Genomic DNA, 142,939 nt, shown 5'->3' on the forward strand with positions numbered 1-142,939 from the left:
GTGCTGCAAAACAAAGTCATGGACATTGGATATTGTTGTGCGCGAATCCACGACACCATCGGAGTTGTTGAACGCATGAGACAGGACTTTAATGCACTGTATGAGCGATTTGAGCAGAAATGCAGCACACTTGGCCTAAACTACAGCAGAAGAAATCAGTCAGTCAGAGATGAGAGAAAACAAATGTTCTACAAGATTATGGACAACATCAGTGTTCAAATGAAAGCTAGGTTTGATCATTTTGGTGAGCGAGCTTTCCTCAGTTTGGTCGACTGTACAAAATTTAATGAGATGTCACAACATTTTGATGACACCAAGTTTTTTGACTTTGTCAGACTAAAGGCTGATCTCATTGGACTGTACAGCTCACAAATGGTGAGGGATGAATGCAAATCTCCTGGACAGCTTCTCAGCTTTTTGGAATCATCTGCTACAGACTGTTGTAGCTGGTACAGTGAGCACCAGTTGGAGTAACTTTGTCGCCTCAGGAACAGAGTCTGCGGAAAGGTCGTTCTCTGCGTTGAAAAGACTGAAAACATACAGTCAGAATAGGACCAATTCAGGACGACTTTCATCCCTGGCGATCATCTCCATTGAGGTGGAGAGACTTTTAAAACTAAAGGAAAATAAGGAGGACTTTTACAACCAAGTAACGGAGGTTTTTGTGGCCAAGGACAGGCGCATGGACTTCATCTACAAATAAAGGTAAGACACAAACAGTCTAATCTCTTTTGTTATCAGATTGCATTGAAAACTAAGAAAAATAGAATATTTAACCCTGGAGAGCCCACAGGGTCAAAATCTATTGTGTTTATATATTTGTAAATCTGACACTAAAGGAGTCAGTGCCTCACCAACCATGAACCTCACCGCACGACACTGAAATAAAACATTCAAATCAAGTGAAAATACCAGCATTGTTGATCATTTCAGGTCCGTATACATTTTGTTTATTTTTTTTAACCTTAATGTATCCAGGCAGAACATATTCTCATTTGCCATGACAGCCCATCAGTTACATTGTGACACAACACATTAAATGCCATATAGGACATGGCGAAGAAAAGATTTTAAACGGGCTAAAAACAGGTGCAGCAATCATCTACAGGACAAGGGTTAAAGTTAAGGCCCGGGGGCCAGATTTGGCCCGCCACATCATTTTATGTGGCCCACAAAAGCAAATCAAACATCTCAGCTTCCATGATATAGTCTCTTATTTATTTGATATGATAATTTTAAGAGAATATTGTCAGCATTTTCTTCTTACCACACCCCTCATGACATAAAACCGTCAATAATAATGGTTTAACTATTGTTTAAATTTCTATGGTTTCAGTCATTACGGCCCTCCAAGGGAAACGGTACCAAGAATGTGGCCCACGAGAAAAATGAGTTTGACACCCCTGACCTGCAGTACTCTCCACTAACTTTTTAAATGAATGAGGTGAGTGTCATTATTTGTTGCAGAGTGTTCCAGTCGTTTGGAGCAGAATGGCGAAAAGATGGTCAATCTCGTGATGAGAAAATGAAGCTTCAAGATGCTTCATGAGCGAGTTGTATTTTTTTGGACTCCTCTAGATGGCACTCTGTTCAACATAGGACTGGAAAGCACACTGACTTGCCATTTCTGAAACCCCTTTCTGTAAGCTAACAGTGAGGACTCAAAAAATACAGCAAGTGTTTCATGAAGCATCTTGAAGCTTCATTTTCCCCATCACTAGGTAAATCATAAGTAGTGTGGGTTTGGGGTACAGGGAGTTGAATCAAACTGCTGTATAGAGCAAAAATATATTGGGATCTTGCCGAAGGGTGTTTCATAGATACACAGACAATTTCACTTGTCTATGTTTGAGTAAAAAGAGGGCCCAAAAACAGGGATTACGCTCCGTCTTGATGAGTGTTCAGGGGAGCATTGGTGACAAAGTAGATGGCAGCGTGGTATACGGTGCCAGCCTTCCGATAACAACTTTTTGAAGTCAACCAATGAGTACAATTATTTGTGTTGAGTCACTGTGTAAATCAGTTCAGCCATACCTTTGGACTTATTGTTGCACCATCAACATCAGTTTTGAGGTTGAATTGGTCATCCATTTCCAAGGCCCCCTGGGAGTAAGACTTCATAATCCTTTCATAGCCTAAAAGAAAAGACGTCATCAGGCGCCGACAGGTATGGCAGCCTCGGTCACACGCTCCCTAGTATTATCCCCGTTTTTGTCATTTTCGTTTGTTTTTGGCGACCCAGAGCGGCTTACTTACACGAGGGAAAAGTTGCTGCGCATTGGGGAGTCTACGCTCGGTCTTTTTTCACCAGCACACAAAAATCCACAAGGTTTTTCGGAGCTAATCGCGAGCGGAGCGGCTGCGCTGTACGGAGCATGGAAACGCCGCCGGAGGAGGGGGAAGCGAGCCAGCGTGCTCGTCAAGCTCCGGCAGCGCGGATTTCGAACCCCGCTCCCATCGATCCATCTTGCTAATCTACGATCTCTGCCAAACAAGATGGATGAACTTCTTCTCCTCACAAAGACCAACAAAACCGTTGCACGTTCTGCTGCACTCTGCTTCACTGAAACCTGGCTCAGTGACCGCCACCCGGATTCCGCGCTACATCTACCCGGCTTCCGCCTTCTCCGAGCCGACCGCGACACGGAGCTATCAGGGAAATCGAAAGGTGGTGGGATTTGCTTCTATATCAACAAAGAATGGTGCACTGATGTCACGAAGCTCGACGCACACTGCAGCCCGGACCTGGAGTCGCTGTCTTTAAACTGCAAGCCATTCTACTCGCCACGTGAGTTCACCTCCTTTTTACTAGTCGGTGTTTACATTGCGCCACAAGCTAACGCTAACACGGCGATACAAACGCTAGCCGAACAAGTAAACAAACTCGAACTAAAATACCCAGAGTCACCCCTGATCATTTTGGGCGATTTTAATAGAGCACATCTTAACTGTGAACATCCCAGATATAAGCAGCACATCGACTGTTTCACCAGAGAAGGCAACATTCTAGACCACTGCTATACAACAATCAAAAATGCATACCGATCGGTCGCCCGTGCAGCATTGGGTCTTTCTGACCACAATTTAATCCACTTAATACCTACATACAGACAGAAACTCAAATGTGTTAAACCGGTTGTTAAGACTGTGAAAAAAATGGACAGATGAAGCAAAGCTAGCTCTACAAGAATGCTTAGACTGCACTGATTGGGGCGTCTTTGAAACTTCAACGGGCACACTGGATGAATACACAGACACTGTAACATCATACATCAGTTTCTGTGAGGACATGTGTGTACCAACGAAGTCCTTCCGCTCCTTCAACAATAACCAGCCATGGTTTACTCCCAAACTCAGGAAAGAGAAAGAGGCCGCATTTAGAAGTGGAGATCGGGCACTGTACAAACATGCCCGAAACCAATTGAAAAGGAAATTAACATCGCAAAGAGAAGCTATGCAGAGAGGCTGAAAAAACAATTCTCTGCTAACGACTCTGCATCTGTATGGAATGGCCTGAAAGCAATCACTAACTATAGAATGTCATCCCCCCAAACAGTGAACAATAAGGGTCTTGCTAATGAACTAAACATGTTTTTCTGCCGATTTGAAAAGGACACCCCCATTTCCCACACACACCCTCCTCTACCAGAAACCACTCTACCTACCAACCCCCCACCCTCTTTTTCTCCACTACAGATCCACGAACAGGACGTGAGACGCCTCTTCAAGCAGCAAAAGATCAAGAAAGCTCCGGGGCCCGACAAAGTGTCCCCCCCTCCTGCCGGAAGTCTGCGCTGACCAGCTAGCTCCGGTCTTCACACAAATGTAAATTTCCCCAGTGTGGGACGAATAAAGGATATGTTATCTTATCTTAAATCTTCAACAGATCCTTGGAGCTGTGTGAGGGCCCATCCTGCTTCAAACAGTCTACCATCATCCCAGTTCCCAAGAAATCGGCAACATCGGAACTGAACGACTATAGGCCTGTCGCCCTGACGTCTGTGGTCATGAAGTCCTTTGAACGCCTTGTGCTGAACCACCTAAAGAACGTCACTGGACCCCTGCTGGACCCTCTCCAGTTTGCCTACCGGGCAAACAGGTCTGTGGAAGACGCAGTCAACATAGGTCTGCACTACATCCTCAAGCACCTCGACAGCACAGGGACCTACGCAAGGATTCTGTTTGTGGATTTCAGCTCTGCGTTCAACACCATCATCCCGGAACTCCTCACCCCCAAACTACTCCACCTCGGTGTGTCCCCTACGATCTGCCAGTGGATCCTCAGCTTCCTGATGGGACGGACACAACAGGTGAGACTGGGAGAAACAACATCATCAATACGCACCACCAGCACTGGAGCCCCACAGGGATGTGTCCTCTCGCCACTGCTCTTCTCTCTCTACACAAACGATTGCACCTCAACAGATCCAGCTGTCAAAATCATAAAGTTCGCAGACGACACCACGGTCATCGGTCTCATCAAAGACGGCGACGAGTCTGCGTACCGCCAACAAGTGGAGCAGCTGGAGCTCTGGTGCAGCCGACAGAACCTCGGGCTGAACACGCTCAAGACTGTAGAGATGATCGTGGACTTCAGGAAACATTCTTCTCCACAGTTGCCCCTCACACTATCCAACTGCCCTGTGTCAACCGTCGAGACCTTCAAGTTCCTGGGAATCACAGTCTCCCAGGACATGAAGTGGGAAGTCAACACCATCTCCATCCTGAAAAGGGCCCGGCAGCGGATGTACTTCCTGAGGCTGCTGAGGAAGCATGGCCTGCCACAGGAGGTGCTACGACAGGATTGATTCGATGACTGCCGTGTAGAACTGTGTTCTTCCATCACGGTTTGGTTTGGGGCCGCCACAAAAAAGGACAAAATCCAACTTCAACGGACAGTTAGGATGGCAGAAAAAATCGTTGGCACCGCCCTACCCACTCTTGAGGACTTGCACACTGCAAGAATCAAGACAAGGGCACGGAAAATCCTCCTGGATCCCCCGCACCCTGCCCACCAGCTTTTTCAGCCACTCCCCTCAGGCAGAAGCTACAGATCCATGCGCACCAAATCCAGTAGACACTTAAACAGCTTCTTCCCTCTAGCCATTAACTCCTTAAACAGTCACTGACGTAGTCACTCTTCTTGCACCACAAAATGGTACTACAAAACTACTGGTTACTCTAAAATGGTTCAATGATTTTGTTGTTTACGATGATACTAGTGCAGCGTGTTACACCGGAGACAAATTCCTTGTGTGTTCTACATACTTGGCCAATAAAGATGATTCTGATTCTGATTCTGAAGTTGTCTTTTGTAGTTCCTGCGATGGAGAAACGCACTCCAGTCACAAAATCAGCTCTTCAGCAACAAAAGTTAAATTAAATAATCTGGTCTGCAATGATCACACTTGTGCCATGAAAACAGATAATTACTGCTTCAAGAGCAGGGTCGCTCGGAATCAGATAAACATGCAGCGTCAGAAATGCTTTCTTGGTCTTGTAGATTAACACTTTGCACTTCAGAGACACGAGAAAGCCGGCCCATCGCTTGATCCGGATGAGCACTCCTCTTGCAGAGAAATCGGTGTGTGGTAGCTTGACATGGGATGGCATGACCTCGGACACCTTTTCCACACTAATTCCATCATTATCTGAATGCCAAACTGCAAACTTCTCGGAAATTTCTCTTGTGCAGCTGCTGATCCTGCAAATGCACCATTGTTAATTTGCACACGACCAGACGAAGTCTTTTCACTGCAGTCATCCTCACTTACCCGTGCAGATCCAGTGTGGCAGATAGACCTGATCAAACTGCCCATCAGTCACTGTGATGTCCAATAAGGGTCCTGCAGCCATGTACTGGTGGGACTCCATTGTGTTCTTGTGCTGCCACCATTTGCCAAGCGGTACTTAAAGCTCAGAGGTGAATCCTTACAAGTCCAGCGCAGACCTGAGACACTGCACTCATATTTACCTGGCACAGAGAGGAAACTGTTGGGACACCAGATTATTACGGTTGATGAAAATGAACAAAATAGTTCAAACTAAAATTGGTGGGGGGGGATCACGCAAAGGACTGAAAATTATAATAATCCTGGTGGGACAAAAAGAAAAACAAATGATGACACCGACATCTAGAATGATGCTGAATGTTGCCACTGAATAAAATGGAGAGCACTGACCACCCCACCAAATTCGCGAAAGCGCAATATTAATAGAGATATTAATAGAGACGTATTGTATTGCAGAAATACACCTTACCTCTCTGAGCTCATCCGGCCCGACACACCTGCCCGGCGCCTCAGGTCTGAGGACCAGACTTTGTTAGAAGTACCAAGAAATAAACTGAGGCTCAGAGGGGATCGAGCCTTTTCTGTTCCTGGTCCCTCTCTCTGGAATGACCTCCCACTGAACATTCGGCAAGCCTCCTCGGTGCCCATCTTCAAAGCCCTCCTCAAAACTCACTTGTATTCTTTGGCATTCGACTCAGCATGACTTAGATTTGTTCTTGGTTTTACTGTTTGGTGCTTTCTACCGTCTTTATTACCGATTTGTCTTACTGTTTATTGTGCATGTTAAATTGCTCCATGTACAGCACTTTGTATGCAGCGATAGCTATTTGAAAGTGCTCTATAAGTACTGTTGACTTGACTTGACTTGATAAATGAAAACATTCCCAGAGCTACAGTTAAAAAAATATCCTTTACATCCCATCCGATGATTTGGTGACTGACATACAGAATGAATTAATTCTGTTGAAATAATGGGCGCAACATCATGAATTATATTTGTTTCCCTCAGAGCGTAGTGAGAGTCTTGAAAATGTGCTTGACCTGTACCAGGTCACCCCATCATCACAGCTCACTTCCAGCTCAAGTTTAGTCCATTCGTCTTCGGCAACTGTTGCAATTTTAGTGAACCACTTCTCCTGGTTAAAGGCACAAAACATGCAATGAAAAGTTACATGGTATTTAGAGCAGGCCTCCATTTTCATAGAATTTTATAGAATCAAAGTGTTATTTCATTGTTTATTCTGGGATCACATCAAGAATCCAAATACAGGAATACAATCAACAATTTGTCGAAGATGTACTTACTGTGACCATTTCAAAGTTGTCCTTCATCCATGGTTGCTCAGTTTGCCTGAAAGTGGTCCGAGGGGGGGAAAAAAACTTGCTTCATATGGTCTGTGTATTTAAAAGGTTTGTTCATTTGCGTCTGGTGTCTGCCTGTGTAAATTGTTTTAAATCTTCACTGCCTATGCCAGTGTTTCTCAAATAGCGAGGCGCCATCAGGGGGGGCGCGTTTGACCTGGGGAAACATGCTTTTTAAATTTTTTTTACTGTCCTAAAATAACTTGCAGTTGCACCTCCACTACATTAGTGGGCAGTGGCGCTCTCATTGGCAGAGTTTGCGCAGGGAGCATTCTCAGTGAGGAAATATGACGAGGCGTATGTAGAGCTTGGCTTTAGTGATGGGAATTCCGGCTGCTTTTAGAGAGCCGGCTCTTTCAGCCAAATGGCTCCTCAGTTTTTTTTTTTGTTGCTTAAATAAATTTAATACCAAAAATAACGTAATATTATGTGTAAAATGAAGTACTAATGCAAAAAATAAATATTTGATATAATGTCTATTATTTATATGGCTTTATTTATATTCTTCTGAACATACTCAACATGGAGTGCTACAAAAATAAAACCAAAGTACAAAGACCCATCTCAAAACAAGGTCGTCAAAAAGTTCCAATCTCTGAATGTGTATATTTATAAGCATTTAACTATTTACAGTAAAACAACATAAGTAAGCTTTGAATACCACACAACAAATTATAAATTAAAATTTGTATAACATAAAGGAAAAAAGCAGCATCCAGGTAAAGGTTTTAGCTTGTCTTTAGCGAAGATTGGCATGAAGAAAAACCGAGTGCCTCAGCTTTGAGGGGTTGATCCTGTTTCTCCTATGTGTTAATATTTGCCGTGTTTTGGAGAAGATTCTCTCTGAGGGGACAGATGTTGCGACAACACACAGCCAACACAAAATGGATGAAAATCCCTTGCAATCATTTTACCCAGTTCCTCATCAATTGTGTTCTCTTTTGATGGTTTTATAGCTTTTTGCATAAAGTGGCTCATAGAGCTCTGGGTTGTACATCTAGGCAGTTGTCACATTGCAGCAGCAGCAACAGCTGCATACACACTAGCACCGTCATTAATAGCTGGTTCCCTCGCTTGTCTTTTCTCTTCAGATTGTACTGATGACTTTTCTGATGTGCCTGTGCAGGTTATTTGTGGAGCCTGATCTATGGGATATTTTAACCTTGCACAGTCTACACGCTGCCTTTGAACTATTAATTAAATTGAAATGAGTCCGTGTGTGTGTGTGTGTGTGTGTGTGTGTGTGTGTGTGTGTGTGTGTGTGTGTGTGTGTGTGTGTGTGTGCGTGTGCGCGTGTGCGTGTGTGTGTGTGTAACCCTCCCTTCCGGCTCCCAATGAGGAGCCGGCTCTCATCGTTTACTTCAAAGAGCCGGCTCGTTCGCGAACGACACATCACTACTTGGCTTCAATGTGCCTGCGGTGGCAGACGAGGGAAGATCGATGTGCTTACTTTGTCTAAAAATTTTGGTTGCGGACAGCATGAAGAAAAATAAATTATCAGCGTGATTGGGGTACAATGTCTTGAAGTGACGCCTTAATCTGCTTGAGGTTTTATTTCACCGAAAACGTGCCGAATATTGCCAACAATAATGATGGTCTGTGACTGCTACTGCAGTAAACTGAAATAATGGTCCCGGCTACACATTGGCAGGAGCCGAGAGTTGCTGTGTCGGACACAGTGTGTCCTGCTTCAAACCTCGCTTCGAAAAGCTGTGCATTGCAAAACGTGCTCATTGTAGCCATTAATCCAGACACCATCTTTGATTTTTTTTTAAAAAGCACAAATTCTTTTATATATTTGTGTTTTGCTGGTTAAAGTTTTTTCTTAATATTATGCTCCTGAGATCATGTTGGTGATTGCTTTGAATGCATTATTAGTTATTGAGTTTATGTGACGAGGGTCACAGCTATGATGGTCTCGAACTCCACGTCGCTGCCGCCTCAAGAATACCAGACACTAGGATGTAGTGATGTGTCGTTCGCGAACGAGCCGGCTCCCAGAGCTGGCTCTTTGAAGTGAACGATGGGAGCCGGCTCCTCATTGGGAGCCGGTTGGGGAGGGTTACACACACACACACACACACACGTACAGACGTACAAACACACGCACACGCACACACACGCACACACACATGCACACGCGCGCGCTGCAGTTTAGAGAAGGGGGAGGGGTTAGAGAAGAGACACAGCAGTACACTGAGCAGCACGCGAACAAGACAGACGAGGAGACGAGAGAGATAGTTAGTGAAAAAAAACAACACGGTGGAAAGTGGAAAGGTGAAAAAATGATTAGGAAACGCAGTGAAATATGGACTCAGTTCAATTTAATTGATAGTTCAAAGGCAGCGTGTAGACTGTTCAAGGTTAAAATATAACATAGATCAGGCTCCACAAATAACCTGCACAGGCACATCAGAAATGTCCACCCATCAGTACAATTTGAAGAGAAAAGACAAGCAACGGAACCAGCTATTAATGAAGGTGCTAGTATGTCTGCAACTGTTGCTGCTACTGCAATGTCACAACTGCCTCGATGTACAACCCAGAGCTCTATGAGCCACTTTATGCAAAAAGCTATAAAACCAGCAAAACAGAACACAATTGATGAGAAACTAGGTAAAATGATTGCAAGGGATTTTCATCCATTTTGTGTTGGCTGTGTGTTGTCACAACATCTGTCCCCTCAGAATCTTCTCCAAAACAGGGCAACTTTTGTCCAAAATGCCACAACCAAAGATTCGAGTCCCTCTTCCTTGGTATGGGCTTAACATTCAATGTTTACACGCTCGTAGTCCGCATCATAAAAACATTTGCGACTGTATGTCACGTGTCGTGTGTGGATAAATATTTCGTTAAATGTCGGTCAAAATAATGCGGCTGCTTTTGTTGTCACTTTAAATGTATTTGCAATGACGTCGCTAACAGCGGCATCTGCCGCCAATGTTAAGGACCATCCACAAACGGATGGCATGCATATATCAATGCAGAGATGAGGAATTCTTTCAATCTAACTGCTGTCGGAGCTGGAAGCTCGAAGATGGCCGTCGCATGATGGCCATCTCCCATTACGGAGACACTTTTTGAAATTATTGTCACACATATGACCTCTTATATAAACTGTGAGAGTATCTGTCAAGAAACATTTCAGTGACATGCTCACAAAAATCGATGAAAAAGAAAAAAAACACGAAGTTGCCAGGACATCATTTGAAAATTTTCATGTAAGATGTATGAAGCAATTTAAATCTCAAGCTGTTGATCTAATATTGTTTCGTGAAGTACACGCAGATTTTGTGGAATATTATCAAATTACTTCATGTATAGAAGATAGAGCCCATACCACCCACCTGTATTCCCTATAGATTGCACTTTATCAGGCCTGCGCCATTTTGTATCGGTGTCCAGAGAAAATGTGGTGCACTCAAAACCCGACACAGTGCACTTGGAAATGTGGTGAGCAACAACGTTCAGTCAACAGGTTAACATAAGCCACATTGCGTTGCGAGCAGGAAAACAAATTAATCTGAGGTTTTAATGTGCCTCAATAGGCCACTGCAGAAGTGCGGGATGGTAGAGTGAGTGAGGTTAGGGGATAAAGGTTAGCCACATTCTTTACAGGCAAACAACAGATCTGAAACAGACAACCTGTATACACGTTTGCGCTATACGGTGTTTGAATCATCAAGGTAGTAGGACACATTTGGCCCGTGGAAAATGGGTGGATTCAAACAAAGTGCGCAATGAAATGCGAAACTGCATTTGTGTGTTGATCATATCGAGATGTAAATACCTGGACAAAAACAGAAAAAATGGGCTCTTCCTATATTCACCTTTATATCTCGTCAAACCCAATTTTTTTTTGTTCCATAGCAAGAAGAATTCACATACCAAAAGCCTTTCACTGGTTTAAAAACTTACATTTTCCTTAATACTGTGTCAAATGCTGGTGGCTCCCGTTCCTCAAGGATGCTGTAGAAGATCCGTTTTTGTTCCACAGATTTCAGATGATCAATGAGTTTTGACATCTTCTCCTGAGGGCTGTGGATAGCTTTGATCTCATCGCTTACAGCAACTCCCCTTGTATTGAGATCCTTTATTAGAATGTCAACATCTCTCACCAGGTCAACCAGCATGCCTTTGTATTGCTTAACAAGGCAGTGCCCTGTGGAAAGGAGGGGAATAGGTAGACACATCCCAGTTTGTTATGAATATTGTGCTCAAAGTAAGAGCAGTAGTAGGTAGGATTGGCTTGATTCCCTTTGACCTGTTCTAGTTTTACTGTGATATGTGAGAACTCGTAACTTTTATACTGTACTGTGATTTTTGCGACAGGATTCCTTTTGCACTCCGCTGTGACCTCCTGGATGAGTTGTCATTACATTCTTGCAGAAATCTTAGTTGGGTTACCACTCGGCTTGTGATTTTTCCCAATTTTGTCCATTTGTTGATATGGGCTCAACGTGGCTCGGCTGAGTCCCAAACCTTGGAAATTGCCTTGGAACCTTTTCCAAACTGACAGATTTTAGTCCCTTTCTCGATCGTTCTTGATTTTCTTGAGAATATGGCATTGTACCGTTTGTTTCTTTTTGAGACATCGTAGCCTATTTCTCTCTATCTGACTCTAACAGTTTACTTTCTTGATTCAACAGATAATCACATCACCGTTTATAATAAACATGTCACGCATAAAAAGGACAGACGTTGCAGTGATAAAAAGAGATGTGCACGTCTGGGGGATTAAAAAAAAGGCAAACAATGGTTACAAAACGCTGGCGAAGGGAACCTACCACTCACCGAAGAGTCGAGGCTCGATCAGACTCAGGCAATGCAGCATCTTGCTTGCTTGCTTCTGAACCTTTCAGGAGGACGACATGATTCAAATGGAACACCATAATTCCGATGTCAACGTTGGAAGAGATGATCATACTCTTTTCCCCGGAACTCAAGACATGATCCACTTCAAGACTGTTCGTCAGCCGAAACAAAACACTCTGTGACATCAAGTCAGACCTCAACGCCGGAAGCTCTTCAAGTGTTCTAAGTTTTAGTCGCTCTTGAGGCAGCAACTGTCCATGGGTACAGGCAGCTGAAAACAATACAAACAGAAACAGTCAGATGTGTCAGACAAGGAGAACATACGCTCATTCCCTAGTGCTCATTAAAGGACCTCTGTCATTTATTGTTGGTTCTGGTTAGACTAGGAGTTATTCTGATTGCCTGAATAGAAGTAGCAACAGAAGTAGTAGCAGTAGAAATATTTACAGTGGTGAAAACAACTGTAATTATTTCCCAATGACCAAAAACCAAAACAGACGACAAAAAAAAAAGACTTACGGACTTTAAAAAAAGCGGGCTCTCTTTGCTTTAGGAAAAACAACATCTTCCGGCTTGCTTCTGGACCTTTGTCGAGGAGCAGATCAATCAGAGAGTCTGCTTCTTTTCTCAATCGAGAGATGGCAAACAGAATCTTTCGACGTTCAGTGCCACTCAAGACGTCAGCCTTTGAAAGCTCCAACCAAAGTTCATATAAAAGTGAAAATGACACCTGTTTTACAAAATCAGGCCTCAACTGCTGAAACTCTTTTTGTACGGAGTCATCTGGATAACAATTCATCCAGAGAAAATCAGGTCAGGTGTCTTAGACAGGGGAGAACATACGGTCATTCCAAAGTGCTCATTATTTAAAATATAAACACTGTCACGGTTCTGTTTTTGGTTCTCTTCAGTAGGTGGCGTCAGAGGGCTTCTCCTCCAGCACCACGGCTGTTCGTCGTCGTGTCACCGTTACCCATCTGATTAAAAGGACTGCCAAGCCGTCACTCGCTGTCGAATCGTTGTATTACTGTCATGCTGTTTTGTTGCTTGCGGTGATGTGTTTTATTTCCTGGTGTCTTCGTGTTACTTTGAATTTTGATCTTTTCGGGACTTGGTTCATGCTTTCCAATTGGTTTTTGAATACATTTTGTTCTGTACGCCCTGCTTCTCCTGCCTCCCCGCTTCTAGGTCCTCTACCCTTGTGCGACCATGACAAGCACGTCACATTATTGGAATTCATTTGTGACCATTTCAGAGAAGAAAATGTTGGAAAGTTTCCAACGGTGTATAGAGCAACATGACAAGTGGCCACCATGATCTTGATACTGTATGTTGTAACATGGAATGTGTACCTGAAAGGCTAACAAATAAATTCAAGAAAAATGACTGACAGATTACAAAAGTACATTACCTATTCCACGACCCACTCTGCTTTTCCCACAAATAAAGCTCAACTTCGGGAGTGTAAATGAACCATTAAGTGTTGTCATCTGAAGTGTCTTAGTCATTTACATCCAGCAACTTGGACAACCAACTGCAATTTCAGCCCATGTCAGCTTATTGGTGAATTTTTTTAACTGAACCCTGACGAGCAGATGAAACGAAAGGAATGGTATGAACTGTGTTATCTGTTCTTTAGAGGGGAGATCATTTGTGTTTGTCCACGTGCTTTGTACACACCCAACACACCGGAACATATCGAGTAAGTGTGGCTGCATCTCAAAACATTGGGTTGTAATGATTATTTGTTCTGCACTAAGAAGTATTGTGGCTTGGAAATAATGTATTTTTATTTCTGTTTCCCTATTAAGCAAGCCACTGCTGTTGTCTATTGTGGCGTAATTGTCTTTAATCTGTTAAATGATTTTCTTTGATCTCTTAGATCCCTTTTCGAACTCTTTTAAAATTCAGACTTTCATCTTAAAGCTGTAACAATTTCTCATTGTTCAGTCGGGAATAAAGCCCACATAAAAATTATTTTGTGTCCAGCCTAGTCCTTCCAGAGACTCGGCTACATAATTTTGGTCTCAGAAGTGGGATTCCCTATTAAGTTCTGAGATTGTAGTGGATAGTGTGAGTTTAAGTATAATAGACAACAGTAGTGGTGAGAAGTGAAGCAGTCCTGACGCCATAGTGTGGAGTGTCGATGGAGTAAGGCCTTCGTGTACAGCCTGTGGTTCGTGTGGCTGAACGTGGAACAGCCTCGCATCGACACGCATCACTGGACGCGAGGGAGTCTTCAAAGCTGCCAGAAGAGAAACGGATTGACTTTTTGTTTTGTTTTTTTTGGTAATGTTCAGCCCAGATCAATTTAGAATTCAGTTCAATTGTTCAGAAGCGTCCATGACCAGATGGGACATCAGGGTATAGAGCGAACATTAGGTCTTCTGCGGCAAAGGTGTTTCTGGGGAGGCATGCATGAAAAAGTTGAGCAGTGAATAAAGAAGTGGCAAAATGCCACAACCAAAGATTCGAGCCCCTCAAACTCCATTTTTGGCGACTCGGCCACTTGAGGTCGTTGCTGTGGATTTCACGACACTGGAACGTGCAACAGATGGGCGTGAAAGTGATAACGGATGTATTCACGAAGTTCAGTCAGGCAATTGCTGTTCGAGATCAAAAGGCAGATACTACTGCAAAAGTCATCCTGAGAGAGTGGTTTCTCAAGTATGGTGTGCCAGGACGCCTGCACTCAGACCAAGGCCGGAATTTTGAAAGTGCTGTCGTGGCTGATTTGTGCAAGCTCTATGGAGTTAAGAAGACCAGAACCACACCCTATCACCCCCAAGGCAACCCACAGTATGAAAGGTTCAACCGAATCCTACATGATCTTTTGCGTACGCTTCCCCCTGAAAAGAAACACCGTTGGCCGGAACACCTGTCCCAGTTGGTCTATGCATACGATGTGACTCCACACTCAACAATGGGACATTCACCCCATTACTTGTTTGGCGTCCACCCGCACCTTCCAGTGGATGCCTTACTGGGCCAAGAGCGACAAGTGAAAGATGATACAGTTGACTGGCGTGCCGTAAACCAGGAACGACTCAGAGATGCACATGCCCGGGCAAGAGCGATGACTGAGAGCAAAGCGGCTGAGAGAATGGCCCATCAACAGGAGAAAGTCTACTGTCCACCTGTTGATGTGGGTGAACTCGTGTAGCTACGTTTCAGGCCTCTCGGAAGAAATAAGATACAGGATGCATGGGCCTCAACCATGTACAAGGTTGTGGATGTACAAGGAAACACCTACACAGTAGAGACCCTGGATGGAGGACTGACAAAGAGGGTGCATAGGTCTAACCTCCGTCCATGTGTGGGACCAGCGCCGGAACAGAGAAGTCCTCGCCAAGCACCTGAAAAACAACCTATCCCAGCTCCACCATCAGAAGACGAGGCGGATGATATCGAGTTCGTATTGATTGAAGAATTCAAGGAACCACTTGCGGAAGAGGAAGTTTCCCAAGAGCCAGATGATAATGATAATGTTTCTGGCACTGGTTCGGAGGAGGAGGAAATTTTTGAAACAGACTCGCGGCAAAACCTTGAGGCCACATCAGATGTTAGCATGGCCGAAGAGAGCCCAAGACCTGGGCCTGCACCGAGGGGAGAAAGAAAAGTGACTGTTAGTGTAGGTGTACCCAGTTCTGCCCTACGCAAGAGTCAGAGGAAAACTGCAGGGAAACACAAGAATCCATTCAATCTCCCCGTGTCAGCATGCAATGCCATTTCATTAAGTCCGGATGTATTCTCTCAGATTTTAGCAGGGGTGGTCTGCTACACTTCGACCTTCACCAGACAGGTAATCAGTGGCGGTTCTGGGGGGGGCTAACGGGGGCCAGTGCCCCTGTAGCACTGATTCTGGCCCCCCCTGTGGTTCCCCCCTCCGAGCGTAGATTACGCAGTCGCGCCGAGTCGCCGATTCGAAAGGTGGAACCAAGGTGCGTGATTTAACATTCTCGTCGGACCCTTTAGTGCGCTGCACCACTTAAAAATGAGCGGGAAAATGAGAACCAGTCCACAGAGAAGGAAATTGCCACGACGTGTGTGTGTTAGGAATGTGAATCTCAGCACTGAGGACAATTTGATACACATCTCGATGCACTACCAGCGATGCGATACTTGAACGATACATGGAATTTTCTGGCGATACGATGCGATACACATTAAGTTCAAATCAATGCGATCCGATACGATACAAAGCAATTTGTTGCGATATTGTGCAATTATCCATGATGCAAATAAGCAAAGAAAAACAGCAGAACTTGTAAAACAACTTATTTAAGCCCTTTCACAATTGGGTTTTGTGCAAAGAAAATGTAAACAATTTGGCACCTGAGACTCACAGCTGTTGCTATAGTGTAAACACAAACAGACTATTCTCACTGAGTGTCTTATATGAAATATAATAATAATAATAATAATATATATATATATATATATATATATATATATATATATATATGAATCTATAGCGCAAGATGTCCACCCATCCACTGTAAGTGCAACACTTTGCGCACTGTTCAGCGACACAGTAATCTCACTTGTCACTTTGTTGTACACATCGGGAATATGTTTGTAAGTGAACACTGACCTGTCTGGTATTTTATACCTGGGTTCCAAAACGTGCACGAGCTGTCTGAAACCCTCGTTGTCCACCACGCTAAGACTGGAGGTCTTCGCATATGAAATAAGCAGTGGCCTTAGTTATAGGAATTGCGCGGTCGCAGTGAGTTGCAAGGAGACTCCCAAAATAAGAGGCAATTTTTTTCTGATCCTGACCTGGTTTACCAAGAGTTTCTCCGGTGTCCGACGAGGAACTGGGCGGGGAAGCGGGAGGGAAACTTGTCGGTGATCTGGTGCCATCGTTTTAAGTGGGTCTGCATATTTGTGGTGCTGCCGTTGTATGGCTTCTTAGTGCGACATTCCTTGCAAATTACGGAGGTTTTATCAAGCTTTCCGTCTTTCTTTTCGAAGCCGTAGTATTTCCAAACATAAGATTTGAATGTTGCGGCTGCATTAAATATAGTAGTTTCCTCGCTGCTGCTTGCGCTAACTTCCATGTTTCGCTAGTTGTGTACTGGACTGTATGTGACGCACGGCTATCGTCCGTATTCAACACAAAACGCAAAGCAATGATGGTGCATTCAATGCGCCTAGGAAAGGGCAGATATGTGACGTTTAACATGAATAAAACGGCGATTGAATCGGATTTTACCGATACCCATCAATGCATCGTGATGAATCTCGATTTCACCCGTCAATCGCGTCGTACCCAGTGAATGAGCCGATTCGCTCGCATCGCGCACGTGCGCATCGATATATCGATTATTTTCCACACCCTTAGTGTGTGCGTGTGTGTAACTTTTTTAGTCTCCCTTTTTATTTTTATTTAACAGGATCAATATAGAAGACATTGCCTTTTAAAATGTGGATAATTATATGCAATTAAAACATCCAGCTTCAGTGTATTTGCAATTTTTGTCCCCGGTAGGCTGGTACCATATCATCCCGTGGCTTGAATATTCTCAACAGATGGACACCGGCGTATTGTTACGCTTGCATTTTAGCCCTCCTAATACTGTTTTTTTTCCTCATCACTGTAATGTTATGACTACAAATTCAAAGTCTGAAGAAATAAAAAGTCAAATAAGATTTTGAATCTGTCTTTTTAGCCCTGGGTTGAATGTGCCCCCCCATCAAAACCCCTGGCCCCAGTGAAATTGATCCAGAACTGCCCCTGCCGCAGGTATCCAACCAGACGAGCCTCATTCAGATCTGATGTTGCATTTCAAAGTAAAAAGCCTCTGAAAACTATTATCATTGTTGTTGTTGTACTTATTTTTATTATTATTATTATTTTATAACAAAACAAAGGTCAAAACCTGTTTTAGCCCTACTGTTATGTTGTGGGTCAACATGACCCGTTGAGAGAAAAAGGATTAAACTTAGTCTGCTGGCCTCTGTTTTTTTGTTGTTTTGTTTTAAATATTAAAAAAAATTGCACTTGAAAACAATCTGAGAACCTTTTGAATCAAAAACCAATTATGACGACGTTGATTCAACACCATTACACACTATGGCTGAAATTAAATGCATTCTCTTTATTTATCGAGGAGCATGGCTTTAGGCGTTTCTCCTGGCTGTGCAAGTGACATCCTGAAGTATGCGAGCGGCTGGGATGGTTGGCAGTGTTTCAACGAGAATCGAGCATGTCTGTGGAAGGCCACGCCTGTTTTGTCTCTTGTCTTCACCCTTTTCTTTTCATTCACCATAATGTCTTTCACTGGGAACTATGAGCTGGAGAGTCAAGAAAACTATGAAGAATTCCTCAAAGAAATTGGTATTGGTTTTCTCGTTCCATCAATTGCCAAATATCTGCAATATCGCACATGTCAACTTTGTTCACTGTCTGCATTTGGATTTTTTTGCCAAAGGACTTCTCAGTGCCAAGACTGACAGCAAAGTCCAGACAGAAGTCCTTCAGGATGGAAATGACTTCACGTGGACTCAAACTACCCCCAAGTGGACTTGGTCAAATAAATTCACCACTGGTCAGGAATGTGAGCTGTTTACAATGACGGGCTCCACATTCAAGGTGAGTCGAGATCCTTTGCAGCAGGTCGGCGGTGAGCATGGGTGGGAGGAGCGGGGGTGGCTGCGGGAGTGCTGAAAAAAATCTATCATTTTCCATTTGTAGTTTTGATAACATTCATTGAAAGTTCTTTGTGTAAGAAGTGGGTTTATTGGTTCTTTACAGGCCCCCGTCAGTATGGACGGTGGGAAGATTTCTGTATTATTTCCGCAATACCTCTTCACAGCTGAGATGGTGAACGATAAGTTGGTCATGGTGAGTGTTATTGATCATCACACAGATTCAAGCATTGATACTAAACTCCCAGATTAGCCTTACAGGTGGGCATATGATGGAAAAATGACGTTTTCATCTTTGTCTTGCTGTGTAGAAATAGTTTGGTCTCTCTCGTCCTTGCCATCCCATCAAACATGAAATGAAACCACCAAATAATTTGGAACTATGTGCCTATTTCTGAAAATGTGACGGAGCGCTGTTTGACCGTTACTGAGTTCTGCCCTGTTGTAAAACTGTGGAACGAATTGACATAATTACCACCCCCCCGCACCAGGTAGAAACCTGTTAATAGAAATTTACAACTTCATTTCGCTGATTTAAATGTTGATTGAAGATATCTGAAAAGGCGCGTGTAGATCTCTTGAGTTGAGGTGAATGAAAGATATCTTGAACGAGAATTGCCAAACAACATTGCAGAGATTGGAGTACAGTATTTATCAACTGTGGGCCTCTAAAGTCCTTTAAGACTCTTTCGTGATTAGGGGCGAAATAAATATACTTGGCTTGAGTCTGAATGTTGTAAGGCAGCCTAAGAACACTTCCATGGCTTTGCGTTTCTTCCTCCAGGTTCTCTGGTCATTCCAATGCCAGTAATTAACAATTAAGTCAGTAAAGTCCCCGCTGAAGGCCCAGGAAGAAAACCGTAACCTGGATTGATCAAATCTATCCCAATTCTAAACTAATGTTGTCCACTCAACATGCTCCTGTTCTAGAAATGCATCACTCCGGGAGAGAAGGGTGTGACTTTCACAAGAGTGAGCAAGAGGACGTCTGACTGCAAGACCCAACACGCTTGAAAAGAACTGACGCTGTATTGAAGTTGCTGTTGCAAATGGTGGAATGGTACAAAACATCTGTTGACTTGAAATGACATTTCCGTACAACTGACCCAAGGCCAGCATTTTGGGTTGAAGTCAATAAAAGTATCACTTGACTCATTTTTAACTCAGTGATTTTCCATTGAGCCATTTAAAAACAAAACATTTTTAGTACAGTACTGAAGTCCACTGCAAAGATGTATCCACATTCCAAGAACATGAAAAGGTCTGTTTGCCTATCCGTGTGTGTGTATAGATAGATAGATGTATATCTATACAAATATACCGGTATATATGTATATAGAAGCGGCTGGATAGCTCAGTTAGTAAGGCATCGGTTTGGCATACGGGCGACGGTTGTTCGAATCCCGCTTGGGGCAAAAAATGAGCACATAACACCATCCAGTGTGGGTCCTTGGGCAAGATCCTTCACGCTAATGTCTACCTCATACAATGATGAGAGACAATGAAATGAATGACATGCCGGCTCAGACAAGGTCTGCGTCAGGTGCTGGGGAACCGGAGCACCTTGATGAAAAATGGGCTACTGGAACAAAGCGGAGATGGGTGAGATGGGATAACATGGCTCTGTTGGAATGCTACTACTCAAGCAACCCTAGTCACAGGGGTTACATGCAGAGAATGTGTGCTAAATGGTTATTTCGAAACCCACAGTCATGGTTGACCACGAAACAACTAGTAGCTCAGTGTTCCAACATCCACAAACGGCAACTGCTGTCACAACTTGCGATTGATGAGGTACAGGTTCCATGGTGAAGGGACCCAGGCTGCCAGATCAGAGGAGGTCATACCAGATTGGGAGTCTAGCCCCAATGAATGAAATGCTGCGTGAGGCAGTAACTGACCTGAAAGCTAAGATCATGGTGAGAATGAAAGCTGGGCAACCGAGAAACCGATTACAACGGCTATGTGAAGTACCATCTGAAAGTCTCATAGAAAGTGTGAATGCAGCACTGAGGGCGATCCCTACCGTAACGATGACAGAAACCAATGAGCTGATATACGCTTCAGCAGCATCAGTGATCCTAGAGACTCTTGGCTATAAGAGCATCCATGGAAGCCATGAGATACGTTACCCACCATGGAAAAGACGGTTGGAGGCTAAGATCAAGGCGGCTCGGAAAGACGTGAGTCAATTGACGGAGGCCCAGAGAGGTGTGATGAAAAGGCCGATACCCGAGAGGTACATTCAGATGACCATACCTGAAGCACTCGAAACTGCCAAACAAAGACTGCAACCCTTGTCCAGCCGCCTAAAGCGGTACACGAAAGAGAATGAGGCCAGACGAATAAACAGGCTGTTCGCAACACAACCTGAAACAGTGTACGCACAGAGCTGACCCACCAAGACTGGAAACTGAAAGGTACTGGAAAGGCATATGGGAGAAGGAGGTTGCACATAACAGCAGTGCACAATGGCCGGTGACCCTGAGAGAGGAGCAGCAACCTCCCTTAACAGAACCCAGTTACCATAACAGTGGCAGACATTCAGGAAATAGTCTCAGATATGAAGAACTGGACAGCACCAGGACCGGACATGGTCCACACTTACTGGCTAAAGAAACTCACAGCACTCCATGAGCGCCTAGCAGTACAAATGAACCAGCTGCTGAGGGATGGGACTCACCCAGAATGGCAAACCGAAGGGCGAACGATCCTGATCATGAAGGATCCCTCAAAGGGTGCAGTTCCATCCAACAATCGGCCAATAACCTGTCTCTCCACAACATGGAAGCTCATGTCAGGCATCATTGCGGCTAAGATAAGTGGACACATGGATCAATACATGAACGAAGCGCAGAAGGGCATTGGTAGAGATACTAGAGGAGCCAAACATCAGCTCCTGGTTGACAGAACAGTCGCACAAGACTGCAGGTCCCGACGTACCAACCTGTGCACAGCTTGGATTGATTACAAGAAAGCCTATGACTCGATGCCACATACATGGATCACTGAATGCTTGGAGTTGTATAAGGTGACAGGACCCTAAGAGCCTTCGTTTACGGCTACCGTTTTTATACTCCACTCTCATGTGTTTCAGTACCTTGATGCAAACCACTGGGTTGGTCCTTAACCGCTATACCCAAATACATGAAAATCGACTACTCGTCTGCAGGCACTTGTCCAGTTTCCAAAGCAAATTTTGTGAAAGCGCTATATAAATCAGCATGTATTGTATTGTATTTTCCAAAGTCCTTTGCATTCTGAATGACAGGATAACATTGTGTTCTTTCCACCACCCTTAAGTTTCACAGCGTCAACTTGTCCCACGGTGTTATAAAATGTGATAAAGCCTGTCTACAAAGAAACCCATCCAATTTTGTTGGTCATGATGATGAGCAGTGGCACATCACGTGGATTTGGAAGACTCGATTCTCTGTGTGGGGGCGGCCAAGAGGGTACAGTGCACTCCGCTTAATAGAACACCGGTTAATAGAGTAATCCGCTTAATAGAGCAAAAGGCTCTGGAACGGATTTGCCTAATGCAATTTCCTATAAAGATACTCCGCTTAGTAGAACAGATCTCCGCTTAATAGAACAGGCCGTAAGCAATGAACATTGTAAACTAGTGGTTTTCGAAGTGTAGCTATCGCGATACTGTACCACTATCGCAAGAAAACGCGGTAGTTCTAGCCGTATACAGTAACAGGTAGCACGCGTCACTCCACACATAGACACACGCACGTCACAATGGCTTCAACTTCATTCAAGAGACGAGGGCTATAAGAAGGACATACTCAGACGATACGATGCATTGCCGGATTCTCAGAAGGTACGCCCGCGGTTTCCAGGACTTCCCTCTTATCCAGCGCATTGAGAGGGAAGTCAACCGCAACATTACGGACTCCTGTTTCCAGACAAAAGTAACGAAATTTTTCTCGTGATTTGACATGTTTGACTGAAGTTGATTAAAGTTGATGTTTTGTTGTTTGATTAAAGATATGGACGTCCACAGTCGAAATATCTCTTCTAACTCGTCAGCAGGGGTTTTTCTGCGTGCATAACTTGGTCGTCGACGTGTCTGAAGGTGTACCTAATAAAGTGTCTCCGGTTAAAAGAAACTCCGCTTAGTAGAACAGAAGCGCTTCGGCCCAATGGTGTTCTATTAAGCGGAGTGCACTGTATAAGAATGGGAATATTTCAGGAGGCGGAAACACCCCACGAGGGTGTACTCGATCTTTTGGGCATTCATGAAATAGTTAAGCTGAGAATGTCCAGTGCTGACTCACTTTTCGTGGGTAATACGTTCTAAGCACCCCCCGCAATAACTGAATTTCCATAAAGCAGATGTTGACCTATTTGTATTTTTTTTATCTTATTTAGGGGGAGATTTACGCCTCTATTAAACCAATACAGTCCAACTCCACCCCTACACACAACACACACACACACACACACACACACACAGCTCTCACCTTTCTCAACACTTCATAAAATGCAAAACAGAGAATAATACCAAGCTCCTCCTGATTATAGGTAACAAGGTGTCTACTGTCTAATTGTCATGATCTGGGGTTTTGAAAAACAACCCCCCCAACTTTTTTTCTTTTCTCTTCTTTTTTTGGGGGGGGGCGGCTTAGAAGGAAGCAAAAGTCGGAAGAAAATATGCCAAAATAGCAAGGTAAAACTGTAATACAACTTATGGTCACACGTTAAAATACGTGATAGCGTGAATCTGCAGTAAATGAACCGCAAAGTAGCAAGGGATCACTGTACAGCCTCTTCTGGCAGTTAATAATATAGCGAGCATAAAGGACCTTCGAAAGTTCAGAGCAGGACCGTACAATTTGGTGCCATGACGTGGATTGTTCAGATCAGAACTTTACAGTTTGATGTAACGATTACCGTTTGTTCGTATATATTTTTTTTCTTTTTTAGGTGATGGATAACTGTACCTTGTGAACAGTCAGAGAACAACACAAAATGCCTACGGACCCCATTTCACGAATGATCAATCCAGCCGGTGAAGAAAGCTGGCTGTGTTGTCTGTTTCTCGATACACGCCCAACACGATGATGGCTAGGATTTCTAAAAGTAAAGTTTTTATTATTCTTTCCATCCATCCATCCATTTTCCGATCCGATTATCCTCACGAAGGTCGCGGGGGGTACTTGAGCTGATCCAGCCGTCTTCGGGCAGTAGGCGGCGGACACCCTGAACCGGTTGCCAGCCAATCGCAGGGCACACATAGACGAACAACCATTTGCGATCACATCACACCCCGGGACAATTTTGAGTCAGCCTGCCACGCATATTTTTGGAATGTTGTAGAGACCCCACACAGGCACGGGGAGAACATGCAAACTCCAGACAGGGAGCCGGAATCAAACTGTACTGTTATCGCTACGTGTTAGATACTATGGGTATGTTAACGCAGGTCAACAGCAAGCCAAGCTCATTTATTCATGAGCCAGGAAACTGAGCGTCTTGCTCCTTTATTACGGTCTTCTTGACGGCGTACAGTGAACAACTGTGACATCGACTTAATGAATTGTAGAGTGAAACTGAAATGAACAGATTTAAAACATGCATTAATATTGTGTACACAAATACAACACAAATCGTCAGGTGTTTGACAAGGACATAAATACAGCTCAAAATGTGACAAACAACGATAAACAATGCATTTTCGCAGCACCTTCGCATGCTAATTAGCTTGTTAGCACCGATTTAGCATCGTCGCTACGTCGTTAGCAATACTCTAAACTAGCGAATTTCCAATAACAATCTCTGAAACACATTTCTAAATAATGATAAACACGAGCAGACTTACAGCCATTAGCTTTCGAATGTGAAACGAAAGGAATATAACTCAGGAGGACCAGTTGCAACGATCACGGTCAGACTTTCTGTAATGGTTCCTCTGTTGAAACATGACGTCTGCTACCCACAATGCACCGCGACAACTAAATGAATATTCTAAACGGAATTACTATTAATGAAATGGCCCAAAACTTTTACTGTGGACAGAACACAAACCCTCCACCTCTGCACTATAACGCTTACTAACCAGTCGACCACCGGGCGCCCTGCTTATCACTAAGATTTTAAAAATATAAAGAAACAATGATGTCATTTTTGATCGCTGGCCTCATCTGCAACAGCCACTCACAGCGTTACGGAAAATAAGGTTTGGTAGGCAGGAGTTCCGTAGGGGTGTTTGCATGCGACAGTTCTGCACATGTTTCTAAGTTTGGCATTGTGTAATGTTGCAAGACATGTCATGTGTTTTGTATTTCATGGACAACGCGTTCCTCTCGTAAAGTGACAAGCTTTGTCGTGAGCGCCTCTACAAAGAGGAAAAGACACTAAAATCCCTAATAATTGTGCGATCAGTCTAATATTTTCAGAGGTTGATGGGAGCACGAATTAAATACTGTATGCCAATATACATTTTGGTGACCATCGGTCGCAGTTTTTGCACAATTAGGTGACATTTGGATTCCGACAGTACGGGGTATCACTGTACTTCAGTACGAGTGAAAAGGGACATACTGTATTACATTAGTATCGGCCACTAAAAAGGGGGTTGAATCATTTAATACAAGATTACACAAGAATACAGTATAAAGACTGTGGAATTCTAAAATTAAATATGAATATTATTTTCATTTTTCTTTTCAATTCTGAAGCAGACGATTGTTGAACCGGGTTGAAGTCACGTCAGCCCATCCGCCACATTGTATGTGGCTTTAAAAAATAGACATACATTTGGCAAATAATATCGTAAAATTGAGCTAGGACAGTGCTTCTTAATTATTATCTGTTAAACAATTCGCGCCGCCCCCGCCCCCTGTCAGAATCAGAATTACTTATTTGAATCCCCTAAATTGACATGTTTCTCTTGTTCCGCACTCTTGATGGGCAACATACATATAATTAGAGAGAGAGAGAGAGAGAGAGAGAGAGAGACAGAGAGAGAGAGAACCGGAACAGGTATTCACTCCAAAGGCAGACAAACAAAATAATATCAAGCAGAACCATGTTGAATGATTGTTTATTAGGTTTAAATGCAGTTTTGCAAGATCTTATTTTCAGATTACACTGCTTGTCTCTTGCACACCATCCTGTTGGTAATCCCATTCGGAATGGAAATAATCTGTGATCAAGAACATCCAATAAAGTTGTGTCTTCACAGCAAAATTCTCGAGTGTAACAGGTGTGCATGCTCACCTCTGTGAGTTTGTCACCAGACACCTCAGCAGTGTAAACATTTGGGGAACGCTATCTTGATTTTATCTCCTTCTAAAAGGACAGTGGTCTTGAATGTTGTGCCGTCCAGATTTTCCAGTTCCGCTTCCCTGTTAAGCATGAATGTGTGGCTCAAACTGTCACCGCCCATGTACTTGGTAATGCTGTAGTAAGCGCCCTGGTTGATGTCCTTCACCATGTCTTCATTGGGAACTTCTACCTTTGACACCCCTGCACACAATATGACATCAATCCGTTACTTTCTTGGTGTCTGTTTTGTTTTTTTTTTGGTCAGCCAGCATCACATATTTCTTACCAATCGCTTCCAGGAACTCCTTGTAGTTCTCCTGGCTCTCCAGCACATATTTGCCGTTGAAAGGCATGATGAAGACGAGTGCGACTACACCGCTGACTGCGGTCCGTGAACTTTCAGCTACCGTTTTTATACTCCACTCTCATGTGTTTCATCACCTTCATGCAAACCACTGGGTTGGTCTTTAACCGCTATACCCAAATCCATGAAAATATTCAAAATACAGTTACCGGTACATTGATTAGGTGCGTTCAGGCAGTTAAGTCTCCTTCATTAGGCAAATTACTGACAAACCTCACCTTCACACTCTACATCAGTCTTGTTGCGAGGTCGGTGCCACGAACTTGAAAATAGCCAGCATTCAACCCAGCTTGATAACAAAGTTATTGATTAGATAAGTGCATCAAGTGTTCATTACCATGATCGGTGTCTTCACCAAGATGAAGAACTTTTTTTCCCCAGAATTGTATGTCAAACTGGTAGCCCTTCTCGTTCATCAGTAAAAACGCTTTTTCAAAAAGGTTGGTTACCCCTGTTCTAATGTGATCCAATACAAGAGCTGCATCAGTGTAAAAAAATCTCTCTCTCTCCTTCTCTATAGGTATGCACACACACACACGCACAAGCCCAACCTCGAAAGATAGACTGTCAGACACAACCCCAAACTCAGTTTTTACATGTTTATTTTTCCATGGCACATCATAATAAAAAATACACCATTTTACAATTCAGTGTGACAAAGCAAAACTATGAGATGGTACATTAAAAAAATAATACAATAAAAACAAAATCAAAATATAACTTGGACGTTTTTGGTGTGTCAGTGTAGTTCGGTGCGAGTCAAATCAGCACCACTCACAGAAGACAAATAAAACACGCAGTGATGCACTAATCTAGAGACAAATGCTTCCAGTGACACCTCTCACTCAAAGGTGGTGGCTGCAATATGTAACATAGTCATTGTGTTTCGAGAGCCGACTGCTCTCTAGCGGAAGGGTGACAGTAAGTCAGGTCACACAATTGTTCCAAATAACTTAGAAAAAGGAGTGAAGCAGTGGTGTTCAGACAGGAAAAAGCATATTGCACCTTTGTGGCAGGTCGATCAAGAAGTCACAAGGAATGAGCGCATTGAAATCTACATGGCACGAGATTCCCAAAAAGAAGTGAATGAAAAGAACCCTTTCGTCACTTGAGGAAATAACTCTTTAATAAACGTCAAGTCCATCGAAACAGCTGGGTCCAACGTATAAAATGGGTTTGGGAGTGAAAGACCGTTTGTGGTATCTCCTCTGAACACTGGCACACACAATCTGGATGTGTTTAAAAGTAACAGGAAGTGGAAAACTGGGCACTTTACAAACGTGGAATGCAATTACGCGCAACCGGATGCAGATGTTTGTGTTGCAAATGCCATCATGCATCATGTTTGGGAATGAAACATCTTTCGAGGGAATACAGTACACTTTCTGGCACCCCCCTACATTGCTGCGCTGAGTGTGGGTTCAATGTTTTGGGGATTCAGTCGCTCTCAAATGTTTGTTTTTTTTTTACAAACACGTGGCTGGTAAGTTCCCCAACCCTGACTTAAAGCATTTTAGCGCAGGATGAAGGTGAGTTTTAGCCTTTATGACAACAATGGTATGTTCTAGGTTGGTATTAAAAAAAAAAAAAAAGACATCCAAACGCAAGTTTATAAATAAAAAGTGATGGCATGTTCCAATGTAATATTCAAGTAATTTTGTTCAAGTCCCTGATACTTAAGTGGTTCACGTAAACATTGTCAACACAGACCGACCCAGCAGCTCAATAGAAGGCAGCAGCAGCATTTTATATGTACAGTACACCACTTCCAGGTCTGCTTCCCCATGCTGGTCCAGTCACATCAAATCTTTGACACCGGCTTTAAAACTTGGTTCACCTTATGTGCGCTGCAAGGCACGCCTTTGGAAGCGGTGACGAGAGATTCTTGTAGGTTTTGACTTAGCGGGCCAGTGAGGGCTTTTTTTTAAGCTGCCAACCGCACCTGCTGTGCACCAAACAAGGAGTTCTTCCGCCCCTTCACGGACTAATGCGGTGAGGAATTCCCAGAGAGGCCCTTTCGGGTTTGATGCAGCCTACATGCGTTTAATCAATGTTTGCCAACACGAAGAGCGCACGCGTTTCCTTCACATGGCACGACCCGAAAACACAAACTGCTCGGCAATGGTGCCCCAGTATGTGTTTTCCATCCCAAAAATATGGTCATTTTGGTAGAATGAGTCTTCTACAATCTATCTATCCATCTATCTGTAGATATAGATAGATATAAATGTATATGTGTCTATAAAATCAAAATGGGAAAATATTTTTTTCACAGCTTTGTTGTTGTTGTTGTGTTAGGTTTTTTTTTTTTGCACTTTTACAAAACTTGGCACTGTTTTCATCTCAGTCACAATCTGAGATGTCAGTCAAGTTTCTGAGGAGAAATCAGTCATGTCAGAGTGATGACCTCTACCGGATCTCTTTTGTCTTTGGACCGCTGCTTGCGTTTGAGATGTCTCTGCGAGAGGGGAGGGAGGGCGGGACGCGCCGAAGGTGTTGCCGTGCCGACGGAGAGAGAGGACAGACCCGCGAGAGGCAACGGGGACGGGAGAGCCGCGGCGCTCTCCCTCTGCCGTTCTCCCTCCGTCTCCTGGCGTCACCTGTCGAAGCAGCCGGCCGCGAAAGTGTGATGGGCCCCCAGGTAGCCTCCGGTGTAGGCCACGCTCAGGCAGTGGTGAGCTTCTCCGGCGAGGGCCATCTGAACGGATATGGGGCCCTGCAGCGGCAGCGCACGCGCTCCCGCCTGGAGGCCGGAGGGCAGACTTGAATAGGAAGGAAAGCCGCCCCCGGCGGCCAGGCAAGAAGCCCCGCTCAGGAGCCCGACCCGGTGGCTCTGAAAAAAGTCCTGAGACACGTTGACCACAGGCCCCAGAGCCTGAGCGTCAGCAAGCGTTTGCAGTTGAGACAGGGAGGGGGAATGTTGGGAGAGGTTTGGGAAGCGGTCCGGCTGAAAGAGCAGCTGCGGTGTGCTGGAGGTGGAGGACGAAGACGGCGGTCTCTGAATGGTTGACACCGGAGAGAGGTGAGAAGTTTGGCCCTGAGATTGCAGAGAGGAAGCTCGGTGCGGAGGGGCGCATTTGGTTTTGTTGGCCTCTTTTACGTCGTTGTCGTGAGCACTGGGGAAAGCAAAGACAGGCAGGCGGAGGCCTGTGTCAATGTCTAGTTTCGTAGAAAACAAAACAAACGCATTCGGTTCTTGACGCTGTGTTGTTCAGGATCAACTCCCACAAGCATGACCATCAAAATAAGAAGCGAGACTGAATGTGCTCGTGTGTCTTACAGCAGCATGAGTTCGATGCACTGGGTCAGGTGGTCCCAGGTGTAGCCGGTCAGTAGATGCAGCGCAGTTGTCCAGCTCGGGGAAATCTGGAGGCAAATACGCGACGCTGCCACGCACGCGGCAGCAACTTGGGATGGCCGGAAACTAAGGAAGGTGTGATCTAAAAAAATAAAAATAAAAAAAAAATTAAAAAATCATCAATCAAACAAACAAGATTGTGTCAGTTTTCAGTCCAAAGCAGTCCGTTGCCATTCGACCCACCTTGCAGTGAGACTTCCAGGAAGTAGTGAGTGTATTTGTCCATGAAAGCCTTAGTTTTGGAGAGGGAAGACAGGGGCCAGCCGTTGTACAGATCTCCCTCTTGCACTGAAGCGTTGAGGTAGTAGTCGATGAAGTGGGCCGGTGTGGGCATGCACAGATTCCAGCCAAAGGTCTCCAGCAGCAGAAGTTCCATTTTGATCAGATCCTTCTTGTTGAGAACCATGTTCAAATTACACATGAAGCCCAGCGAGTTCAGCTGCTCCAGTTTCGGCACTCTGTCCTCCTTCTCTTCAAATTTGCCTGGGGAGGATCACAGTGACACGTCACAATCACCGGTGGCAACTTGTCAACTGTGTTCAACTGAGGAGGGAGGTGGGTGGGGGTGTCTCTTTTTTTATTTATGATCACATACATGTAGATTTCACGACAAACAGCACTCACTTTGTTTTTCTTGAAACTACCGTATGTTATTGAAAGACACATTGTGAAACCCGTTAAATTGAGACTTGTTGACACGTTCCAATCTCCAAGGCTGTCAAGAACTTTTCACCCCATTATGCCATCAGATCTTAATATATATACCGTAATAAAACGAAGGCCGCATTATAGGGCTTATCCTGGTTAAACACCCTCTTTTTCTTAGTGCAAGGAAGACAACATGCTGACTGTTTGTTATGCATGCCAAGTGAAGAATCACACCTTTTTTTAAGTTTAGTGCCGATGATGTGGTTTCAGAACAAACCACGTTTCATTATCACGCCGGCTGGAGCAGCTCCAGGCTGAGTCACTTGATCAGCACAACCGCAGCAGAGGTCTGTCAAATGGTTTACCAAACAGCTCAAATGAAGTATTTCGTATTTAATTTGGAGGGAGCGAGTGCGGCGTCATCATCTTTTCCCCAAGGTGCATCGACTCTACGGAATGGTACATGCACATCAGCTCATCTTGATCGAGCTCCACTGACGGATCATTCGAGTTTACCCAAAGCCAAACGAGCAATTAGCATCTACAATAACAGACTCGGTCGTAACAGTCTTTGGATCATCCCACAAGAGCCTACAGCCAGCGATCACAAAGCAAGCGCCTGCTTCACATGAGTGGATAAGTTGACCGGCGCTGAACATCTGGCTGAAAAGCAAAGCCATTCAGCGAGCAGGTCTCGATGAGGCTCACTGAGATTACACAAGCCTGCGGCCGTCTATGAATAAGTCAGCTTCAGGCCTCATCCAGCATTTCCCGGCATCCTCGCTGACTCACTACATTTTGCCTTGCAAACATTACAGCAGTGCCCAACTCGAGACATCCCCACCTCTCATTTCCATGGCAACTGCCCAAAGCCTCAGGGGGTCCGTGTGACCAATGAGGAGAGGAGACTCAGCCTTGAATAGTTGATGTCAAACAGGCACGCTTCCAGCGCAAACTTTGAACAATCGCACCAAATCCAGTAGACACTTAAACAGCTTCTTCCCTCTAGCCATTAACTCCTTAAACAGTCACTGACGTAGTCACTCTTCTTGTACTACAAAACTACTGGTTACTCTAAAATGGTTCAATGATTTTGTTGTTTACGATGATACTAGTGCAGCGTGTTATACCGGAGACAAATTCCTTGTGTGTTCTACATACTTGGCCAATAAAGATGATTCTGATTCTGATCGCCACGCGGAGACATTGTGCCAATAAGCCGCGGGTTCTATTGTGCGCACGGGTACCACAGAGAAAACTCCAGAGCCACGGGCTTTGCTCCAAAACTACAAAACAGAAAGTAACATGTTTGATGGACCTCAATGACCATCGACCAAGGGAGTGCCGCTCTTCCTCACCAAGCGTGAATTTTAGCACCGACCTACTCTGAGGTGGGGGTAGGGTCAGTGGGGTGTGAGCGAGCCGGCCTGAGTAGTCCGGGTAAGCGGGGGAACCGCAGCTCCACTGGCCATGGGGGTAATTAGCGGAGAGGCAATAATGGCGTGTCTGCACCAAAACAGGAAGCTCGGCGAAACGAGGCCATTCACGCTTGGCGGCCACATTTTGTCACCCTCGTAGGAACTGGCTGGTGCCGAACGGCTGCGTCCATACAGACGTCGCCATAAAAACCCGTCGATACCGCAGCCTCTTTGATCTTGCCGCAAGTCCATCGTCCCCTTGAGCTTTTGTGCACCTGGAATGGGCGAATGACAATGTCAAACGTGGCATGTCTGCTTTTACACTACATCGTGTTGCATAGAACAGCTTTCGCGGATCGAGTTCAAAATGTGTCGTTTGCGGTCAAAAAAAATCTCTTTCTACCCATTTCACGCAATCAGAAGTCAAGTGGCAGTTGGGACAAAATTGCAGTTTAAACGGGGCAACCATATTCCTGGCAAGATTCTAATTGTAAAAAAATGTATTGTCTTGGATAAACGAATGTGAATCGATTTTGCGGTGGCGAGCCCCGAGTCAACATCAAAATGCCAAATGGCTTCAAGACGAGATGGTTGTTTTGCCCTCTCACGCTGCCATCTGAGATAATTGGATGAAATATCATTTTCAGATGCTGGAAAATGCATCTTGACAATCTCTTGCTGCACAGTCTGTCAACTTAATCCGCCAATACAGAGAAGATTAACTCAGAGTAGCAATAAGGTATATTTTAGTGTACGAGTCGATGGTTTTGCTTGTAAGACAACAGTAGAGGAACCATTCAGTCTTTACACACACACACACACACACACACACACACGCACGCACACACACACACACACGCACACAACAATGTCAAGCGGCAGGCATATTGTAAGGCAGATAAAACCTTTCCTCTCACATAAACACTTTGAGACAGTAATCCATGCCTTTGTCACATCCCGGCTCGATTACTGCAATGCCCTTCACTTTGGAGTCAGCCAGTCCTCCATTAAGCGCCTTCAGCTGGTCCAGAATGCCGCTGCTCGCCTCTTGACTGGTACTCGTAAGAGGGAGCATATAACTCCTACTCTGGCATCCCTTCATTGGCTCCCCATTCCTTTTAGAGTTATTTTCAAGATCCTCCTCTTTGTTTTCAATTCTCTGAATAATCTCGCGCCACCTTACCTCTCTGAGCTCATCCGCCACCTACACACCTGCCCGCCACCTCAGGTCTGCGTACCAGACATTATTAGAAGTACCAATAACTAACCGGAGGCTCAGAGGGGATCAAACCTTTTCTGTTGCGGGTCCCTCTCTCTGGAATGACCTCCCACTGAACATTCGGCAAGCCTCCTCGCTGCCCATCTTTAAAGCCCTCCTCAAAACTCACTTGTATTCTTTGGCGTTCGACTCAGCATGATTTTACTGCTTGGTGCTTTCTTCTTACTGTTTATTGTGTATGTTAAATCGCTCCATGTACAGCACTTTGTATGCAGCGATGGCTGTTTGAAAGTGCTCTATAAATACTGTTGACTTGACTTGACAGATGATCACGACAAAGGCCAGCTTTGTTTTGCTGTGCTCGAGCTGGTGCATTCCTCGCCAGTTAGTACCGCCTACCTGGAATGAGGGCGACAAAACGATCCTATCTGAAATCAACAGCGAGGGGAGGCGATAGCGTTTCGTAAGGTCCAGCCAATTCAAGGGCTTCTGGAGCTCTGCGTGATCATTCTCACGACATCTACAAGTGATGGCAAAGATGAGAACAGGCAGGGGAAAGGTCAGGCGGGAGGATAAGGCAAGACCTGGATGCAGGGCCTCTTCCCAGGTGCGCATTTGGGAGAAGAGATGGGATCAGAAACCCGACCGCTCTTTCTGCTTCACGACACAAGATAGCAGCTCCTCTGAAGAAGATACAGTGCTCGACATCAATGATGGCGCGCACACACACTCACACACTTTTCACCCCAGAATTTGAGATTTCCAAAACATTTTTTCTCAATTCTGACAATTAAACCCACTTGCAAATGATTGTTACAATTGTGTTCATCTAAAAGTAGTTTTGCTCGACTTTCATTGGCGCGTCCTCATTTTGGGAACATTAAATGACGGTTAGGAAAAAAAAATGGATATTTTGAATCTGCACATGAACAGATATTTTCCAAAGTTTCGTTGTAGAGTACCCACTCATTCGTAGCCCTGCATCCCAACTGCATTGATAATAGTAATGAGATTAATGAAGCAAGAAAAAGAATCCGAAGTGTCCGAGGATGTCAAATAATCTAAAATAGCTTCATGGGAAGTATTAATTTAAACTATGATATGTTTTTTGGAGAAATATTCATTCAGCGCCTCATTCTCCTTTCTTTTTTTTCCCTGTTTGTATTGACGTCCATGGAGGAATTTCCTTTGCTCGCGCCAAACCTTTTATTTGCTGCCTCATCTTTCATCAGGAGTGTGAAATTGCTCACAGCTCCATCATAGGATCTCCTTGTTGCCACCCCTGGCTGTGGCAGCTCTCACAATGCAGGTCCAAGTCGACCCTTGACCTGTGATGCTAATGGCCAGTGAAGTGGCCAGAAAAAAAGCAAAGAAATTGTGTGACTACGTAGTTGTGGTTGGTGGCTCGGGGCGTGCTACTAAGCGTGTAAATGCTGATACGCGTTAGTAAGCCCGTTGCACGTCACAAAACTTTCTTTTTATTCTTAAATGCCATTTGGCAATATCATAATGACACATTTAAATGACTGTGAAAGCCCAGTTGCACCACCTTTGTCAAATAGGATACAAAACAGTGGAGGTGGCTTTCTTTTGATATACATTTTGGGAGACCTCACTGGGTGGTTCAGTTCAAACTTATCCCACTTTGCAGCCCCCCGCCCCCCTTGCCTTTGAAGTAGCACTTTGCTCATTTCCCAACCGCCCCAAGGACGGTGGGCTGCTTTTACTGGCTGCCATGCCCCAGGACCGGCTCGCTATGCCTGGCCGACACAAGGTGAGACAACTGAGTGGAAACAGACCCCGTAGCAAAAAGTAAAAGGACCCCACAAGAGAAAAGGCAGTCCAATTATGTGGCAGCAGCAATTCCAAGCCTTTTTAAGATCAAACACTGTGAGGAATACTACTTGAACGGACATCTTGACTGGGCGATCGGGGCAAAAATCTATACGGGCTGGTCATAAGGTTGCCCCAGCAACCAACATGTCATTTAGCAACGTTAGCTTTAAGTCTCTGCCATACAAGCACACATCCTCCCTGCTCCTAGTCTCCATTCCCCTCCCCCTCTCGGAGAAGGGTCTGGCTGCACGTCCTGCTTGCATTGACAGGCTTTTGTTTGAGGCCTGACTCGGAGAGCATATGGCAGGTGCCCCTCAACCCCTGAGTTCCTCCCCACCCTCAGAGGCCTGCGGAGGTGCAATGTGTCGAGTCAATATTTCACAGAGTCTCACAGGATGCTCGATTTGTTTGTTTGTTTGTTTGTTTGAGGTTCCGGAATCAGGCTGCTTGAGTAAGAAACGCAACAATCGACAATCAAACAATATGTGCGGCTCTTTGTAATATGTTGCTGTTGCTGCTTGTAACACTCAACATCTTATTTTCATCAACTGTCAAGTGGGAGTATATCTGAAAGAGCTCAACCTGCCGTCAACTCAAACGCCAATAACACATGCACTTCCTCTCTGTCAGTATCATTAACATTCATAACAAAGCATCAAATGTCCTTTTGTTTAAAATCATATCTGTAGCTCTTGAATTGAAATTCATTCGATTGTATAAGTCGTCACCATGTGGTCAACAGTACATGTATCGTATTTTCCACACTAAAAGGCGCACTGGATTATGAGGCACAACTGCAATGAATGGCCTATTTTGTCTTAGTTTTTTTTCATTTGTGAAACGCACCGCATTATAAGACGCAATCGACAATGCATCCACTAGATGAGCTATGCTCAAGGAAATGCCAACAGAACGATCAGATGTCAGTAAAACGTAGATGATTGGACTGTCTCAGAAGTGTTTGTTATTTATTCCTTTGTTGTGTATTCACAAACGAGGAAATCACAAAAGAAATTATGTGGGGGGAGGGGGGGCTATAGAATTTATTTTGGGATTTCCTCGCTTGATTTTCTGTTTTGATGCATTATTTTCAATTTTTGTAGTTTCTTTCTTGAACGTTAATTTACGTTTTTCGGAAGCGGTCATGAAAGCCTCTCGAGTCGAACGGAAGAAGAGAAAGCACGGAGACTGACAAAGACGTACCTGTATTTGTTGAGACCGTTTTAAAAAATGAACACCATAGCTCTCCTTTTTTCGGAGCTGCAACAAAAACGTATTTAATAAAGGAGCGACACAGTTCGCTGAACCAACAGCTAGTTAATACATTGTAAGCATGTCTCCAGCAAGGAGCCAACTTGGGGTCGACATATTACCGTAATGTCCATACACAAGGCGCACTGGATTTTAAGGCGCTCGTGAGCTTTTAAGAAAATGGAAGACTTTTTGGTGCGCCATCCTGATCCTGAACTCGATCAGGATGTGTGATCATTCCAAGGCATCACAGCCTTCAGATAAGAAGTAACATGCCATTCCTCAGGGATGTTTGAGGAAAACAACAAGGTCCCTAAATAAATGCTTCCAACAGCCAGTAACACTCGTTCCCAGGGGGGCCTGAAAATCAGACTATAATCTTACTACAGCACAAGAGGCTCATCTATGAACAAACATCCACCCGGAAAGACACAATGGAGTAACGGGATTAAGCTGTGACGACTGGGAGGCACAAAGGAGGTAGCGATTAATTAACCAGAACAGTTTTAAGAAAGAATGAGCGTGGCTGTCTGAGGCAGTTTGATAATTAGGCCAGATTCCAAGGCAACCCCGGGGACAGATAAAAAGTAGAGACAACTCCAAATCAAACACCCTTTTAAGCTTTCATCAATAATGCCAGGGACTAACTGCAGAAAGCCGTGGAGCATGAGAGGGGCTCCAGAGCGCAAACACACAATCAAAGGTTTCTATTAAAAATGGATATCATCTGTTACAGAATGCAGAAAAAAAGATCTGTTCAGACGGGCTTGACAACATCGAAAATCACCCTTAAATCATTTCTTTTCAATGTAATCGCTTCCTCGTCTCATCCTAATCCGTCCTACCGAATCGAAGTCTGATCGCAAAACCAGGCCTGAGCATCATTACTCAGCTTGCACACAAACATAAACTGCACCCTCCCAAGTGAGTGGGCCCCGTTCCAGACACCATCATTAGCCTAATTACCCATGATGCCAGAGGTTGCGTTCTAGTACCCCCCCCCCAAAAAAAAACAACCTCACAGCTAGTTCATCACCAAACAGAACGAGAATTCCATGATTTTTGTGCAAATAGCTAGTACTGTATTGTACCAGTATGTTAACTTTGTAAAAATATTTTGGGCTTATTTACAGTGCTAGTTGATGTACAGAAAGCAACAACAAAAAAAAGCACCAGATAGTGAATGAAAATTGGATTAGTGTGGATTTGCGAGAAGGATTATATGGAGTGAACACCCGGTTTTCAAAGGGGATACATTCAGCTGTGATCAACCCGCAACATGAGAAATTCTGCAGAGCTCTGTTTATCCCCAAATTATTTTACTCCCCGTACCCCGTGCTTGACTGGTTAGCGCGTCAGCCTCATAGTGCAAAGGTGCAGGGTTCAATTCCGGCATTGGCGTTCCTTTACATGTGCTGCCCGTGTCTGCGTGGGTTTTCTCCCACATTTCAAAAACATGCATGGCAGGTTCACTGGGCACTCCAAATTGTCCCAAGGTATGAGTGTGAGCACCAATGGTTGTTTGTCTATATGTGCCGTGCGATTAGGCGGCAACCAGTTCAGGGTGTCCTCCGCCGACTGCCCGAAGACAGCTGGGATAGGCTCCAGCACGTCCCGCGACTCTTGTGAGGGTAAAAGCAGGTCAAAAAAATGGATGAATGGAAGGATGGATTTTAGTCCTCCTACACCAGCTGGTTACAAACCCAGTCCTCTTGGGCCATTATCCAAGGTTGGGCATCACTGTCCTCCACGCTTTCAACACATTTTAAACTAATTAAAAGTTAACAAATTGTAACAAAAAATGTGAATCATAAAATGTATACACAATAGTGTACCAATGATAGTGTCTTTAAGAGGCGGGGCCTGATGGTGTGGCATGAAACGTCTGCGAGTGCGCATGAGTGTCTAAGCGTGAGCTTCGGCCGTCTGCAGCTTCCATGTGAGCTCATTCTGCTTTACCGTTCTTTCAGCACTGGATCTGTCCCTCCATTTTCTCATCCGCTTCTCCTCACGAGGGTCGTGGGGCGTACAGGAGCCTATCCCAGCCGTCTTCGGGCAGTAGGTGGAGTACACCCTGAACCGGTTGCCAGCCAACCACAGGACATACAAACAACCATTCATACTCACAATCACACCGAGGGATCATTTAGAGTTCCATTAACCTGCCATGCATTTTTATAGAATGTGGGAGGAAACCGGAGTACCCCAAAACATGCAAACTCCACTCGGGAAGGCCGGAGCGGTATCGAACCCAGCACGTCGGCACTATGAGGTGGATGTGCTCACGAGTCGGTCATCGTGCCGCCCCCCCACGACATTGTATCAACGACTGAAATGTGCATCAACACTTGTGGCTCTCCTTTCCCATTGGTGAGAGCATTAAAGAAAGGAAGTCGACAGTCAAAGATACAAAACCCATCACTGAAAAAAAGGAACTGGGGGGTGGGGGGTACAGTGTGACTGATTGTGACATAGCGTGAAACCACTTTATAGAAAATACAAGGTGAATTGAATGTTGGCCTTACTGGCTAAGAGCAGACAGGACAGGGCAATGACATAGAGCTGCTTGACGGCCACATCGTAGTGGTCCATGAAGAGGTCCAGCAAGTAGACGGCGAGGTGGCGTGCCGTTGGACATAACTGGTAGCGATTACTCAGGATGGCCAACAAGTCTGCAAAGTAGCGACGCATGCCAATCTGCGGTGAATGGGCTCGATAGACGGGTAACTTCAACTCCTGGGGAAGAGACGGAAAAAAAACACGTGAATGATTGTGCGTGGGTAGCAGGGTGTACAGGAAGCAATAGCGGGTAGCTATAGGGGTTGTAAACCGCATGCATAATAACTGAGTTGCGCAGGTCTGCCGCTGGGTGTTAGGAGTGGTGCTGTGGGGTTAAAATACTCATCTAACTCTGCCTCCATCACATCTTGATTATGGTGTCAAGTCATTTCTTTCTCCTTCGTTGCGGCAAAGAGGAGCTAATTTGGATCAAGCAAGAGGTCTCTGAGTATCGGGTATGGCTGTTGGTGTCTGTGTGTGGTTGGCTGGGTTGACGGGGGTCGCTCTTCTCAGAGATGGAGGAGTGGATAGGATTAGGTTTCACCCTGAGCATGTCTTCTATTCATGTCCCATTAGCTGCATGTATTCCAAAACAGTAGGAAGGTTCTAAGGAGCATTAGCATTGAATTGGCCTCAGCATCTTCTCAATCAGTCAGGGAAAAATCAAAACTAAGAAAGGACAAGGCTCTAGTTTCTGTATTCCGCAAGTATAAAAGGCATATTTTGGTTTGTGCAAACACACAAAGGAGCTACGTTCGTCAGATGTTTAGGGCAGAAAATATTTGTGCTCTTGGAAATACTGTAAAACAACAACAACAAAGGCTTTTGATCTGGATGTATTAAGAGATTGGGGATTGCCAAAGTAATCCTATTTTAAAATTGTGAAGGGTCTTTACATGAGAAAAATTGAGTCAGGACAGTTGTTTGAAGCAAGCCTCCATTTAAGCAAATTGCAACACTGTGCAAAACAGATTGCTTTAAAGAAAAAAATGTTCATTCTGGAAGGATTACAGGAAATGTCACCTATTTATCTTGAATGCCATAAAAAAAAATACATACAACCGGATCCAAAAAGTGACTCTTCAATGTGATCCCAAACTAAACAATGCCGCCCCCTCCACCATCACCACCACCACCCAAATCCACATAAAGCAACTCCACCCCCTTTGCCAGAATCCACCATACCACCCAGTCCGCCCCAAACTCTCCTCCCACTGCTTCAGCTCCTGCCTCTCGTCCATCTGTCTGTCTGTCTGAGGTTACAAGGGGTGCGGGAGGACTGGGGTGGGGAGAGCTCCAAAGAGTTGGGGGGGGGGGGGTCGGAGTGGAGTGGAGAGGTGCCTTTGTGGAGGACCTGCACGATAATTAAGGATTCCACAGCTGCCTCTGGCTGATTTGCATGTCTGGTAATTTGCCACATGCTCCACAGTGCCACTATCTCCCACATCAGGGCATTTGCACCGCAGCAAACGTCATTAAAGGCTGGAACAGACTGTGGGGGAGCAGGCAACATGGAGGAAACCACAACACTGCATGAAGGTGTTTTAATGATCCAAATTCCATGATTGTGCATTTGTTTTCTTTGTGCGTACTCATGAAATTACACACATGCAGTCAAAAACTCGAAAAGTCGAAATCGCTAGTTCAATAACGAGCAATTTCACAAGATGCTCTTTCACTACGTATCAAACATTAATTCAATACTGGGTGATTCCTACAATTTCACAGAAAGACAAACTAATCAGCAATGTGCACAAATTTTGGCTATTGTTATTTTTATTTTATTTTATTGTTTTCTATCCTGCTTAGGCATGTATTTGATATGTGAATGAAGATTTTGCTACGTCATGTGATAATCAGTACCTTTTGCGAGAGAATGTTTATAGGCAAATATGCAAAATTTTTATGACTCCTAAGTTGCTCCGTAATACAAATTACAATGGGGGTGGTGGGGTGGAAGGGGGACATTTATTTCACATAAACTGAGACTGAGAACTGTATAGCTTGGACTCAAACCACAAATCCCCTAATCGTGGCTGCGTTCGTGAATATGCTCGGGGCACTGATCGGAAACTCAAAGAGCGTTGTTCAAATGTGCCGTTCGGTTATTCAGAGTACCTTAAAGAAGGAGTGCCGGAGATCAGTGAATCAGGCAGCACAGACGGAAACAGTTCAAGTATGAGCTGTCGATCGGTTAATAAAGTTGCCCGTGTTCAAATAGCAAATGGAGGAGAGTGAACTCTGCCTCTCTGAACACACAGACTCGCAGAGTGGTGTATGGGCGTTGGATTTAAATTCCCGACGCAACGACGGGAAACAAGTTCCAGTTGGATGTACTGTACCTTCTGCTCTCAACTACAATACAATACAATACATGCTGATTTATATGGCACTTTCACAACAGCGGCAGCTGTAACAAAGCGCTTAACAAAAGTTAACATAAATTTTTTGTTATGTGTATTATTTTACTTTATGTTAACTGTTTTGTAAAGCGCTTTGTTACAGCTGCCGCTATATAAATCAGCATGTATTGTATTGTATTGTATTGTATAAAGTAAAACAACCAACACAACATAAAACACGGACAGTCGTGCAGTCCTAACCACTTTTCTGTCACACGCTTTGTTGTTTGAAGCAGTTTGAGATGAAAGAGGAGAGAATCAAAGTGTCCTTTAACTAGTGGATCAGAGACATCATGCTCAAAATGTGCACACGTCGGCTACAAGCTAAGTTTCAAAGTCAACAAGAAGCTGTAGCATCCATTGACGAAAAAAGAGATTGGTTCACTTCTCCTGCCCCATGGAAATCCATTTCAATTGCAAGCGTCGACTCTCGGTTCCAAAAACGCATCAGCGCTCTGCGCCAACGGTCCTCTCTCCTCATCCTCAACTTCAGCAGCCATCCATCCAGCCGCACCAATGCTAATGGTGGGTTATTGCGCCTTTTGTTACTCTAAATAAGGGGTGTCAAACTCCTTTTTGTTGAGGGCCACATTGTAGTTACAGTTTGCCTTGGAGGGCCGTTATGACCGTCTAAATGTTTCATCACCTCCAGATATCACATACACAGAGACCAGCAAATTGATGGATAACTAGTTTTAAGATCAGAAGTCAAGAATAATAACTCTTACTGTGGATAACAAATGACAATTACAACTTTTGGTTCTGACTTTAGCAAGCATCATGGAACTTGACATGCTTGATTTGCTTTCGCGGGCCACATAAAATGATGTGGCGGGCCAGACCTGGCCCCCAGGCCTTGACTTTGACACTGTGCTCTCAATGCTTGTGGTGCAAAGACGACACATGCTGAAGGAGCGATATGTTGTCAGACTTTAGTTGCCATGACTACTACTCCTTCTGTTTTCATTTCTTCTTTTATTTTCTTTCGGTTAGTGGCAAATATTTTTGGTGCATGACTGCCACCATTTCAGCATGCTAAAGAAGGTGGCCAGGATGCAGTAATGCATCAAAAATATTTGCCAACTGCCAACAGAAAGCCAACATGATTAGAGGACGGGATTTTGGGGGCCAGTCCGGGCTCTAATTTGAATTCATGCAAGTCGCCCTGAAGCATAAATCGCCAGACCAGCCAAACTATGAAAAACATTGCATGCACCCTATGCATGACTGTCCGTGTTTTATGTTATGTGTTGTGTTCATTATTTTACTTTGTTAACTGTTCTGTTAAGCGCTTTGTTACAGCTGCCGCTGTTGTGAAAGCGCTATATAAATCAGCTTGTATTGTATTGTATCACCTGAAAAATACGGTAATACAACAGTAGCGTGTTTTGCCATTTATGGTTTTGACAGTGTAACAGTACTCAAGCACTGTGTAAATAGCCCTTTAAGGCGGAAGCAGTAAAGGGAGCAGTTCTTGCGCTGTTGCTCCCCTAGAGAAGTTCATGTTTCTGTTGGTAAGCAGGTTTACATTAAAACAACAAAAATGAAAATACAAGCGGAATTGGATGCACATTGGTGTGATGATCATTTTCAATCAACAGCATTCAAATCCGGGTGAAATTTGAAAGGCATTTTAGCTTCAAGTAACAAGCAACCTGCAAATGTGTTGGCAATACGGATGAAAAATCAGACTAAAAAACATTCATTCATTTTTAAAATACACCTTGAAAAAAAATTACATCCATGAACTTGCTGAACTTTTGTCAATTAAAATAATTGTATTAAATCACAATCTATCATGGGTGGCACGGTGGACGACTGGTTAGCACATTGGCCTCACAGTGCAGAGGTGCAGGGTTCGATTCCTGCTCCCGCCTTCCTGTGTGGAGTTTGCATGTTCTCCCCGTGCCTGCGTGGGTTTTCTCCGTGTACTCCGGTTTCCTCCCACATCCCCAAAACATGCATGGCAGGCTGATTGAAAACTCCAAATTGTCCTGAGGTGAGCATGAGCGAGGATTTTGGTATGTCTATGTGTTCCCTGCGATTGGCTGGCAACCAGTTACTCGACAATCTGTACGCCGGCAATGTGTCTACTTTTGGTGAATGTGTAAATATTTCTGGCTCTTAAAATCATGCAATCTATTGCCACTTTGTGTTACCTCCAGATGTGAGTAATTCTCCTCATGTGACACTTTTCGAAGGGATGACTCAGAAGGTAGTGTGCATCCTTAAAACACAACAGTCAAGTAATATATGCCGTTAACACAAAAAATAAAAGTTAAAGCAAAACGAAACGAAAAAAGAACAAGGAAAACATTGACCAAATAAAAATTGACTCCAGGCCTAAACGGCACACAGACATTTACAATCAGTCAAAAGACACCTATTTAACCTTTAGCCCAGTCCGCATTCAGTTTTAAATGAAGGCAAACTCTGCATGTTGCCTTAATTTCCAAGCTAAAAAAAGATTTTCAGAATGCGGTGGAGACTTAACCACTACATTATTTTAGGCCGCTGTGAAAATAGTCTTGTGTAACAGTCTGCTCTTTCAAAATGCGGGCAGGGAACCTGTGTCTCAGACATGGAGTGAAGCAAATTCGGCGCTCCACGCCCCACTGTTTGCGTGTGATGCTCCCATGAAGCCACACATCACCAACGGGCCATCTCGCACATTGGGGGTTTATTTGCAGCTCAGTCTGCATGCGTATACAGCCAGGCCAGCTGACGGCTCACTCTGAATCACACCCTGTTTTTCTGAATAGAGGATTGTGCGAGGGAATGTCTACTTTTGAACTTGTAAGCATCGCAATCAAAATCGGATGCCTTCACATAACACGACGCACGCGGAATACCTGAAACTGTTATCTAGGATCTTCTCTCACCGTGACGCTGGCAGGGACTTGAAGGGACTGCCGCTCAAGTGACAGATGTCTCCATTAAAGTCGCATGGGGGAAGAAATATGACCACGCTTAAGCTTAATTAAGACATTGCCAATTAATGAGCCTCGACTCATCTATGCAATCCCATTTAGATCATTCTAAATGGGCAACTTGGCCGGGTAATTACATTTTGCCGCCAACGTTTACAAAACGTGAAACATCCGAAGAGATTTTGTTCCATCACCACAGCGAGAAAGGCTGCATTTTCAGATTTGTTCTGACCAATCGTGAAGCCCTGCTTTACAAACATGACATTTCGTTCATGGGGAGAACAACGAGGAAAGCAAAAGTCAACGCCAATCGCGGACTGTTCATTTGGTACATGAGCCTTCAGGGAGGGACATCACCCACGCTGTGTCTCTGAATGAATGATTGATCCTAGGGCCCAACCAAAATGTATTTTTTTTTAGGCTGATGCAAATTCTGATATTTGGCAGAAAGAAAATTTTCAAGCACAAAACAAGACAGCGCTAAATCTCACTCAAAACTTTCCCCTCATTTCCTTTTTAGTAGTTATAAATTAAGAAGATTTTATACTGTTCTCCTCTTCCACTTGTTACTCACGGTGGTCATAGAGGATCATTCATTCATTCATTCAGAAAGAAAGAAAGCTAAATCATGACCAGGATCTTCGGCAGCACAGACGTTACACGGCCATCCACCACTGTTGTAAATGTTGGCAGTGTTCAGGTGCAGTCACGCAAGCAGTGGGACAACAATGTCATCTTCTCAGGAAACATGCGTATTGACGCAAGGGCATCCATCTTTCTGAGTGACACTTAACAGCATTTACTCTTTCATGAAAAAAGAAGAATATATCAGTTTCATTGGCAAAACTGTGGCCACTTTTGATTATTTTAAAATAGGGTTCAAAATGGCCAATATAATTGCTCCAATAATGAATTGACTGGTCAAGCCCGACATAGAGACGTTTGCAGCTATTTAAAAAAAAAAAACATTCATATATATATATATATTTTTTAAAATCCAATACAGTCAAACCTCAGTTTTCGAACGTCTCAGTTCTCGACCAAAATATTTGTGATTTTTACACTGCGGATTATGACCGAAAACCAGTTTTTGACCAAATTGAACAAACTCGAATACGCCACTTGACTCCTCTCGGCTTCCTTACACGAAGAAGTGACGCTTCCTCGTGTAACGTACATTGCGAGCAGACGTATTTGTTGTGATTTACGCGAATCTGACCGTTTTTATATTATTTCTGCATCGTGTATTAGCCCCTAATCATGGGCTAATAAAATAGTTTCAAATTTCAAACAAATCACTTTTTGAACAGCCTTCTGGAACGACGTATGGTCGAAAACCGAGGTATGACTGTATATTAAAACGCTCTGCATGACCTGACAGTAGAAAATGATTTAAAAGTTTTTTTCTGTGGGTAGACCAGCTCTTTCTGACCCCATTTTATACCTCCAATGTAATTTTCAATTAATTTGTCTTCATCATGGCGGAAATAAAACAAGTGAATCAGCGAATGTACACTGAGACGACGCGACTGAAGGATGAAGCTTGTGTGGACACAGGGAGGTTCTTGCCTATAGTTTTTTAAGGTTATTTAAGTCCTTTCAGCAACAACCGTTTTAAAGAAGGAATCTCTACTTGATGGCGCAGGAGACAAACTTTGTTTTGAGGTGCGGACGGCTACATTTGCGCGGCTGCATATGGCCAAAACCAGAGGCGTGACGTGACCATTCCCATCAGATCATCAGGTGAGTTCTTATATTTTAACTGATTCTACAATCTAAAAAACACAACATCTAACTGGGAACATTTCATTTTTGGCAGTACAGGTACTCCATCATGAACAAGTCAAGCTAGCAATGTAGCAGCCTTGGCGTTAGTGAGATGGGGGCGTTTCTTTGGGTGGAGAGGAGAGAGGCTGCATTCAAATCTTGTAGTACTGTAAGGACTACATACTCCAACTACACCACCACTATCAAGTCTCAATTACAGAAGCCATCAATACTGTACCAAAACGCTATATGACAGCAGCGCAGAACTGCCAAATGCAGTGGAACCGCTATTTATGACTGTCTCAATGTTCAAATCATTCAATTTATAAACCACAGAGCAATTAAAAATACTGCTCTTCGTGCGAACCTTGTCGCGGTGCGCAAACGTTTCATTCATCCCTTTTGCGGCCCGGACCGCGGCCATTTTCGGGAGGCGGATCATTTCAGCCCCTAATTGTACTCGACTCTGAAAGAAACAAATCTACAATGAGGTATCTTTGAATGGACCGAAAGAGGTCTGGACTAACGCAGACTGGCGACGCAGTTTGCACGCGTTCCGGCAGGGCAGCTGCATAGGAATGAGGACCACAGTTCTGCTTGTTGTTGTAGTTAACTTGGCGAATAATGTTTTTCATATTTATAATATTTGTTAAAGGATAACTTTTAAATTGACAAACCTGTTCAAGATCGAATTTAAAGTTTATAGATCAAGGTTCCAACGTACATAGTCAGTGCGCCTAAAAGAAACACTACTACTAGTGTTGCTAAAAAATTACCGGAATTACATTGATGAAATATTAGAAATAGGGATGTAAATGTAGGTCAGTGCTTCTCATCGTGTACAGGCCAAAAGACAGAGAGTGGCCCTGGCAACTCTACCAGTGATGAAAGCGTGAATATCTGTGTCGCCATCAGTGTTATGTTCACGTTGTCAACAACTTAACAGCTGCTTGGCAAGGTGAACTCACCTTGATGCGGAGGGACTGATGGATGTCTGCAGCAAGTTGTCCTTTCCACCATTGCAGCTCTCTTTCCATCTTTTCCCATCCAGAAGAGCCTTTCAGGATCTGCTTGGACCTGCAGAGACACACGTGTTCCACAACATCAAATGGAAAGCTGATATGGGTTATGTTACTATTTTCTCATCAATAATTACTGATGAAAGGCATTTTTATAGTGAGCAATATAGAAGTCTTGATGGATTCCAAAACATCCTCATCGAAAAAGTTGATATTCGGTGTTCGTCCGAGGCCATTTCCAATTGCGGGGAGTTTTAATGGCCGTTCAAATGTATCACGGACGCTTTCTGACAATCTTTTAAACGGGTACGAATTAAACTACAAGTCACATTCACCTTAGGGTCGCCGTTTCAATGTATTAGCAGCACCACACGCGACACACAAGTTAAAGAGTCCTCATCACTCGTGTATAAAAAACCGGTGTGAAAATGAGCGCGTCGTGATATCGTTTAGCCCCCTCGACTCGTCCACGTTTAATTTCATCTTGGATACAACGGCAAAACTTTTTTTATAACCGACCTTGTTCAACGTGCCACTCACCGCTCCGTCGGGAATGCCCCCCAGACCCCTTTGTCTCAGTCCGACATCCTGAACGAGACAACTCCGTTTCGGCTCAACTTTGAAGAAAGCCCTCTTTACTGGGCGAAAAGGTGGACTTGGGGTGCTCGGAGCAAGTTCCCTCAAAGGCCACTGACCCCGAATCCCGGCACGGACCGTTTTGCGTGCTGTGTTGACACTTTTTCCGAGCGATTTGCTCGGCGAAGCTTCGGCTGGAACAAAGTCGCCTGCTCGGCTGCACCAGCTGCCGCCGTTACGGCTAGAGGCTCATGCGCTTGACTCGGGAGTTCCTTCCTGCTTGCTGGGAAATGTAGTCCTTTTCCCACTGCGGGCTTCGTAAGAGGACCGCAAAGCTCTGTCAGGTTTTTTCCAACGTTTTACGCGATGCGGCTCCCGACAACAAAGACATGGTCGTTGTTCAATTTATTGTTGTAACTGCACCAAAATAACAATAGCCAGTTTTTAATGACAATACTTAACGCTTTGTGGCTGTGGAACTGCCAGACAATTTTGCTTAGCATCGATCCCAAAACTTTTAGATATTTGCTATCTTGGACGAAGTCTTTCCTGGTGGCTCACACTCTGTAGAATCCTGTGAAATGGTAAAACACATGTAACATAAAATTGTCTCTATACTACATAAAACAGTATCTGTGATACAGTTGACCGCAACATGTCTCAAAGACGACTGTAATATAAATATTCAGAATGAGACAATTTAAATTTGGACTAATTTTAATCAGTTTTATCATTTGGAATGGGATGGTAAACGTGAAAAAAATGGGAACATTTATTGCGAAAATTAGGCAGATGAAAATTTGAAGTTTGTTTGAACCGGCTGAGAAATATGAAATATGAAAGGGGGACTAAATGTAAATTGGAGTCGCTATATTCAGTTTAAATTCATCGCTCCTTTCATTATTCATAATTTTATCTGTGGTTTTAATGTTTTTGTTTTGATTGTAAAGTGTCCTTGATTGTTTTGGAAGGCGCTTGTAAATGAAATGTATTATTATTTTTATAAAATATCAGCATTTATCTTGAAATGTTACCGATGCAATGTTGAAAAAAAGTCTACTTTGAATTTTTTTCAATCCAAATACTTTGATCAAATCACAATTTATCGCGGGTGGCACGGTAGTCTACTAGTTAGCACCTCCTCCTCACAGTGCAGACGTCTAGAGTTTGATTCCAGCTTCGGCCCGGCCTGCCTTTGTGGAGATTTACATGTTCTCCCCGTGCCTGCGTGGGTTTTCTCTAAGTACTTCGGTTTCATTCCACATGTACAGTAGCGTTATTGAACACTCTAGTCTAAATCAGGGATGTCAAACTCATTTTAGTCGTGGGCTAATTTGGAGTTGCGTCTTTCCTCGGGGGGAGAGGGGGGGGGCATTATGACAGTGAAACCACAAATTACTTGTACACAACAAATTAATAGATTACTGGTTTTGAAATCGGCCAAGTTAATATAATAGTTTGTTCAATTATTTTTCAAGTGAGTGTAAACAGGGTAACGAAAGGATTGCAAAATCTCGACGTTATTTATTACACACAACAATTTGACATTTCGGGACAGATTTTAGCAAGTTGACACAACATGATTTGCTTTCGCGGGCTACATAAAATAATCCTGCCCCCAGGCCTCGAGTTTGACACACATGCTCTAAATTGGTTGTTCGTCTATGTATGCGCTGCAATTGGCTGGCAACCAGTTCAGGGTGTACCCCGTCTATTGCCCGGGGACAGCTGGGATAGGCTCCAGCACACCCGCTACCCTCTTCAGGATAAGTCGATTAGAAATTGGATGAATGGATGGATAGATATGACTGCTGAAGCGCATGCTCGCCATACTAAAGGTTAACTTCACTTTTATTAATTGTTGAATTGCGGTTTAGTGTGTGGTCGTTTTTAGCGCCATCTGGTGACAGAGTTTGTTCCTTTAACAACAGACGTCCAAACTTGCCTGTTGAGCGCCACAAACGGAAAACTGAGAGCGGAGTCAAATCATATTTGGTTTATGAAACACACTAAAAACGATTCAATATTGTATACAGTACTAGAGAAGGTAACCTTTTGGTACGTTTCTTAAGACAACATCAAAGCAAATATTTTTAGAATGAATGTTATATCTGTGACATTGAAAATGCAATCAAACTTTTTATTTTGCTCTTAATAACATGAAAACGTTTAATGTTATTTTTCAGGGAAATAGCCAATAGCTTGTACCATTCAACTTTGTACAAGTATTCAATAAGTACAAATAAAAAAACAGCATGACAAATGATAAACCTTTTTGGGGAAAACTTCAAATAACAGGTGTGAAAATGGAACATTCAACTTCTTGGGCACCTGCACGGCAATTTCAGTGGACAGTAGGGGACGGTGATGAGAAATTCAGATTGATGAAAATGCATTCCTCTGCTTTCTGCTTATTTCATGAATGCAATATGTATATGACTACCATGTTTTAGACACCTGAGGGCGCATAGAACATATTTTTGCAAGGAAAAGTTTTGCTTTGCATTCTGCTTTAAAAAAAAAACAGGGATAGAGAGATGTAGAGAAAAGAATTGAGAAAAAAGCTGAAATATCAAGTGTCATCCGGTAAATCAGCACTTATGTATCAGCCTGATCAGCATAGATCAGGAAGCCTGTGAAGGTGCTGTCAGTCCAGAAGGGGTCAAAGAAGAGTCCATTTTGCTCTGAGTAAAAGATCTGCAACCAGACCTGGTCCAGATGCCGCAGGTGGAGGACAGTGGAACCGGATGCCACGTCGTGGTTCCCCGTATTTGCGTCAAACGTCTTAATCTTGTACTGTCCGTTGTGCACCAGCCCGATTGCAAGGTGCTTATTGGCCACGGTGATGTCATAGGTGAAGTAATAGACTCCGGGGATGGCGCACACAAACTTCCCACTGCTCGCATTGTAGTGATTGCCCTCGTTGATCAAGATGCGGCTGAAGCGAATGGGCGTGCGTTCTTTGGGATAACTCTTGGACACGGCCACCGAGAAAGCCGAGCGGGCGTGTGTGCCACAATCGCAGCCTCCCGCTTCTCCTCTATTACCCACATCCCCCTCATCTCCTTTCTGGCCCCTTTGTCCCGCTGGCCCCGGTGACCCCCGTTGGCCCTTTAGTCCCCGAGGTCCAGCCTTGCCAATGAGGCCCGGGCGGCCTTTTAAGCCTGGTTTACCTGGATTTCCGGGCCTGCCGTGATCACCTGGGGAAGAAATAACAAGAGGTGTAGCTTTTTATAAACATCGGGTAGCATGAGTAGGTATATAAAGTTGCGAGAAAGATGAACTTTTTCATAATGTTTGTCAAGTCAACTGTATTTATAGAGCACTTTCAAGCAGATGCCAGGAGTCACTGTTGATGTGAACTGAAACGATGATTGCGTTTGTAGTTTAGCAAAACAAGCCAGTTGGCTCACTCCATCTCCATTGCACGCTAGTCGTTTCAACACCAATTATCCACTCCCTCAGTCATCATATTAAGATGCATCAATTTTCACCACGTCTATATTTAAATCAATTTAATTTACCTCATGCAGCGTATATTCTCCCTGTGGCTGAAGATGGCTCAAATAATTATCTAAGACATTTTAATGATTTAAAAAAAAATATTTCAAGCAAAATGCCTTTGTCATATGATATGGACATTTTTCTTTGTTCGTTTTTTAACCCAATGCTGCTACCAGAGACATTTTTAAGGAACATGCATCTGTGGAACAAGCAGCATGACTGCAATGTAGAATTAAGTATGCAATACAGTTTGTAAGTACTGTACATTATCCAAACAATGAAAACAAAAGATCACAATAAACATCAGATGTCCGTTAGAAATTGGGGATTCACAACAGACATGTATCATGAAAAACAAATATTCATCGCTGATGCTAAATAGCTTACTCTGCTGTTGCTACGGACTCCTGTTTTAAGCTTCTGGTACCTCCTTTATCAGGGCCCTAAAAATGCAGGAAAACAGCAGGAAACAAACCCCCCAACTATTAAGTACCTCCATCTCCTTTTTCTCCCTTCTCTCCATCCTGACCATCTGGACCGTCCTTCCCAGGTGCACCCATCGGCCCCATTGCCCCGGGTGATCCCGGAGCTCCTGGATTTCCCGCAGGCCCCACCGGGCCCGGCAGGCTACAAACCAGATTGGAAGAGTGGATAGTGATGTTGCGTCCTTTCTTGGGTGAGGAATAAATGGACTGGCCGAGGACCACCACGAGCAGACAGGTTATCATACACATATGGAGCACTGTGGCCAGAGGAGTCACAAAAGGATTGAGAAAATGTCATTTAAGACCAACTATTCGGTGAAGTTTATAAAACATGCAAACTTAGGCAGTTCTAATGATGAGGCTACATTCAGTGATTCTCTACAAGTAGTCAACAAACTCACTCGTTGAAAATGATGGGCTCTTTCACCACACTCACTGTCTGTCTTCTGCATCAGGTCGCAATCGGTCTCTCATGACTTTTTTTTTCAATCATCAAATCATAGCGTATTCATTCGGAGAAGCGCTGCAAGGAAATGTGCAAGTCAGTGACTCGCAGTCTATAACATCCGCCCAGCTATTCAGGCGCTCGAAAAACAACGAATGCTTTCACCATGACGTCATTAGCTTCAAGTCAGAGCAATGATTTTTGCACAGCTGAAGTCATTGTGATTTAGGACCAAGGACTGCATGAATGTAAAATAGAAATGATTAAACGTCAAAGTTTCAAATTTTTCATGACTGCAAGAGGGGCATAAACAATTCCGGAGGGATTTGCCACTGTGATACATGGTCCAGCTGTTGGGGGGAATGGGCGTGTAGGGATACCACCGTATTCACATTGAACCGACACCACAAGAACAGAAATTGAAAATGCATGTTCAGAAACAAATGTTCACAAATTAAAAACAATAATACAGAACATCAGATTAAATCCAAATATTGATCACTTTTATCTTCCAAAAAAGCGAGCCAGTTGAAGAAAAAAGAGACATTGCTCATATCATATTCACCACCGACCCTGTGGCTTTGCAACACAATGTAACCAAACTAGAGCTGAATGAATTATTCAATTATAAAATGAATCTATAATGCTTTGAGATCATCGATTAATCGTTTCAAGATCTATATTGAGATCTGTCCAAATCCTTGGAATTTCAACCTCGCAACAGTAAATGTTCTCAGATTTCTGTAGTCCTTCATACAAGCAGACTTGTCTTTGTGTTGAATCATAAGAAAACATTTACACTTTTTTTCCTTTGGGGGAAAAAAAGGCCTTTTCCTGTCCTCTTACAGAGCAAACAAGTCACTAAATATAATTTGTTTTTTGGTGGGGGGCATTTTCTGCACCGTCAGTGTGAATTAATGTCTTCTTTTTGAATAAAGCGATTGAAATTAAACTTGTTTATTTAAATCCAGTTCATCAATTGAGAAAATAATCAACAGATGAATCCATTATTAAAACAAATGTTAGTTGCAGCCCTCAACCAAACTGGACTTTTTCCAGTCAATGAACATGTTGACAATGGTAAAATGGTGAACTCGTGATTCGCACTTTTGCCTCATAGTTCTTCGGTTCAAATATTGACTCCAGCTTTCTTGGAGTTGGTGTTTTCTCGCCGAGGTTGGGTCGTTGCTAATTAAATGAGCTGAAGACTCCAAATCATCCATAGGTGGAAATATGAGCGTGAATGAATCTACTGTACATGTCCAGCGACCCGCCAAGATGTACCCCACGTTCACTCAAGAAGATAACAGCTACGGAAAATGGACAAACTGGTGTGAAAAATTTCACAATATTTAGTATTGGGTATGACCAACGCTTCAGTTCTTACCTTGATTGACTTCCCCTGAAAAGTTACAAAACATAAATAAAAGTAAAATATATCCAGCAAAGTCGTTTTATTAGAAAAAAAAAGCATGACGCCAAAATTATTTTTATTTGATTGTAGTTACTGCGGGTGCAGTTTTGTATGAATGCAATCTAGTTAAAAAGAAAGAAAAAGTGTCTCTCATAGTCCTGGAAATGCCCAATCACGTGCCGTCGTTTGCGAGACTGAATTTGCGTGTACTGTATTGTGTGAGACACCGTTTCATTGAGCAACAGCTCCGGTAGAGCTCCAGGCGAAAGTGTTGCGGGGGCAGCGGAGAAGAGGGAGACGTCACTGTCCAAGAAAGGTAGCCATAGGATCATCTGGCCGACAGCGTTTCATGCGGAAGGCCTCGATCTCCTCCTCAGTGGGGGCCTTGACTTCCTGCAGGCTGTGGTACGGCCTCTTCCTTTCGTCCAGCTGCATCATTGCTTCCACATGCTTCACACGCTTGTCTTCTGCTTCCAGAGCCTGCAAAGAAAAAATGGGTCAGCAAAATAGAAACAGTGGAAAGCTACGGGCAGTACGCCGTGGATAAGCAAACCCTTTTACCTTCTTCAGCTTTTCTTTCTTTTTCTCTTCATCCTCTGAATCACTGTCGTCGCTGCTGACGTGCTTCTTATTCTTTTTGTACTTCTTTTTCTTTTTCTTCTCTTTCATTTTTTCTTGATGCATCTGATGGTTGCAAGCAATGCCAGAACAAGGGGTCGATTTTGCTCGTCGGGCTCCATTCACATTGTCGAAACACATTGCTCTTTTCGCACATTAATATTTTTCTTTCATTTCCATATTTTTATGATCGTGAGAACCCCCAAATGAAAAAAAATGAAGATTACATTTCAATTATTCGCTCAGGCCTACTAAGTATTAGTATCTCATACCTCCAGCAGAGTCTTGGGCTGCTCTTCCTCTTGTATTTCATTCACACCGTCTTCGAACGGAACACACTCAGAGTTGCTCTTCAAGATAAAAAAAATAATACGAATACGTGAGTAACAAGGTCAACGTGGGCCAGGAAAAAAAAAAAACATGGTAGTGCCCTCAGCACTCACAATTCCAATGCAAGCATCTCCTGTGCAGTAACTTTGTTTGACCATGGAGTGGCAGCACTTGTATCCCCAGAAGCCATCCTTCCAGTAGGAGCCCCAAATACACTGAACAGCACAAAATTTTTGGTCAAGGAAAACAGAAACCGGTCACAAGCCCATCAAAGCATGCTCGGCCATCCTTACGGTGTGATTGTTGATGAGTACGTCTTCTTCATACTTGGAGCGAGCCACAGCTTTCTCAAGACCTTTCAGGACGGCGCCATGACGAGAGTACTCCACGTAGTCTTCGGTCTGAGCCAACAGCAACTCCCGCGGGGGTGCGTCCAAGTGCTCCTGGCCTCCATACTAATGGACACACAAAAAACAGTTTTGAAATGCTAGAAATGAACATTTGCAAAATATGGCTCGTTTACCACTCCGTGAGTCGTCACCTTACCGCGGTGGAGGGGTTTGCGTGTCCCAATGATCCTAGGAGCTAAGTTGTCTGGGGCTTTTATGCCCCTGGCAGGGTCACCCATGACAAACAGGTTCTAGGTGAGGGGCCAGACAAAGCACGGCTCAAAGACCCCTGATGAAGATTAAAATAAATGGATCTAAGTTTCCCTTGCCCGGACGCGAGTCACCGGGGCCCCCCTCTGGAGCCAGGCCTGGAGGTGGGGCTCGTTGGCAAGCGCCTGGTGGCCGGGCCTACACCCATGGGGCCCGGCCGGGCACAGCCCGCAGAGGCAACGTGGGTCCCCCTTCCCATGGGCTCACCACCCATGAGAGGGGCCAAAGGGGTCGGGTGCAATGTGAGCTGGGCGGCAGCCAAAGGCGGGGACCCTGGCGGTCCGATCCTCGGCTGCAGAAACAAGCTCTTGGGACATGGAATGTCACCTCTCTGGCAGGGAAGGAGCCCGAGCTGGTGTGTGAGGCAGAGAATTTCCGACTGGATATAGTCGGACTTGCCTCCACACACAGCCTGGGTTCTGGTACCAGTTCTGTCGAGAGGGGTTGGACTCTCTTCCACTCTGGAGTTGCTCACGGTGAAAGGCGCAGAGCAGGTGTGGGCATACTCATTGCCCCACGGCTCAGTGACTGTACATTGGGGTTCACACCGGTAGACGAGAGGGTTGCCTCACTCTGCCTTCGGGTGGGTGGACGGGTCCTGACTGTTGTTTGTGCATATGCACCAAACAGCAGCTCAGCATACCCACCCTTTTTGGAGTCCTTGGAGGGTGTGCTGGAGAGTACTCCTGCTGGGGACTCCCTTGTTCTGCTGGGGGCAATGACAGTGAGACCTGGAGGGGCGTGATTGGGAGGAACGGTCCCCCCGATCAGAACCCGAGTGGTGTTTTGTTATCGGACTTCTGTGCTCGTCACGGATTGTCCATAACGAACACCTTGTTCAAACATAAGGGTGTCCATATGTGCACTTGGCACCAGGACACCCTAGACCGCAGTTCGATGATCGACTTCGTAGTTGTATCATCGGATTTGCGGCCGCATGTTCTGGACACTCGGGTGAAGAGCGGGGCGGAGCTGTCAAATGATCACCACCTGGTGGTGAGTAGGCTCCGATGGTGGGGGAAGATGCCGGTCCGTCCTGGCAGACCCAAACGTATAGAGAGGGTTTGTTGGGAGCGTCTGGCGGAATCCCCTGTCAGAAGGAGTTTCAACTCCCACCTCCGACAGAGCTTTTCCCATGTTCCGGGGGAGGCGGGGGACATTGAGCCCGAGTGGACCATGTTCCGTGCCTCTATTGTTGAGGCGGCCAATCTGAGTTGTGGCCGAAAGGTGGTTGGTGCCTGTCGTGGCGGCAATCCCCGTACTCGCTGGTGGACACCAGCAGTAAGGGATGCCGTCAAGCTGAAGAAGGAGTCCTATCGAGCCTTTATGGCCTGTGGGACCCCAGAGGCAGCTGACGGGTATCGACTGGCCAAGCGGACCGCGGCTTCGGTGGTCGCCGAGGCAAAAACACGAGCGTGGGAAGAGTTCGGTGAGGCCATGGAAGCCGACTTCCGGACGGCTTCGAGGAAATTCTGGTCCTCCATCCGACGTCTCGGGAGGGGGAAGCAGTGCACCACCAACACTGTGTACAGTGGGCATGGGGCGCTGCTGACTTCGACTCGGGACGTCGTGAACCGGTGGGCAGAGTACTTCGAAGACCTCCTCAACTCCACCAACACGCGTTCCTTAAAGGAAGCAGAGCCTGGGGACTCTGAGGTGGGCTCTCCCATCTCTGTGGTTGAAGTCACCGATGTGGTTAACAAGCTCCTCGGTGGCAAGGCCCCAGGGGTTGATGAGATCCGCCCGGAGTTCCTCAAGACTCTGGATGTTGTGGGGCTGTCCTGGTTGACACGCCTCTGCAACATCCCGTGGTCAACAGGGAGAGTGCCTCTGGATTGGCAGACTGGGGTGGTCCCTCTTTTTAAAAAGGGGGACCGAAGGGTGTGTTCTAACTACAGAGGGATCACACTCCTCAGCCTCCCTGGTAAGGTCTATTCAGGGGTGCTGGAGAGGAGGGTCCGTCGGGAAGTCGAGCCTCAGATTGAGGAGGAGCAGTGTGGTTTTCGTCCCGGCCGTGGAACAGTGGACAAGCTCTACACCCTTAGCAGGGTCCTTGAGGGTATGTGGGAATTCGCCCAACCAGTCTACATGTGTTTTGTGGACTTGGAGAAGGCGTTTGACCGTGTCCCTCGGGGAGTTCTGTGGGGGGTGCTTCGTGGGTATGGGGTACCGAACCCCCTGATACGGGCTGTTCGGTCACTATACCACCGATGTCAGAGTTTGGTTCGCATTGCTGACAGTAAGTCGGAATCGTTTTCAGTGGGGGTAGGACTCCACCAAGGCTGCCCTTTGTCGCCGATTCTGTTCATAACTTTTATGGACAGAATTTCTAGGCGCAGCCGAAGCGTTGAGGGGGTCCGTTTTGGGGGCCTCAGTATTGCATCCCTGCTTTTTGCAGATGATGTGGTGCTGCTGGCTCCTTCAAATGGGGCTGTCCAACTCTTACTGGAGCGTTTCGCAGCCGAGTGTGAAGCGGTTGGGATGAAAATCAGCACCTCCAAATCTGAAACCATGGTCCTCAGTAGGAAAAGGGTGGAGTGCCCCCTCCGGGTCGGGGAGGAGATCTTGCCCCAAGTGGAGGAGTTCAAGTATCTTGGGGTCTTGTTCACGAGTGGGGGTAGGAGGGAGCGGGAGATCGACAGGCGGATCGGTGCAGCGTCTGCTGTGATGCGGACGTTGTATCGGTCTGTCGTGGTGAAGAAGGAGCTGAGCCAAAGGGCGAAGCTCCCAATTTACCGGTCGATCTACGTCCCAACCCTCATCTATGGTCACGAGGTATGGGTCGTGACCGAAAGAACGAGATCCCAGATACAAGCGGCCGAAATGAGTTTTCTCCGCAGGGTGTCCGGGCTGTCCCTTCGAGATAAGGTGAGAAGCTCGGTCATCCGGGAGGGGCTCAGAGTCGAGCCGCTTCTCCACATCGAGAGGAGCCAGATGAGGTGGCTTGGGCATCTGATTCAGATGCCTCCTGAGCGCCTCCCTGGTGAGGTGTTCCGGGCATGTCCCATCGGGAGGAGACCCCGAGGAAGACCCAGGACACGCTGGAGAGACTATGTCACCCAGCTGGCCTGAGAACGTCTCGGGATCCCCCGGGGAGAGCTGGACGAAGTACCTAGGGAGAGGGAAGTCTGGGCTTCCCTGCTAAAGCTGTTGCCCCCGCGACCCGGCCCCGTATAAGCGGTAGATGATGGATGGATGGATGGATGGATGTATGGATGGCTTGTTTAGCAATGCACTTTTGGTGCTTCTCAGTGATCTGATACTCCCATACCACAAAATTCCTTTCAATTTTGTTTTTCCTTGCGTCTGGGTCATTGTGGTGCCAATTGATGTTGGCCTTTACAAGACCAGTTGTTCAGGTGGGAGCTCCAAAGTCTTAAAACCAATGTTACGCAGAATGGGGAGAGTCGCTTGATTGCCATGCAAGTGGGACAAGTTCAATACAACAACAAAAGGCTTTGATGCAGCTACTGACTTCCCCAAAATTATTCGCTCCCACTAACATTTCCAATTCCATCAATGCAAACCATGGTGAAAACCGAGGATGCAATAATATCACTTTTTAAGACTGAACAAGTATTTACATTTGAGTACTCACAGATACACTTGGTAGAGACAAGTGATAATGGCATTACATCTTGAAATAGTGATGAAAATCAAACACAAATCAAATATTATTCAAACACAAACCTTTCGAAAGCATAGCATATTTCACTTCGTACAGCGAATAACTTTTCATTCTGTCAATACAACATGACAACACTAACATAGCAAAGATTAGATAACAAAAAATGTTTCTCACAAAGTGGTGAAAAACTGTCAGAAAACAACAAAACTGGCACAGGAATGCATGGCATTACCTGACACTGAGCTTCATTTGCACAACACAAACAACAGCAAATTAGTTCAATGGCTAAATTGGCACTTTTAAAGATATCTCCACCTATGAAATTTTGCAGAACCTAATTTGCAGTCAGCTAAAAATGGTGTCATCAGTTTCCTTAAACTATCTCTCCACACACATGGCTGACACACGCACGGAAATTGGGGACATTGGTAAATCCAGCCCAAAGTATTTTTGATGTCGCTCTGTCTGAGCATTTAATTTAGACACATTTCCGTAGCTTAAATGCAAGCAGCGTACCCTCTCCAGGATGCTCTCCCTCTGTTGCTCTTTGAAGTCTTCTTTCTTGACCTTAAAGGACCGATGAAGCAGCTCCAGCTTGGTGGGGTCAGCTTGCAGATGCACTTCAGAGCCCCTCTCGTAGGCTTCCCAGGCGAACACTAGCAGGAGAACGCATTAAAATACTTCTGGAGGCCATAGATATGCATGACATCAGTTGAGATTAACGCTCACTGATGTGGCTGTTAATGTAACTACTGTTCATGTTCGCCTGATTATTCGAGGTTTCTTTGTGACTTACTTTGTGTTTGAGCCATGGTGATGGTGTCACCACTATAGCGGGCAAAGTTGTCTCCAGCATATCCCACTCTGTAAACAAAAGCCAAATGAAATATCACCGAGTATCAACTGAGGCGTGAGGCAATTCAACACCAATTTTAATTATTTTTTTTTGTGCCATTGAAGACCATACTACAACAACACATCTTCCATGTTGTAGCATCTCTACAAATAGGTATATAGATTTGTATTCAATCGGTCGATGAATCGTTTATTGGAATTGTATTCTGTCAAATATCGGGATCATTGTTGGTCTCAAAAAATCTATGTCAGTCGAGCCCTAGTAAAAATGAATGTAGCACAAAGTGAGATGAAATCGGTTGTAGCTTAGCTTTACGAACATGATGTTAGCCCTGCGCACCCCGTGGATTGGGTTCTGTTAATTGGGACTACTTTCGAATTTGGGGCTAGTTTATTATAATGGTGACAGTACGCCCATGACCATAGCATAACTTCTTGAAGTGTGTGTGTTTGTTAATGTGTTACATGACAGTGCTGTGGAATAAAGAAAATCAAGGAGCACTGGTGCCAAACGTGCTCCAATATAAAGTAAGGTCTGTAAGTATTTGGACATTGACACCATTTTCAGCATTCTAGCTCTGTGCAACTCAACGATAGAGTTACACGGAAACAATCATGATCTGCTTCAAGTGCAGACTTTGACCTTTAATTTTAGGGTATTTACATTCAAATCAGGTGAATTATGTGGGAATTGCCACACATTTTGGATGCGTGACCCTTTTTAAGAGACCAAAAGTAATTGGACAATTGGCAGCTCAGCTATTCCATGATCAGGAATGTGTCGTTCCCTCATTATGACACTTATAATGAGCAGAAAAAAAGGCAGAGAATTAATTTCAGTTGTGCTATATTTATTTGGAATGTAGTGAGGTTATCTTTCAATATGAAGGCCAAACAGATGTAGAACTGTTCCTCTTATATTTTTAATGATGTGACTGCTGACAAAAAGCAGCAGAATGAATTTCAGAGTGTTTCGGACAAAATCATTCGTTCATATTGAGCTAAATACTTCAAAACTCATTGGATCGTGCTTCACAATGCAGATGGACAATTACCCAAAGCATGCTGCGAAAGCAACCAACAAAGAGGCTGTTTATGCTTTTTTTTTTTTTTAATGCCTGTGGTATTTGACAGAAGAGATAAGTGTTAAAGAAATGCATTTATACTTTTTTAATGACTTTGACAAAATTGAAAATGTCTCACTGGAAATGCTACTAGAAAGCAGCTTGTTGTCAATTAAAAAAATGAAATATTGCAATCTAGACATGAGAATTTTCAGAAGGAAACCTGCTGCAACCGTACTTCTTATTTTACTTGTATAGCTAAGAACGTTCAAGTACACTTTCATTGATGCTAAACACGTCTCATGCATCACGAATGGCTGATTCCTTTATTTTAGCTTTATAAGTAAATACCTTTATAAATTCTTTATATATTTGTAAAAATACCTCTCAAGTTCCTGAAGGTTTTATGATGACATTGGTTGAGCCTAAAATGAAATTATTTCATTTCTTTTAGATGTTAGTATTTTAGATGTTCAAGTCTTATTTCCAGTAACTTACTCATCGGGGTTCATGCCAGTGCTGGAGTATGGATTTTCTCTCATTGCGCGGGTTTTGGGATCATAGTAGGCAGAGTTTGGATCCAGATTCCTCAAATACTGTGGCAAACAAAAGTTCATATCAATATAATTCATATCAACCAGCTGCTTTCTATCCATCTATCGTCTGTGCCGCTTTATCCTCATAAGGGTGGCGAGGGGTGTTTGGAGCCAATCCCAGCTGTATTCGGGCAGTAGGCTGGGGACACCCTGAACAAGTTGCCAGCCAATCGCAGGGCACACAGAGACGAATAACCATCCCTTGCTCACACTCACACCTAGGGACAATTTAGAGTGTTCAATCAGCCTGCCATGCATGTTTTTGGGAATGTGGGAAAACCGGAGTACCCAGAAAAAACCCACGCAGGCCCGGGGAGAACATGCAAACTCCACACAGGAGACGGGATGGAACCCATGACCTCTGCACTGTGAGGTCGGCGCACTAACCACTGGACCATCGGCCCGCATGAATGTACATAGAGAGGATCGTAACAGTGATATAAGCACATTGGTCAGGCGCCTCTTACTTTAGCTGTGTCTTCTCTGATACGCAAATTCCGGACAGTGATTCGTCTCTTGGAATCGAAGTTTTGACCGGGCATGTCGATATCATCTGCGTATTTATCTTCATCCTCGTCCTCACTGTCATGTTCCCGCTCCTACAGAAAAAAAGATACCACATATCACATGTGCTTTCCATGGTTACAACTTAAGGTCGTTGTCCAGCGGGTCCAGAATGCTTACCGATTGGTCTAGTTTCCCTGAAGCCAACTCATCCTGAAGCTTGTGAGCCTTCAGTGTCCTTTTGGCCTGCCGGGTGAACAAATAGGACATGATCAAATAATCACTGAAGTCAAAAGAGATGTTTGTGTAGCTTGATGCAGAAACGTGCATCTAATGTGAGCAAAATACAATTTGAGTTACATGTAGCTATGCAAAGGTCGATTATGGCTTTGAATGTTCACAGTTTTAAAATGTCAAGCAAAAACTAATTATGGACAGTTTTAGCAGGTTTTGAGAGCTTTTCTTTTTCTTTTTTAGGAGATTTCCAAGCTGGCCATGTTAAGCTGCAATATAATTGGCTGCTTGCAGAGACAACTAAACGAGCTGTATTTTTTTAAGTTACAGTGAAACTCCTCTAGAACGAAACCTACATGGGTGAAAATACCCTCTTATGTGAAAAAATGCATTAACACCACTCCCATTCTCCTGCCCTCCCTACGACAAAAGAAAACCCCGTTGTGTTATACGAAATCATTTTCTCTGCTCCAGCCTCGCGAAGACATTCACTACAACGAAGTCTAATCCAACAGCGACCTCTACTGCTTTGTTCGGAAATGGCAACAGCAACCACCACGCTGGTTTACATAGTGAACGGTGTTTATTTCGGTCACAGCTGCGAGTTTCCTGAACGCAACATACTCATAGCTGCTCTGCCATTGGCTTACGGAGCATCCTGGCCTCCGATTGGCCAAGAGGGACCTCACTATCTATAGGACACCAGGAAACATGTATTGACACATTCAATAAAAAACTAACAGATATGCTCAGTTACTGCAACAATAAGAAAACACGAATAATACGTGGTGACTTTAACATTGACTTATTAAACCCAAATGGACACAAAAAAACAACTGATTTCATAAATACTATGTACAGCAACAGCTTTTTCCCAGTAATCCTGAAACCTAGCAGAATAACAGTTGACACGGCCACATTAACAGATAACATATTTATAAATAAGATTGATCATAAAATGGAAAGTGGACTTCTCATTAATGACATAAGTGACCACCTACCTCTTTTTGCAGTTTTTCATAATTATTTTGATAGAAAAGCTAAATCAACAACTCGTATAACAGAAATAAGACTAAGAACCAAACGTTCCATCGATGCCTTTAAGCAAGACCTAGAAAAACAAAACTGGACCGAGGTCTACTCAAACGAAGACACAAATACAGCGTTTGAAGTATTTCAGTCTACCATAATCTCTTTATATGATAAACATTTTCCATTAACTAAGGTCTCCAAAAAGTATAAAGACCCAAGTAAGCCATGGATAACGAAAGGCATAGAAAACGCATGTAAAAAGAAAAACAATTTATATAAATTGTTTTTAAAATTCAGAACTGAAGAAACAGAAAAAAATATAAGACCTATAAAAATAAACTAGTAAATATTATAAGAACCAGTAAAAGAGATCATTATCATGCAGAATTAGAGCAGAATAAATGTAACACACAAGAAATATGGAAAATACTTAACCAAGTAATCAGAAATAGTCCTAAAAAATGGATTGTCCAGAGTATTTTATCAAAGGCAAAAATACTATTTTGGAAAAAACTGCAGAAATAGCAACTGAATTTAATGAGTATTTTGGCAACATCGGCAGTAACCTAGCAAAACAAATTCCTGATCCAACAAACTTGTTTTAAATAGATGGATACGTAGAAAAAAACTCCTCCACGATGTTCCTTCCTGCTGTAAAACAAGAAGTATCAAATATTATAAAAACTTTTAAAAAATAAAAAGTCAACCGATTGCTTTAATATTGATATGACAATAATCAAGCAGATTATAGAATATGTAGTGCGACCTTTCACGCACATATGCAACCTGTCATTCAAAGCTGGTATATTTCCATCAAAAATGAAAATTGCTAAAGTTATTCCAATCTATAAAAGTGGAGAAAGACATCTGTTTACAAATCATAGACCAATATCACTACTACCACAATTTTCAAAAATATTAGAAAAACTATTTTCTCGCAGACTTGATAGCTTTATACAAAAGCATGCGCTGTTAAGCGAGAATCAATATGGCTTCAGGGAAAAACGGCAATGGCAGTTATGGAGTTTGGAGAAGCAATAGCCACTAATATAGACAACAAAGAATTTACTGTTGGGGTTTTAATAGATCTAAAAAAAGCTTTTGACACAATAGATCACAGTATATTATTGAAAAAACTAGAAAGATATGGCATTAGATGTGCAGCTTATAAATGGATAAAAAGTTATTTAGAAAACAGATATCAGTATGTGCAACTCAACAATAAAAAAACAAATCAACTGAAAATCACTCACGGAGTTCCTCAGGGGTCAGTGCTTGGTCCAAAAGTATTCATCATATATATAAATGATATCTGCAAGGTCTCAAAACAATTTAAATGTGTCCTATTTGCTGATGATACAACTTTCTACTGTTCTGGAATAAATCTGAAACAGCTCCTGACAACCGTAGAAAACAAATTTAAAAACTGGTTCGACAGAAATAAATTGTTTAATTCGTCACTTAACCTGAAAAAAATCGAAGTTAATTGTTTTTGGCACAAGACCAATCAAACACCAATCTAAAATTATGGTAAACTCAATTGAAATAGAAAGAGCGTATGAAACCAAGTTTCTCGGATTAGTAATAGACTCAAAACTATGTTGGAAACCACATATCGATAACGTAAAAAGAAAAATAGCCAAAACCGCAGGGATCCTCTACAAAACCAAGAAAGTGCTAAATAAGAGATCTTTCATCTTCCAAGCCGCTTGATCCTCACTAGGGTCGCGGGGGGTGCCGGAGCCTATCCCAGCTGTCTTCGGGCAGTAGGCGGGGGACACCCTGAATCGGTTGCCAGCCAATCGCAGGGCACACAGAAACGAACAACCATTCGCACTCACACTCACACCTAGGGACAATTTAGAGTGTTCAATCAGCCTGCCATGCATATTTTTGGAATGTGGGAGGAAACCGGAGCACCCGGAGAAAACCCACGCAGGCCCGGGGAGAACATGCAAACTCCACACAGGGAGGCCGGAGCTGGAATCGAACCCGGTACCTCCGCACTGTGAAGCCGACGTGCTAACCACTGGGCTACCGGGCCGCCCTAAGAGATCTTTGTACACATTATACACTTCATTATTATTACCATATATGACCTACTGTGTGGAAATTTGGGGAAATGCCTGCAAAACAAACACACTCCCTATTCTCAAACTACAAAAAAAAGCAATTCGAATTATTAATAGATCAAAATATACAGAACCCACAAATCCACTATTTATCAAATTAAATACGATGAAATTTTATGACCTGGTTGACTTTAAAATCGTCCAATTAATGTACAAAGCACACAATAACCTGCTCTGCCAAAACATTCAGAAGTTTTTCGAAATTCGAGAAAGCAACTATGAATTAAGAGGTACCAACTTATTCAAAAAACTCAAAACAAGAACAAACATCAAGCAAAGAAGTGTATCTAGCAAAGGTGTTAATCTGTGGAATAATCTCAAAACGGACCTGAAAATGAGCAAATCGTTTGCGGAGTTCAAAAACAAATTCAAAAAAATAGTACAAACAACCTACATCAATCAGAGTTAAAATGATAAATTCTAAACATTAAATATAATGATAAATCAGAACTAAGTTGATAAATAGAGAAAGGTATTGAAATATCCATTATGAATACAAGAGAAAATTGACACGAGTGCCAGGGTGAGGATATACCGGTATATAATCCCGATACAAACCAAAATTTGTAAAAGTATCATGGTTAAGGGTAAAGTATGAGCCTTAATAGAAACTTCTTACTTTTTCTTTTCTGATTGATATAAAAATGATTTAGTAGATATAAACACATAACGGGGTAGGACTAGATAAGTTTTTTACTTCATCCTACTCCCTTGAACATAATAACTGTGTTGAATGAAGACTGATTTCTTTCTTTTTACTTTTTTATCTACCTTATTTGCTGTCAAATTATTACTGTATATGTTTTATGTTCAATAAACAAACAAACAAACTATGTGTGTAGATACTGAAGCTCAGTCCATAGAAGATTGAGTGGAATGCATCCGATTAGCTGCTCAGAGAAAATTGCTTATGGCTCAACGGACATTCAAATAAATAAACGTTTCCTCGAATGCTTTACTTGTTATCATGCTAAAAACCTTACGCTAACTGGAGGGCTAATGAGAGAGAAGCGCTCCAGTTAGCATAAGGTTTATAGCCTTCGAGAGCTAACTATGGCCATTGAGGACTACGAAGCGTCCCGTGGCTGGCTTAAAAGTTCATTGCATGACATCAGCCGAGCAAGCCGTCTTGGGTGGCGATCGAGGGGAGGTCGAGTTAGAGACAGTGAGATGGTGGAAAGAAAAGCCACCGGGACCAGGAAGTATTTGTTATTGTTAGATTCAGACGAGCATGGACGTTGCAATGCTAAAATGGCTACAAAACGGACCTTTGGATGTCAAGCAGCTAAGACAAGAAGAGCTCTGATGCTGGAAGAGAGGGTAAAAGTGATCAAAATGAAAGACAGAGCAAGCAAAATTAAAAACATTATCCAAGAAATTGATGTAAGTGAAACTGAATGCTGATCGTAAAGTTCGCAATTTCTTTCCCTTTTTTCTTTCTACACTGACAATATGAAGTGTCAAATAAGTGTGTGCTCATACTTATGCACTATTATAATAAAAATAGAGGACACATACGTTTGTGTGTGTGTGCTTACATCTGAGATCAAATTTGCTACAGTGAAAAATTTCTTGCTGTAAACATGATTTCGCTGTAGAGGAGTTTCACTGTCATGATTGGCCATCAAATATGAGGCCACACACATTTTTTTTCTCCTTCGCGGGTGAGCAGAGAGGGGAGAAGTGAGCAGTTTCGGTCCACAGAGAGAGAGTCGGAGAGGGAGGGAGATGAGCGAGAGCAACTAATTAAACAGATGACGTTTTGTTATGTCGATCCAGCAGCAGTTAGCCCCCTCGGGTCTGTTCTAAACGTATCTCACAAGAGATTAACTAAGACAAAATGAAACTGAAGAATGTTAATATTTCTTTCCTTCCTGATTTTAACAAGGTTCTCTTAACGTACCAAATTTTCTGTGTTTTGTTTTAAAAATATAATAGTGTTCAATGTAGAAAAACAAATGTTTTAATTTCCCGAGTAGATATCAGAAAAGGACATTTTATAAGTTCAAGACCATATTTTTGTTCCTGGTTACCTGAAATTAAACTTGATTTCTCATACAGTCCACCAACAGTTAAGTGAAACTTCTTACCAAATCCACTTTGGCATACTCCTCCACTATACGCTGATGTTCCTCTGGGTCGTAGCCATTCCAACGATCTCTCTTTCCGTCGTAATCCAGTTTCAGCTGCACCTGAGAATGTTCATCTGGTGCGATGCCTGTACCTGTGAACTTTGCCCCGACTTTTCTGGGTCGCTGAGAAAAGCCATCAATTAAAAGGTCACAGTGGAACAATTTACAATACAGTATCTCCTCCTTTGATTGAAGGACTGTTAAATCACCTTACCTCCAAACAATCTTTCTTCTTGTGTGTCATTGCGCCACAGTTTTCACAGGCACCCTTGCGGAATTTAATAGCAAGAGTGTTCTGTTGGGAAAGTTGACATGATTTTAAAGTTCTATTTGTCCCATTTCTAAATAGCGGCTTGTTTTTTCTCACCTCTTGCACCCCTCTTTTATACCATTCTCCAATGGCAGAATAATTCTCTTGAAGTTCCGTCTGTGGTCTCTGATGTTTAAGTGTGGGCCTTTTGGATGGGTCAATATACCACGGCACGGAGGAAATATACTGAGGGATGTGCGGGTTTATGTCCCTAGAAAAGTAGTGAAACAAAGAACACGTGATGATGATCTGGACCAAAAGATGGTCATTAAGTTGTATGATGACACACAATGGACAAAAAAAGAGTTTGCTTTTCAACCCCCCCCCCCCCCACATCTTTTTTTTCAGGTTTTAGAAGTAATCAGTCAAACACAAATTTAGAGTTCAGTGTAGTATGACTTTGTGATACAGCATGCTGGGCATCACTGGGGTCTACTAGCTGCAACTGAGGTAAAATTCAGAGATGATGATTCAGAGAAGAAGATGAGGATACGTCCTGGGTGCAGTTCAGTACCACGTTTTGTCATTTTCATTTTTATTGTTCCCAAAAAGTAGAGAATATAGGATGGTTGTCTGTGTTGTGCGCTCTGTTTTTGTGTCCAGAGCTCTGGACATTGATGTCACACGTCTTACAATGGACTGCATGGCTTTATCGCTGTTCTCCGTTGTTCATCCTTGGGGTGCAAGCACCGCCATACTGCCAATATGGCTCCATTAAAACAATGCACATAGGAATAGTCTCGTCGACATCCGAAACTCTATTGCTGCTCTGTGCAGCAGTTGTTTGAAGGACGAGAATTACCATAACATCTTTGCTAATTGCCATTAGCACATCCATGGAATTTTGCATTGTATATATGAACATTAAGATAGTTCACATTCATTAGATGAAATTAAATGGTTTAGTTCTATCTTGATTGTTTGACTCTTTCTTGTTTCGTTTAGTGGCTTTCGATACCACATTGTTTTCTGAATGATACCAGGACAAGTATTCACTCTTGAGTACTCACCACGACCAAAAACCAAATACCACTATTACTTTTAATACAACAAATATCTGTTAATACAAGTACAGGTAATCTTGAAAAAAGATATATTCTTTCAGATGCGCATTGATTGTCCGATGCGTTTGTCAGCCACGGGGTGGCATCAATGACTGATGAGGAATATTTAGTTGATGCTATATATATTTTTTGTCGTCTGTCTGGTATCATTCACGAGAACCTGATACTTCGTAATAAGGTCTGTAACGACCCGATTCCGTACAGTACATGATTACTGTAAGCACACAAAACTGAGAAACACACGAAATGTAAATAGTTGACTTGAATTTACTTACTTGCCCTCCTCGTCCACCTCAGCTGGAGCATTTCCCAGCTTTCTCTGTTCCTCAAGTTCCTTCTTCTTCCTCCAGTCCTCCCGGGTCATCTTCTTGGGCTCATCCAGGTCCACGACACCCTCCACAGCGGCGTTCCCGTTTTTCTGTTCGGTCATGACTTAACCTGCATCACGGCACATCGGTGTAACGATTCAGGCGTCAGCAACATGCAAAAGTTGGCCAGAAATATCTCCACACTAGCGTAAATTCGAAATTCCTTGACGATGGTGAAATAGTTTATATCTCGTTAATGTTTGACAGACGAACTGGTTACCTTACCTGATTAACACTTAAGACTCGATTAGACTTCTCTTTCTTAAAAAGGTTACATACAAAAACAAAACGCTAGCTTACAAGGATCGCAATTTCAAGCTAAGGGAATTACGTCACAGTTTCTTGCTCTTTGTTGTGCCAATGTGACAAAAAGTTGAAGAGCGACATCGAGTGGAGGGGATGGTTAAGTTCAGTTACTGTTTGCTGGATGAGCTCAAAGGCGTCTGCTCCAAAATATATACAGCAGGGGTGCCCATTACGTCGATCCTGATCTACCGGTAGATCTAAAATAGGTCCCAAGTAGATCCGATGAGTGTCGAGGAGGAAAAAAAACAAACAACCATTTGTGTGTCTTTGTAAATGTTAGTAATATATATTTTTGTGTTAATGTACGCCGCACCGCAATCATCCTATCAGTCTCCTTTTCATAAATTAATATTTAAAAAATAAAATAAAGCAGGCAAATCTTGAATTTATGGTGGCGCGTGATGACGTCACCGGAAATTGTTTGCGCTCAGCAGTCTGCAATTGCAGCTTGTGATCTTGTGATGGGAATTCCGGCTCCTTTTAGAGAGCCAGCTCTTTTGGCTCGGCTCCCTAAAATGAGCCAGCTCTTTCGGCTCCCAAATAGCTCCTCAGTTTTTTTGTTGCTTAAATTAATTTGATACCAAAAATAACGTAATATTATGTGTAAAATGAATTACTAATGCAAAAATAGACATTATATTAAAAATGTATTATTTATATGGCTTTATATTCTTCTGAACATACTCAACATGGAGTACAACATGGAGTGCTACAAAAATAAAAACAAAGTACAAAGACCCATCTCAAAACAAGGTCGTCAAAAAGTTGCAATCTCTGAATGTGTATATTTATAAGCTTTTAACTATTTACAGTAAAACAACATAAGTAAGCTTTGAATACCACAAAACAAATTATAAATTAAAATTTGTAACAAAAAGAAAAAAGCAGCATCCAGGAAAAGGTTTTAGCTTGTCTTTAGCGAAGATTGGCATGAGGAAAAACCAAGTGCCTCAGCTTTGAGGGGTTGATCCTCTTTCTCCTCTCTTTTAATATTTGCCCTGTTTTGGAGAAGATTCTCTCTGAGGGGACAGATGTTGCGACAACACACAGCCAACACAAAATGGATGAAAATCCCTTGCCATCATTTTACCCAGATCTAATTAAGAATACCTTTATTAGTCTCGCAATGGAGAAATTCCAGATTCACAGCAGCAAAGTTATGAAAGGAAGAAGTAGAACAACAAAAAAATAGGAGCTGCTGGAAAGGCAGCCACTCTCGCGGCGCCATTTTGAAGTCAAAATAACAAAAAAATAACACAAGACAACACATAGGACAGAGACAGTCGTGCAATCTTCACCACTTTTCTGCATACACTTTGTTGTCTGAAGCAGTTATAGATGAAAGAGGAGAGGATCAAAGTGTCCTTTCACCAGTGGATCAGAGACATCATGCTGAAAAATGTGCACACGTCTGCTACAAGCAAAGTTTTGAAAGCAAACACAAAGCTGTAGCGTCCATTGACGAAAAGAGATTAGTTCACTTCTCCTGTCCCACATAATCCATTTCAAACTCCAAGCCGCGACTCCCAGCTCCAAATCCGCATCGGCACTCCGCGCCAACGCTCCTTTCTTCTCATCGTCGGCTCCTCAAGACCTCCATCCATCCAGCCGCAGACCGTTCAACAGCACCGATCTCTCCGCTGAACAAAGCGGGGCTGTGAAAAATGCTGCCCATTACAGGCGCAAGACACAAGCGCCCTGGGACTGTCCAGCAACGACAGTCAAATGGCGCCGACATTCCTCCAGTCAAAAACAGTGCTGGTATACCCATGCTGCCGAGAAGGCGCAACCACCAAGCACAGAGTCTCCTTCTTGATGAATGTCGTGGCCAAAAAATGCTGAAAAAGGTCCACATCAAGTCCACACGATGTAACAACAAACACAAAGTGACAAAAGAAACACAAGAACAACAAAAAAAGCAAGGCTCATGAGAGCACTTGCTGACGGCTGCCTACTCGGGCGCCATCTTGACTTCAAAGTTCGTTGTCAATGCTGTTCTGTTTTGCTGGTTTTATAGCTTTTTGCATAAAGTGGCTCATAGCGCTCTGGGTTGTACATCTCTCGGCAGTTGTGACATTGCAGCAGTAGCAACTGTTGCAGACACACTAGCACCTTCATTAATAGCTGGTTCCCTCGCTTGTCTTTTCTCTTCAGATTGTACTGATGACTTTTCTGATGTGCCTGTGCAGGTTATTTGTGGAGCCTGATCTATGGGATATTTTAACCTTGCACAGTCTACACGCTGCCTTTGAACTATCAATTAAATTGAAATGAGTCCAAATTTCACTCCGTTTCCTATCCATTTTCTCACCTTTCCACTTTTGTGTGTTTTATTTTCGCTAACGAGCTCTCTGTCTGGCTTGTTCGCGTGCTGTTGTTCTTCTCTAACCCCTTCCCCTTCTCTAAACTGCAGCGTGTGTGTGTGTAACGCTCCCCTTCCTCTTCTACCACGGATCTTGACCAATCACGTGTAGCTTTAACAGAAGGGGGGGGGGGCAGGAGAAAAAAAAATCTGCTCCTCTTTGGACCGGCTCCTAATGAGGAGCCGGCTCCCATCGTTCACTTCAAAGAGCCGGCTCGTTCGCGAACGACACATCACTATTGTGATCAGAGGTGTTGCGCTCTATCTTTTATCGACATTATTCTCAGAGTTTGCTTCGTGTACAATTCACCGAGGGCACGGGCAAAGAATAGGAACCTAGGAGGGCACAGGGAAGCACTTTAAAACGGTACGTGTGAGCTACGATAGTTAACAGGCTGCAAAAGTGCATTGCATGCCTCAATTTCTGGCTGTTTCTCATCATGGCGTGTGTGCGCGTGCGTGTAAGTGTGCGCGTGTGTGTCGGTAAGGGTAGATCCCAGGTTAGTCGATAGAAAAGTAGACCTTCGGCCCAAAAAGTTTGGGCACCCCTGCTATAGGAGTATATCGATTTTGTTACTGATATTTTTTAAATGCTTATCTCAGACTTCAATGACTCCAGTGTTTATTTTTGCAATTGGGTCAAATTAAAACATGAAAACAATGACATGAGAGTGTTCCAATGACCACGCTTGCTTTTTTCTTTTTCTTTAGAAGAGAATGTTAAAGACGGTAATGACAAAATGCCCTTGTGATTAGTTTTGTAAAAAAAAAAAATATTGATATTTATATTTAAAAATGTCTTTAAAAAGTCAGATGTAAACAATGTGTAATAGAATACACAGCTGAACCTAGATGCACCGGACACAAATAAACAAATATTAACAGAAGTAAAAAGTAGAAACTGAGTGAATGTGCCCCATAGGCATTTGCACCGATACAAATCCCAGTCAGTGCAGCTGTCTGGGAGAAGATGGCAATATTGCATTTGAGTAAAGTAGGTGACTCTGTCACTTTTCATCGTCTTCTCTTCTGCCCTAGACATCCTCTTCGACGTCTTCATCGCCAGCATCTTCAACAGAATCACTCCATCTGCCATAAACGTCTGGCTCCTCCTCCTCTAGACTGCCTCCGTACAGCGGCTCATCTTCCACTAACTCTATCTCTTCAACATCATTATCATCCGCTTCATCATCATCATCATTGTCGTCGTCATTATCATCATCATTGTCGTCGTCATTGTCATCATCATCATCCATGTCGCCATCCAGGTCTACCTCTACCCCACACACTTCTCCTTCTTCCATCTCGCCATCCTCGCTCTGACCCTTGGAGGACGTTGGGCTGGAAAACGCTTTCTCTTCAGTCTTGTCTGTGAGGTAAGACCCGCCGGAGGGGATGAAGCTTGAGGTAGCCGTCTTTGTGTTTATGTAGAGACGAGGAGGAGCAGGAGGAGGATGAAGAGGAGGCTTCCAAGTGGCCGAGCCAGCCCGACCACCATGTGAGGCATCGGGGGAAGAACCTACAGACCGTGCAACTGCAGAAACAGGTGCCGCAACAAAGGGCTTTGAGGCGGTCGCTCCTGGCACGTATTCGCGGATCTCGCCTGGTTCCAGGGGGTCGGGCCCGCAGGGGTCATGCTCATTGCAGGACAGCTTGCCATCCAGCTTGGAGATGAAGAGCATGCCATCGAGATGTGCTTTGCAGAATGAGCTGGGGCACATCTCACAGAATGAAACCGCTTCTATACTGCAGATGTCACACTGGTGCCATGGACACTCCCATCGACCTGAAAATGATATTATGGTCATTTATACGTTTTAGTTTGCAATAAGATGACATTGTCATTGAATGGTAAAATACATATTGGTCGAAAATGTATTTTGCGTTGTGAGCCACAAATTAAGGTGAGGGATGGGCGAGGGTTTACTGCACACATCCAACAGAAGAATAACATAGTGCAGTTCATTTGGGCTCCACAATGAATCAAATTCAAATGGATATCACATGTGTATTTTACTTATTCAAGTATACGGGGTCCGGATAGATTCAGTACTTAAAAAATGCAGTCGATATCATTGTTCATCAGGAACCGCGAAGAGTTGAACTGATAAAACCACAGATCACATATGAAACTCAAATCGCAATAGCAAATGAGGAAAAAAAAATCCCAATAATTTTTTTTGCCAAAATAATTCAGCTTCAATGTTGTACATACAGTAACTACATTCTAGAAAAGGTTTTAATAAATACAAATAAAAACACTATTGACATTCTTTTTTGTGTCTTACTGCTTTCATACAATATATTTTTATTCCTCAGACCTCGGTTAATGTGATCAGGAATGAATTCCAGTACTACTACACGACAGCCAACTCAGTTGACGCTTGAAGACACTACTTGCCTGCAGGTCTCTTGGCCAGCTTGAGACAGTCAGCGTGGTAGACCTTCGGGCAACCTGGCTTCTTACATGACACGATCTGGCCCCCGTCACCGCAGCTGAAGCACTCATCCTCCCTTTCTTTCGTCACCTCTTGCTTGGATTTTTTCTTCATGGCCCCTCTCTTCTTCCCTTCCTTTATTTTTTCCGCTGGTGGCTGGTTCTGAACAAGAAGAACGGCAGAAAGTAATTTCGCAGATCATTGATGAATTTCCTCTTTTCAGGCGAGGTTACAGGTAATCAAGAATGCATGGCCATGTTCTGTTCATACCAATCGGTGGTTAACTGTTGTGCGGTTGTTTGGGTAGACACACGCCACAATGGAATTACACTACTTGTCCAGTTCTGAATTGGATGAGACATTTTATCTACAATGCCATAAAGGGTATGCACCACTGAGCATTTACTGTAGTTTGTTAGAGAGGCGAGTGTGTGCGCGCGCGCGTGTGGTGAATTGCCATATTTTAGTAACGTCCAGTTCATAATACTGATGTATATATCATTGCTATTTGTTTTTGTTATTTGCTATCAGAACGTTCGTTCGGACACATGTTATTTTGTGGCACAGTTTTGTGGTGAAATACCTGACTTAAGAGAAGCCAAACAGATGACAAAAATAGTGTAGCTAAAAAGCTTAGCAGTTGCTCCTAAACGAAGGACGGCCGGTATCAGAGTTGGAATTTTTACCTTTGGTCGAACACCAAGGAAGCCACTACAGTTGGGTGCTCCACATTTACAGGCCGTTTTGCCATTGCCAAGACACTCGAGGTTGTAGTTGAAAGTTAATTCCACACCTAAAAAGGACACCTTCTGTCAGTACATTACTCAGTATCATGCAAACTACCACAACGGGTTGCAGATTGTAGCTCAAACCTTTTGGGATGTCTTGCAAAGCAAACAGTCCCACGCGGGTGTCCCCATTCACGGTCCATTTCTGAGTTTCACAATTTGGCTGGCAGCTGTGATTCATGAAGCGAGCCTGATTCCCTTTGGGGCCTGCATCGATGATTCGGTCCTGGCATTGAAAGGCAAAAAAGCAAAACATGCACAATCAGAGATCGGACTTGTGTTTTGTGATCCATTTATTAGCATTTACCTGACAACTATGCTGTTGCTGTTTTAAACATGTGTGTCTCCAGGATCCAAAACGTGTAAAATGCTAACACCTTAAGGCCATGTTTCCACCAAGAGGTACGGTTCAATTTGTAGTACATTTTATCATTGTATGGTTTGGATTAGGTGAAGCGTCAACCAGACAGACAGTGTTCTTGTTGCCAGTTAAAGTAAGATGAATCCTCCTCCGATTGTAATTGAGCTACTTTTCTTTTGAATGGTGGTTCTCTCCCATGTTTCCCATTTCGTGGATTAAGTTTTGTGGCCATCGGGGTCAGAATACTACCTTGTCTAATGTCAGCATGTAGAAGTTAAAGATGTCTTTTTCCTGAGCATATTTGATTCTGGCCCGACATTCTTCTTCATCTATCACCTCGCCCACGTATTCACTCACAAAAGCTCCCTGTGAAGGACATATAGTGATAAGAGCAACTCGAAAAGAGAGAGAAAGAAAAACAAACAAACAAGTGAGCGTTGGCACTTCCGTTTCGGACCCACCTTCTTGATGTCAGACACGCTGCGCAAGCCCCAGCCACGCGACAGTGTCCTGAATATCTCAACAACCGTGTACTGGCGTTTTGTGAAGGTCTGGTTCTGACATCGCTCCCCAGCAGCGCAAACTTGAGGATGGCACTCGTACAACAGCATGCGATTAATGCACTCCGAATCCACGCCACACGGGTTCTCGTCTGACGCCTCACAGTTGCAGCGTGGGACCTCAGATAAGTCAGCTGTGATGATCTGCACCTTCCCAATTGGCTTGTTGACCTAAGAAGCCAAGACAAGTGATTCGATTGACATTAAAGTGCTGGTGACAAACAAAACACCCATTGAGGAAAACGCACCTTAATGTGTTTATACGGAGGAGGTTTCTTGTGAATTTTTCTGTCCTCCTGAAGCTGCCTCATTTCCTTTTCAGATTGAAGCTCTTTGAATCTCTCCGCTGCTTCAATCAGGGCTACCAACAAAGACACTGTGTCACTGATAACACTCCCCCCAAAAATGTCGGGTATTCAAAATGCACAAGAGCACAGTTTACCCTTTTTATACACGGCGTCGGCGCCCTTGCCCATTTTCTCAATGTTGTGGGTGTCACCCTCCATGTAGGGAAACACACGGGCTTGGTAAGTCCATACAAAATCCTTGGAGCCAAAAAACTGCACCGGGAACTCCCCGACCTCGTGTTTCATCCTCAAGATGTTATTTGGGACATCTTTGGCCAGACACACTTCGGCAGGCCACCACCTAACAAAGCATTTGAGTCAGGTCTCATTTCAGAAATATGCAATCAGCGTCCATGATACTCAACGCAAGATAATCCATGCTTTTAAAAGTACAGATACGTCTCCTACAGAATTCCTTCTTTTACGGCTCATTCAAATTCGATCACCACCAGATCAAGAGGGAAAGAGCTGACTTTCCAAAACGATTCCTCGCCACAAGTCGATATCTAACGTCTTGAAACTTGCATCCAAAAAGCTGGACCGTACCTGTAACGTCCCCATTTGACCCACAGTATGTCCTTGATCCGCGGCCTTTTTCCTGCCTTGCAATCATTGCAGAACCAGCTGCCTTGAGGCATCTCCATATTGAGACATTCCTGATGAAAAGCAGCCGGACAGGCTTCACAGCAAAGCAGGCTTCCTCCTGTAAAACCAGAGCAAAAGCGTTCAAGGCACCGATTGGATGATGCAGCGTTTTTAACCACGGCCGTTTTTGTTGACTCAAGGCTTTGAACTCTGATTTGCAACGCAGAAGAGGAATATTAAAAGAAAAAGACTAACTAGACCGATCCATAAACGATAAAGAGGAGACTTAAAAAAAAAAAAAAAAAAAGGGAACGACCTTCAGAGCACACAAAGCACCAGCTAACGTTGATGTGCTCATGGTTCTTGCAGCCCTTCCGAGGAGTGAAGTGGTTAGGACAAAGAAAACTGTTGTTGGCCAGCACCAGGCTGCCGGCTGCCATGCAGTTGTCATTTGCGTGATAAGCCACGGGGCAGCGCACACAGCGAGCCAAACGTCCTGGAAAGCATGAGAACAAAGAGCAAGGTATTTATGAATTCAAAGGATTTTTAATTTATTTTTTTTAATGATCAAGTGTGGCTGCAGCAACTTTATCATCACAACAGTGAGAATACAGCCACATGGGCTCAACCCAGCATCTTTACATCACTCTAATATTATTTCCACAGCAACATCAGGTTTTTTTATGCATGAAAAAAAAAGAACATAAATAAAATAACTGATGGCGTCTGAAAAAAGGTGTCATACTTAAAGGTGGATAATGGTATGTATGCAGCGGTACTTTGGAGCGTTATTATGCCAATTTACAATACTCCAATCTGCTTGAGGTATTCAAATTATTTGATGAAGATATCATGTTACTATTATCAAACCATTTAAAAAAAATTGGCTTGTTTCTGAAATTTTTTAATGACGTAGCGGTCTCACGAATTATCATGAATTTGTTGAAAGGAATGGTAATTTGCAGGAATAAGATGCATGTGGATTTGCAAATTCGCACAAGACTATCAGCGGGAATCTTGCTTTAATTTGAGAAACATCAATAAAGTATGGAGACCTGAAATGAGTGAGAGGTTGTGCATGAATGACAGGTAAGCAGTTAGGATGAGGACGATATTCATCTTAACAATTTTTTTTTAATCAAACCATTCCACATATTAATTGAAAATAAGAATTGTCCATGGATGTCGCCTGAAAACCAAACACTTTCATTGTTATACTTCACACCGTAATAAAAATGTATGACTGAAAGTTACTAATCCAACTCGAGAGGTTTCCCACAAAACCTCCTATGGAAAGTGTGCAGCTGATGGCACAGATTGTGGAAATCAGATCGCAACAAATGAAGCTTCTTACCTTTGGAGCTGCAAGCATTGAGAGGATTGGCAATGTGACACGACAAACAAACGTGGAAGGGGCAGCGGAAGCTTTTGTTATGGCGCTGCGTGGCTGAGAAGGCCATGATGCAGTCAGCGTGATAGAACTTTCCACACAGGGGGATCATACACCGCTTCACGCCGTGACCGGACTTCTTACACACAAAGCAGGTGTGAATACCTGAAATTGTAGCATAGCAATTTGGTTCATTCACTTCAGCATAAAGCCAACCCAAACCAGTCAAAGCCAACTTAGAAAGACGACGCTCTCACTCACCGGAGGTGCACTGTTGGCAGAGAAATTTTCCCTTGGGCGCTGCAGACAAACCAATACACTGCGGGTGAAAGGCTCCATAGCAGTGGCCGTCACAAAACAGAAGGTCTCCTGTCCTCTCACACACCTACACAAAAGCATCATCAAATCAAGGCCATGCATCACCCACTTACAAGTACGGTGTCTCTCTTTACCGACACACATCCGGCCGGCATTTGTCAAAGTGAATTTTGAATATGCATTTTTTTTTTTTTTACATTCATGATTGCTAAGAATGTTCCAAAAAGATGTCCCACAACCACGAGCCACACCCTGGTTTTCCTTTTATGACAACTGTCATTTTGATGAATTATTGGTGATGCAGTGGCTGAAGAAAAAAAGACAAACAAATTGGGAGGAAGACCCGGGTTCTAGTTAAAACTCATTCGATGCCACGGACATTTTTTCATGCCCCCCCCCCCAACCCCCCCAAATAATCCAGGCATTCAATCCCAATCTTTATTTACTTTTAAAAAAATCATATGGAAGGGTAAAAAAGGGTGTGAAAATTCCAGGCGCTGAATGAGTTAATATATTTTAAGAGCACCAACTCACCTGGCAGACATTCTCCTTAAAGGAAACAACACCTATTTTCCCTTTGACATCCACTTGGGAACATGGGCTGTCCATCAAACTGGCATCAAGCACCTACGAAAACCAAGACGTGTCAAGTAACGTGAAGTAACTTCATCTACGTGAAGTAACAGATGGACACCTGCTATTTTGAGTGACGGATATGATGCGGGCACCTCAGTTTTGGGAGTTTCGTTCTCTGTGTCATGTTTCTCTTCAGGGCTGCAGGGCATCAACTCGGCCTTCCGCTCTAGGGACTTGTTCGGAATGACAACCTTCACATCTTCAGCCTCGGAGGTTGGAGTGGTGGTAGAAGGTACGGAAGATGTGCTAGGAGCAGATTTCTCTTTCTTTACAGGCGCAAGCTGTAAAAAGCAAACGCCTTTTATTCAAGGTTACTTAAACATCTTGTGTAATGAACTTTGGTACTAGTTGTGACAAATACTGACCAGATGTTCCTTAAGGTTAAGCTTCTGCGGTATCACAGTTTTGTCGACCAACACTTTCACTTCAGAGAGAATGTTCAGAGGGTACTTTGGCTCCTGTGTGAAGACACAACAACATTAAAAAAAAACACACACACAATCAGACTACAACTTCCAAGAATTGTCCTGGCCATAAAAATCTGGTCGCAGCATTCTCTGTTGACCACACAAAATGATCGATCTCGACAGCAGAATTATGTGACATAACAACAGAGCGAAGCATGTGTTCCAAGGTCACGCTCGGTCAGGGGTGCCCAACTTTTTTTAACCAAAGATCGACTTTAAGAAACCAACCTTTGGCGATCGACCCGCTACCGCACGTGCACGCATGCCATGATGAGAAACAGCCAAAGAGGCCACAGAAAAATAAAGTCGATACAAGAGTTTGTAAGTTTCTAAAAAGGAATCAGTGCCTACCTTAGTCGAGACCTGATGTAGCGGCAGGATGCTCAGCTTTTCTGCATGATGATTGGATGATCTGTCTGAGGTGGAATCTCTATTTGATTGACAGCGAAATGAGCCAATCACCGATCTTTTGGTGTAGGCATCGTGGGAGCATTTTTCAATTCTCATTCTGTTCTAAGTTGAACTGGATACTTCTTCTAATCATCTTAGCGACACTCTCTTTGTTGAAAACGACTAGCGACAAACTCATCTTTTATTTCTGATGGGTTTTATTGTAGTTGCCGTTGTTGTAGGACGCAAGTTAAGTCCCTGTAAAAGACGACTTGTTGGTATTGTATGACAGGGTCACAGATAATTTTCTTGAAAAGGAACGGAGAGTAGAATCCACGTATAAATAAAAGGACACATTTTATGATGTAGGCTGAAATTGAGCTTCCCCTCCTTGACAGACCAGCATCCGCCACTGGGACGCACTTTGGCAGCGTCTTCAGTGCAACAACGTCACTATCGGAGCTCACGTGTACCGTTTTAAAATGGTTCTAATGGCGCTCCAAATTCCCATTCATTGCCAGTGCCATTGGTGAATTGTAGATGAGACCAACTTTGAATGAGAATAATAAAAATAAAAAAGATATAAGGCAACAGCTGTGATCGCAAGCTGCAATTGCAGACTGTTGACCGTTAACAACACCGGTGATGCAGGTCACGCGCTGCCGTAGGTTAAGGGGACCTGCTTTGTTATATTATTTTATTTTTTAAATACTTTGTGGTTAAAGTGAAACTGAGAGGTTGCTTAGGGTGCAGTGTGTACTAACACAAAAGTATAGAATATGAATAACACACACACACACACACTTCTTTTTTTAATCCATATTCCCCTAGACCAGGGGTGGGCAATTATTTTGCCGAGGGGGCCAAATGAGAAGCAGAAAATATTGTGGAGGGCCGGGCCAAAAGTTAGAAATAGAAAATAAAGAAGAGAGCACAATGTCTTTGTATGCCAGTAATAATGCAACATTCTCCTCCACCATCACACTCAGCACCGGTTCTCCTCAAGGATGTGTACCGAGCCTCCTGTTGTTTGACTGCTCTCAGACTCTTATTAGCGGTCCAGTTTGCAGAAAGTTTTTAACATGATAACAATCAAACCATTCTAGGAAATGTTCATTTACTCGAGCCACAAGTAATTCACTCTGAGCATAGAAATTGCCAGAATCGGACTGATTAAGAATCGCTTCCTTGTTTTTCAAAGTCTCGTAGATTTGAGTCTTTCCGACTCCAAGCGTCTCCTGAATGTTTCGTACTTTGTTACCCGCTTCGTTTAATCAGATGCATATCACTTTCCCTTCCGCGGTCATTACTCTCTCCCTCTTTCTTCATCTTTCCCTCCCGCCCTGTGCTCTGCAACTTGAAGTAACTGCGCCACCTGGTGTTGAAATACCTGTCATTACAAGTCCAAACAAAATCAAACCTTAATTGTGCACCAATCCCGCGGGCCGTAGTTTGCCAACCCCTGCCCTAGACCATAGGTGTCAAACTCAGGTCCCCGAGTTTGACACCTATGCGCTAGACCCTCCGCGATCGATTTGGCTACCGGTCGATCGTGATCGACTAGTTGGGCACCCCTGCCCTAGGTGAAGCACACACTGCTTTGCACAACCAAACAATGACACAACAATTTGTGTGTGTGTGAAGTGAGACTGGACTATCCAGTCCAGTTGTGGCTGTAATGAAAGTTGTACCTCATGAGTCCAAGACTGCACAAAGAGCAGCCACTGACACTACTTACCTCCTCCTCTGGAGAGACGGACACTTCTTCAATGGTACAATCCGAAACTTTTTGAGACAGCTTCCGAGGCCTTTTTCTTTCTGAATCTGTAACAAGGAGCAGAATGATATCAGCATGCAATATCCAGGAATGAGACATGGGATTGTGGAAACTCTCCAATACCAGATTTTGGGAGTAGATTAGCTTCTTCGGCTGTGACCGCGTCATGAGAGGGTTGTTTTGGGCCTGGGGAGGTAGGCAGCCCATCAGGGGGGCATTTATCCTGAGATTGACCATGCGCCTTTGTAGCTGGAGACGTAGGAGCCGCGATGGAGACTGATGGTGAGCCAAGTGTCTCCGATGTGATGCTGAGATCCAGGACTGGTGACACGTTTTCACTGGCATTATAAAGAACCTGCACACATACAAGGTATCAATATGACCTTTTACAATTGACGACCGCAAGCCACACGGGGGATAGAGTAAAAACAAGACAAAGTATGCTGATTGACAGATGTCTTAGTTGGCGCATCGTAGTTTTGTACGGAGTAAAGATTTACAGCAGTGGTCACCAACACAGTGCCCCCAGGCACCTGGGAGCCCTCAAGGACGACATGAGCAGCCCGCCGGCCTATTCCAAAAAAATAGTTCACCAGTAATTAGACATTGGGACTCTCCAGGAATATTGTTGAAGCGATCATTTCAAAATGTGTACACTGGCAGGTATTTATAATACAGTGTGGCCAATTGATATGTATGTAACCAGGTGAACCTTACTTAGACGCTTGTAGTGAAGGCTTCCTTGTTTAACAAATGTAGCACTGTCACTTTAAGAGCCACACTAGATCAAAACACGCGGGAACATATGCAGAGTGTGAGAATCAGACCAGTAAGGGTGACATGCACGTGAAGGAGGGTAGTCGCTGAACTGTGCCCACTGCTTGTCCCAACTTGATACACCCATGATCGTCGTTGTAACCCTGGCGATATTCAGGTAATTGGTAGCTATTTTACCATGAAGCTTGTTAGGTGTTATATTTGGACGGGTGATTAATTATTTGAATGGTATTTGTAGAGCAAAATATCGTGGTTTGGAGTTTGAAATCTGCCGCTCGTGAGTCGTGTGAACAGCTGTATAGCGTAAGTGTTTTCGCAATGTTACAAGATGTAAATATGTTTTTTTGACTGTGAAATCATATGAACTGTGTATCTGTTCTTTAGAGTGGAGATCATTTGTGTTTTTCCATGTGTTTTGTATACACCCAACATGCCGGAAAGTGTCGAGTAAGTGATGTGTCACATTGGATTGTAATGATTGCACTTCTAAGTTTCATGGATTGTTGGAGCTTGGAAATAATGTATTTTTATTTCTCTTTCCTTACTTATCAAGCAATCCACTGCTGTTGTTTATTATGGTGAAATTTTCCTTAATCTGTTAGGTAATTTCTTTGATCTCTTAGATCCCTTTTCCAACTCTTTTAAAATTCAGTTAACATCTCTGTCTTTCATCTTAATGCTGAACAATTTTTCATTGTTCAGTCGGAAATAAAGCCCACCTAAAAATTATTTTGTCTCCAGTCCAGTCTTTCCAAAGACCCGGCTACATGTATGTTTCATAATTATTGTGAGAAAGCACTAATGTGAACAGCATCTTCTCAGAAATTACTATAATTAATTATGACATCTGAAGGTAGCTTGAGCAAATGTATTTCTAAAGTGCATACCATCAAACTAGTAGACCTCCGCTTCGATCACTACCTCACTTTACCCACAAGTGCCATTGCTTATGTTGTTTATATTGTCTATGCTGTATACTGTTCACATTACATTAGCTGCTATCTTGTCTTAGCTGTGTGTTTAATGCACAGCATGTTTGCACTGAGCAGGATAGAGAGGAAGAAATTTCACCTATGCAGCATGTAATACATAAAGCATATTTAACAATAAAGATGACCTTGAACCTCGAGTAGTCAAGAAGGAGCTCTTAGTTTCAAAAAGGTTGGTGACCTTTGATTTACAGCGACTCAACTTAGTATATTTGCAATCTATTTCACCATAAATAGGAAGCTTGTTTGCAACAGACAATTTACTTTGAATGTATTTAACGGCAGCAGAAATACCTTGAATGAATGTTTCACTTCAACACAAATATGAAGTCACTCTTTCACTAGTCCTGGTGTGCAGAAATAGTTTACATGCAGCTCTACTGACCACCTGTTGTTTGTATTTGTCATTTTGCATTCTTATTATACAACGCCTTATTTCAGTTCTGTGAGCATGTACCGTAAATATTTGATTTCATTTTATTTCCCAGACTATAATCACAAACGTTCCAATGACGTGGAATTGTGGACCAAAGGTTGTATTAAAATAGGATGCTACCGGCAGCAGAGCTGGAAAACTCGAACCAAAGCTCCGATTGCCCTGGCTGCCTTCCAGTTCCAAATCAATGTCTCTCTTTTAGACACATTAACAAATGAATTCAAGTGACAGTTACAGAAAACGTCCTCTGATGAACAGTGCCCGCACCCGGGGAAGGAAAGTAACTTCCTTTGTGGTCATGATTGTGTTGTACTGTATGGGACGGCAATGATCATATTACCGTATCGGGTGAGTCTAAGCTGTGTTTTGTGGATTTCCTTTTGGGGGCGAAAATGTGTTCATATTCCTCCGTGGATTCCAGGAGTCTTTTAGTTGGTTTCCGGAGGCGTTTGTTCTCAAAATGACCTGCATGAACACACAAAAACCCTCTTGGGAGTCATTTTTTAACCATCGATGTGGCCAAGCCAAACAGTAGTTATTTTGTCTTACCGGCTGCACCGCTTTCCTCAGAGAATGAGTTATTGTCTGACAGCCTCTCACCATCCAAATGAAAATCTGGAGATGCTCTCGTAGTGTATGATCCGTTCGTCTCGTTCTCCTCAACCATCTGCCAGTGCTTCTTTGGGGCAATGGGAGATTCGGACCTCTTGTCAAGGTGAGTGGCAGCGGGATCGCAGGGAACCGGATGATCAAATTCAGCTAAATCAGCGTGGCCACTGACGAATTCCCTGCCGAAAGCCAAGTCGGCCATGTCGGAGGAAAGGCCAGGTAACTGAAGCTTGACTTTGGCAGGAAGTCTCTGTTTTCGCCGTTGTTTGTCAGAGTTCTCAAACCGCAAAGGAAAATGTTCACGTTGGAAAGTGCCGGCTGATTTCGTCCTCCACTTGGTTTTCAATGTAGAACATTTTCCCGACTTTGCAATCTCTGTTTTGATTGCTGGGCTCAAAGTGCCAGAAGACCCCCTCAGTGGCTCACTACACGGAGGAGAAGGAATGACTAACGGCTCCCTTTTGATCAGCAGAGGTGGTGGTGGGACAACCAGGGGCCTCCCCTCCTTTGCTCTCGTGTCATGAATGTCTTTGAGGAGCATGAGGAAGGTGCTGAATTTATAATTAGAATCGGGCCGAAATGCCGTAAGCTGGGAGTCGCCATTCTCGTCAACAAGAGACTTAAATGTGATTTCCTTCATATCCAGGAATGCATCCATGGGGCACAACGATGAAGAGGGGGAGGACGATGAAGAGCTAACAGGGCTGACATTCTCCGTCTTGAGTCGAACGGGATGAAAGGAATCCCCCCTTTGGTCTACATTAGGAGACTTTATTAATGTACCGACACTATTTTTTTTCTTGTCAAGCTTCCTCGCACGCTTTTTTGGAGTCCTGTGATTTACACGGCACGACATATCAGTGATTGATTCCCAACTGGGAGACATTACAGTTTTTAACAGAGCTGAATGGTGGGGTTCTTTCAGACGACAATCATGAGGCTGGCCTGACGTTTGGCTTGCAGCCAGTGCATTTTGGAGCTCAGCCTTTTCCTCTGTTTCCACGGCCGTCGTCTCGAGACGACCACTGCCTAGCAGATTTGCAGGCAGCTTTTTGATTGGTCTGTGTGAAGTTCCTTCGTCGTCCTTCAATCTGGGATTTTTATGGTCCCAAATGTCGGAAAAAGCGCAATCAGAATTATGCGGATCTTCGGAACGCGGGACTGTTTCTGTGAACATCATTTTTACTTGCGCGAAGGGCTTGTCCAGTTCCTGCACTGGAGACGACGTTAAGCGCTTTGGACAATGCAACGCAGGAACGGTTTCCAGATCCGTATAAGGTGAGGCCACGTCCGGGTCTTTTTGCAGAGCCTGGCTTGGTGTGCGAAGGTGCAGTGTATCTGTGAAGTCCGGTGATACCGTTGACCCGCTGATAATATGCCCAAATATGTCTGACAGACATTTTTTTTTCTTTTGGCAGGTTTTGCTCTCAGTGGACAGTGTTCCCGATGAGTTTTTGGCAATGTGGTGCTCAGTGCTTCCGGGAACAGTATAAGGGGATACGAGTTGACCAGCATCTTCATTGAAAGAGGGGGTCTCCTGAGGTGGGCCATGTACTGACTCCCCTCCATTGAGAGAGACTGCAGGATAACACTCGGCATTCCATTGTCGAGCGTAGAGCAAACGTTCAGCTTCCATCACGCTGACATCCCATGCAGACTGCAAACTTTTGGGTACCTGCAGAAAGAAGAAACAACATGTCAGAGCCTCATGACAGAAATCAGACTTTCTAAAAGAAAATATCAAACTGCAATAAGAGCATTCAGCAGACCAGTGCCCAGGCGAGGGCAATACTATGCGAGATGCTCCATACAAGGCAAACAGGCAGCCATTTGAAAACTTGCTTTTGTGCTTCCAACAGTAAAATAAGCAAAGGAATAAAAATGTTGCAATGTTGCACTCTTTCCCTTTATGTGGCAGCAATAATCAGTCACAATTTACTGACAAGTGAAGGTGGCAAAGGCATGTCAAACATGTCCTATGTGTAAGTGGCTCTTTCCATTTGAAATTGGCAATCAAATATCAAAGTCAAACGATTCTTTTTTTTTTGTTTGCGTGTTGTTTTTTAATCAGAAGCTAAACCTGGGATAAAATTCTGATTTGTCATACTTCAATTATAGGCTCAGATCAAACATATGAAAGGGAAAAAGAGGCCACAAGACTGAGTTTGAGTTCATATGTGACCAAACTTAAATGAAATATGACCAATTACACTGGGGAACAATTTGAAAGAAAAAACTAAAACATGCTGATTCCAAATTTACAGGACGTTTTTTCCCTCCCTCGCGCGATAGGGGTTTTTTTTCTCCACAGCTATCCCACGGGATAAGCAAACGTCCACTGATAAGATTGCAGTAAGAAGAGCTGGCTGCGATTAGATTCATCGACAGCTACGTGACGATTTTTTTTGCGCAGTTACAATTGAGACGTGTGTACGGTGAGACGTGTGTGCAGCTCCCAATACGTCAGTACCTCCAAGATCTGTAAAGAGAAAGCTAGCAGAGTAGAAATGAAGGAGTAGTGCGGGCTTTTCTCTTAAGCTTGAAACCATAGGCATATTTCCTTTTATGTTGTTTTTTTTTAGATTTCAAAGCTTGCAACTATCCCATCAGAGGGTTTTATTTATAAGGTAGATACGTACACATTTGCTTCGTATGAGAAAGCGAGGATCCAATAGCTCAAAAGCTTGACATGAAAAAGAAAAACCGAGATCAGTTTTTGATGCCACACCCCAAAATGTGTTCAAGACAGCTGTCAGACGCAAGTCAACAAAACTTGTGTTGCCAGTCTTATCTATTTATTGTCACTTTTTGAATTGAAATTGGAAAGAAGATATGATACATCGATGATGTCGCCATTCTTCCCCTAGTCTTTGACATGCCAGTCGGCAAAAATCTGGAAATGGGTTCAGTAGGATTTTCTTGTTATGCTACTAAAAGACATGAGTTATGTTCCCACCAAACGTGACAGTTCAGTTTGAGTGTTGCTTTGCGTTTCCTCTACCGGGTGTGTAAGCAGGATCGCAATAGCCGTGTCAGCTACACAAATAGGATCACATCAACAAAGGTAAACATGACGGAGCAGTGAGTACTGCCAACTACTACTACTGCCTCGGGGTTGTGCAGACTATTTGACTTTTCGACTGCACAATGACATTCAGAACGTGATGTTGACGAGTTGCTAGCCTTAAACGCAGTCTTGAAGAGGAGTCTCAAAGAAAGTGCAAAGTCAAATATGACATGACTGATTTGAATTGTCTCCCATTTCTAAATGAGTACATTTAGAAATTGGTAAGTGACGGAGAAACAAGGAAAGGGGCGGGGGGGCTCGGGCAGGATCTCAATTTTCAGACCCCACATTTGAAAGTCTGACTTTCCCAGCGACAGGTTTTTTACGCCGATTGGTCGTTGTTGTCTGCAATTGCTAAATTGAAGCTTACATTTTGGAATATGCCTTGCTGTCTGTTCGAACCGCTTAATCGACAGATGATACATCACACTAATCAAAGTGGAAGGAGAGTGGGGGAATGATTCCACAGCACACCAAGAGGACTGTGATTATTTGCAAATGCTGTAAATTCCCACAACTACTACAGGTTTCTTTGTTGGGTTGGGTTGTGCAAACATTTACCTCACTGTCTGAGAAACAAGCTCACAGCGAGATTTTTTTTTTTCCTCTGGCTGGAAATATAATCATGTGACAGCGGGCAAACCTTTGTCTTGTGTTCCTAATGTGCATATAATTGGTGTATGTGCTGTGCATTGTTAATGAATATAGATTATTGCAAAACGTCCCGTTCTCCAGCATTTTTTTTATTATAGAAGTGTACAGAAAAAATACGAGTTGCATCATCAGCGACTAGTCAAAGTAAACTCCACTTTCATTAATTTAACGCCAACTTAAAGGTCATGTGTGAAGTAGTTTTAGAAAATCCCAACCTAAATATTTTTATGTCACAAGTAATTAAACAAACCACATGAAATAAAGCATGGAAATAGAATTTCTATTTGGAAAATTTGACAAAGTAATCGTTTTTCCCAAAGTGACATCCTCGCGGGCGACATACCGGGCAGTGAGACGTCACTTCAAAGACAACATTAGCGGGGCTCACTGTGGGAAGTGTACAAAGCCAGTCAGAAATCGATTCGGAAAGCGATGTTTCAAACTTTAACTGAGGGGATCCGGACGTTTGAAGAGTTGGAGGAAGAGGAGCGTGTTGGCAAGGTGTACGTCGGACCATACATGTACAAGCCAGATGGTCAGGATGCGGAAAATGTTGTGCCCGAACGGCCGGACATAGAATGGACACGAGACCCATCGGGGTTGGAAGAACGGTAAGATATATCAGCTGCGGTTTTTAGCTTAGCATTATCGTTTGCAATTCGACGCAGTGCTGTGCCGTAAATTGCGCGCGATGGGATTACCTACTTAGTCCATACATTCTCGCTCGAATTGAGAACACACGTCAATAATGTGCATTTTTACAATGGATTTCAGGCTGAAATAGGTTCATATAATCTTTTTCTAAATAATTACAAAATCTAAAGGTTGTTGTGTATTCCATAAAAAATAGGTTTTACCATATTCTTGACCGTAATTTCAATATTTCTGTACCTGCTGTTCCATATATATGCGACTCGTGTATAATTTACCATGTACTTGTAGTCTTTCTCCTTCTGCTTCCCTCTCGGTCTCAGCTTGGGTAGGTCATCAAACTGATAGCTTCCTTTGAAAGGAATAATGGCTTTCCCTGGGACCCAAGCACACTCGATCATCTCGCCAATCGTCTCCAGGAAGTACATGCGACAGGGGCGGGGACTGTGCACTAGAACGAAACACATCAGAGTTGGGATGATAAAATTCAATATTACCATCGTGTCATCCGTCGTGCGGCAACTTTGAAGGAAAGCTCACATTTCATCTTGGTGTGGAGGCCCAACTGAGGGTCGCAGAGAACTCGGCAGGGCCACCAGGGCCGTCTGTTGAACTTTGCCCACACCAACTCGCCATCCACATGTTCCACTGATGGAGGAGGCCTTGTTTTTGCACTCTTGGACTAAGTGAGAAAATTAAACCATTGGTTTAAAATGCATTTATAAAACAGGTGAAAACTCACATCTGATGAACACAAATAATTGCAATTAAGAAATATGACATGCTGTGACAGAAAGGTTCCAGGACTAGTGTCATAAGTCATACTGCGTTTAAAACCCAAAAATATAAGTTTCCCCTTCAGTCCAACACACTTGGCCAGCCTTCTCTGCCATGCCCTTCTCAAAAGTCTTGCGAGATCGTCCCTGACACTATCATCTCGGCAATCAATATGTTGTCCAAGACTTCAAAATCTGTCCCCTTGAAGTTTGGAAAGCAGGGAATGGGGAAAAAAAAGAAGAAAAAAATAATCACACAGAGACAGGTCTTGCGAGAAGGAAGGCAGCTCCATTATGGTTGGCCCACCTTTTAGGGGAAAACTCGTACTTTGTGGTTTAAGTTTGAAATACATCTTTTGTGACAAAAGTTTGAGAACTTTCCTGATACTGTACATCTCTCCACGCAGCTAAAAGCTCCTAACTGTCTTTTGTGTGAACCCTTTGCTTGCATTTTGTTTTTCATATCATTATATTCATCCAAGATTATTTCAACAGTGATCACTGGAGTTGCCCGTGTTGAGAAAGGAGTATGTGCGGTATCTGTTTATGTGCTCATTCACTGCCAGCCCAGTCAAAATGGATTGTTGACGTCTAAAGCCGTCAAAAGCAGCGATTAATAGGAGTTACAAGAGTGACTAGAGCACATCACTACCAATATTTGAAATGACAAAAATACTAGTGACTAGATTTGCTGAAAACTGCAAATCCAAGTGAGCAATTTCAATTTAAAGCACTCAGACAGTCTGTTGGATGTGCATTTCAAGTGACACATCCGATGTGGTTCTGTTTACACTGACAGAACATATGAAACGACCTGCCTGCGGAGACGGCCAAATTGCATGTAAGAAAAGACGCCACAAGCGTCAACAGTGGGTGGGGATCACAGGGAGGTAAATAATACGACAGAAGTCACACAAATATCAAGCTGTACATTCAGTGTAGTTGACCTGGGCTGGCTCTTTCCTGCAAATGATTTTCAATGAGGGTAACCTCACCATGTCTGCAAATTTACTTTGATAATTTGACACATCTCTAATGTAGCATATTTAGACCTCCAATTGTCTACTGTATGCTTTTTAGATATACGGCAGTTGGATTTCTTAAAGAGATCAATTCTCATCTGAAGATATCAACTCCCTTTTTTTTGTACACTGCCGTAACACATATCCGAATTGTACTACTTGAGAGGAGAAAAACAAAAACCCTTGTGTTGCTTGAACCATGCAGTGTAAATCTAAATATCTGGAGTTGTACAGGCAAGAAACACTTAGACAAAGCCTTGGCTTTTCGGAGGCGCCAAACAAAGAATCCGCAGTGTTTGCAACTCACATCAGAGTTGTTGCCAGATGGTGAAATAATCCCACGACCGGTAGAGCCAAGTTCCCCATCGCTTTCCGATTCCTCGTTCATGCTCCACCCGTCTCTCATGGGGATGTCTGGCAGCGCGTCGGTCAGAGTAGGGTTGAGTTCCGATATAGTTTTTGACATCAGGTTAAAAACAGTAGGTTTGCATGTCCTTGTGTCCGAGCCCGAAATGTTTGAGGCTCGAGAGCCTGGAACGGCGTGCTCCCAAGTGTGGTGATAAGGGTTGAAGACCTCACTCCGTTTGTAGTGCGCGATATGATCGCGTTGCAGCTGCTTTTTGTCACTGCTGTCAAACAATGTCGTGCCAAAATGCAGGTATCCGTTTGAGGTGGGAGAACAACACTCTAGGCTGTCCGGACTGTGAGGGAGGAAGCCATTCCTGTTGAAAAGTGGCAGAGGTTCAAGTGAGGCGTTATCATTGTATGGTGAGGGAGGCAGAAGGACAGACGGTGGCTCAAATGCATCATTGTCATCATGCCGGACTGGGCTTGAAGGGTGGAAGTAATTCCTAGCATGGTGGTCAGCCTTCTTGACCACAGCATTAAAGTCAGGCAGCGTCTTCAGCGGGTTGTAACAGTTGGACACCGATGGATGCTCCGACCCGAGCTTCGCCATGCCGCACTGCTTTCTGTAGGAGCTGCCCATAAAGCCATTGCGGGGTCTCGACTCCGGCTGGCTGCTGGAGCCAAACACTGAACGGAAAGCCGGGCTGTATGACTGACTCATGTTGCCTTGGCTCGCCCCTGTCAAGGAGAAAAGCAGGGGATATTTTTAGTTTTTATTTTCACTGAAAGTGTTGTCAAAGCATGCTCAATAATAGTGTTGATTCAGAGTAGCGCCGTAGAACTTGTCATTGCAATTACGTTTACCGGAAAAGGGGGGGGGCAGTCATAATGTTGAAATCGCGTAAATGTCATCGAAAATCAAACGACAATGGCTCCAGTCTTTATTTCTTCGGGGAAGTGCGATATTAATATCAGTCAATGGTCTTTTTTTTAGGAAATAAGGAATGCAGACAAGAGCAAGAGTACCCACTTGAGCAGTCTGAACTATTATGCTAGAAAAACATTGACAATGGCATCGATTATGGTTTTGGCTACACCTGAAGAGTCTGGCAAAAGATGTTTAAAGTTATATTTCTATATTAATGTTCCCTTTCTTGAACATAGTCATCCCATATTTTATCCAGACAGTGAACTGCACAGTAAGTGTTTACAGACTAAGCATGTGCTCAGAGTGTGAGGCAGTGACATTTCTTGTCCCTTACTTTATAGGTTTTGTGTCTCTACCCGAAGAATCGCCTCACTGTGTTATCAATTTACCCCTGCATTTGGTCATGATCAATTCTACGGCTTATTTTGAAAAATGTTCAAAATGTAATCTAGGATCATGAATTGGAATGATTTCTTTTTCCTTTCATTTCCTTTATTTTATTGTATTAGTTCTACAGATGGGCTGACTGTAAAACAAAACTGCCCTTCTGGGACTAATAAAGTATTCTGAATCCGAACAGCTCGTCTGCCCCATTTCTGAGATTCTGCATTTGAATTTTGACTCCTGCCTTCCTGTGTGGCGTTTGTACGTTTTCCTGTTGCTTGTGTAGGTTTTGTCCGAGAATGCCAGCTTGCCACCTTGGCAAACAAACATCTGCTTCAGAAGTAAAAGTATTTCTTCTCTTGTGAGGATAAAGCGGATTGGAAAATGGATGGATGGATGTGGTGAATGAAATGTAATACATAAAAAGTACTACAGGAGCACGGTATCGGTGAGTAATCAAAGAGTGAAGTGGTATTTAACATTCCTAACTAAAAAGCATTTGTGTTAGGTGAACTGAAATAGTACACAGGCGTGAATGTCCGGATAAATATTGTTTGGCTATTTGTGCCTTGTGATTGGGTGGCAACCTGTCTGGGGTGTACCCCACCTCGTGCCCAAAGCCATCTAGTCTAGGCTCGAGCGTGATCCTAAAGAGGAAAAGCAGTATCAATCAAATATTGATATTTATATTATATAATAATAACACACATGCCAGAGGACTCACTATAATTTGAACTGGCAGCAACGTGTTTTCCCCACTCCAGATTCTGAATTGTCACTGCATGGTTTACACACAGGAGGCGGGTCACAAGAAAACCCAACTTGTGCATGACACATTTCATTCATAAATGTCCAGCACAATTAAGCTACTTGAATGGACTGCTGAGGGCCACTGCTATGGCGGAGGAGTCAATCGAGGAGGTTGTGCAGGAAGGAGGTGGTGACACTGAACCAGCAGATAAACACATACATAGGAAGACAGACGTGGGAAGCTACAAACAACTCACAAAAATCAAACACGCGCCGAAGGGGGGAGAAAAACTCACCATGTGCTAGTCGGTCACTATGAAACCAACAACGGCTGCGTGATTATGAGGCACAAAGCAAGTGTTAATGCGCAGATGTGCACAATCCCAGCAGCGGTCCCCGAGTAGGCCGAGGCAAGGCGCTCATTCTCTACACCGGCCCTCTCCGCGGACTGCCACTGTAGAAACACAAAGTAGCACTTCTGAGAAACACAAAGCGAGCTCCATAACGACCAGCTCGTGTCAGCGAGCCAACGGCGGTCCAGCCTCTGGCACTCCTGCTAGCTTATTGACTACATGATCCCCGCCTGGTTGGCCTCCGGTTTGTGTTAAAACAAGCCGCGAGAGCGAGCGAGTGTGTTGGTGAGCTACAGCCAATCGGCACCGCCACCCAACCCCCCAGTCAGTCTGCTTCAAGCACAGGCCGTGACACAAACGTTCAGATTCAGAAGTGCGCGCGTGCACGATTACGGATGCCTCGCGCACGCGCACCAAGATTAGCTATGAGGACACGAAAACAGCATACTATTTAATACACGAATTCATCTTGAATGGCCATTTAACACACACCGCGTGTTCTTACAGCGGAGGGCCCGAATGCGTGGAATACAGTACAGTGCTACGAACAGCGGCGGCCATGTTGCTTTCTCAGCTAGAAGGGAAGAGGAGCGAGGCCGCTTGGGCAAAAACGCGACAAAGAAAAGGACAGCAAACACTCACAAAGTCTAAACTTTTACACCGATAGAGATGTTCGCCTTGTAGTTTGTCTTCACGTGCACGCACAGGCCCGTGGGCGCCGCTCCCAACTTTTGCAGTGCAAAGAGTGCGGGCCACAAGACGAGACAGACAGCCCGGCTGCATACGCTGATTTGACAACACATTTACTTACCTCGTATTAAATTTGAGGTATTCCACCCAAACGCGGCCTAATTTAGTCACGTTTTAGTAGAAGAATCATCTGGTCACACAAGTACTTATTTACTCTCCTCGCTGGAGCACCGTTTAAACACTTAATGTCACCCATTTTTAAATTCGTTTTCACCGCAGGCTAATTCCAACGTGTAAGATAGTACAAATTATTATAAAGGTCAGTTATCGGTTATTATAAATGTATCGCTAATTATTTGAACACAACGGTAACTTATGTATAATGTTACAGGTTCATTGTCGTATTTAGACATGGAGGTCCTCTGGTGTACACAGAGGGAATCACACCTTCTATTAAACAATAACCCATAGACAAAGCAATTTTATTTGGATTCTTGTTTGTCAACAAAGTGCAACAACATGCCATGGATTTGTAAGTGATATGGTTAGAAAACATAGTGAAAAGTATGTGAGGGTGTGTTTAACACCCTCACTCAGACACACATGGTAACAATGGCGCGCCCAGCAACTACAATGTATTAAAACCAAGCAGCCTCCATGAGCTTATACAGTAATTCCCAACCTGTGTGTCGTGAGAGAGAATCAGGCGTGCCACGGGAAAGCATTGAAATTGACTTGATTGGTCCAAAAATGATTTATTTACTAGAAATAATGTCTCTTTGTTCAACTATCTACGGCAGCAACATAGTGACAAGCAGAACAATTAAATCCTCTTTGACTAGATGGCAGAAGGCACATAATTACCTATGAATACCCTTAAGTGCCATTTTTGTTTGGTGGTTTTGAGCCTTGGCTCAATAAAGGTTGGGAACACTGGCTTATGATACTGTATATGCATCATAAACAACACTGTTAAAACTTGAAGTTGTATCAAAAATCCGGTATTTACAAGAAAACAAGCATGAATGTTTTAAGTGGATAACATATTTTACATACGTTCAAATAGTGGTGATATGACTGGCTGTTTACCACAAAATACTTATTTATATACTGTATATATATAGAAAACTGTACAAGATACTGGTCCGACGTGTTAAAGGAGGCATCATAAGATGACAAAAGAGTCACTTTTTTATCACCAACATAACATGCATGCTTCCCCGCCAAGACAATTCTTGGCAAAAGGGATTTTTTTTTTGACAAAGATAAGACTGTACATTGAAATTGAGTTAGGAAGTTGAGGACAAATGCTTGGCTAAGTGTCATCATTTTTTTTCTCTGCGCTCCGATGTTATGAACTGTTTTCATTTGGTTTAACGAGAGGCTCACACAAGTTTCTCTTCTCCATCATGGCATAGGCAAGCAGCGGAAGATCACAGCCAGTGAAGTCCAGCTTCGTCGGACTAAAGTCGACTTTCTTGGGAGCATCACCACCACTTTCCTGCTCCTTAAGCTTCGCTGGACTCTTGACACTACCGGGAGGCCTCCCGGGGCTCACCTTATAGCCAGCTGCTTTGGTGGTACCGAGGGGCCGCCCGGGGCTGGTTTTAAAACCAGCAGCTCTTGTGGTCCCAGGTGGACGTCCAGTACTTGTGCGGTAACCAGCTAACTTGGTGGTCCCCAATGGTCTGCCTCTCCTCCCGGACTTCACTTTGCCTGTTTTTTTAGTGCCGACAGGCCCTGCAACCTCCCCGCTATTGACTGTCATCGGCTGAAGCTGAAATGAATTCTGGGTCTCTTGCGCCGGACCCGCCATCACTTTGTGCATGTTCGGTGGCAATGGAGCCAGCCCTGCAAAGGACAGGTGCAAGCCAGAGTTTGAGGGAGAGCAGGGGTAGAACTTGTTAGATTGGAGGCTGCATAGATCAAATCTGCTTGCCGGGTGGCAATCTTCTGCAGGTGCCATACAGAAGTCATTGCTGCTGCTGCTACAGGTCACGTGATGCATCATTTTCTGTTGAGGGGGCTGGGGGTTGGGTACGCCAAAATAACACGGCAAATTATGTTATACACTCAACAATACAAGCACCTGGGATCACATTCAATTTTAACGCTACACACGTTATTGTCCACGAGGCAATGAAGCGAGGCATGCATATACAAGTAACGTGGTTTTCTAAAGGAAACATTAACATACACTGGGGGGAGGGGGGGGGAAACATACCTCAGTCTTGGGATAACACACGGTGAAATGTTAATATCGTATTTTTAACGGTCATGTCTGCGATGTACGCCCAGGTGTCCGCAAGTAAAAGCGAGCAATGGCTTCATCTTTTATAATCCTTCAGACGGTAGGCGAGATAAGACAGGAAGCCATTTTCGCCTGAAAAAAAAATCGTGTAGCAAGATGGAATAACCGCGCATGCGTATGCGTTACGATGTCGTATTTCCGGGAAAACCGTCACCCGAGCGAAAAGTTGACAAAACGAGGGGAAAAGCATTACACGCGTAGTACATTTACACAAATTACACAAATCTCGCATCTTGGTAAACGCGTTGCCACAATTCATACCACGGTTTAACGAGTTCACCGTGTTCAAAGCTGAACGAGGCAAAGAAAATGCGGTTTTATACTGGCGTTCAGCATGACGCAGTGTTCTAAAACACCACAATAGTAATAAAACCCCATTAACACAATTATGTGAATAAATCAATAGCCATCAAAATAGGCCCTATTAAAGTTTTATGAGTGGTAGTTATTGGATCTCAAAGGGTGGGGGGTTGGGGTGTCTGAAAGTTGTCATAATGTTGCCAGTCTGTGTACACAGAATTTAAAAATAAACACACATACAAGTATATTATTCAGGTTTTATTCACATCCAAGTGATTTTAAGTACAGACACGACATCTGAACCATCTGCAATGGTAGGGTAGCAATCTACATTTTTCATTATATTCCACTTGATGGTCATTTCTAAAACAGATGCAAGATGAAGTCCACAGGACTTAGGATTCTCTCATGAGCTTAGTCAGTTTCTGAATCTTTGTCTTTGTGGACATGTCCACATACTTGTCCCCAATGCTGACGATCATCCCACCCAGGATTGAAGGATCGGACTGAAAAGAGGAAGACATTGTAAGTCGCATAAATTTTGTTACTATTGCACAATCCTAGTGCCATTATTAGAGATAATACTGAGTTAAATACATCGATATTAGTCCTCAACAGGGTAATTAAAAAGTTTTTAATGAAAATAAAAATCTCATTTAAATGCACAATCCTAGTGCTATTATTACAATACTGAGTTAAAATACATCGATATTAGTCCTCAAAGGGTAATTAAAAAGTTTAATGAAAATCTCATTTAAAAAGCAGAAAACATTCACTTGCATCCAAAAGTAAATTGTAAATACAGTGGACCCCCCTCCCCCAACCACATATTAGTTCTACATTTGCAACTTCACAGATTTTTTTTCATAACACGTCCACTGTTACTCATAGAAAAGTCACTTATTTGCAGTTTTCTGAAACGAGGCCCAAAAACCTCAAAACAAGTTTTAGCAAAAATACCGTCTACAGTAGGCGTCACAAACCTTTTTGAAAGTGCAAGCTACTTCTTGAGGACCGATTAATACAAAGGGTAAGCGCCGTTTCTTACACACTTCTGAAATATAATTGTCAAAACTGCCTCCAACTATCTGTTAATATGTGGAGATACTGATTATGTTAACGATTTTCCATCATAAGCAACACAGATTTAAATATTCAGTTGCTATTATAAAACTATTTCAATAAAATATAAAGCACATATTTTCAAACGATCACTTCAGGTGAGATATTTTTAGAACAGGCCCACAGGCTACTCGTGGTTCTTGTGGGCTACCCTGGTGCCTGCACGGGCACCATGTTGGTGACGCAGAGTCTACAGTATGAATATGTATTGTACTGAAGAGTCCCTTCAATCGAGCCAACGCTTATGTCCGTCATAAACACATTAAAGAGAAAACCAAACCATTCATAGTACTGTTCAACCAAACTTCAGGTTGACTCAACTTTACCTACGATTTGTGACTGACAGTCGGCAAGAATGGAGAATAAGATGATGGCACCCATGTGTACTTTACAATACAATACAATGCATGCTGATTTGACTCCGATAGCTTAATAAAACTAGGACTAAACACGGTAACAACACAATTTGAATCAGCTTCAACTTCTCATATGAATACAGTGCACTCCGCTTAATAGAACACCGGTTAATAGAGTAATCCGCTTAATAGAGCAAAATGCTCTGGAACGGATTTGCCTAATGCAATTTCCTATAAAGATACTCCGCTTAGTAGAACAGATCTCCGCTTAATAGAACAGGCCGTAAGCAATGAACATTGTAAACTAGTGGTTTTCGAAGTGTAGCTATCGCGATACTGTACCACTATCGCGAGAAAACGCGGTAGTTCTAGCCGTATACAGTAACAGGTAGCACGCGTCACTCCACACAGACACACGCACGTCACAATGGCTTCAACTTCATTCAAGAGACGAGGGCTATAAGAAGGACATACTCAGACGATACGATGCATTGCCGGATTCTCAGAAGGTACGCCCGCGGTTTCCAGGACTTCCCTCTTATCCAGCCAATTGAGAGGGAAGTCAACCGCAAAATTACGGACTCCTGTTTCCAGACAAAAGTAACGAAATTTTTCTCGTGATTTGAGATGTTTGACTGAAGTTGATTAAAGTTGTTGTTTTGTTGTTTGATTAAAGATATGGACGTCCACAGTCGAAATATCTCTTCTCGTCAGCAGGGGTTTTTCTGCGTGCATAACTTGGTCGTCGACGTGTCTGAAGGTGTACCTAATAAAGTGTCTCCGGTTAATAGAAACTCCGCTTAGTAGAACAGAAGCGCTTCGGCCCAATGGTGTTCTATTAAGCGGAGTGCACTGTAGCTATGAATTTCATTACAACTGCCAGTTTGTGTTGTGACTGTGGATGTACAAGTTTTGAGCTAATAAACCCCAAAGCACCAACTGCCCGGTCAGCCTAGTAGCCCAGGAGGCAGCAGAGTTTCCCTCACACAGGCTTGGATTGTTGGCAGCATTGATGTAGCTTCTGCATTTTGCTGTGCAGTATATATTTTTTTAAACACCAGACTGCACTGCTTCAATAATTCTGAATCCACAAGCGGTTTCCGATACAAGAGTGTCTGAAGATCTCTGCATCTGGAATGCTATTGAAGTGTTTGTGGTATATTTATGGGTACAACTGTTAATATATATATAACTTTATTCGATCGCGGTTGAAATGCAGTCCTTACGATACACTACTAGTGATGAACAGAGAAGATGGTAGGAAAGTGAAATTTCAACTAAAATTGTACCTTGGTTTCCATCTTGATAGTTTCACCCTTCTGAAGAAATCCATTAAGCGCAAGTTTCAGCTCAGCGAGATTAGCTGGATTCAAAGGCTGAAATGAATATATATTGATTGGGTGCATGCAGCTATGTATGACTACAGTAAATAATCATGGAAAAACATGATTCTAGTAATAAGCAGGCAGAAACATTTGTGCGACCTACCTGAGCAGTGGTTACAGAGCAGATCACCTCCCCACGGTGTGCACTCATCATCTTGCAAAAAGCAGTGATGACATCACCAGTTAGCGTCAGACGACCATTATCAGACAAAACATCTGCACAAACCAAAAATACAACAAATCAACACATGTACATTTTTAGCCAAAGCAATAATGATAACCAAGTCCTGCATGCTACACAATGTAAAAATACTGTGATATAGTATTTCTCACCAGCAGTTGACGAATATTTATGAAACTATGTTATTCAAAAATAAGCGCCAAGCGACAACTCACTGATGAGGTTCATTGTGATAGGGGAGACTTTTGCCTTTGCAAGGGCATCATGAAAGGTCTTCTGCTTGAGGCTCCGCTTCACATGAGGGTTCATGACAATACTAGAAATTTTGGGGTCCTTGATGAGGGTCTGGGGGTAAAAGCAGTATTTGAGAAAAGTTAATAACGTCTGCAATCTTCCGAGCCTGCTCGGATCACCAAAATCCTCTTTACTTACGTTCACTTTACCCAACTCCTGCTCGACTTGGTCCAATTTTTTCTGCTTACTGGCAGCTGAGAACAGAGCAGTGGCATAGCGACCTTCCACGCCATAAACCTGAATTGGTGGCTGAATGGAAATTCAAGATGAGATTAAAACACCGATTTAAAGTTATGTCGTATGAAGAGTCGGTCAGGCCACATTTTATATGTATACCTTGACCAGTTTGGCTGCAGGCCTAATGGCTGATGTGCTAATCAGGCGGGCCTGCAAAAAAAAAAAACAAGGCGCAAAATTGTAACATTCATGTTGTCAAGAACGTGAGCGTGTTAACATTAACACAAACACTGTCCCTTGCAGCTAACGGGTAGGCTAGCACTTTAGCAGTCATTCAAGTGCAAAGCCGCGTGTAATTATTTGTGGTATTTTAAATCAACAGCGGGTCGCCATCCAGTTTATAGTGCATTTACTATCTTTTATATCCACGAATATCGAGATGGAACTCATGTCAAACAAATAAGATGTTCACATTTATTCAACGTCCTACCTGCTGTCCTAGCATGCGTGCTGCCATTTTCTCCTCCAGCTGTCCAGACTGGAACCCTTGACTGCGCATGTGCAATGAAGAGAGGAGCTCTCGTCGGTCCATGGGGGTTGTAGTCCTTTAACTGGAGTGTGGACATCTGGTCCCTTCAGGAAGTGCTAAATACATATCATTTATCAAACATAATTCCAGTCATGCTAATATACGTCATAATCTTCACATTGGCGTGTTTGAGTCTCTTCCCACAAGCTGTTGAAGACGCGGGGTAAATGACACGATGATTACCATTCGTCGTTTTTGCTGCATTTAACCGGAGATCTGTTTGTTTTTAGGTGGGCGTTTACAGTACAGTAATGGCGTTTTTCTAGATAGCAAACGTTTCAGATGGTCAGAGGGCGACCCCGCACTACTCTCCTGTTTGCTCTGGAATGAGAGAAGCCACCAGACGTGGTGTGTGTGCTTTAAAATTAAAGCCAAGTTGACAAGAGACAAGATACAAGACAAGTGAATATTCACAAAAGCCAATATTTGTGTTCTACTTTGTCCGTTGCTTTCAAAATAAAAGTCTAAAACAAATAAGCCCAAGATCAATGTTATTGCTACTCTATGTAAGATGCTTTCCACGATGCATTGACTTACCGTTAGTCTATGTAGAGCAGCTGCTTTACCGTTAGTCTATGTAGAGCAGCTGCTTTATCAAAACGAGTCGGCCTCGTATGACACAATGTATTATAAAATCAATTTTATTAACTCATTCCATGCCACTGTGCCTCAACATGAAAGCAGATGAGGGTTTAGTTAGATTTTCCCCAAAAGGATGCTTCTATTTCACGCACATGGGGATTTAACCACATTAAAATGCACAAACTTAAATTTATCTTGCCTGGAACATGAGATCAGGGCCCTCTCCACCTTTTCCAAAATCCCTTTACACATGTGTATACTTACTTCCATTCTCCCTTACCTGAAACAAATGTAAATCACTGCGTCTTTGTATATCAACCATACCCATACAAATGTTTGAGACTTTTTTCAAATTGCCATCTTTATTTCTCCCCATATCAAGAGCAAAGCATAAGTGACAGCATCAACTCAAAAAACTATACAAAAACAAAAATGCTAGGAAAATACTTACCAAGGCTGTTCCTTCAGTGTGATTTAAAACAAGACCAATCCGATCTTTCAGCTATTCTGCAATATAGAACTTGTTCTTAATCAAAATGACCATAAATGTTAGTAAGCAGTGTAACATCAAAAATGAGACAACTACTTGACTGCAGATTTGGTGAGGAGAGGACATCATTATAACCCCCTCACCCCCAAAAAAATACACACCTATCCCTTTTTGTCATTAAATAAACATCTGAGGAGAATCTGTCAAGCAGTTGCAAGCTATGCTAAAATGAAATGTTCAAAGCTGAAAGAACGCAAGACTTACAATTTCCATGGCATACATTCACATAAAAAAAAAACACGAATCATTTAATAAATAGAACTATACGGGTTGGATATTTGTGCCACAAGCTTCAATTAGTCCTGTACTTCCACACACACGATGAGAAGAACTACTACTGATCCAAGTAGGTAAGAGTATTCAGTGGTCGCTCAATTGTCTCATGCGTTCCTTTACTGTCGTCTCAATCACATACAAAAGGTGATGGGGGGTTGGGGGGATAAATGTGTGTATTCATGACACTTTTAGCCCCACTTCGATGAGAATGTGCAACACAATCATTCTCAGAAGAGGGCTGCGAGTAAACCATTCAAACGAGGATGCACAGTTTGGGATAAAATGGTGGGGAGGAAACACTGTGGTATTTTGTGAATAAATTGGGGGCGGGATTCCAGTTCAGGCACTGTCACCAGTTTCTACTGTGTGGACTTGAAACATGTGTTCTGGTTTGTTGCCTTTGCTGTGGTGCTCCCACATCTGCAAGTAGAGCCTCTCCAGGTCCATCGTGTACTGCTTGGTGTTGAAGAGAGGACTACAAATGCGCTGCTTCCAAACACGTGCACGAATCATCTTCAGGCTGCGAGGGAAAAAACAAAAGGATCAATCGGCCTCAAGTTCGACAAACATTCAAAAAGGTAAATCAAATGTTTCCCCAAGGTAGAATAAATTTCTTCCTACTATTCCATGTCAGATCCGAGTTTTACTGCTATGTCCTCATAGTCCTGTCGACTATGGGCGATGAGTTCCGGACAGCCAAGGCAGCCGAGTTGTGAAGCAGCCACTCGTGAAGCAAGGGTCTCACCTGTACGAGGATGTATATGGGTGATCATAACTGAAGTGTTTACATACTCTTCATACTCTTGAGAAATAGTGTGTGTGTCTTGTTCTGAAATAATCAAAAACCTCACCTGGCATAGTGACCATGGGTGTTCCAGCCCACAGAACATCCATGCCTGTGGTGTGACCGTTGCACAGAGGCGTGTCTAAGCATACGTCAGCCAGCTGACCCCTCCTAACATGTTCTTCTTTGGGGGCCACTGGCGAGAAAATTATGCGAGAAGCGGGGAGGCCCATGTTCTGAGCGTACTGCTGGATGTTGGGCTCACCCACAGCAGGGAACCGAAGGAGCCACAAGACACTGTTCTGCACACGTTTCAGGATCTGCAGCAAAGAGGAGTTGCAAATTCTTTTAAATGCAAGCTTAAAATGAACTTGTGCTATGAATGTGTAGTGCATAATCGAAGAATGTCTGACTTACATTGGCCCACATTTGAAGGGTTGGGGGGTCAATCTTGTAGAGTTGGTTGAAGTTGCAGTAAACAATGGAGTCCTCTGGAAGACCATACTGGGAACGGGTGGTCACAACAATTGTGCGTGGCACTTCCTCTCCCGTGGCCGCTTTATTGTTGATCTGAAATGGGGGTGAAAATAATCACTTATAAGAACATTTTAGCACTCTATCGCAAAGCATGCAACGTTCCTCAACATCCAGACAGAGAAAGTAGCATTAATCTGTCTGTACATTCACTCTAACCAATGGCAAGCTGCTGGTTCAATGGAATTTTCTCAGAAAGTATTTTACTTGTCCCTCAACCATCAAACAAACTTAATACATTTCTGGTTAGGTGCAGAGGTACTCACTCCAATGCCCATTTACACTGGTTCAATAGAAATATGTGGAAAATGATCATCTTACTGTAATACATACCTGTGTGGTGGCAAGGCCATTGCTGACGGTGAAGCTGTTGATGGTGACCTGTATTTGGCCTTGGTTGATCATGTTAATGATTGCTTCAGCAGCCGTGTTCATGGGAATCACAGGCATAGACAATGCTCCATTTGCGTCTGCAGCAGACTCCTGATTGTTGTCACATTTCATCTGGCCAACAGAACAGATTCCTCCAAAGTTTGAGTTGCATGTTTAGTAAATTTTGTACAAACAAGTCATCCTTATTCAACTGTCAGGAATAACTTACAAGTGGATTAGTGCACCACGTTCAGTGCTGTTTAACAAAACCACTCATATTATTTTTTTTCCACCATCAAAAATGTTATCTACCTTGATAACTTTGACATCTGGCAGACTGTCCAAGAAGGCTTTGAGATCGATACCATTGAGAACGATGCGGTTGTCAAAGATGTGTCCGTTTGACTTGAAATCAATCACAGCCTTTTTCTGTGGGTCCCAAACATACCGGCACACTTAAAAAAATTTTTAGCTAAATAAATAAAATGACAGCACGTGGAGGCAGTACAAACCTTGAGATGAGGAAACATGTTGGCATGATCACCAATGAAAAAGGTATGTGGCATAAAGGCAACCTTCTCAGAATATTGCTCAACTACTTCCCCAGGTGATGTCTCCTTATCGGTGATGATGTAGTCCATGAAGGGTGCGCCGCTGGTTCCAGGGTAACCTAGCCACATAGCCTAAGGAGATAAATGACTTTAAAATGTATTATTATTTTTTAAAGTCAAGCCAGACACGATTGACTCTTAGAGACACAGCCAAAATGAAGCTTAAAATTATTAAGCATCAGTAAGCCTGTCATGATAATTTTTTCCGGGATGATACATTTTCTCACGATAAACAATTTTTTAAAACGCCCATCAACCATGACATTTTCTAATGTAATAAAGGTATCTTGGCTCAACAAAAGTCGATTTCTATGTGATATAATCAATAATCTTCTAATTTAACACTCAAATTGTTGAATGCATTTTATACGATCTACTTGTCGTGTTTGTATAAACGTATACAATCCAGCAATTTCAAACAAGTTATAATTTTTCAATGCAACAGTGACATTGCATCGGAGCTACACAGACTGTACGCTGGCTGGTCGCACTGTCAATCAATTTAGCCACTCGAAAAAGTGATCTGGCACCAGTCAGAAATTCCTGGCGGTTGTAGCCAATGCTCTCAGAACCCACAGTGCATAAGCAAGCTATGAAATTATGCAAAAATGGCACCCTAGACGAGAGCTGTAAGCCGTACGATGGTTGGCATTCATGCTACTTGGTTATTATTGTCGATACTCCACTATGCTACGCCTCACTAAAAACGCAAGAGTTGTGCGTGCATGAGACATGTCAGCCGAACTGGATCAGTCGCACTGAACCATTTTTTTTACTGTTTGTGTACTTATGAGGGCCGACTCCCACAGCAGTTAAATGACGGCAGAGGCAAGGAGTAGTGCGAGTGATCAATGATGACGTATATAAAAAGAAACACTCGTAAATGACCATTCATCAACTCTCACAAAACTGTCATGTCCATTTTTTCCTCATCCAATAGTAAGTCGATATAGCAATTACCCGTATCGCGACAGAAATTTGTATCAATATGTTGATCTTACCTGAATAGGAGCAGGGCGCAGGGCAAAAAGCTCGTTTCTGGCCCCTTTGGTGTAACCATTCATGTTGACCAGAATGTGGACCCCATCCTGATGAATACGATCGGCTGCCTTGCCATTACAAGGAATCTACAAGTAGAGATAAAAGAATCTGTAAAAATCCAGTGAGACTATTTTTCATAAATATTAATTACAAACAGCTCTATTTGTAGCCATGACCTTCAGAAAATACAAGACATCACCTGTGAGAGGTCTGTGAAATTATGAGCCTCTGCCACGACTTTCACTCGGAAGTTCGTACTGTCATCAGGGCTCAGTGCGTAGCAAAACACCTTGGGTATGAAAGGGAAAGATTACATATTGAATAAGAATGATGAAATATTTCTATAAAACCCTGCCCAATGATTCTTTTTGGTAAACTTCTTTGCAGCTTCAATTTATAACTAATAAATTGACTTGTTTACAGCGACTCACTTCAAATTTCTCAGGATTGTGCATGCCAGGAATGGATTGCATCAAGTGGGAAGTCGGGTGGTTGCCAAAGTCTGAGCTGACATAACCAACACGCAGTCGTCCACCGCTGGCCGTCAGGTCTTTTGGATGCTCGTAAGCAGGTTTGTGCAATGCATTGATCTGTTAAATAAGCAAACGTGGAAGAATGGTACGAGTCACAGAGGGTTCATTTCAGAAACTATGCTAGGAGGTCGCATTGTGCACCTTGCTAAAACACGCTCAAAACCCTGGTGCGAATTACTCAAATATGGCTTGGAAGACAAAGTGTACCTTGTCCAGGCAAAGGTTCCCATGGCGCTCAGCAATGGCCTTGCGAAAGCCGTGAGAGAGTGGATACAACATACTGTGGTGGGGGTGAACTGATGGTAAGCGGTTCTTTTCCAGCTGGTCAGCAACAATGCTCACTAGCTTTTTCATCCGTTCATCGTAATCCGTCCAATCGCACACAATCTAAAAAAATTGGGAGAAATTACATCACATCCAGCAATGCTGTCAAACAGTAACACAATGCCGAACATTGAATGTGTAAATGGTAAAAAAAACAGTATGAAAAAAACCCCACCAACCTGCAAGCAATGTGCCAGGTTACAGTAAGCATCAGGAAAATCAGGCTTGAGTTTCAAGGCGGTGCGGTACGATGCGATGGCTTCTGGGATGTTTCCAGAGTCCTTACAGACCAACACCATCGCACATGAGAAACATGATACATTCTTATAATAAACTAGCTGGTTCGCCGCCCTCCGGGCGGCTCATCAGCTAGTTCCTGCGGAAGGCTGGTAAGGTGGGCCTTCGGCCCACAAAAGTGCTGTTGCTTGGTTCAACTTTTTGTTCATCTTCATTGCTTATCGCGAAAATAAAGAGATGTTTAGCTCTACTAAATAACTAACAATTTCATTGCAATGCTTGTGGGTAGACAACATTTTTTCGCTAAGATGCCCGCGCGATCATAGTGAGCCACTGCCTGAGCGGCGCGCAGTGGCGGCGCGCAGTTTCGGCGCGCAGTGGCGGCGCGCAGTGGCGGCGCGCAGCGTCGCGGTGAAGTAGGTACGTTTTGAAAAGGGACAGACGGAAGGACAGACCGCGTGCGGGACGACGCGCAATATATATACAAGATAAGAGTCAACCACGACATTATCATGCAAACGTTTCTTTTTTTTGGTCAATTCCCATCATAGAAGCTCGGGTAATTCTATAGTTAAAAGTACTAATAACACCGCTCGATATAAATAACAAATTACAAGGTCATTGGTGACACAGTCAAAAGTCTAACAACGCTTACTTTGTGTATTGAAGCCAAATTGCTGTGAGCATCAGCAAACGCAGGATTGATCTGGATGGCACGGGTGTAGCACTGGAGGGCTCCTTGCACATCTTGCATTTCCTTCAATGTGTTACCCATGTTTGAGTACGCATCCGCAAATGTGGGGCTAATTCTGTAAATCACAGACAGTGTTAGCACCTTGTGTAAACCCTCACTGTTATTTCTGAACAGCATAATTACAGTTTAAAGACAACCTGTGATCTTTCATGTTCTGCCGCACCAGATTAAAAGTCAAAACTCTATAATAGTGGCACTGTCTGACCAAAAGTTAAAGAATCACACGTGTGGTGTGGCACAGCTTGACAACAATCAGTTATTCTGTATACTATTGCATGAATATAAACCTGATAGCTTCCTTGTAGTGCATGAGGGCCTCCTGGAGTTTTCCCTGCTGTTGCAGAACACTGGCCAGGTTGGAGTGAGCCGCAGCAAACTCTGGGAACACCTGGACACATTGAAGCCATTTTGATGGTGCTCTCAAACTGATATTTGACCCACGAGTAAACTCTTATCGATCATCAAGCCGTACCTCTAGCGCTTTTCTGTAAAGCTGAACTGCCTCCTCAATGTTGCCCTGTTCACGTTTGATGTTAGCCAAGTTGTTCAGGGAGTCTGCGTGCGTTGGACACAAACGCAAAGCTGTGTTGTAGCACTCTTCTGCCTCAGACACCTGAAAAAACATTTGTCACGTGAGTATTTTGTCATTGCTACGTCGAATGAAGTGATAGATCATTCAAAGTTCAGGTCAGTGGTGTGAATCTGTGCTCCAAGTTGTTGCCTTACATTGCCTTTCTCCTTCAGTGCATTTGCCAAATTGCAGTAGGCATCTGGAAAGTGAGGCTGCAGTTCAATAGCTCGGCGGTATGTGTCGATAGCCAGGTCAATGAGGCCTTGCTCATAGTAGACGCAGGCCAGGTTTCCATGAACAACTGCGTGGTTGGGACTAAGACTCAGGGCTCTCAAATATCCCGCCACAGCTCTGGAAACACAACATATGCTAAAGCCTCATATTTAATCAACAACACTGAACTGCGCAAAATAAGATTTATTGTAATCACAACAAATTTGGTTACCTTACACAAGCTAGATAAACAATAGGTACAAAAACATCAGGATGGAGATGACTGACCTGTCAAAGATTCGGGCTTCCTTTAAAACGTTTCCTAAATTGATGTAGGCATCAAGGAAATTTGGGTCCAGTGTCACTGCCTTGAAAATTGGCACACAAGACATACAAGTACACATTAATATATGGGATGAACAAACAACATTCAAACATTTCTTTCTGGGCATTTGAAAATATAGTAACAGACCTTCTCAAAATGGTGTATGGCCAACCATATCTCCCCCTGGGCATTGAACACACAGCCCAAGTTGCTCCAAGCCACTGCGAAGTTGGGTTGAGTCTCAATAGCTTTCAGGTAGCAAGCCTTGATTTCACAGTGGAAAAGGCAACAGGAAAGGAAGAGAACAGATGGAAAGGGAAAGTATAGCACGGAGAGGGGAGGGCATGGGATTGTTAAAAAAAAGAAAAGAAAAAAAGTGTGTGTGGGGGGGGGGGGAATAAAAGCAAGAAGAAAAAAAACGACAACAAAAAAGGGAAGAGAAAGCAAAATTAGTGACTTAACTCCGGGAAAACAAAAAGTGAGTCTACAGCACGGGCTCGCCTGCGCACAAGTCTGCTGCGCTAAGCTGCATTGCTTGTCCCTACGCTGCGCAGATCCAACCAACACCTACACATCGGCCCTCATCGTGCAGTTATGGCCACAATTTTAAAAGCTCGGTGGCAAAATGAATACCCAACAGTGTGAACTGACTTCAAACCACTGGAGTAGCAACAACCCAAATTGCTACACGCCCATTACTGAGCCAAATAAAGTTTGTGTGAATTTAAGCAACACATCTTATGAAAGCATGACAACTCACAACCTGTGATGGTGAACCGAGTGTGCTGGTCATGGTCCCTGAAATGCATGCGCGACAACATCACGCAGGTGGGGTTGCTGCCACCACAATGCACCACGCCTGCGCAGCCTCGCTCCTGGCAGAGGCCATCGCTTTGCTGCTTCGCTTGCTAAATGGCCTGGTGCAATAGCCACAGACCGACACCCTCTGGCAGACAGCCTGCCACACCAGACTGGCATACGCCACACCCACCATCTCTTTGAATAATTGCGGTTGAGGAACCATTAGCACAGCAAGAGGAGCCTAGGTTATGATGCAAATAACACGGGACATTTTGAAGTCAGTAGGGACTGTTGAGAGCAAACTTGTACATGACCAAACTCCAGAGACACTGGGGCATTTGGGAGCGAGGCTGGTTTTAAGGGTGGGGAGGTCTGCAACCATGAGGCCATAGGGATTGGGGTAGAGGGTCGCGTGCTGGCGCGCTGTGCCTTTTTGGTTGCCTGGAGGGCTTCGCTGCGCAGCCCCTGCGCTACTATAGACTCACAGCGCAATATCTGCATCATCAGAGCACTGCAACTCAATAAAGAAGGGAAAAATAAAAAATAAAAAACAGGAAAAATAATCAAGAGTTATGTAAGAGTTAGAGCGTTCTTACTTGTTTTTCACCATTACGGCTTCCAAATCCAAGTTTCTTTAAACTTAATTTAGAACTCAGTAATTAGTATAAGCATATCTTAAAAATGCTTACTGTCATTTCTTTTGCTACTTTTCTCATTTGCTCTTCAAGAGATGCCACGAGAGAGGAGCTCAAGCGTGAAGTGAGGTGGTTTTTCTTTTTGGTGGCTGTTACAAACCCGTTACCATATTTTTGGACTTTGTCAGAGTGGTGGCCGCGGCTGGCTGGAAGAAGAGAAGACTGAGGCTGCCCCTAGTGTTCCTTTCCGCCGGGCACCTACGCAGGAATAGTGTCACCCACCTGAAACCTTCTATACAACAATTTCAGTTGAGGGAAACCAAAAGAGACAAAATCAGAAACAACATTGTTAGTAAAGTTGATAAACAATGCATTTGGTCGTTCAATTTGGAAATGTAGCAGGTTCTTCCAAAACACATCAAGCATAACCAACTATATTTAGTATTCATTCATGCAAAAAAATGTTTCAAAGAAAACCCAAAAAATGTTTTGAGGGAGCGAGATGGGGAAGAAAGGCTTTTTGTGCTTGTAACTTGAAGTCCTATCAATTGTACAAATTCAATTGAGCTGGCACTACAGGAGGGCAGTTACAGGCTTGATCTTAAACATAATGAACTGATCCCATTGCTTTGAGGAAATTACATATCTGAAGCAAAATGGAACAAGAGTTAATCGTTGATTTTCTGCCTTTTAGCATTTCCAGGAAATATTTTAATGCTTACAATGCTTTGTCCTGGCCTGCTTTCTTGAATCCTGGCCAATGGGGTAGGGAGAAAAGTCTGTGGTTTATTTGGATCTAGAAGGCTCCACAGCTCTGAAATGAAGAAGTCATCGCTGTTGCTGCGCACGCCTGTCCTTTTCGAACCGCATCTGACGCAGGCGGTGGAGTGCAGATTGTGAGCTGTCTGCTTGACACTAACGGAAGGTACCACTGAAAGGCACCCAAGTTGAAGTTTTTATGGGTGACTATATCATGGCATAATAGAAAACATGGCACAGTGAGGCGCAGTTGACTAAAAGAAAGAATGGGCACATGAAAAGCACTTTGTGGGAGGGTGGGCGTTAGAAAGGTCAGGAAGACAGCTCTGGGCGCGCACACTCCACCAATCCTTAGCAAGCGCGCGGGGAGCCAGAGAGCGACAGAGCTGAGGAACTTGACACTCCCTCATACTCCATCCCCACTCCTTTAACCCCCCTCATCTAGCATAAAATAAGAGGGCCTGTAACCACTAGTTCAACTGCACACCTCCAGATTTGACTCCGCACAGGGAGATGCTTGTAATCGGAAAAGAATTCAAGTGGCAAATAGAAGCGTAAATGTTCTCAGTGTGAATGTTAGGTGGGGAGGAAACGTGTGTAATGTCCATTAGCTGGATATAATACTGGAGTACAGCGGTGAGGTTACAAACCATCTTATCTTTGGCACTGCAAATAGAAACTAGGTACTTATCAGTTCATATATTCTTCACAGACCGAGCCAGCATTTTCCCCCCACAGTCAACTATCAATTGTATAGAAGCATTATAACAGATGGCTAGTGTTTGACCTAATAGAGCCTTTCTTCCTAAAGGGTGGGAATGATGTCTTTTCGAAGGTCAAAAGAAACCAAAAGGAATTAGGACAACTGGTAAGGTTGAAGGGAAATGTCTACAATACCGGGGAAAACATTTTTTTAATTCTATTGAGAATGTTTTATCAATAAAATAATGATTTATTAGTGTATGTTTACTCACATGGGCTTTATCATTTAAGATAAACATTTTTTTAAAAGCGTATGCAATGCACACTTTTTAATAAGAGAGGAGAAAGACCTGTTTTCTGATATATAATGGGGCAAACTGCGGTAAAGGTGAGAGTCTCTATTTGCTTAAAAAGGAGAAGGGAAAAAAAACGCCAGTAGCCTAAGGACGGCTCTAATAGGAGGGGTGACACTAAAAACAACACACAGAAAATCCAATCAAAGCACCACATTATTTCAAACACCAGACCACGACACCAGACATACCTTGGCCTCTTCCAAGCGCCCAAGTGCTTTAAGCAAGTTGCCCAAGTCACTGCGCACACAGTAAAGATCCTGAGAAAGAAACAAATCACTTTGATATTTTGCAAACAACTGCTTTTCAGCTTTGCTCTTGCTACTGATGGCTTGTGCCAGGTCCAACGTGTAGTGCTCGACTTACAGGGTTGTACTGTAATGCAGACACATAAGCCTGCACTGCTCCTTCCATGTCCCCTGCGGCGACCAGAGCTGCAGCCAAGTTGATGTATCCGTCGATGAAGTCCGGCTTCAGTCGCAGAGCATGCCGATAGTGTTCAATGGCCTCCTGTAGTTGCCCTCGCTCCTTGTACACATTCCCCAGGTTGGAGTACGCCTCGGCCAGCATTGGGTTCTGTTTAATGGCCAATGTACTGAAATGAGCTGACCTGTTGGGTTAGAAACGGGACAGATGGGTCAAAAATCCACAAGTGAATTTCTGGCACCAAGCAATATGTGAAAGGAAATCTACAGTATACATCTATCCATTCCCTCATTTAGCCTTGGACACATTTATGCAATTGCACCCTTGAGAAGAAACAATAATCAAAGCAGAGAGGGCACACACATATACTTGGACATGCAGAAACTTGATGTATGCAACTTGGTGGAATGAGCACAAGGGCCTTCTGAAATGCTCACTTTAAAACACTATCTTTAAAAACAAGGAGGAAACTCCTGAACCTGCTCACCTCACACTGAAAATAATATCAGACTGTTTATGTGCCTTTGTATGTGCTGCTGTTTTGGTTAGCATCAGGGGGGTCATTGGGGTCATCTACTAAAGATTTAACATTCCTGTGTGAATGATATGTAGGGGCTGAAGGAACGACACGCATTTCGACATCCATTTTTATTTCATGAGGGTGAAAAAAGAAGCCATCTACTTAGCTTGAAAACGCAACTGGCAACATATAACGTATTACAGAACAAGACACACTTCTACAATTGTCCAAACAAAATACACTCCTGAACTAAAATGCATATTGAAGCAGTGATTGTTGGTCATATTGTATGCAGCCTCAGGCATGGCTCCCGGATTTTTTTCTCTCCCAAGCTAAAGGAAGTTCGACCAATACAAAGGGGGGCTGAGAAAATGATTCATAAATATATCTTGGTATATCGATAAAATGCTGGAGGGGCTTAACTTGGATGATACAAATTTCTGACGGTGCCATAGCACCCACTAGACCCGGATTAGCGCCATTCATGCCCAGCCTTAATAGGTCCAGCATACAAGAAGGGCACAGCCAAAACAGACCCAAGTGGACAATCGCGAAAACAAGAGTTGGTGATTTCCCCCCCCCACACCACGCAATTGAGCACCGCACACCCACTGACGGGTTCTAGCAGAAAAAAATGCAATACCGAATAAGGATTTGGGACTTCAAATACAATATATATCGGTAACATACTGCATTCATTATTGTTTTGAACTATGAAAATTGCGAGAATATCAAGTGGAGAGCGTATGTATTTGGACTTCAAGGGAAAATCTTTTTCAATTCAATTCAAAAATTTCATCAACATAACAACCATCATTTGGATGATAATTATTTTGATTAGGACTCACAGTCGGCCTCTTTTCTGTGTGAACATACTTGAACTGAAGATCGATTTGATATCATTGATGTCCAACAAACTAACGTCCTGCATGTTCAACATTTTCAACCTGCAACATGTAAGATAATAATTTCTTGATGAAACCTGTCAATAAAGACCGTAGCCACTGAGGCCACTGCTGGGAGGCAGTATTTAATTAGTGAGCAAGCAAAACTCAGAAAAATGGTTCTTTGATGACAGAGAAATCGCTGACTCCCTGCAGCTATACCGCATCTGTGTTGCATTGGACCCATGACGAGCCCACCTCACCGACCTGTCAAGCCTTCGGCACTGGAAGTGAATAGAGGAAAGGAGCAGCAGCACGCCTGTGTTATCAGGCTCCTGACGCCACAGCTGCATGCAGTGGCGCTCTGCTGCCTCAAAGTCCCCTGACTGATATTCCCGATGTGCCAGCTCAGCCAACCCTTGGAAGGAAAGAATACGTTTTGACGATTCTGGAGCACCAACACAGCCCAAGGAACAGGGGGGAAGGGGGGAAAACAAGACATTAGATGTGATGGATGGAAAATGGCAGACCAACGAAAAATAAATTATAAACACTGATCACATATATATTCAATGAAAAACAAGATGGTGATTTTTATTCAACGATAAAAGGTTGAGGGTAACTTCTTTCAAAACAAAGTGAGGGAAAACAAATCTTATAAATTGGGCATTCTTTGAAAATGGGCATGTTTCCATGCATGAAGAACTGCTGACACACAGTCATGCAAAAAGACTGCTCGAGCATAGTTTATTTTAAATGGGCATGCTGCCTTGAAAACATGCAAATGCTAATTGATGACAAAATACATGGATGGGGTGACAAAACAAATATAGGAGCGGGTCAGCATAGCATCATTCATTTACAGAGAGGATTAGTATCAATGCTCAAATATTGCTTTTACATTAATCCTGCACATTAAATCGGACGTTTTAAGGAGGAATTAGGTTGCAGTTAACCCTGCAGAACAGGTACTAAAAGACAAATTAAAAAATTTAAAACATCAGCCATCGCAGGCTTGATCATGTGACAAATGTCTATTATATAATCAAGCTAGACTCTCACAAGACACCGTTGTCTTTTTAAAACCACTACGATACAAGATACACACCAAAATGTTCACGTTGTTCCAACTCGGTTATATCAACGCTCAAAATGACGGCCGGTTTCTGTCGCCCCTACCACCACCACCACCACCACCACCCTTCTTACTCCATTTCATCTTTTAAGAGGGAACCAACCTGTGCTATCAGCCACGTTCCCCACGGAGGTGGTCATCTCCTCGGTCTTTGAGTCTTGCACGGTGGACGTCAATGTGTCAGCCGGCAGGTTTACAGTTTTAAAAAGAATAACGTGCTACCGGGCAGTCAGTCGTCTTTGTGCAACAACGAACAGAAAGCACGTTGCCACCTAAACGGCAAGCCGTTACCTTTAATTTTCGTCACGTCACACACCACTACGTCAACGCTGTAGCCTATGCCTGGTTGAAAAATAGCTTGCCAATTCAAGTCGATTCACGATAAGTATTTGGAGTAACATTAAACGATTTTTTAAGATAAAGCTAGCTATAGCTTCGTTAAAACGCACTCATCGAGTAGAAAATGGCGAAGTGGGTGTAACCAAATTTTGGCCAGGAAGTAGTTCCTCACCGTGTAATTTCGATGCAAAAAGCAGCGTGCAAAAAACATCAAATACTATTGTATTCATCTAACACTTAATACTGTTATGTAAAATCTATGTTTTATTTATCAACTAATCATAATGTTCTATCGAAACAAAAAAAACAACAACTAAAATGCCAATGGCGAACTATAATGCGCGGAAGTATACATTAGCGCAGTAACGATAAGTACGGTGACTGTAAAATCAATGCGCGAGATGTTTACCTGACAGTCTAAAATAAGAGCTGTGCAGATATTCAGATGACAACTTTTAATTGCTCACTCCCAATATGGATGTAAAATTAATAACTTGTAAATTCATAACTAAACGTTACATTAAGTTGAATTGGCATGGTCACTTTTCAGTGAAAAAAAGTTTATTAGCGTGAGTCAAGTCAAGTCAAGTCAAGTCAACAGTATTTATAGAGCACTTTCGAACAGCCATCGCTGCATACAAAGTGCTGGAAATGGAGCGATTTAACATACACAATAAACAGTAAGACGAATCGGTAATAAAGGCGGTGGAAAGCACCAAGCAGTAAAATCAAGGACAAATCATGCTGAGTCGAACGCCAAAGAATACAAGTGAGTTTTGAGGAGGGCTTTAAAGATGGGCAGTGAGGAGGCTTGCCGAATGTTCAGTGGGAGGTCATTCCAGAGAGAGGGACCCGCAACAGAAAAGGATCGATCCCCTCTGAGCCTCAGTTTAGATCTTGGTACCTCTCACAAAGACTAGTGAATATGTCGTCAAATTGACCTGCATCTGACTGAGAGTACAGTACTATTGTATTCTGATTCATTTATTACTCATGAGAGTCGTTCAACAACAAATTACCACCGCCATAATATAATTCTATCGCTATGATTCATATATATCATAGTGATGGGAATCCCGGCTCCTTTTAGAGAGCCGGCTCTTTTGGTTCGGCTCCCTAAAAAGAACCGGCTCCTTTGGCTCCCAAATGGCTCCTCAGTTTTTTTGTTGCTTAAATTAATACCAAAAATAACGTAATATTATGTGTAAAATGAAGTACTAATGCAAAAAATAGACATATCAAATATTTACTATTTATATGGCTTTATTTATATTCTTCTGAACATACTCAACATGGAGTGCTACAAAAATAAAAACAAAGTACAAAGACCCATCTCAAAACAAGGTCGTCAAAAAGTTCCAATCTCTGAATGTGTATGTTTATAAGCATTTAACTATTTACAGTAAAACAACATAAGTAAGCTTTGAATACCACACAACAAATTATAAATTAAAATTTGTAAAACAGAAAGAAATCTTTCTTTATTTATTTATTATTTTATCTGTGTTTTACTATTGGTCTTGGCTGTACAGTGTCCTTGAGTGTTGTGAAAGGCGCTTACAAATGTGATGTATTATTATTATTATTATAAAGGAAAAAAGCAGCATCCAGGTAAAGGTTTTAGCTTGTCTTTAGCGAAGATTGGCATGAAGAAAAACCGAGTGCCTCAGCTCTGAGGGGTTGATCCTCTTTCTCCTCTCTGTTAATATTTGCCCTGTTTTGGAGAAGATTCTCTCTGAGGGGACAGATGTTGCGACAACACACAGCCAACACAAAATGGATGAAAATCCCTTGCAATCATTTTACCCAGTTCCTCATCAATTGTGTTCTGTTTTGCTGGTTTTATAGCTTTTTGCATAAAGTGGTTCATAGAGCTCTGGGTTGTACATCTAGGCAGTTGTGACATTGCAGTAGCAGCAACAGTTGCAGACACACTAGCACCTTCATTAATAGCTGGTTCCCTTGCTTGTCTTTTCTCTTCAAATTGTACTGATGACTTTTCTGATGTGCCTGTGCAGGTTATTTGTGGAGCCTGATCTATGGGATATTTTAACCTTGCACAGTCTACACGCTGCCTTTGAACTATCAATTAAATGGAAATGAGTCCATATTTCACTGCGTTTCCTATCCATTTTCTCACCTTTCCACTTTCCACCGTGTTGTTTTTTTCACTAACTAGCTCTCTCGTCTCCTCGTCTGTCTTGTTCGCTGCTTCTCAGAGTGCTGCTGTGTGTGTCTCTTCTCTAACCCCTCCCCCCTTCTCTAAACTGCAGCGCGTGTGTGTGTGTGCGTGCGTGCGTGCGTGCGTGTGTACCAATGTAACCCTCCCCAACCGGCTCCCCAATCAGGAGCCGGCTCCCAATGAGGTGGGAGCCCGGTACTGTATTAGGAAATGCGTGGGTGGGTGGGGGTGGTACACGAGGTACCGAGGTACACCCTGAACTGGTTGCCAGCCAATCGCAGGGCACACATAAACAAATACCATCCACGCTCACACTCACACCTCAGGAAACTTTAGAGCAGCAGTGTCCAAGTCTCTCAAGGGCCGTTGTCCTGCCTGTTTTCCAGCTCTCCCATGGACAACACACCTGATTCAAAAAATCAGGAACGTTCTAATGCTGCTTCAGAGCTGGCTGATGAGCTTACCATCTGAACCAGGTGTGTTGCAGCCGGGAGAGCTGGAAAACAGGTAGGACAGTGGCCCTTCAGGATCAGAGCTGGACATGCCTGCTTTAGAGTGTTCCATTAACCTGCCACACATTTTTTTGGAATGTGGGAGGAAACCGGAGGACCCGGAAAACACCCACGCAGGCACGAGGAGAAGATGCAAACTCCACGCAAGAAGGCTGGCACATTTGCACGGTGAGGCCAACACGCTAATCAGGGTCTGCCCGATTAGGAAACATTCATTCATTCATCTTCCAAACCGCTTTATCCTCACTAGGGTCACGGGGGATGCTGGAGCCTATCCCAGCTGTCTTCGGGCAGTAGGCGGGGGACACCCTGAACCGGTTGCCAGCCATCACAGGGCACACAGAGACGAACAACCATCCATGCCCACACTCACACGTAGGGACAATTTAGAGCGTTTAATCAGCCTGCCATGAATGTCTTTGGAATGTGGGAGGAAACCAGAGTATCCGGAAAAAACCCACACAGGCCTGGCGAGACACATTCAAACTCCACACAGGAAGGCCGGAGCTGGAATCGAACCCGGTACCTTTGCACTGTGAGATCGACACACTAACCAGGGGCTGCCTGATTAGGAAACAATGATTTTCTACTAATGAGGTAGAAAAGGTGGGTATTTATTATGTATTGTTTTGATGTACTGTATTTAATAAGAGGGCGGCCCGGTAGTCCAGTGGTTAGCACGTCGGCTTCACAGTGCGGAGGTACCGGGTTCGATTCCAGCTCCGGCCTCCCTGTGTGGAGTTTGCATGTTCTCCGCGGGCCTGCGTGGGTTTTCTCCGGGTGCTCCGGTTTCCTCCCACATTCCAAAAACATGCGTGGCAGGCTGATTGAACACTCTAAATTGTCCCTAGGTGTGAGTGTGAGTGCGAATGGCTGTTCGTTTCTGTGTGCCCTGCGATTGGCTGGCAACCAATTCAGGGTGTCCCCCGCCTACTGCCCGAAGACAGCTGGGATAGGCTCCAGCACCCCCCGTGACCCTAGTGAGGATCAAGCGGCTCGGAAGATGAATGAATGAATGAATGTATTTAATAATTGCTTGGTACTGTATATTCTCACCTGTTGTCACCCCGTGACCCTCATTTTCCAAATTGTCACTCCGTCACAACCCACTTTATATAAACCAAGAACAATAAAGAAAATTATTGTTCAAAAGTTTCATCCATTTTCAATACCGCTTATCCTGAACATGATCGCTGGGGGTGCTGCAGCCTCTCCCAGCTGACTCGAGGTGAAAAGCGGACGACACCCTGAACTGGTTGCGTGTCAGCCACAGGGCACATGTTAAAACAACCAGGCATTCACACCCACATACACACCGTCATTGAGCGGGAACTGACCCCATGTCGTATTAAAATGTTGCCTTTGAAATTGTATATTATATTTTATACATACACAATAACAATAGTAAAATCCTAATCGTAAATGCAACATCTGTACAGAAAAAATAACCTGAATATAAGTTAATGAAAACCAGTGAGTCGTATGTTGGTACTGTCTTACACCAATGGTCCCATGTATCTTTTCCCTGTACGCGACCCACCGAAAAGGAATCCATGATCCACTTTTGGGTTCTGACCCATCAATTGAGTGTAACTGTTTGGAAGTATTAAACACGTCATGCAAAGCTGCAAAATGAAGAAGCAGGTCAGTGGTATCATAGTGGCGCTACAATAGGATATATGTAAAATAAAATTCCTCCTTAAAAAGTTCTATTGTTGTAAATATGAATAGACATATTTGAACATGTCACCTTTTTACTGGTATTTCTTTTCAGATTGTATTGTTTTTTTTTTAAAATTGATATTCTTCAGTCACAGCGCAGTCTATGCCGATGTTTCCACTGTAGTGGGCTGTGAAAAAGACCTTAATTGCGATATGTCCTGTACATACTATGTTGTCGTATGTTGGTGTTGTTATTCGTGAAACGAATACATAAAAGGTGAAAATATTTGGTTCACGGCTGTTTTGTTTAAATGAAGTACAACAAAATGGTCCACAGGAGACGTACTCTGTCAACGAATTGGAAGGAAACAGCTCCGGATATCTGTGGAAAAAAAAACGTACAGTGGGGGTACTGGTCATAGGGACGATCAAGTTCCGTCCCTATGACCAGTACGAATTTGTACGTTAGTCGGGAAGAAATATTTCTATTATATTAAGAAAAACAGAAAACACTCAAATGAAAAAACAGCAAGCATAGCCGCAAGTAACAATGTTGTCGCAGGCCTACGCGCATGAGTCATGAAATTCCAAAATCAACCCCCGCTTGTCATGATTCAGTTTAGGGACCAACAGGTGGCACTGTAGGGCTCCCCCGGCAGCTGCACACCTGTTGGTCATTTGGTAATTGGTTGTATAAAAGGACTCCTGTCCGAACACTCAGTGTCGGGTCATTGTTGCTTCTCACGACTGTCATGTGTGTTGCTGTCTGCTCTTGCTACTGTCATGTTTGTTTGTTTGTTTGCTGCAATCAGGTTTGTTTCAGTCATGTTTTGGTTGCTGTTATGTTTTATCTTCAGTGATGGTTTTTGTTTGTTACTTTGGACTTTGTTTAGGATTTAGTTTTCTTGTTTTAAATAGAATTCTTCAAGTACACTCTGCTCCTCCCTCCTGCCTGCTTTTTTGGGGTCCACCACCACCTCGCAACGTGACACCGCTCTAAAACACTTTATCGTGCACCGTTCATGACCTCAAAAATTACAGTAAATATCAAAATGAAACAGATTTTAGGTCATGAATGCAAAACAATCGAATGATAAATGAGTATCCCTTCTTGTGAAGACTATTCTTTAACCTTGGTGTACTGTAGATACTGCCCTTTGTACAATATTGCCAGAAATCAACGTATGTTTACATTATCTGTACTTGCGTGAGGATATTAACCACCTGGAAGCAATTTCACGTGCGGCCGGCTACCTTAAAGTAGTTAAGGAAACCCAATGAAAAAAGTGAAATTGAAAAAAAAATGTTAACGAAATAAAATAAACAGGAACATATACAGGTATTTTTAAACTAACTGGAACTACACCTTACGTTTATAAAACTAATTATATTAGAGCAAAAATTCACTACTCATATAATTTGGTCACCTACATGCTGATATTTTTGTATCCTTGCTTCACTTCATCACAGTTTTTCTTGGATTCTCGTGTAAAGTATTGGACCCATGCAGTCATTAGTGTAGCAGTCTTTCTTGTGTATTTTGAATAAAAGGGGGGTGGGGTGTTCTGCTTTGTGCACCCTAATTTCCCATATTGTTCCCCAGTGGGAAAGTAGCTGACATCATTGCTCCTGTTAGTTTTGCGGTGCGTGCTCAAAGTATGCAAGGGCTTCAGGGTTTGTCTACTCTTTCCCCATGTTTCTCTGCTTTGCTTTCACCCTTCACACCGCTTTCATGCTCACCCGATGATGTCATGTGCAGTGTATGCGGCGATTGCATCTCACGTGCTTTATCTTTGTGCAAGCCGCAGCCAGGCATTTAGGCGTTGAGCACATCTTCTCTCGTACATCTAAAGGGTTGGTGACAGCTCTCCGCAACAAACCCCGTTTTCTTTCACACGGGCTATTTTTGGATGCACGTGACAGCAAGAGCTCACTGGTCAATTTATTAAAATGCCATTGCATTGGCTGAAGATGTTAAGAATTTAATTGCTGCATCTCAATGGGTGACCTTAATTTCAATCCATTGGATATAATCCAATACACCATGATGACCCACAGTATTTAAAACTGCATTCATTGATATGTGAATACAGTGGATTGAAGGGTTGAGGGAGTTCATACATTAGATGAATTACACCAACATTGCCACAACAATTGTGTCTGTTCACAAAATCATCTTTTAATCATCATGATTGATAAACTTTTTTCCTCCATGACTTGAGTCAACTCGGATAGGCTCCAAATCACGTGCAACACAAGTGAGACAGTGCTACAGAAAATGCTTAGATGGTTGGGGTTGTAACGAAAACCGATTTGAATCAGACAATCGGTTTCGATTTAAAAGACGTGAGCGCATCAAATCGAACCAAATCTTTCCAGTATAAAATGTACCGATGTCGTTGAATCGTACCGCACACCTTGTATCAAGGTACCCATCAAATCCTCTTTTATCAGAATCTGAATCATCTTTCTTGGCCAAGTATGTCAAAATATGCAAGGGATTTATCCCCGGAAGTATGAACCACACTCAATTTGGTGTGACAACCACAAAAACAAAAAGAACATAGTACAGCGAGCGTTTACAGAATGAAAGGTAGTATTAGATATGTAGAATTGCACACTGACAGCTGTGTGACAGCCTTGCAAATTATCTATCTATCTATCTATCTATCTTTAAATATATATCCATCTCTCTCTCTCTCTCTCTCTGTATATATATATATATATATATATCCATCCCAACTATATATATAGTTGGCTGTAGCTTTAGTTCTATCTAAAGTAGATCAAAGTTCGGGAACACCATTAATTCACAGCTTTTTTCTTTATTCAAAAATGTCATGAATTGTTGAATTTCCTACAGTCATCAACACTGTGAAGAAATATCCATTTTATTATTAAACACATGCTAATCAAAGGGCGGCCCGGTAGTCGAGTGGTTAGCACCTTGACTTCACAGTGCTGAGGTACCGGGTTCAATTCCAGCTCCGGCCTTCCTGTGTGGAGTTTGCATGTTCTCCCCGTACTTGCGTGGGTTTTCTCCGGGTCCTCCGGTTTTCTCCCACTTTCCAAAACTTGCATGGCAGGCTGATTGAACACTCCAAATTGTCCCTAGGTGTGAGTGTGGGCGCGAATCGTTGTTCGTTTCTGTGTGCACTGCGATTGGCTGGCAACCAGTTCAGGGTGTCCCCCGCCTACTGCCCGGAAACAACACCCCCCGCGATCCTAGTGAGGATCAATTGGTTCGGAAAAATGAATGAATGAATGAACGAATGAATGTTAATCAACTCAGATAAGATTTGGATGATACTCAATGACCTGGAATGACTTTCAGTTCACAGTTGTGCATTGTCAAGAGTTGACAGCTTGAATTTCTCGACCTTCAATATATGAAGTAAACGCCACACTTACAGTCTTGCCAAATGTGTTCAGATTGTAAAATGACAACCAGGAACTCATTGCAATTAAATCTAACTAACCATTCCTCTGCAAAATAAAGTGTCCTTAAATCATAACACACTGTGTGTTGAGATCTGTGATACGTTATCAATCTGATCTTTCACTCGAGAGATGCACACCCCGATTTTGCTAAAACACATTCATCTTTTTCTCATATCACTTTTCCCAGCTGAATTGGTTAGCAATCAGTGAGAGGGCATTTGTGAAGAGCACATTAAATGTCAGGATGGACTTTTAACTCAAATTTCTTGATTGACATGGGGAAAATTAGCAAGTCATTGTTTTTCTTAAATATAATTTTCAATGGGATAAGACAATTCCTCCCTTAATGTTCTAAAAACCAAGGGTGTCCAACTTTTGTCATGGGCCATATTTTAGTTTCCCTTGGAGAGGCATTATGGGGCCGGGTCGCGGGGGCAACAGCTTTAGCAGGGAATGCTTACAATATGTCTCTTTTTTATTACATATGAGAATTTAAATTTTTGCTAGAGATTTTAGCAAGCATCGTGGAATTTGTTTGATTTGCTTTTGCGGGCCACATAAAATGATGTGGCAGGCCAAATCTGGCTTTGTGTTTGTCAATGTGTTCTAGACCCTCACTCCAATGCCTGTGTGCTGAGTGAGGTCTGATCAACTTTTGGATTGGACAGTTGAAATAAAATAAGCAGCGCCTCTGATGGTGGTGCACTCCATTTCGCCTCAGTTGTTTCAAGACATGATTTATCATTAAAGCTTGCGACTATTTGAACCGATTCATCACCATCAGCTCCAGTGCTGGTAAACACAGTAAAATACAAACTGCTTAAAGGAAGAACCTCGTTTAATAGCTTGGTTTCATCTACGTTACTGTACATGCAGCACATCAACATGCAGTTCGATGTGCTTGTGCTTGTTTTGCAATTTTTGCTTATTTTTGGCCCTTGCTCAAATAATTTCCAAGACCAGCGAATGCTTACAGAATGTGCAAAAAGGCAATGATATTAGATGTCTCCCAGACATGTTAATCTTTCCAGTGGTTTGAATCATTTTCCGGGCCTTTATTGAAATCATTTGTCAGCTGCAGACTGATGTTTTATGGCTGCACATTTTGTCCTTAGAAGTCGTATCAGAACATACAAACAACTCGCGCCTGTAAACAGTTTGACTCTTTGAAGTGTTGCTAAAAAAATACACAGATCTGGGTTGTAATTCATGGTACTTTCCAAGTATGTCGAAGAGATTCCTTCATTGTACTTTATGTTGCATGATTATAAGATCAGCTTTCGTATGGTGCTTCTACTGGTGGTGACGTACCTTGAAGGACGGGACATATAGTGAGTGAAATTAGGAACTCGGACTGCAAATCGGTTCGATCGTCCACCTCAAACTCAAGGCCCGAGGGCCAGATCTGGCCCGCCACATCAATTTATCTGGCCCGTGAAAGCAAATCAAACATGTCAACTTCCATGATGCTTGCTAAAATCTTTATCAAAATTCTCACATTTAATAAATAAGAGAGACAGTGTACGCTTTTTCTTGTTACCAAACACACATCACAGTAATTTAAACAATAGTTGAATAGACCGTTATTATTCACTTTTTGATATGTTTTCAGTCATAACGGCCCTCCAAAGAAAACGGGAACTAAAATGTGGCCCACGGCAAAAACGAGTTTGACACCTCTGGTCTCCCACGCGGGTTTTTTAATGTTTCTGTCTTTTCAATGCTTCTTGTAATCTTTTTCATTTTGCTTTTGTGTGCTTGATATTTTGTCTCATTAAATGGCTGAAAGTACCTGCATCGGTGACTGTCGCTGTCCACTTTTTAAAAAATTCACTCAAGCGGCAGCGAATCTCCAGCTTGCTTGCAATTACAGTTTCTAAATTGGAGCACTCCTCAATCAGGGTACGAGTGAAGATTTAACCTCCCTCCTGGGATGACTAAAGTACATCTTATGATCAATTTCACTGTGTGTTTTCACCAACCGCAGAACAGGTCAGATCTCAGTTCCAAGGTGTCGAGGCCTGTCTGCCTCTTCCGTAAAAACTCAACATTCCATCACTTGTCATTCATCATGACTTCCTGACCTTTGTCTCTTCTCTTTTCTCACTCTTCTGTTGTGGAGGACAGTTGTGGTGCTGTGGAGGACCCAGTGACACCCGTGGTGACAGCAGCCTTTAGCCTCTGCTATCACTTACTCTCAGAATGTCTTCCAGCTATGACAGCGCAGATGTATGACGTTGACTTTTTGCCACTCTTGGAAAGCAGTGTGTCACAGCGCAAAACAGACTCCCTGTTTTGTAATAATATCCTTACCACAGACATGCTGACTTACCACATGGTGCACCACAGGGTTTTAATGGAAACCGTGGCCTCCCTCCCCTTATGGGGTTAAAATTCTCCCGTGTAAAATATTCTCTTCAGGTAGAAAATTCTACTTATCCCCACTTTGCCAGATCTCATTTAGATCCACTCACGGGGCATACAATCCCAGAGACGGTATGTCTAGGGTCAGGGAGGGATTAAAGTTGATTCCCCCAGGCTAGCTGGGGTATTGGAGGGGCTCTTGTATGGCTTTGCGGGGGTTCGTTGTACAGTGTTCAACACACAGGAAGAATCGCTTGTGGCTTCTTGAGATTCTCTTTTGAGTGTTGGTTGCTTATGCTATGCCCATCATCGTACAGCTCTGTTATTTAACCTAATTTATTCTGCTGCACAAGCATGGACTTGCTTTATGAAGCGCATTGGGGCAGTTCATTCCATGTCATGTGCTTATTATGGAGTCTCTTGTTTCAGATGATATTTTTATTTGTACAACCAATTCCGTATTGTCTTGCATTTGTCACCACAAAACATATTATGTGTACAGCAGCACATAATGCGTCATGCCCTAGCCAAATATTTTGTTCAAATAAGTGTTTTGTTGTTGGTTTTTAAAAAAATTGGTAACAGTGTATTTTGTAGCACAAAATGGCACAGGGGAAAATGACTTTAATTGTTGTCAGTAATAATGTATTTTTTAAATTCCTTTTTACATTTTGGAAAAAAGTTTTAATAACAGAATAATTCGCCTATTCTCAACGGTATACACATTGTTCTAAATATATACATAATATATAGTTGTTTCAAATGCTTGCATTAAAAGATGCAAAGGATTGTTTCCTCAAAATTGTCTAATAAATGAAATAGATATTTAAGAAAATGGCAAATATTTGTCGCTGATAACGCTCATAGATCTTCTTAAAGTATTTTGTGGTGTATAATTGCCCGCCAAAAGATGCCCATTTAACAATGAACAATTCAGTTACTCGGAATTTGGCCAGGCTATGAATAATTTTGACCTTGCCGTAATACAATGTCCTTGCTTACTGTAAGTGTGCTAAGCTCTGGAGTGGCCTGTACATATTGAAAAGATAAGATAAGATAAAAGCCTTTATTTGTCTCACAATGGAGAAATCCCCAATTTACAGCAGCAAAATGATGAAAGGGGAAAGTAGAAGAACAAAAACAATATAAATAAATATAAATTATAAAATATAAATGCCAGCAGTCGGCAGGAACAAGCGGCTGTACCCTCCTTCTTGCAGCGCGGGTGTATCAGACTCTAGCCAAAGGAGCTGGGTGGCCTGGAGGAGGTGGGAGGGTCTGTACATCATAGATTTTAGCTTGGATAGCATCCTAGTGTTGCGCACCTCCTCCAGAGTGTCCAGGGGGCAGCCCAGGACAGAACTGGCCGTCCTGACCAGTCGCTCCAGTCTCTTTCTGTCCCGGGCTGAGATGCTGCCTGACCAGCAGACTATGCAATAATGAATGGCTGAGGCCACCACAGAGTCAAAGAGAAGGTCTTAAGGCAGGGGTGTCCAAACTTTTTGCCAAGGGGGCCAGATTTTATGTGGTAAAATGTCGGGGGGCCGACCTTGGCTGACATTCTTTACATTGAACAACAATATTGTTCAACAATTTTTAGTAAGCCAGTCTGTTTCACATTTCCATTTTTATTTGAATTTCAACAATCTTAAGAATTTCTTTTGGTTCATTTGAAACAGGAATTTGAAATATGACATATCAGTCAATATAAACACGGAGTGATGTCTTGTTAACTCGTGAGTGATGCCCTCTAGTGTCTAAATGCTATTACTCATTTAGTGAATGCTATTACTCATTTAGCCACTAGAGGGAAGCAGTACTCTCTATGAAACATCACTCACCAGTCGACGAGACCTCAGTCAATGCAACACGTGTTCCATTGCGCCCAACCTGCGGGCCAGACGGCACTGATTTTATGACGGGGGCCGAGGGCCGGATGAAATTCGTCCGCGGGCCGGATTTGGCCCGCGGGCCGGACTTTGGACATGCATGTCTTAAGGAGTGACCCCTTAACCCAAAAGACCTCAGTCTTCTGAGCAGGAAGAGCCGGCTGACCACATATGAAATGTCATGTTTTTAGGCTAATAATGACAATGTACATTCACTGTAAACAGTAAGTTCATGAAGCTTTGCTGGGAATAAAAAGGTGTCTCCCTGTGGGGCTGGCCACTACCCCACCAAAACAATCAATATCAGTTTGCAGCGCTCACCTTCTGCCAATTCCTATTGTCTTTTCTGCATCATTCAAGTGACCTTCCCCACAAGTGACAGTTACGACATACAATAATTGAACTGCGGCCAACCCTGAGCAAATAGTGAGGTGTTGTGTGAGGAGAGGAAAACTTGGATCATCCGTCACTGACCCCACTCCCCTCCTAGTGCCCCTCTCCTCCTACGGGTTGTGTAATAGGCCCTACCTTGTGAGTCAGTCATGGCGAGGAGCATTCTTTGTCCGGAAAGAAGGTCACCACCACAGAGGAGAACTCAGCCTCTCAATCAGCCTCTTATTAGGTTGTGATGACAATATCGCACTGCATCATCCTAAAAGCAAATGGGACCATCATATGCCATTTGCGAGGAAGCGGGTGTGGGTGAATTGCATTCTTGGCAATCAATGTCTGTACCAGTTGACAGTTCTCGTGTCAAACGTGATTATTTACAGTCTTCATGTTTGTGTGAGAACTAGTCCCTTTCTGTCTTAGTGAGGCAGGCTCAAATTATATAACAACACATTATGTCGCAATAAGCATTAGAATTTCTTTGAACATATAAGCTTTGCGATAATAAGTGACCCGGAGCTGCTTTTCTATCTTTGGTGTTTTATAACTAACTTAAATGAAGCCGTTTACTAACATCGGTTCTAGTAACTGAAGCAGGTATCAACAGGTTTAATTGCCTCTTGCAAAGTAATTCTGCGTTCCTCTAATACAGTTATTATATTGAACACTTATCTACTCATGCAGTTGTTTGAACAATTTAAATCACCTTTATCTTTTCCCACCCATTTCTTTTCCTTTTCAGGTATCCTGTTTATATAATTGACTCCGTCACAGAACTACAGCGAATGTTGGATTCTCTTTGAGTGTGATTGCGCAACAACTTCTGCTCACATGCGTTTGATTCTTTTGAATGACGATCCAGCATTCCGAAAGAGTGTTAAAAGGTTTTACCGAAAAATTGACCTAAGGTCATATCAGGGCAAATGACTTGTCGATTCGTTCATGATCTGTGCAGAAGCGGTCAAGTCGGAAATGGGCCGGACCACGGCGACTGTGAAAGGAACAGGGAAGGAATTGGGAGGAAAAGGCGTATCTGCACCCAGTTGACCACTACATCCCTTCCCCTTGCCAGGGGCTGTAATAAAACAAGAGGCAAGAGACACAAGACACACGAAATGGCCTATATAGCAAAGTGAAGCAATAATTAATGCAATTGTATTTTCTGCGCCACCATATCGGAACTAGAGATGAATTTATAACCTTTGGTCTAGCTTTTTCTACTAATCGTTGTGAGACAACGTAAGGCAAGAGGTCATTGGTGTCACAGGAGGAGAGCAGAGGTTATTGCCGTTGGTTACATCAAGACTCTCTGGGTTACTGTGTGTTCATGGCCATCTGAAGGTTCTATCCATGTTAAAACATCACAGATATGTCATTTTTTCAGAAAAAGTCACCTCACATTTTTTGTTTGGTTTCTGCAATCTAGCAGATTCACACGATTTCATCCCTCTGCGCTATCTCTCTGGAAAACAATAACAGGAACCGCAGACAATTTTGTCTTGCTGACTGTATGAATGAAAAGTGAAAACAATAAACTCAAAACTGTGTCCAAGTTCAGGAACTTCCCTTGGCTCAGCAATGCTTGGCTCAGATAAGATTTGTCCGTCTAATTCCTGCATGACTGAAATCAGCATGCACTTGGAATATCAATGCTCGAACAAGTTGCGAGGATAAAATAAACATCGAGATAGGCTGGTCCCCTTGAAAGGACTGGCAGGTCTACACGTAAGAATTATTCCCTCCAGGGTCCATCCAGGAAGCAGAAATGGCAATAAAAGGTTCTGGATAGCAGATTCAGGAGTGAAGGTCAGTGAAGGAGTGGAAGAGGGGCTGACCTCTGACATCATCGACCCACAGTTGCAGACTCCAAATCTTTCAATACAAGTCATTTTAAAAATCCATATTACAGGTTGGTAAATAATGAATGATACATTTTAGGAACCTCCAAATGTGATGACCAATGAAGCGCATTTTCAGTTTTTATTCATTTATTTGTGGTCTGCTACATTTGTCTTGAAGATACATAGCATTGTATATATAGTGTCCGGCGTGTGTGGAAAAGCTTCATACAGTATGATACAGTAACTACCAAGAGATAGTGGGTAACAATCTCTTTGTGCTCCATCTTAAAGGTGTTTGATGAGGTTCAGAATAGGTCTGTCAAGCATCCAAGCGTGCCTTGTACTTATCCTCACTCAACAGCACCTACAGCACAAGAGCCGATGCATGAAAAGGACCTACTCCACGCGCAGGCCTACGCCCCAGGACCACCCAGCCCTGTTGTGCCACATCGTAGCTTCTCACTCGACTGTGGTGCCCACGTTGTCACTAAAGAGGTAGTCAACCGTGTTGACCACCAGGCTCTAGGCATCACGACGGCCATGTCTAATATGTGACTCCTCTGCGGGCCACTGGAGACGTCTGGGGTATATGAAAATCGACAGTAGGGTTTGTTGCGCAACAAGACTTTAAACATAAATAATGCCAAGCCAAATACTGAGAGTGACATAGATTCCTCGAATACGCCACAACAGTGTATTACTTCAAAACCGTTTTCTCTACCGATTTCATGTTCACAGTCGGGGTGGAGCGGAACGCAGGCTACCCATACCAAGAATCGAAATAATCTGTTTTGCAAGAATTTCTTTTTTTAAAAGAAATTAAAAAGTATTGATTACATTCAAAAATATGAAAATGATAGTTGATTCGTTATATCGTTATCATTTTATTGTTTATGAATTCCTTTGCTTCAGTTTTGCAAAACCTGCAAAAAATTGCTCCTCAATCTTAGAGAAATGCTTCTCAAATGAAGTCATTGCATTGCAAAACTGCTCCCCAAAGAGAAATCATTTCCAGCCATGTCTGTAGACGCAGACAACTATTAACACTGTCACTGAGAGATGATGGAACCCACACTGCCTGCACAAAAATAAGGCGAGAATACATGTATTACTATACCATCGGTGACACTACTTGGCAAACACTTTTGGGGAAATGTGCCAGGGAGGGATAAAAGTTTTCTTTCAAACACAGCCCCCGCATCTCCTCCTCCGCCATGTCTTGCTCAGGTCACAGTTGGAAGACCACTGAGAATGCACCACAGTCCATCCCCCAGCATGCTCAATGAGTGAGGCATCAAACATGAGCTTTGCCATTCACATGAATGCATGTGTCTGCATGTGTCTATGTGTGGATTGTGTCAGGAGAGACTGTTTGTGTCTGCTTTTGCTTCATCTCCTGGGCCAAGCCCCGGGGTCTGTCACAAATCACTCATTTCCATCTCTTATACTTGTTACATAGTGTGATTAACTGCTTCCATTAGACTCAGTAAACATCCATACATATGCATGTCCCAGTTAACTCCTCACACTCTGCTGTCAACAGCCGGCAGGTGTGAGCGATGACAACGGAGTAACAGGGTTCAACACTTCTGCTCCCCGCTGACTTCCTCTCGCACGCCCCAGCTCCACTGTGAGCCACACCCTGCAGCAACAGGAGATACAAGTGAAATCGCACCCAGCACGCAAATATGAGCCTGTGTTTGTATCTGGAGGTTCCAAGGCATGCCTGATGACCAGTTTTAACCCAGGAGAACTCACGGTGTCTCATATGGCACCTATAAATTCTGCTACTCAAAAGCTACCCTTAATCCCAAAGGGTCAAATTTAGCCCTAATCTTACATTTGGATTAAAGCATTGAGTATTTGAAAAAAACTACCGCTATATTTTGGTGTTCAGTGAACATACCCGTATAGCAGTCATTTAATGTTTAATTCATCATTTTCCAAAGAAGAAAAGGGTTCTTGGGTTCTACCCGAATACGTTGACTGGGTGAATCAATTCGACTGAAAACGTGCCCATCTACTCAGACTTCAGTTAACACTAGCCCAAAGCTGATAACCTCCGAGCCTTAACCTGAGACCTTTGACCTCCACCTCGGGGCTCTTCAAACAAGATATTGGCCTCTAGGGATTCATTGTACATATTTCAAGGGTTTTTTCTTTACTTTCTCTATTTTGCTTTCTCCCTGTGTCCCTGTCTAGTCCTGGATCTGGTTCGCTATCCCCCCCTCTGGTTCGGTTTCAGGGGCAGTGCGAGATAATCTATTTAGTCTGTTTCCTTTCGAGCGTATCCAGAGTTTTTACAACACTTAACCAGAGACAGGTGTGGCAAACACGGGCGGAGTAAACATCAATCGATGATTCTGTTTATTCTCAAGGTTCCCTGCTTTAGTAAGTCGTATCCTGTTCTCGTTGACTGTCAGCAACCGGAGTTTCCCATGCACAGGATAAACAGTATACTGTATGAATGATAATGATGTCAGGCACATTACAAGGCTTTACAGATTGAAAATATTTTATGTGCTTCTCGTGGTATTTTGAAGACACACTCATCAACCAGGGGCGATGTTCCAATGGTTAGCGCGTTGACCTCACAGTGCAGAGGTCGTCGGTTTGATCCCAGCTCCGACCTTCTTGTGTGGAGTTTGCATGTTCTCCCTGTGCCTGCGTGTGTTTTCTCCGGGTACTCTGGTTTCCTCCCACATTCCAAAACAAGCAAATTAGGTTAATTCATCATTCTTCTCCAAAGAAGTTATTTGAATGGGAGTGATGGTTTGTTGATACAGTATGTTCCTAGCAGTTGACTGGACAACAGTCCAGGTCGTAGCTTGCCATTGGGATAGGCTCCAGCTCTATTAACATCAAAAGCATTGTGCACAAAGGTAAGCTTTATGGCTCTAATGGGAAACATTGATTTCATTTGAACTTTTCATTTGTGATTTCATCTCCATATACATGCACACATAAAACCCCATTCTGCTTTGGATTTGTCAACATCACTCACGGCTATTGGCTTTCCTTGAGCCTCTGGTTCAGTTCTTCAGATCCTCTTAGGGTTGAGTGGTTCATAAAGGCTCAGAGAGTGTGATGGGAAGTAATGGTGGATAATAATGCTTATTGAAGGCGATTGCAGTGTTTCTAAAGCGTCTAAAGCAGTAATGTGGTATAACTGCGTGAGGCCTGCTTCGATTCAATGAGCTTGGCCAGAGAGTGCTGTTTTTTATTTGTTATTTTTTTCACCCTCCGCAGAGCCTAGCAACTGTCCGTCCCTCCGGTTTGGACCAAAACTCATGGTCACTCATCCTTTTGTTCTTTGGCTTTGCACCCTCTGCCAAACATGTCAGATCCCTGTATGGAAGGGACAGAGGACGGAAGAGAGAGAGAGAGAGAGAGAGAGAGAGAGAGAGAGAGAGAGAGAGAGAGAGAGAGAGAGAGAGAGAGAGAGAGAGAGAGAGAGAGAGGCCTTGCACGTGAGCTCCAAAGAGAAAGAAAAAAAAGCTTGCATTTTCCTCTCATTTGTCTGACCTACATTTATTCATTATTTTGCTCTCAATGAAATATGAACCCAACCAGTTTGGAAAGTGCACTCTCCTGCCAAGAAGAAAAGGCGGACACATCTCAGAATATCAGCAGGAAACAGCTAGAAAAGTTATCTTGTTGAAGAACAGAAAAAGGGCACAGCCGAATAAGTGCACAAGGATATTAGTGAATTACATAGATTGTTCTGTTTCAATAACAACAACTTTTGGTGGATTTTGTTTTCATCAGGGCTCCAGACTGCCCCTAAATGGTGGCGTTTTGCCCCTAAAACATAAAACACTGCAACTACAATTTTCATCTACTCACGCCACTGCAACCAATACATTCGCATAGGTTTTTAATAATCCCTGTTCATTCTGAAATGAAATCATTCAAACTATCTTCAAAAGAATGTTTCATTTCAGAAGGTTTACAAAAATATGACATTTAAAGTATGATGAAACTGGTCCTCATAAGGGTTGTTGGAGAACGACAGCTACAGCCAACTATATATATAGTTGGGATGGATATATATATCTGTGTGTGTGTGTGTGTGTGTGTGTGTGTGTATATATATATATACACACACGGTATATATATATATATATATATATATATATATATATATATATATATATATATATATATATATAGATAGATATATAGATATATAGATATATATATATAAATCCTCATCTCACCCCTCGGGTGGTGTCCGTCCCTCATTCAGCTCGGGTCCTCTACCAGAGGCCAGGAAGCTTGAGGGTTCTGCGCAGTATCCTTGCTGTTCCCAGCACTGCACATTTCTGGACTGAGATGTCCGATGTTGTTCCCGGGATCTGTTGCAACCACTCATCTAGTTTGGGGGTCACTGCACCGAGTGCTCCGACCACCACAGGCACGACTGTCACCTTTACCTTCCAGGCTCTCTCCAGCTCTTCTCTGAGCCCTTGGTATTTCTCGAGTTTCTCATGTTCCTTCTTCCTGATGTTTCCATCACTAGGGACCGCTACATCCACTACAACGGCTTTCCTCTGCCCTTTATCTATGATCACGATATCTGGTTGGTTCGCCATTACCATCTTGTCAGTCTGGATCTGGAAGTCCCACAGGATCTTCGCTCTGTCATTCTCCACCACCTTCGGAGGTGTTTCCCATTTTGACCTTGGGGTTTCCAGTCCATACTCCGCACAGATGTTTCGGTAGACTATGCCAGCCACCTGGTTATGGCGTTCCATGTAGGCTTTCCCTGCCAGCATCTTACACCCTGCAGTTATGTGTTGGATCGTCTCAGGTGCCTCTTTGCACAACCTACACCTTGGGTCTTGTCTGGTGTGGTATATCTGGGCCTCGATGGCTCTGGTGCTCAAGGCCTGTTCCTGAGCAGCCAGGATGAGTGCCTCTGTGCTGTCCTTCAGGCCAGCCCTCTCTAGCCACTGATAGGACTTCTTGAGATCAGCCACTTCAGTTATGGTCCGGTGGTACATCCCGTGTAGGGGCTTGTCCTCCCATGATGGTCCCTCTTCCAGCGCCTCATCTTCTGTTCCCCATTGTCTGAGACATTCTCTGAGTACGTCATCCGTTGGAGCCTTCTCCTTGATGTATTCATGGAGCTTGGATGTTTCATCCTGGACAGTGGCTCTCACACTCACTAGTCCCCGGCCTCCTTCCTTTCGGCTTGCGTACAGTCTCAGGGTGCTGGATTTGGGATGGAACCCTCCATGCATGGTTAGGAGCTTTCGGGTCTTAACGTCCGTGGTCTGAATCTCTTCCTTTGGCCACCTTATTATTCCTGCAGGGTATCTGGTCACTGGCAGGGCATAGCTGTTTATTGCCCGGGTCTTATTCTTGCCATTGAGCTGGCTTCTTAGGACTTGCCTCACTCGCTGGAGGTATTTGGCCGTAGCCGCTTTCCTTGTTGCCAGTTCGAGGTTGCCATTGGCTTGTGGTATACCAAGGTACTTGTAGCTGTCCTCAATGTCTGCTATTGTTCCTTCAGGGAGTGAGACCCCATCAGTGCGGACTACCTTTCCTCTCTTAGTCACCATCCGACTACATTTCTCAAGCCCGAATGACATCCCGATGTCGCTGCTGTAGATCCTGGTTGTGTGGATCAGTGAATCTATGTCCCTTTCGCTCTTAGCATACAGCTTTATGTCATCCATGTAGAGGAGGTGACTGATTGTAGCTCCATTTCTGAGGCGGTATCCATAGCCTGTCTTGGTGATTACTTGGCTTAGGGGGTTCAGTCCTATGCAGAACAGCAGTGGGGAGAGTGCATCACCTTGGTATATGCCACATTTGATGGACACTTGGGTAAGTGGCTTGCCATTGGCTTCAAGTGTGGTTTTCCACATTCTCATCGAGTTCGCAACGAAGGCTCTTAGGGTCCTGTTCACCTTATACAACTCCAAGCATTCAGTGATCCATGTATGTGGCATCGAGTCATAGGCTTTCTTGTAATCAATCCAGGCTGTGCACAGGTTGGTACGTTGGGACCTGCAGTCTTGTGCGACTGTTCTGTCAACCAGGAGCTGATGTTTGGCTCCTCTGGTATCTCTACCAATGCCCTTCTGTGCTTCGCTCATGTATTGATCCATGTGTCCACTTATCTTAGCCGCAATGATTCCTGACATGAGCTTCCATGTTGTGGAGAGACAGGTTATTGGCCGATAGTTGGATGGGGCTGCACCCTTCGAGGGATCCTTCATGATCAGGATCGTTCGCCCTTGGTTAGCCATTCTGGGTGAGTCCCATCCTTCAGCAGCTGGTTCATTTGTACTGCTAGGCGCTCATGGAGTGCTGTGAGTTTCTTTAGCCAGTAGGTGTGGACCATGTCCGGGCCTGGTGCTGTCCAGTTCTTCATATCTGAGACTCGTTCCTGTACGTCTGCCACTGTTATGGTAACTGGGTTCTGTTCAGGGAGGTCGCTGTGCTCCTCTCTCAGGGTCACCAGCCATTGTGCACTGCTGTTATGTGCAACCTCCTTCTCCCATATGCCTTTCCAGTACCTTTCAGTTTCCAGTCTTGGTGGGTCAGCTCTGTTGTTAGGACCCTGCCACTGAGCGTACACTTTCGCAGGTTGTGTTGCGAACAGCCTGTTCGCATATATATATATATATATATATATATATATATATATATATATATATATATATATATATATATATATATACAGATACAGAGAGAGAGAGAGAGAGATGGATATATATATTAGAGCTGTCAAACGATTAAAATATTTAATCTAATTAAAAATGCAATTGTCATAATTAACTCAAATGAACTAAAAAATTAATCGTGATTACTCACATATTTTTTATCGTTTCTGAATTTCCTTTTACATTTTTTGTCCTATTTTTCCCCATTTTAATGCTCTCATCAACTTGGAATCATGAATCAGTTTTCTATGTGCCAAATGTAAATATTTACTGAAATAATTTCAATTTTCAATTTTACATGAACATTTTTCACTTGGAGCAGTTGTTCACACATAATCTCTCACACAATATTACTGTCCATCAACAACAGTGAAAAAAAATATTTTGTCACACAACAGCTGCTTTAACAGCTTTTTTAATGAAATCAAAACAAAGCAATATAACATTATAAAGTACACATCTAAGGTAAACTAGTACTCAGCCTATAGTGGATTTAAACCATGGTTGCATACTTCGTTGTTCTCAAGTTTGCTTTGAACACAGCAGTCTGTTTCTGTATGTTTGTTGGAGAATAACGAGACACACTAGTTTTCGTTATGTGCCGCTGTATTCAAAACTGCCGGCCGTACAAACAAGCGCAAGCATTCCCCTGCTGCTGGGGCAAACCATTCTGAAAGAGGGGGGTTTCACTCCCCCTAACAAAGTCAGGCTATGTTGATTATGTTGGTACTTCTTGCGCGGAAGTCTCTCTACGGTTTTTGTGTCTACCTCATTTCGGATGACTACACTTGGTTCGATGACAACACTGGAGACGTTTTATTTTCGCTAGGTCGCTACCACTGCACCGTTGAACTTTCGTTGTCATGTCACCGCCTCTGCGCACCGTCACTGTCAGACGAACACAGAGAAGCTCCACCCGCTCTATTTATAGGACACGGAACTCTGTAACCTTCCACACAAAATAGTTCCAAACAAGTAACAATCGCGTCAGAGGCATACAGCGTATACCTGTATGATACACATAGAGAGAAGAACAGTTAACTTTGATCTTGTCAGTGGAGCAATCTGGCAACTTTTTAAAAATAAACTTTCCATTCATAAACTCTTTAAGTATCCGTTTTCGGTGTCTCGCCTGCCAAGCTGGCAAAACAGACGTGGGCATGGACTTCTGCAGCGCGCTTGTTTTGTTCTGGTGTATTTATAGACCAACGTAACATCCGCTTGTGACGTGTGCCGCGTTAATCTCGCGAGAAAAAAATTAATCCCGTTAAAATTCATTTAAATTAATGCCAATAAAAACGCGCTAAACTGACAGCTCTAATTTATATAGATAGATAGATAGATAGATAGATAGATAGATAGATAGATAGATAGATAGATAGATAGATAGATAGATAGATAGATAGATAGATAGATAGATAGATAGATAGATAGATAGATAGATAGATTGTGTGCGTGCGTGTGTGTGTGTGTGTGTGTGTGTGTGTGTGTGTGTGTGTGTGTTGTTTGTGTGTGTGTGTGTGTGTGTGTGTGTGTGTGTGTGTGTGTGTACTGCATTTTTTCATTTTGATCTCAGGACTCGGCCAAATTGTGAGTTTCCTCTCTGGTGTTGCTTTGACAGGACTTCAGGCTTTGTCACCTTCACCCACTGCTTGATTGTTGGTCTTGATGCCTACACTTTTGTCTTCAGTAAGTAAATAGCATGCTCTCCTGGCTTGAAATCAGGCCCCCAATATTCTGGAGTCTTGGTCCGGGGGACCCATGGGTGCTCTGTTTCGCCAGCATCCCCCATGCTTTAGCAAAGCACAGGCAGCATTGTTATGCAACAGTTTGGGATGAATGAATAGGTTTGAGTGCAAGTCCAGTGAATGCATGTGGAAATGAGAGAATGAGAGGAGCGGCAAAGGGGATCCCGAGGGGAGTCTTGAGCCCTTTATGTCTTCTCTGTTTGTCTGTGTCCAAAACGCGATGAAACTGACAAGGTGAGCAGCGAGGAGGCTGCGTATTGTGGGTGTGAGAGTATCCCCTAAAACCGAGACCACCAGCCAAAACTCCTTAGTCCTCTACCTCCTAACTGTTTAGTTTCAATTTCATTTTGGGGGCGTAAAATGGATTCATTTCTATTTAATGCAGAATGGGATTTTATGTTTTACATTTTTTAACGCCCTTTGAGAAATAATTTTAAACCTCTGAATGTGACTCCTAGGCCACAAAAGCAATACAGTGCAAAAACAAAAACGTCCCTTCTCCTCTGCGGGCAAAGCTGACCCCAGGTATAGAGCCAATATTCCCACAGTCTCTCTCTGCGGATGACATCACTGGTTGGCATCAAGAAGCGTGGGGGAATAATTATGTTTTATATGGTTGAAGTAACCATGAGTGTGTGGAATGCAGCACGGAATTTGCACGGATTTACTCAACAAGAAGCACGTACATTTTGATCGCTGCGGAGGTATAAATACGACTCAGTAGAATGTTCATTTGGGGAAATAAAACCAAATCATTTATCGGTACATTTCAGGTCAACACATCTTCTGATGAGAACAGTGCTTTCACATATAATTTCTTAGATTTAAAAAAAAAACACCACAATCATATGAACATTTAACAAGACTGTGGGTTGGTTTGGCGTTTGCACGAGAGAGGAGAACTTGTTTTAATAACTCACTATAGACTTCATATGTGACCACCTCAGCAACGCCTTGCAGTTCATTACGCTTTGCACGACATACACGGCCTACTCAAGGCAAAGCCTTTATTTGCACGATGCGCTTTGTCAACCTCTATTTAGTTGCTTCTTTACAACACACCCAGGCCCTTTGAATATTAACCGTGTGATCACTCTTGCCACACAAGCAGGCTCTCCGGACCCCCAATCAACTCAGCCCAGCTCCCCTGCCGCTTGCTTCGGGGCTTTGTGCCAAACCACAGCTTGGTATACACACAATTGTCATTCACTGTGATGGAAATGTAGGAGAAGCAATGCTTCACTGACGTTGTCGAAACGTTTCGATTCGCACATCAAACAAATTGCTAAACGTGAGGGGAAAAAAAATTGGCTGATTTGCTGCAGGATGTCTCTGGCTTATTGTAAGCTGCTAGTGAAGTGCAACTGTTGTCCTCACCGGTGTAATGAGCGTGGCAGCTGGGGCAGGAAGGTGTCTGAGGGTGAGAGCGTCTGAGCTGGTGCTTTTGCAGGCCAATAATCTCCTTTATTGAGTCTCAGGAAATCCTAATTGGAGTCTGAAGTGGCCCTTGAGGCCAGATGTGCGAAGACAAACGGTCTAACCCAACCCCCAAGGACAACTGACCACAAGCACCTCAGTCTCCTTGCCACCTGCTGAGTTTAATTTAAACTCGCAAACACACAATAACCAAGAACAACTGACCAGAAGTACCCCGGCATCTTTGGGGAATCCCATTTAGAAGCGAAACTAAAAGGAACATATGAGCCACTCCTTCACATCCAGTGCTAAAACATTATTCCACGCTTGGGTAATATTGCCAACAAAAGATACACATTCAGGACAGGACATAAAAACACCTCAGAAACCTTATGCTGGTTTCTCAATTGACTCAGGCAATGGTACTACAAAAACGCAAATTATTTGATTTTTCATTCATCATTAAAAAAAAATTGAGGATTACATAAGGATTAGCACACAGCAATTGCTACAGAATGATAAACCGGCCATTGGTTGTGCAGTGGTTCACATAGCTGATACAATCAATTCCCTTTTTTTTCCGGTCAGAATGAAACAAGACACAGCTGTGAATGTCAAACTTAAAAGTGGAGGGGAAACATGAGATGTTTTGAAAGCATGACAGTAATAAAACAATGGAAGCCGTGATAAGCACGGTTTACAAAAAAGAACCAAAAATACTGATGCATACATTTTAAATCATTTTAACAATACCAAGATATTAAAAACAAATACTAAATTCCCCAAACGACCAGAAACTAGTACTGGACACATACAGAGGAGGAACTTGTTGTCTTGATTGTTTGTATAAATTGCCTCCTGAGTCACTCACTGTCGTAAAAATAAGAAGGAGAAAAGTTTCGACACCATAAGCTAACGGTTAGCCTAGCTTCTTGTATTTCTTTTTCTTCAGTCTCTCACAGGGCAGACTTTGCACTACCCCAGGCATGTGGTTTGGGTGAGAAGATTGTTGGTGGAAATTGTTGTCTGCGGTGCATGGTTATTACAAACTACAAAAATAACTAACACCGATATTTAAAAAAAAAACATTTTTGTTAATGACATCATATAAAAACAAGTAACGGTAAAAAATAAACATTTGAAGTTTCTAAAAATAAAATATAAAATTAGAGTGAAAATGTCTCATTCTCACCTCAATTGATTTTATAAATGAGCTTTCAGGGTTAATTTTAGATGTAGTATTACTTTACGTGCGTACAGAAGAAACAAGGACAAACACTCATTTGGGAATTGTACTTTACTACATTGTACTTTGAGACATTTTTTAAACCTTGCACTTAACCAATAAGAGCGACATGAATGAGATCAACGCAATATGATTTGATGAGAAGTAAGTGCCAAGATCTTCTGCCAAGCGTCATAATCTGCATCATTGCTTTTCCGGCCTTCTCCCGGAACACGGGGGCTGAGAAAAACTAATAGCTCACATGAAAAACCAAGCACTCACACAAATACTGTATGTAGCAGGGAAGCTTTTTATGGTGTGTCTCAAATCCTGAGTCATGCTGTCTTATCTCTGCACATCATTATGTTTGTGTCACCATCTAACTGCATGTCTGTGAACCCCCGCACAGCAGCAAACAGTGTGTGAAGTCCTCTTGAGATTTTCATGTATAGCTGCATGGGCGTTGACTCATCTAGATTCTGGAGATCTACATTGATTTTTTTTGTGTGGGGGTGCATCATTACAGTAAAAGAAGCAGACTGACCCGTTTGAGTGTCTATGTATCTCTTGCCTAACTTTCTGACTTGTGGTCAGTCCACAGATCGTTGTCAGGCCATAACCGCACGTGAGTGTAGATCTAAGGCGCCTGGGTTTGATTAAGGAGACCCCCCCACACCAGACTCACCGTCACAGCTCCAGATCAGACCCAGGTGGTTGTGTGTTTTCTCATACAGGCTGTGTTTAAAAATACCACCGCACACAAAAGTAGTTACACTGACCTATTTATTCGACCACAAAATCCAGAAGGCATGATAATTGCATACTGCAACATCAATACCTTCAGTTTTACAGTCTCGTTTACACGACATAAATGGGGATAGGGGGCATACGATCCATACTATGGATTTCTTTACAGCTTGGTTGTTACCACCGTTGCGAAAAATTTGTAGTTGGGCTTTTGAGTCACATTACTTATATATACATAGCAAAAGTGAGAATTGTATTGTGATGTAGTGTGCGTACATCCACGTACGAGAACAATTCTTTCCCTTTTGCGCAGCATGTCAAGGTCTTCTCTTAAGAGTGAAATCATGGCATGAAGGGATAGAGAGATGGGCTTCCACAATACTCACAAGGTTTAAAGACTTGCAATTGGTCAAAAAACGTGAGGTTCCCATCGAAATCTTACACGTGAACACCCTCATGCACATTCATTCATTAAATAATGGAAGCACGTGCACTGAAGCTCACTGTTATGCAAAGAGGGCCTGTAAACACATTGCAGATTGTTTTGCCTCCTGGAGTTTTGTCCATTACTATCTGCTGAGCTGGAGACTTTACACAGTTCTGATTGGCAGATATTTTGCAATTATACTACATTTCTGAATGGTCCTATTTTGCAGATTGATCAATGACCTCAGAGGATGGTATCAGCAAAATAAGACAATCTTGTTCACTCCAGGACGATCTGTGCTGCCATTGTGAATCAAGGCTTCTCAACATTTTCGGTCAGAAATTGTTTTCAATTATCCATCCATTTTCCGAACCGCTTGATGCTCACTAGGGTCGCGGGAGGTGCTGGAGCCTATCCCAGCCGTCTTCAGGCAGTAGGCAGGGGACACCCTGAATCAGTTGCCAGCCAATCGCAGGGCACACAGAGACGAACAACCATCCACGCCCACACTCACACCTCGGGACAATTTAGAGCATCTAATCAGCCTGCCATGCATGTTTTTGGAATGTGGGAGGAAACCGGAGCACCCGGAGAAAACCCACGCAGGCCCGGGGAGAACATGCAAACTCCACACAGGGAGGCCGGAGCTGGAATCGAACCCGGTACCTCTGCACTGTAAAGCCGACGTACTAATCGCTGGACTACCGGGCCGCCCCGTTTTCAATTATCACATTTTTAAAATCATTTAGATCAAGAACGTACTTACTATGTCACATGCAGGTACCGCACAAGCAGACACGCTAAAAAATAAAGAAAAAAATCAAATAAAAACAACAAACACACACACACATAGCATTGTGACTGGTGAAATAAAAACAGTATGAGACAATTTCATCGCAGTCTATGGGACCAAAAATTATACAACACTATTTTATTTATTTGGCTACGTATTTGCTTGTGTGGTGCCTGCGGTGTACCAGTAAGTACAATATGTTCTCGATGCCAAAGTGGCTGTCGCCGACGACTCGGACAGACTAGGGCAGCCTGAAATCATTATGGCACAATGACAGATGGATTGACGTACCCACCACTGTTAATTGTTATTATTTTTTCCCAATGCGTTTCAATAGGTGTCAGTTATATGCAAACTTTGGTTCCATGTGGAACGGTGGCATTTCCTTATCCTCTTAGAACGCCACTGTACACTGGGATGTGAGCAACTGAACAGAAAATGAAGTTTCCTGAGAGAGATTTGCTCTGGCATGGGTACACTCAAACCATGCCCTAGTGCACAGCAACAACAATAGTCAGATCTGTGAGGTCATTACCTCCTAATTACCGCAGATCATGAGGCGGGACAGTCACTTGTCGGTGTTGCCTGTGATCGAGGCTACCTGTGCTGTCGCACCTCTGATGAAAGGTCATTGTGGGAATGGGCCTGGCACCATCTGGGTCATTTCAGCACCACAGTACAACTTCTAGCCTCTTGGCTTTCATCTATGATATCTTTTTTCCCAACTGGCACTTGTATGGAAATCATTTGTCAAGTCTGAGAGTTATCCGCTCCTGCTCTCAGGTTCTCAATAGTAGACTTTTCTTGCTTGATCAAGGCCTTCTGCACTAGTTGGCGATCACAGGCCTGCTTTGTAGACAGCAGAGGC

The 142,939-nt window shown here is 43.3% G+C and overlaps 9 protein-coding genes across 13 annotated transcripts; 1 reads left to right on the forward strand and 8 right to left on the reverse strand.

Moving 5' to 3' along the window:
- The first annotated feature begins 18,230 nt into the window (after nt 1–18,230).
- LOC127597638 (gastrotropin-like) lies at nt 18,231–19,883 on the forward strand. The gene is made up of 4 exons (XM_052060798.1): nt 18,231–18,312; nt 18,407–18,567; nt 18,730–18,819; nt 19,554–19,883. Exons 1-4 carry the CDS (start codon nt 18,246–18,248, stop codon nt 19,635–19,637), a joined length of 402 nt encoding a protein of 133 aa, XP_051916758.1. The 5' UTR covers nt 18,231–18,245; the 3' UTR covers nt 19,638–19,883.
- A 5,778-nt stretch (nt 19,884–25,661) lies between these two features.
- On the reverse strand, nt 25,662–26,343 carry LOC127597712 (gastrotropin-like). Its single transcript, XM_052060994.1, is given in 4 exon segments — nt 25,662–25,779; nt 25,854–25,893; nt 25,895–26,102; nt 26,188–26,343. Coding segments are annotated over 4 exon segments (375 nt in total). The 5' UTR covers nt 26,255–26,343; the 3' UTR covers nt 25,662–25,719.
- A 507-nt stretch (nt 26,344–26,850) lies between these two features.
- ccnjl (cyclin J-like) lies at nt 26,851–47,494 on the reverse strand. Of its 2 annotated transcripts, none has more exons than XM_052059881.1 (6): nt 47,213–47,494; nt 46,622–46,730; nt 38,521–38,731; nt 29,807–30,106; nt 29,546–29,705; nt 26,851–29,381 (listed from the first exon to the last, which is right to left on the reverse strand). In XM_052059881.1, exons 2-6 carry the CDS (start codon nt 46,688–46,690, stop codon nt 28,862–28,864), a joined length of 1,260 nt encoding a protein of 419 aa, XP_051915841.1. In that variant the 5' UTR covers nt 46,691–46,730; nt 47,213–47,494; the 3' UTR covers nt 26,851–28,861. The 2 variants fall into 2 exon arrangements, with proteins under 2 accessions (XP_051915841.1, XP_051915842.1); XM_052059882.1 differs by having other exon boundaries at nt 47,192–47,494.
- Nucleotides 47,495–48,740: 1,246 nt separating this feature from the next.
- On the reverse strand, nt 48,741–52,971 carry c1qtnf2 (C1q and TNF related 2). The gene is made up of 3 exons (XM_052060435.1): nt 51,639–52,971; nt 51,246–51,494; nt 48,741–50,448 (listed from the first exon to the last, which is right to left on the reverse strand). Coding segments are annotated over exons 1-3 (852 nt in total). The 5' UTR covers nt 51,640–52,971; the 3' UTR covers nt 48,741–49,846.
- Nucleotides 52,972–53,121: 150 nt separating this feature from the next.
- On the reverse strand, nt 53,122–68,985 carry slu7 (SLU7 homolog, splicing factor). Its single transcript, XM_052059655.1, has 15 exons — nt 68,848–68,985; nt 68,530–68,692; nt 67,248–67,401; nt 67,095–67,175; nt 66,839–67,003; nt 61,531–61,596; nt 61,314–61,445; nt 60,749–60,846; nt 59,128–59,195; nt 58,848–58,987; nt 54,338–54,499; nt 54,158–54,259; nt 53,987–54,064; nt 53,658–53,780; nt 53,122–53,576 (listed from the first exon to the last, which is right to left on the reverse strand). Exons 2-15 carry the CDS (start codon nt 68,682–68,684, stop codon nt 53,397–53,399), a joined length of 1,704 nt encoding a protein of 567 aa, XP_051915615.1. The 5' UTR covers nt 68,685–68,692; nt 68,848–68,985; the 3' UTR covers nt 53,122–53,396.
- A 2,910-nt stretch (nt 68,986–71,895) lies between these two features.
- On the reverse strand, nt 71,896–94,109 carry nsd1a (nuclear receptor binding SET domain protein 1a). 2 transcript variants are annotated; one of them, XM_052058651.1, is made up of 24 exons: nt 93,903–94,109; nt 93,035–93,192; nt 90,636–91,414; nt 89,071–89,212; nt 88,809–88,981; nt 84,099–85,833; nt 83,890–84,014; nt 81,471–81,702; nt 81,309–81,394; nt 79,079–79,171; nt 78,806–78,994; nt 78,612–78,704; nt 78,021–78,144; nt 77,724–77,924; nt 76,686–76,865; nt 76,331–76,487; nt 75,880–76,085; nt 75,686–75,798; nt 75,339–75,608; nt 75,127–75,243; nt 74,601–74,742; nt 74,415–74,521; nt 73,692–73,890; nt 71,896–73,076 (listed from the first exon to the last, which is right to left on the reverse strand). In XM_052058651.1, the coding sequence occupies exons 3-24, from the start codon at nt 91,395–91,397 to the stop codon at nt 72,325–72,327; spliced, it is 6,198 nt and encodes a 2,065-aa protein (XP_051914611.1). In that variant the 5' UTR covers nt 91,398–91,414; nt 93,035–93,192; nt 93,903–94,109; the 3' UTR covers nt 71,896–72,324. The 2 variants fall into 2 exon arrangements, with proteins under 2 accessions (XP_051914611.1, XP_051914601.1); XM_052058641.1 differs by lacking the exon at nt 93,903–94,109 and adding an exon at nt 93,734–93,875.
- A 138-nt stretch (nt 94,110–94,247) lies between these two features.
- LOC127597577 (UPF0461 protein C5orf24 homolog) lies at nt 94,248–96,457 on the reverse strand. Of its 2 annotated transcripts, none has more exons than XM_052060719.1 (2): nt 96,006–96,457; nt 94,248–95,807 (listed from the first exon to the last, which is right to left on the reverse strand). In XM_052060719.1, the coding sequence occupies exon 2, from the start codon at nt 95,790–95,792 to the stop codon at nt 95,133–95,135; it is 660 nt and encodes a 219-aa protein (XP_051916679.1). In that variant the 5' UTR covers nt 95,793–95,807; nt 96,006–96,457; the 3' UTR covers nt 94,248–95,132. The 2 variants fall into 2 exon arrangements, with proteins under 2 accessions (XP_051916679.1, XP_051916669.1); XM_052060709.1 differs by having other exon boundaries at nt 94,248–95,795; nt 96,006–96,436.
- A 178-nt stretch (nt 96,458–96,635) lies between these two features.
- Nucleotides 96,636–100,565, reverse strand: atp5po (ATP synthase peripheral stalk subunit OSCP). Its single transcript, XM_052060582.1, has 7 exons — nt 100,398–100,565; nt 100,067–100,117; nt 99,869–99,979; nt 99,652–99,781; nt 99,359–99,471; nt 99,160–99,246; nt 96,636–96,898 (listed from the first exon to the last, which is right to left on the reverse strand). The coding sequence occupies exons 1-7, from the start codon at nt 100,497–100,499 to the stop codon at nt 96,788–96,790; spliced, it is 705 nt and encodes a 234-aa protein (XP_051916542.1). The 5' UTR covers nt 100,500–100,565; the 3' UTR covers nt 96,636–96,787.
- An 856-nt stretch (nt 100,566–101,421) lies between these two features.
- ogt.1 (O-linked N-acetylglucosamine (GlcNAc) transferase, tandem duplicate 1) lies at nt 101,422–114,904 on the reverse strand. 2 transcript variants are annotated; one of them, XM_052059043.1, is made up of 22 exons: nt 114,522–114,904; nt 113,551–113,701; nt 111,820–112,063; nt 111,645–111,713; nt 108,351–108,467; nt 108,167–108,246; nt 107,821–108,016; nt 107,567–107,707; nt 107,382–107,482; nt 106,996–107,149; nt 106,283–106,384; nt 105,987–106,166; nt 105,678–105,836; nt 105,446–105,535; nt 105,207–105,332; nt 104,107–104,277; nt 103,907–104,023; nt 103,556–103,726; nt 103,106–103,258; nt 102,751–103,008; nt 102,526–102,644; nt 101,422–102,424 (listed from the first exon to the last, which is right to left on the reverse strand). In XM_052059043.1, exons 1-22 carry the CDS (start codon nt 114,556–114,558, stop codon nt 102,244–102,246), a joined length of 3,117 nt encoding a protein of 1,038 aa, XP_051915003.1. In that variant the 5' UTR covers nt 114,559–114,904; the 3' UTR covers nt 101,422–102,243. The 2 variants fall into 2 exon arrangements, with proteins under 2 accessions (XP_051915003.1, XP_051914993.1); XM_052059033.1 differs by having other exon boundaries at nt 113,551–113,731.
- Between the last annotated feature and the right edge of the window lie 28,035 nt (nt 114,905–142,939).

Source organism: Hippocampus zosterae, chromosome 1, assembly GCF_025434085.1.
Source record: "Hippocampus zosterae strain Florida chromosome 1, ASM2543408v3, whole genome shotgun sequence".
NCBI classification, from domain to species: Eukaryota; Metazoa; Chordata; class Actinopteri; order Syngnathiformes; family Syngnathidae; genus Hippocampus; species Hippocampus zosterae.

Bases quoted from the DNA above. Each gene is read 5' to 3' on its own strand.
- LOC127597638 (XM_052060798.1), top strand. From the start codon at position 18,246: ATGTCTTTCACTGGGAACTATGAGCTGGAGAGTCAAGAAAACTATGAA. The intron at 18,313-18,406 runs GTATTGGTTTTC...TTTTTGCCAAAG, and splicing joins AGAATTCCTCAAAGAAATTG to GACTTCTCAGTGCCAAGACT. The intron at 18,820-19,553 runs GTGAGTGTTATT...CTCCTGTTCTAG, and splicing joins TGAACGATAAGTTGGTCATG to AAATGCATCACTCCGGGAGA.
- ccnjl (XM_052059881.1), bottom strand. From the start codon at position 46,690: ATGGAAAGAGAGCTGCAATGGTGGAAAGGACAACTTGCTGCAGACATC. The intron at 30,107-38,520 runs GTAAGGCCAACA...GATCCTCCCCAG, and splicing joins GTCCTGTCTGCTCTTAGCCA to GCAAATTTGAAGAGAAGGAG. The intron at 29,706-29,806 runs GTGGGTCGAATG...TTATTTTTTTAG, and splicing joins CCTGGAAGTCTCACTGCAAG to ATCACACCTTCCTTAGTTTC.
- c1qtnf2 (XM_052060435.1), bottom strand. The intron at 50,449-51,245 runs GTACTTAATAGT...TTTCTTCCCCAG, and splicing joins GGGAGAAAAAGGAGATGGAG to GTGATCACGGCAGGCCCGGA.
- slu7 (XM_052059655.1), bottom strand. From the start codon at position 68,684: ATGACCGAACAGAAAAACGGGAACGCCGCTGTGGAGGGTGTCGTGGAC. The intron at 58,988-59,127 runs GTAAGTCACAAA...TTCTCCTGCTAG, and splicing joins CACCATGGCTCAAACACAAA to TGTTCGCCTGGGAAGCCTAC. The intron at 53,781-53,986 runs GTATGAGATACT...TGCAACCATCAG, and splicing joins AGCCCAAGACTCTGCTGGAG to ATGCATCAAGAAAAAATGAA.
- nsd1a (XM_052058651.1), bottom strand. From the start codon at position 91,397: ATGAGTCAGTCATACAGCCCGGCTTTCCGTTCAGTGTTTGGCTCCAGC. The intron at 85,834-88,808 runs GTAAATTATACA...TTCTTTCTGCAG, and splicing joins AGAAAGACTACAAGTACATG to GTACCCAAAAGTTTGCAGTC. The intron at 78,145-78,611 runs GTGAGTTGGTGC...GCTTTTGTGTAG, and splicing joins TTAAGGAGAATGTCTGCCAG to GTGTGTGAGAGGACAGGAGA.
- LOC127597577 (XM_052060719.1), bottom strand. From the start codon at position 95,792: ATGATGCATCACGTGACCTGTAGCAGCAGCAGCAATGACTTCTGTATG.
- atp5po (XM_052060582.1), bottom strand. From the start codon at position 100,499: ATGGACCGACGAGAGCTCCTCTCTTCATTGCACATGCGCAGTCAAGGG. The intron at 99,980-100,066 runs GTATACATATAA...ATTTCCATTCAG, and splicing joins CTGCAGCCAAACTGGTCAAG to CCACCAATTCAGGTTTATGG. The intron at 99,782-99,868 runs GTAAGTAAAGAG...TTTTACCCCCAG, and splicing joins AGGAGTTGGGTAAAGTGAAC to ACCCTCATCAAGGACCCCAA.
- ogt.1 (XM_052059033.1), bottom strand. From the start codon at position 114,558: ATGACCACCTCCGTGGGGAACGTGGCTGATAGCACAG. The intron at 107,150-107,381 runs GTTTATATTCAT...TGTGATTTACAG, and splicing joins CACTACAAGGAAGCTATCAG to AATTAGCCCCACATTTGCGG. The intron at 104,024-104,106 runs GTTTGTACTGCC...TGGGACCCACAG, and splicing joins ACATGTTTCCTCATCTCAAG to AAAAAGGCTGTGATTGATTT.